Genomic DNA, 141,112 nt, shown 5'->3' with positions numbered 1-141,112 from the left:
GGTTTGTAAAACTGAATTTGACAACGAACCGGTTAGGGGTCTAATTTTCGGGTCAAACTGTTTGATCGTTCGAACCGAATAGACAGTCTGTTTTGACAAAAAATAAAAAATAAAAATAAAAAACAGCCAAAACCATTGGATATTTTAATGGTTCGACCGTCGGGCCAGCGATTTGCTGACCAAATCAATGGTTTTTGGCGAAATAACAGTTCTAGGGTAAAACGGACCGATTCTTTATTTTTTCAATCTGGTTTTGAAAACCATATTTTATTGGAAATTCCCACAATAAAACACTGGTTCATGCACTTCCAAAGAATTAATCATTATTTTGATGGGGCATGCACATAAATATATAAATTTTGTAAATACACATTATGGTGTATATAATAATATGAATATATAATATGCATGTATAAATGTCTTTGGATGTTAAATGAGTTTGAATTAGATTGGACTGGGCTCTACTTAAGCTCAAGCTACTTGATGCCTAAATTTAATTAAAATAACAGACAACAGAGTAATCAGATTGCTAAGTTTGAATCTTCTTCCTTAAGTGTTGTAACAACATTCAGTGAATCTGAAGACAAACAAGAAATTTTCAATTAAACCGCCATAAGCTTTGCTTCAAGCATCCCAACTTGTACATAAAAAATACCACTTAGGGCGGTCAAAAACTTTTGGTTACAACTGAGACCTGGGGTGGAGCTAGGATTTTCTTCTGAGGGAGGCCAAAAAGTAATAAATATAGATGGGGTGTCAAAAGTTAATAAATATAGATAAGGGAACCAAAATATAGATAAAGTTAAAATGGGTATTGTAAGATCTGCCACCCCCTGGCTCCGCCCCTAATTGAGACATACAAAATCATATGTCCCTGCTCTGTCTTTTATTAATCCCCGTCACAAAATATAATTGCATTGTTATCCATCAGGCCATTTGTAGAATTTAAACCAGGAAGGCATGGTCTTCTATAGTTCTATGCATAAATGAAAATAGATATAAAAAAATAAATAAGAAATTTGAATTAATGTCTATTCATTTAGAATCTCTATTGGATGAACATATATGCTTTAAGAAAACATGATAACAAACTACCAGATAAAAATGATTAAAAGAGAGAAACTATAAGAAGAGATCGTGTTTTTAAAACCAAAAATTTCAATAACTCATTCTTGGGTTTGCCTTGTGAAGAAAAAAATTACAGCACTACACATCCAATAACATATTATATATATATATATATATATATATTCTTATCTTAGGAACATATTAATTTTCCAACCAAATTATGGGACCCAATTTTATTGCAATCATAACAAAGAATACAATTTTTATGCCGAACAATGTTCCCTTGATTTTAAAAAGAGAAAAAAAGGTTGTTTTCTTTAGAATTGTGTTAATAGAAAATACAAATTTTTATCGTTTAATTTCTTAACATTACAGGAATATTAGAAATTATTAAAAAAAAAGAATTTGCTCCATTATGAAATTATAATCCTTAGATTCTCATAGAATGACCAGTGACTAGGATTATTTATTTGTTATAGAGTTATAGTAGATATCTGAGATCAAATCCCATTGCCACTAGGGTTGGAGGGTAAAGGGATGGGGGCATCAGATGGGTTATTTGGTTGTGTAGAGTTTAGATCTACTGAGAACAAAGCATTATTGGCCACATTAACCTAGTTGCAGATACAACACTGTTTTCTCACAAAATGGTGTTGTATATGTGTGGGTTAGAAGCACCGTTTTAAGAGAAAATTGTGTCTTTTTTTTTTTTGGTTTGGAAACGTTGCTGCCAGGTAGAACATTTCCTAGAACAACAACACCTTTTGTTTGGTACCAGTGCTCCATATCTGTTTTTAGCATTGGTACCCATTATAGGAAATCCACATCATGTCCTCGTTGGTAGTTATTAGAGTTCGGCCTGCCTGTTGACTGATAACAATCAAGGAAAAGAGAAAAGAGAGAAAGAGAGAAAGGAGGAGAGTAGAAGAGAGGACAATGAGGAAAATGTCTGGTTTGAATGAAAGAAAAGTCAACCCTCCCATTCGGCCAGATTTGTTTTATATTACTAAAATATTATGGAAAAGTCACATGTGCCCCTACTTAAGTTAGGAACATTAGATCTAGCATAAACGCACACATCAACACCTAACCATAAGCACAAAGACAGTAATACCCCTACATACTCGACACTAACACTCCTCCTCAAGCTGGAGAGTATATATCATATAATCCCAGCTTGTTACATATGTAGTCCATTCTACCCCGACTCAATCCTTTAGTAAACAAATCTGCCCACTGGTTCCCTGTGTTGACATATGCAGTGGCTATCACTCCACTCAACACCTTCTCTCTAACAAAGTGATAGTCAACCTCTATGTGCTTGGTTCTCTCATGAAACACCGGATTAGAGGAAATATGAACTGCAGCTTGATTGTCACAGTAGAGTTTCATCAGAGTATCAATAGTGTATCCCATCTCCTATAGAAGGTTCCTTAGCCACACTAATTCACAAGTAGTATGTGTCATAGCTCTATATTCTGCCTCTGCACTATTTCTTGCCACAACTGTCTGCTTCTTGCTTTTCCATGTCACCAGATTACCCCCAAGAAAAGTGCAATAGCCTGTGGTAGATCTCCTATCAGATACAGAACCGACCCAATCAACATCAGTATATCCTTCTATTTCAAGTTTTCCACCATTTATGTATATCAAACTACAACAGGAGCCCCCTTTAAATACCTCACAATCCTTAGAACCGCATTCCAATGTGGAATTAGAGGTTTCTGCATGAACTGACTTACCACACTAATTACGAATGAAATGTCTGGATGAGTGATGGTTAGGTAGTTCAGTTTACCCACCAGTCGTCGATATCTACTAGGGTCTTCAAACATTTCACCCATATCACTGCTCAGCTTAGTGTTTGTTTCCATAGGTGTTTCAGCTAGTTTAGCTCCTAACAAACCTGTTTCTTCAAGCAAATCAAGAACATATTTCCTCTGACACAAGTTAATACCATACTTAGACCTTTCTACTTCTATCCCTAAGAAATACATCAATTTACCAAGGTCCTTTGTCTATAAATATTTATGCAGAAAAGTCTTCAACCTGTCAATGCCCATTTTATAATTTCCAGTAATGACAATATCATTTTATCATTTCTCGAGGAGACTGTTTAAGCCCATAAATGGCCTTCAGTAGTCGGCACACCTTACCATCCTCCCCTTGAGCAACAAACCCCAGTGGTTGCTCCATATAGACCTCCTCGAGCAGATCGCCATGCAAGAAGGCATTCTTGATATCAAGCTGATAGAGGGGCCAATCATACATCGCAGCAAGAGAAACCACAACATGGGCTGAACCAATCTTAGCAGCCGGGGAGAAAATTTCTGTGTAATCAATACCATAGGTTTGGGAATACCCTTTGGCAACTACTATAGCTTTCAGCCACTCTACACTACCATCAGGTAAGTACTTAACCGTATAAACCCACTTACAACCAACAACTTGCTTACCAGGAGGAAAAGTGGTGAGTTCCCATGTATGATTATGGGCCAGGGCTAAGAGTTATTCTTCCATCGCACGACGCCATCCTGAAGAGGCAAGGGCTTCTTGGACATCCTTAGGGATAACAACAGAGGATAACAAAGAGATAAACTGGCGATGGGAAGCAGAAAAGTGAGTCAATGAAATATAATTAGAAATATGATGAAGGGTACAACTGCGTTTACCTTTCCGCAAGGCAATGGGAAGATCAAGATCAGATTCTGGGTTTGGGGCTGGTGTGGGAACAACTATCGGATCTGTCAACGATGATGAAGCTGGTACATGTGGGCGATGTGTATACACGTGATGGATAGGTGGTCATTCAATAGGTGGTGGCACCAGAGGTAAGGACTTGGTCACAACTGGAACAAGAGGAACATAATCCACAACTAGATGAGGAAGGGGAAGAGGTGATGAGAAGGAAGAAACATCACCGGACCCCAAGAAGAATGGAGTAAACTCAAAAAAGTAACATCAGCACATACACAGGAACGTTGAGAGCTAGGGTGATAACACTTATACCCTTTATGAGTCCAAGAATAGCTAAGGAAGATGCACTTAATAGACCGTGCATCTAATTTGTCCATTCCTGACCCTAGATTATGAACAAAACAAACACATCCAAAAACTTAAGGAGAGAGAGGAAACAGAGACAAGGTAGGAAACAATGTGGTGAGTGGGGAATAACCATCAATGATAGACGTGGGCATCCAATTAACCAAGAAGCAGGAAGTAAGCACTGCATCACTCCAAAAGGATTTGGGAACATTCATGTGATGCATGAGGGACCGAGCTGTTTCCAAGATGTGACGATTCTTTCTCTCAGCCACCCCGTTTTGTTGTGGGGTGTAGGTACACGAAGTCTGATAGATAATGTCATGTTGGTCTAGGTATTCTTGAAATGATGAAGAGAAATATTTACACCCATTATCGGAACGAAAAATTTTAATGTGAACACCTCATTGGTTGCGAATATCAACATAAAATTTTTCGAAAATGGTAAACAATTCACTCATTTCTTTCATTAAATAGAGCTACGTCATCCTTAAATAATCATCAACAAAAATGACAAAATATTTATATCCATTGTATGACATTACTTTATAAGGACCCTAAACATCTAAATGAACCAAAGAAAAATGACTCAACATACGGTTATCAACTCTAGGACTAAAGGGAACACGATGATGTTTCCCTAACTGACATGACTCACAGTCGAAAACAGAAAGATGACTCAATGAAGGAACCAAAGATTTCAAAACTTTTAGTGAAGGATGACCAAATCTACAGTGCCACTAGAGAGGAGAAAGAGACGATTGGAGAGGTGTTGATGTACTTCCACCACTATCAAGATAATACAATCCACTAGCTTCATGCCCTCCACCAATCTTTATCCCTGTCATGAGATCCTGAAAAACACATGAATAGGGGTAAAAGGTAATGGAGCAATTAAGAAACTTTATCAACTTACTAACTGACATAAGATTAAAAGGAAATTTAGGGACATACAATGAGGATAATGATACAGGGTCCATGTTAATATTGCCAACACCACAAATGGAATATGTAAAACCATTAACAAGGTAACAAATTGTGATGTTGGGCAATGAGAGAGGGAATAAAACACACCTGGAGTTTCAGCCATGTGATCGGAGGCTCTATAATCAATAATCCAGGGATTGGGTGTGAATGCCAGACAAGCCATACCTGAGTTTGCGAGAATGACCGTGTTCTGCTGAGATGTGTCATGAACAAACCTCTCATACTAATCATGGGGAATACTCTTCATCTCCTTCCAAGTAACATCTATGGATGTAGAAGGTATTTGATCAGCTGAATGACTCTCTTGTCTGAAGTTACTGTCACTAATCATGACACGATTGGCCCAAGTTGAGGGTGGACCATGCAAGTCATAGCAATAATTAATGGTATGTCCATCCATATCACAATGTGTACACCTCCTCGGACCCAAACTACGTCCTCTGCCACGGGCTCCCTCTGAATCTCGACCTCCACTACGACCACCACCACGGTTATATGTAGGTCCACTACCACCACTTTGGCCATATGCCGGTCCACTGCTGCCACTACGGCCAGACTGATCTATCAAAAACATTAGGGTTCTTGGTAGATCCAATGGAAATCCTCCTAAGTCAAGCAAACACCTCTTCTAAGGAAGGGGGAGCTGACCCTCCTAGTATCTGAGCCCGCATTAGTTCATACTCAGATTTCAGCCCTACAAAAAATCAAGTCACATAAAGTTGTTCCATCTGTTGTTGCTGAATTTTGACATCAGAAGTGAGGGGGTGATAAACATTCAATTCATTATGAATGTTTCTCATACTAGCATAGTACTCCTCAAGACTCTGATTACCCTATTGTAGATTAAAGTATTCCTAATACAATTGATATACTTTGGTTGTATTGTCTTGGCCCGAATATAGCTTCTTAGCATGGTCCCACACCTCTTTGGCAGTATCAAGAAACATGAAATTTACACTAATCTTGGGTTCCATACTATTCCATAACCATGTGATAATCTGTGCATCTATTTGCTCCCAATCATTATACTCATGAGAATCGGTGGAGGGTTTTTCGTCCCTTATGTGTTTCACATTCTTCTTTGCCTTAAGAAAGACTTCTACAGACTTAGCCCAAGGTATATAATTTTCTCCATTCAGCTTAATGGAGGTCATTTGAACATTTAGGTAGTCAGTAGGAACCATCACACTAGTCTTGCTATTACTACTGTCTCCCATTGTTGAATTATGGTATTGCTGAATTCGGCACACTAGACCACACTACACACTGATTTCAGCACTTACTATTGCTTTAAATTGCACTCTTTACACCACAAACCCTACCTCAAGACTACCTGAAACTTCACCACACTGTTTGAGGAACACTCCCCTTCGAATCACATTGAAAACTGCACAAACCCTAGCACACTACAATCTGAAATCCCACCATACCATCTAAAAATAGACTTATCGTTTAATTCACACCAAAAAAATGCATAGAACCTCTTACCTGATCACCCGAAAATTAGACCACACAAGGCATCCACTGCACCACACGAATCAACCCTCTTATCTTCATCGATTAGGGGAGGGCTTCTTAGAAATTGCAGCAACCAACCACGAACACCACAACTGGAGGCATAGAAACCTCCAAGGGAAGAGGGCGGTCACTCATTTTCAGCCCTTTCCCTTATCTCCAATTGATGGCGAAGAAAGCAAGAGAAAACGCTAGACTAGGTGCGCAAAGAACAGAATTCTAGGCAGATCCGATTTGCTCAATTTAGCTTTGATACCATATTAGAGTTTGGCCTGCCTGTTAGACTGATAACAGTTAAGGAAAAGAGAGAAGAGAGAGAGAGAGAGAGAGGAGAAGAGTAGAAGAGAGGACAAGGAGGAAAAAGGTTTGGTTCGAATGAGAGAAAAGCCAACCCTCCCATTCGGCCATATTTGTTTTATATTACTAAAATATCATGGAAAAGTCACTTGTGCCCCTACTTAAGTTAGGGACATTAAATCTAACATAAACTTACACATCGACACTTAACCATAAGCACAAAAACAGAAATACCCCTACATACTCGACACTAATAGTAGTGATGAGCTCCAATATGAGAAAACGTCAAATTCGACGTTTGCTCCAAACCATGCCTTCTCAATTTCTAAGACGTGATTTGGAATACCATTTTATGGAAAAACACCAAACATATTGACATTTTCTAGAGCACCGATTTTTCCAACGTGACGCTGATATGTCACTGTTTTCCAGAGCAATGACACCGGTTCCAAACACTGCACTAATCACACACTTCCAAATTTAAAAGTTTTAAACATATTATAACTCGCATGATTTTTTTTAAATATTGAATCGCCTTATGCCCCCATATAGCCCTATTTCATTGTTTCCCTTGATATAATACAGTATTTTTTTTTGCAACAAATAGTAATTCTTCTCAAAGTGTGGTGGAAGAGGCGATGGCCAGTTTGAAACCACATATCTTTTGAGACTACCCAGTTTACTTACCAAGGCACCATTCAGTTGGTTTACTCGCATTCATGATTAGTAAATAGCAAATAACATTGCTTTACGTTTTATTTTTTCTTTCTAAAGTTTGTTTCTTTCCCGATTTCGATTTTTGATCTTTCTAGCTAGTTATGACCTTGACCGGGTTGGCGATTATTTTTAACTCAGTTCAAGGAGTCACTAGACTCGTGACCTGATTTTCCATTTTCCAACTATGGTTTAAAATGTCGGCAATAATAAGGTTGCAACTTGGACTGGGTTGTTTAGATGCATGATAGTTGTATAGCCCTCATTACATACTATCATTTTTTTCTGTTAAGACAATCTATTCACTTAATCCCAAATGAAAATACTAAAACCCTAATGACATATTTTATTCTTCATCTCCTCTTTCATGTTTGCAGTCCATAAAAAATCTATCATAATAAGCTATGGTCATTTCAAACACTTAGGCTGTGTTTGGTTTGAAGGAAAAAGTAGGGAAAAAAAGGGAAACCTATACGAAGCTTGTAAATGTTTCTCTACCTTTTCCTTCAAACCAAATATAATCTTATTTTTTCGAATTTTGTATTAAAAGAATTAATAAAAACATCAATAACAAATACTAAAAAAACATAAGATTATATATAAATTGAGTTGAGATTCGAGATTAAATAGTTTTATGAGATTTTAAAGAATAGGAAGAAGGTTGGATTGAACCCAACCTGAAGTTAAGTTAGGGTTCAAGGAATTTAATTAAGGTTAAGATTAGTATTGGGTATATAGATTGAAAGTCGAATTGGATTAGGATTATGATTAGTATTGGGGCTTTAGAACTTGTGGGGTTGGGCTAGGATTGGCCTCAATCCGACCTAACCCGGCCCAACTTGCACCGCAATATGCAGAAGCAACTTTCTCGACTTCGGGCTTCGGCTGGTATGAATATCCGGTGGCTGCAGGGAAACACTCCGATTGACAACATGGGAATAGAAAACAGCAGAATAATTCCATTGTTCGACCTCTCTTCAAAAACCCATCCACGTAAGGATTCAAGGAATACGTATGCAGTTAGGCATAAGTGTTGAACAGTGATACTTATCACCATTCACCATTTACGGAGATCATGTTAATATCCTCTGTCGATGGTTCCAAAAGCTCTTAGTCGATGAATGTATGTAGTAGTGGCTTGGGAGAGTGGATTTTGACTTCATGATTCATGGCTCCCGGCGTCTCATCTCGGTTCCAGTTTCAGTTACACTCAGACCTAATCTACCTCTTCGGTTTCTTTTTCGCTCTTCACAATTTTGTTCTACGGTTTCTCATTATGATCACCAAAGCCCGATTGAATTTGGCCAAATCCTGTTCAGAATCAGCAGCAGTCGGAATAACAATAACTACTACTACAATTGCACAGTCGATAAATTCGATCATCTCCTCCAGCAGTGTACAACAGTTCAACAATCCAAACAGATTCATGCTCAGATCATTCTTTTTGGAACATATGGATCTGCATTCCTTGCTGCAAGACTCGTATCGGTCTACAGCAGATTTGGGCTTCTTTCTGATGCCCTAGAGGTCTTCCGCAGCGTACCCATTGAATGTAATTCTGGCGTACTTTTATGGAACTCCATTTTGAGAGCAAATATTTATCATGGGCACTGGGAAGAAGCTCTTAGCCTCTACATGCAAATGCGTAAGTTTGGTATTGCTCCGGACGGGTTCACTCTCCCCTTAGTTCTTAGAGCTTGTGCTTCCACGGGAAACTTGGTATTGTGCAAGAATATTCACTCCCATGCTGTACTGTTGGGTTTGCAGTTCCATCTTCATGTTGCGAATCAATTGGTCAATATGTATGGGAAAATTGGGCGAATGGATTATGCCCGCCAATTGTTTGATAGGATGCCTTGCAGGACTGTTCTCTCTTGGAATACTATGATTTCTGGTTTTTCTTTGAATTATGACTGTGATGGTGCTCTTGAGATGTTTGGGCGAATGGAATCTGAAGGTTTTGAGCCAAATCTTGTGACATGGACGTCCTTATTGTCAGCTCATTCTCGATGTGGGCAGCATGAGGAAGTTATGAGGTTATTTGACAGTATGAGAATGAGAAGCAATGGTTCTACTGCTGAAGCAGTGGCTGTGGTTTTATCCGCTTGTGCAAATTCATATTCATTGGACAAGGGTAAGGAGATCCATGGTTATGTTATTACGAGTGGATTCCAAGATTATGCATTTGTGCAAAACTCGCTTATATCCATGTATGGGAAACATGGAGATATTGAGGATGCTAAGAAGCTATTCTCTGAAATCAAAGTGAAGAGCTTAGTGAGTTGGAATGCAATGCTATCCTCTTATGTAGAAACTGGCTTTTGTGATGAGGCATTGGAGCTTTTCTCTTACTTGGAGAACACAGAGGACAACCAACTGCTCGGACCCAATTTGATAAGTTGGAGTACGCTCATTGATGGTTTATCTTCCAAGGGGCAGCGAGATGAGTCCCTGGAACTCTTTCGTCGAATGCTGCATTTTGGTGTCATGCCGAATTCAATCACAGTTGCCAGCATTTTATCAGTTTGTGCAGATTTAGCAGTGCTGGGTCTTGGAAAGGAGATTCACGGTCATGTGGTCAGAAGTTTGATGGATAAGAACATTTTGGTGGGTAATGGACTGGTAAATATGTATACAAAGTGTGGCAGTCTCAAACAGGGGCGTTTAGTATTTGATAAAATTGGAAGTAGAGATGTAATCTCTTGGAACACAATTATTGCAGGATATGGACTGCATGGATTCGGCAGGGATTCTATAAACACTTTTGATGAGATGATTAGAGCTGGATTCAAGCCTGATGGCATCACATTTGTTGCTGTTCTTTCAGCATGTAGCCATTCTGGGCTACTCAATGAGGGCCGTGGGCTATTTGGTCGGATGATGGATGAATTTATGATCCTTCCTCAAATGGAACACTATGCTTGTATGGTTGATCTTCTTGGGCGAGGTGGGCTATTGCAAGAGGCAAGTGAGCTTGTGAAGACAATGCCCATGGTGCCCAATTCCTGTGTCTGGGGAGCACTGTTGAACTCGTGCAGGATATATGGAAATACAGAGGTTGCAAAAGAGACTGCCTCTCAGATTTTCAGCCTTGAATCAGAGACTAGTGGGAGTTACATGTTGCTTTCAAATATCTATGCTGCATGTGGGAGGTGGGATGATTCTGCAGAAGTGAGGGTGCTAGCAAAAATGAAGGGTTTAAAGAAAAGCCCAGGGCACAGTTGGATTGAGGTGAAGAAGAAGGTTTATATGTTCTCATCGGGTAGCTCTTTGCCACCTGGTTTTCAGGAAGTTTATGGAGTTCTCAAGGATTTGTGTCAATATATGGAGAGTAAGGGTTACATACCTGACAAGAGTTTTGTGTTGCAAGATGTAGATGAAGAAGAGAAAAGGCAGATATTGTATGGGCACAGTGAGAAGCTAGCAATTGCATTTGGACATGCTAACATTCCTCCCAGTATGCCCATTAGGGTCATGAAGAACCTTCGTGTTTGTGGTGATTGCCATAACTGGACCAAGTTCTTCTCCAAGGTGACAACACGAGAAGTTATTGTTAGAGATGGACGCCGTTTCCATCATTTCATGGATGGGTTGTGTTCCTGCAATGACTTTTGGTGACTGTTCATCTTTGTCTGAGGAAAGTCATTGATACTTGCAAAGAGAAAAAAAAAGTTAAAACTTGCCATTATGTCGAATCACAATAGGCCTTAGGATGCCGAAGTCATGCTGATTGTTAATAAACTGTAATTTGATTGTCTTGAGCTTATTGAATCTGGATAAATTCAAATAGGAGGGAATCACTTCTAGACATCATTGTTTTCATGCAAACTGGTAAATTGGATTTAGGTCTTTTTTTCATGTACTGCAGTCATTATGAAGTAATACACTCTTTTTCCTAGCATTTAGCAGTAAAAATTAACAAGAATTCAGCAATTCATATACTTGATGTTTATGACCTATGATCTAACTTGTTTACAGAGGTTTACCTTTCAGGAGTGATAGGTAGACTTTTTGGTTCCTTGAAAGTTCTGATTGATTCTTTGAATGTTCCAGTTGGGGGTTGGAAGGTAATTGTGTGTTTGGAGATTGGTTCTTTGCATGTTTTGATGTTTATGACCTATGATCTAACTTGTTTACAGAGGTGATAGTTAGACTTTTTGGTTCCTTGAAAGTTCTGATTGGTTCTTTGAATGTTCCAGTTGGGGGTTGGAAGGTGATTGTGTGTTTGGAGAGTGGTTCTTTGCATGTTCTGATTATGGTGGGGTGTTAGTTGCCCTTTAGTTATTTCTTATCACAACCATAGTTTTCAAGGCGCCAAGGCGAGGCTAGGCGACAGGGGGGCACCTTGTCACCTAGTCGCCTAGGCGATGGATTTTTTTAAGTGAAAAATACATGTCCTAGGTAGTTCCCTAGGTTCCATAACCATCTTTCCTTAATAGCTATCCATAATTTTCATAAGAAAATTATAAACTTCATGTTTATGTCTAGAAAATCAACATATTTATGAGAAGAAAAAGAAGAAAGAAAAGAAAATTCAAAAAATATGGGGACTGAACCCCTATTTTTGTTATAGGAAAAGAAGAAAAGAAAAGGTGGAAGAAGAAGAAGAAGAAGAAGAAGAAGAAGAAGAAGGAAAAGAAGAAGACGCGGAGGAAGAAATGTGTTGATTAGACAAAACTTTAAGTTTTTCCCTTACTTATTGGTTCAAATTCTGAAGTCTTTGAGGGTTCAATACAGCAGTTAGCAATGTTTGTGTTGATTAAACCCTAACAAATAAGAAAATAATAAAAAAAAATTAGTTTATAAACACAAGAAATGAATATTTTTGTTTAATAATGTCTATTTTATAATTATAATCTAAAAAAGTAACAATTTAAAAGTATTTTATAAGACAATACAAAACCGCTAGGCGACTGGGCGAGGCGAGCCTCCAAGGGCGCCTCAAAAAAGTATTCCTCTCTCTCTTTTTTTTTTCCTTTTTTCATCAGTCATAACATGTATTTTTCCTTTCATGTGAACCACTTATATGTAGTAATTGGTTTTCTTTTAATAAGGAGGCATTTAGGAAACGCATGGAACAAAACTATAACATTTAATTCCTTAGAGCATTTAAGCCCCCAATACAAAAAAAAAGAGTAAAATGGTGTGGTTACTAGCATGTTAAGAAAAACCAAAATGAATACATTTCTTAGAATCCTAGGTTTTAGGTTCATTAACGGACTAATAGTGAATTTATTAAAACAGAACAAAAAAAAAAGAAGAAAACCAGGGTTGGCGTCTTATCTTTCATTAATGTTTACAAGAACATGAAATGCCTAGGTCATTATCATTTTCTGTGGGCTATCATTTTGTACTGATTTTCTCGTTCAATACAACGGTCCTTATGAAATCAGGCAGAATACCAGGTCATGGAAATATTATGCTTGAGGGCATAATGGGCAAGCCCGTGGGCATGAGGAAGCTTATCTCTGAGAAAGAACGAGAGAGAGAGACTTGCAATCTGAAAGAACAAAATGGGCCTTCCAAGGGGAGGGGGAGTTTGAAGATGGTGACAGAATAATATTCATAGCATCACTTTCTAAAATAAGACAAAGAGATTGCAAGTTTAAGAGCCTCAAGGATAGCCATGGCCTCAATTTCCTCAGGAGAAGAGCTACAAACTGTCGTAGCATGCCCAACGATGAAGTCTCCACAATGATCTCTTATGATACAGTCGATCGAAGCCAAACCAAGGGACCAGACACCATCAGTATGAGAGGGCTTAGTCCAATGCAGAGATTGAGGGACAGAGATGTGGTTAACCTGGGAAGAACCAGACTGAAGGAGAAACCTATCCAAATCAGCCAAGAAATTCCGGGACAGACCCAAACTGCATTAGAGGATTCCTCATCATAGTGAGAAATAAGCTTATAGCCTGAATTACGAGTAAACTGGCCGCTGGGAGTAAGAGACCAAATGATCTTGTCGCTGATAAGAGAGGGAAACTCCGGGATTTTTGTTTCCAAAATTTCACGGACAGTATCAGTATCAAAAGTCGAAGTGATGAGATTAAAATTCCAGGAGCCATAATTATCGAAGAGAAACACCATTTTGTTACATGGGATATTCCAAGAGTTTGGCTTATTGATCATTTTACTATTGATCCTAGGTTCATCGAAGATATGTGTTCCAACTTCCAACCATTGGATATAATCCATTTACAACCAGCAAGGAGGAACGGCCTACAGTCCAGCAAGCTAGACCAAAGAGGAGAGTCACCAGATTTTTTCTTTTGGCACCAAAAAGATCGATTATTCACATATTTGGCTTTCAGTAGCATTAGAATAAGAAAAGGAGAAAGTAAATTGCATTACTTGAATATAGTAATTACATTATATTTGTAGACTAAAATAGATCAAGCTTATTCAAACTCAAACTCAAACTCTTAGACTCTATCTAGGACTCTATGTAGTCTATTTCAATCAATCTCAAACTCTATCATAATATAACAAACTCTATCTTACTGAGAACTCCTAATGTAACTCTATACAACATCATCCTTATCATAACAGCCCATACGCTAATCATTATCTTAATTCCCTAACACGCCCCCTCAAACACATAGGGATCAGAAATCTTCATGTGTTTGATCACAAATGGTCGTAATATGACGATAGCTATGTAGATGATGATGATCTTGATGGTGTCATGATGTAAAGATGATAACAAGCCTATTGGAATGATGATGATGGGAAATGATGACCAGTTATATGATGGCATGATGAAAACCTATGATGATGTGTCCAACTGTGAAGATGATGGTGTGGCAAGTAATGGATGACTGGCTATGACAATCCCATGCCAAAATGGGCGAACACAGGCCATATTGAAGTTAGGCCAAAACAGGCCACCAATAGACCTCATTGGGTCAACTAAGATGCCACAATGGGTTGGCTTTTGGAGCCTATTTGAAATGCATGGGCCAACAATGGCCATAAAGACCTTCATAGGTCAGCGAAATTCCTTCAAAGGCTAAATCAAAGAAGGGCCACTATGGGTCAAACTAAACTTGATACTTGATGGATTATAAAAATAAATGAAATGAATATAATAGGCTAAATCAAAGAAAGGACAGTATACCTCCCAGTTGCAATTGTGTGGCGCAGGTGGTGACATTGGTATTGCAGTGTTCGGTCGGGACAAGGTGGACTAGTGTAGCCAGCTTGCGTAGGCTCCGGGATTGCGGAGCGTGGTGGAATGTTACAATCCATTTGTCCCATGTTGGTAGTATGAAATGCTAATGTGAGGTATCCCGCATCGGTAGCATAGGATGTTGTTGTGAGATATATATGTGATTGGGTTCCCTCCTTCTCACAACTAGCTTTTAGGGGTGAGTTCTCCCAAGGCACTAATAAAGTGTGATCAAGCAATTAATATGGCAAGGTGAGCTTGTGATTGTGTTTTTCTCGATCTGGTGATAGGAACTCTGATGGTTGCCTTGATGGCTTTCACATTCATAGAGCTAACAACAAACATGGAGGAGAAAATGATCTAGATCGAACTGATGGAATCTGCCGTTGCAAGCGGCAATGATGGAACAAGGGAGGGAAAACAGGAAGAAGAAAGAGGAAGAGAGAAAGAAGAGGGAAAAAGAGAGAAAGAGAGAAGGAGGAAAAAAGAACATGAGAGAGATGTAACCGGGAATAGGGAGATTGGAAAAGGTAGAAGGGTCGCCACTGGTTTGCTGTGTTTCAATGTCAAGAAGAAGGGGATAATGAATAGAGCGAAATTTCAGATTAAAAAAAGGGAAGGAGAGAAGCTGGGGGTCGAAAGGTTTGTTGCCGAGTCGCCGCTGCCGTCGCATTTGTTTGAACGAAAGAGGACATGAATAGTAGATTCGATTTAGCCAAAAACTTAGGTGTGTTTTATAGGTAGGGTTAATGGTAATTTTGTAATTTTGGAGAAGTTTAGGGGCATTTTCATAATTTCAAAAATTTAGGTCAAACCAGTTCCAAGGGGTCAAATCGGGGGTTCTGGTTCAATAGTGTGTGGTTTCGGGTAAAAAAATGGAGGGTTAAGATGAGTCTGACCACAGAGAGTGGGTTTGTGTGTGTGGACCCACGAGATTGGCCGAAATGGAATTTTTTTGGGTAAAGGGGTAAATTGGGGTATTTTTGGCTGAAATTTGGTAGGGTGGGGTTTTGGACGTTCTAGGTTGATTGGTGGGGTTGTATTGGGCCAACTAAGCTCAGATCGGGCAGATTTAGAAAAGCACGGGTTTGGTTAATCTAGGGCTTCGAAATGGAATCTTGGTGCGATGAAGGGGCAAATAAAGGAAGTTTTGGGTGAAATTTCACAGGGTAGGGTTTTTGGATTGTCTAAGGTGATTAGTAAGGTCAGATTGGGCCATCTGAGCACAGGTTGGAAGGATTTGGAATCCGGTCAATTTGGAGTCTCAAAACGGAATCTAGGTGCGATGGAGGGGTAAGCAGAGGTGTTTTGAGCTGTTACATGTGGGTATTTGGAGGTGTCTGGGATCTGATGGTGATGTCTGATTAGTCTTGGAGGGTTAAGATTGTTGGAATTTGGGTCAATGGAATGTTCTAGAATGGGATCGTGATTTGATGGAAGGGCAAATGGGGGAATCTGGGGTTGAAACTTTATGGGTAGGTATTTTGATGTATCTGGAGTTTAATGGTGTGATATGATTGGTTCAGATGCATTAAGATCAACAGAATCTGGGTTCCGAGTGTTTAGGCTAATGAGAGGCATCAGAATGGAATCTTTGCTTGATAAAGGGGTAAACAAAGGAATTTTGAGCTAAAATTTTACCGGTAGGTATTTTGAGAGGTCTTGAGTCTAGTGGTGGTGTCTGATTTGAGAGTAAAAGTGTAGACAGGGGTTGATCGGGGCCATCAGATTGGTATCATGCAAATTTAACTGTGGATTTGAGGGCTTTGGGGCTGATAGTTGGGCTTTTTGGGTGTTTCAGAGAGGTTGGATGGGTCCGATCGGGTATTTTGGGTAAATTGGAGGTTCAGGTGATGGATTGAGCAAAAATCGGGTGCTGACAAACATCATAGATAGAAGAAACAAGCAAATGCTTGTCCATATTTTGAAAGGAGACCCTATCAGAGTAAAAGAAATTATGGTAATAGGAAACAATAGTGTGTTCAAATTCATCAAAAAACAATAGTGTGTTCAATTACCTTCAAATCAGAAGTCCAGTCCAGTCTTCGTTGAAATCCTTAAGCCAATGGATACCATTCCTTGTACGCCTATTAGTAGCAGAAATATGGAAGAAACGTGTGTTCTTGTCCCCATGATGCAGCCAATAACACTTGAAGTGCTGCTTTCAATACATTTCTTCACGATCATACCATTGCTCTAGATCTGACCGGAGACAACTATCTTCTTCAAGATCCGAGACTGTCATAATATTGTTCTCAATTTCTACAATTATGGTCTGAATCTCCTTAATTTTCTTTTTAAAATTAGTTTTGGACTAATACCATCTATGGAGGTGAAGCTTCCCTCGTTTGCATTTGTCCAGAAAGGTGCCATGATCTGAATTCCAGAAGTGTTGAAGAGTAGAAGAATAGTCACTGAAGGAGGTCCAAATCGCTTCAAATCTATGGATGGGTCTGTATTTTTTGGTGAAGCCTGTCAGACTGCAAAGAATTGGGTTGTGATCAGTGATCACTATCAAGACCCCCTGAGAGACCCACGACTTCAATGCAGAAGTAATTATTCCACTCCAGAAAGGATAATCAAGGCTGCTGTAGTTATCCAGGTGGCATAGCTCTGAATTACTTGAACATAATTTAACAAAAAACTTGCTATTATATGCTTTAAAGCAAACATTAACACTCCATTGCAAAAGTGGGTATTATGGCTTTTAAATTTGAGTTGTGGATGAATTGTTGTTAGTGGTGATTATCATGAACTGTTGGTTGCTTGTAGGCTTACTGGTGTTGCCACAGAAATCATTCATACTACACGAGTCTTCAGAAGGCAGCACTCATTTCTCAATGTGGTTGCTAGGAGAGAGCTCAGGAAGCTCAGAATGGTTTAATCTGATCCTTTAGTAGTATGGTTTTCCATGGCCCAAAGTTGTAATGATTTATGCATTTCCATACATACAAATAATTGGTAATCATCTGTCCAAATTTTCTTAGGCTGCAAGAGAAACAGGGGCCCTAAAAGAAGCGAAAGACAAACTAGAAAAGCAAGTGGAGGAACTTACACGGCGCTTGCAGTTTGAGAAACGATCAAGGGTAGAGATGTCTTATCTTTTAGTGATGAAATTAAGCCTTTTGTGGCTATGGAGGCTATCCATAGAAATGCTATTACAGTAGATTTACAACATAGCTTCCCTTCATTCACTTACAGGCTGATCTGGAGGAGGCAAAAGCCCTTGAAATTTCCAAGCTATAGGATGCTTTTAATGCCATGCAAATATGAGAAGAGGCAAATGCCAAGGTTAACAAAGAACAATAGGCAGCTCGGAAAGCTATTGAAGAAGCACCTCCAGTCATTAAGGAGACACCAGTAATAATTCAAGATACAGAGAAGGTTAATGCATTAACTGCTGAAGTTGAAAAGCTGAAGGTAGAGCTCTAAGCTTGAATTAGTTATGCTATCTTATGGTCTTACTGTTACACAACCTATGTACCATTTTTTTGCCATCTTGGTACTACAGGATATTGTAAAAAACTAGATAATAAAAGGAAGATGGAGAATAAAAGAGGTGGGCAATGACCCGGTCGGTACTTGAGATGGTCAGTGGGTGTTATTCACTTATTCCTTAGCATGTTGTGTTAGTACAATACATACTCTCTCACTCTCTCTCTCTCTTTCTTACAAACACACAAGAACACATGCACATAAATACCTCGCAGTAAGGTATTGAAGTGCCTCGCAATAAGGTATTGGGTCAGGACTATTCAAAATTTGGCAAAATCCAAGCCCAAACCTGGTCCATGAACAGGTCTAAATGGATGTAACATCAAACAGAAAAAAAAAATGGTAAAACAGGATTCACAATTTCACATAGCTATGTAGTGTAAACATTCATAAAGATTTTGTTTCCAAGATCTACATTGTAAGAAAGTGTACATTTTAGAAGTTGAATGGTTCCTTGAGATGGTATTAGAGCCTGCTTAACCAAGTGATCTAGTGTTTAATTTTTGGGTGATTTGGTCTGAAAGGAATTATTAACACATCATGTATTTACAAATAAAATAGATAAAAGCAGGGTTTTTATGATATTGTCAATTTGGCCTTTTCTATTGATATTGTCCCAAATTTTGATCCATTTGCATATGTTCTCAATCTTTTGATCCGTCTTGCAGACTAACAATTATGACAAGCTGGAGAGTTTTTCAGCAGCTTGGAACATTTGCAAAAATTGGGATAAAGTTCTCTTAGGCTATGTTTGGTTTGAAGGAAAAAGTAGGTAAAGGAAGGGAAAGGTAGGGAAACCCTTACAAACTTTGTATAAATTTCCCTACCTTTCCCTTTTTTTCCCTACTTTTTCCTTCAAAACAAACACAACCTTATTGATGCGTTTTTAGTTAATAAGGATGAACAAGACTTAGATTGGTTTGGACCCAATCCGGTCCATATGCATGTTAATTGGATTGCAGTAGATGTTTCTGTATTTTTTAATATTTTCTGGTTTTTTCATATAATTTTGGTGTTTCATTCACTTTGAATTGGATTGGACACAACCGGGTCCATTTGCATGTTAATTAGTTTGGATTGGATTGGATTGCAGCAGATGTTGTAGTTTTTATCTATATATTTTCTGGGGTTCTTATGTTATTTTGGCGTTTCACTCTGGATTGGATTGGACCCAATCCAAGTTGGTTTGTATAGGTTTGGACTGGGTTGGGGCCAATCCATTTATAAATGGACCAATGTTGGATTGGACCAAATCCAGTCCAATTGACAGCCCTTCCGCACAATCCCCCATGTATTGCCATGTGTTCTATTTTATGACACCAGTCCCCTGGGTAGAGACTGAGGTTTCTCGCTTTTTGTATGAAAAGCTGTTCATTTCACAGGTTAGTAATTTTCCTATTTTCCGACATGGATTCCATCCACGGGTGCTTTGTTGTCCAAGAAAACGTGCCAGGGCCATGAACCAATATTTTTTTTTTATTCCATCAGAAAAACAAAGATATCCAGAGAAATCAGTTAAAATGGGAGTCATGGTTGAAAATGTCACAATTAGGGTGTGTTCTTTTTTAGGATTTTGAGAGGGGGGAAAGTTGGTAAATAACTTTTCCACGTAGGGGAAAGTTGCGAACATTTGAATGAGACAAAATTTTCCCTTTTAATCATTACATTTTATGGCTAAAATGGTCATTGCCTTATTTACATGGGAAGTAAAAGAACATGGGTAAATGCACTTAAGAAACACTTACTTGGGTAAGTGTATTTACCCGGGTAAATAACCTACCGAAAAGCGAATGGGGCCTTAATCACACATCAAATTTCTACTCAGATTACAAAACGTGAGTAGCAAGGTGCCAATTTGCTGGTTAATAAGATCTCTTGCTGGTTGTAGAGAAGGTTGTCTTGCACCAGGTTGCTGGGGGAATTATGGGTTTGGGGATGGGCTACCCCCATTTTATGGCTCCATGGAGCCAAAATAAATAAATAAATAAAAATATATCCAATAAGCACTCCCAACAGGGTATAGGGCTGCAAGTTGGGCTGACTGATTGGAAGAATTTCAACTGGGCTCTGGCATTGAAAATTTAATAATTTCTCAACTTATCTCTATCCAAGTTGTGTCCCTAACTATATACCTCTTCATTTAATTTAAAATTGCTGCTCAGAGTTCCTAAAATTTCAATTTAGGATATGACGAAGGCAGAAGTATGGGTGTCAATGGACCAATTTTGGATTGGACGGCATCTTGGATTGAACCAATTCAGTCCATAATATTTATTAGATTGGATTGGACCTGGTCCATCCGTAACAAATTTATATTGGATTGGATTGGATTGGATTAAGCTAATATCTGGTCCATTGATATAAGATAAGAATATATGTGTCTGGATCGGATTTGGGTTGAAACCAATCTAAATCAAAAATGAATTTGAACAGATTGGACTGTCCAGACATTGAATTGGACCGGTCCAAATTGGTTCAAAACATTCATTGGATTAGATTGGACCTGATCCATTTATAATAAACTCACATTGGATTGGATCAGATTGGACCAAATCCAGTCCAATTGACACCCATAGGCAGAAGGGCATAATTTGACATGTGATGACTGATGAGGGCTGTTGGACTGAAACTTGCGAATGAATAGATTGTAGAGTAATTCACTGTTAAAGTTTAACATAAACCTTTTTCTCTCATGTGTTCAAGGTAAGTTGAAAGGAGCTAGCTAGCTGTCCATGCAGGTGGAATCGAGTTCTATAGACTGATGATATGCTGCTATTTGAATCCTGTTTGATTTTCTTGTAGAGGCTGCGTACATGCTTGAGATGGACTATTGAACTATGGACAATAGGAGATTAACAATGGGATATGTAGTACTCAAAGGGAAATTGGTCTAGCTGTAAAGCTTCATTTGATGTGTACCTCACCAGAGACATCTCCTCTGTTGCAATCACATTTATCAATCAAATTTCCTGTAGAACTGCATAAAAATAGATCCCATTATCGAATTCACATGGGGGATATATAATTACTGTATAACCTCAATCTTAAGGGTTTCTGGGTTTGAGAATGGGCTACCCCCTACTGTCACTGTGTAGTCCATTTGCCTAGGAAAAGACAAAAGAACCAGCCAATTAATTAATTAGATATAAAAAAAACCCATTTCTCCCATGACCCATCCCGGTTGTGAGAAGCTAACAGTAATATATTCAAAAAGCTCAAGTACATAAAATTTTCTTGGCCCCGTTGACACAATGTTCCACGTTTGTGGTGCCTAGAATTGGAAATTCTATATCGAGGGGTAAAAGTGAAAAAAGGAAAACATCAGGATGTTGACCAAAGTTGAGACAACACTCTCTTTTATTATATGGTAATAATAGATTCTCTTCCTCTTTTTACTTTTCTCCCTTAACTTTTCTTTTCTTATGTGATCATACTTGCAATTTACTTGGATCATTAACAGAGAAAAATACAAAACATTATCATTGCCAAGTGAATCTGTTCAATGACAATGGTGGGTTCTGCAAATCGAAGGCTTCTCTAGAATTAATATATTATGAATGGGTGCTTGCCATGTTTCCGTATTAATTAAACCCAGAATGGATGAATGTCCGCTCAGTTAGTTGTGTGGTTCAGGCTAAGAGACTAAAGACTTTAACAGTGAGAGGCTGGCTAGGATATAGGGAAAGCAACTGCGTGGGCAACCATTAAAGGATGGGCGGAGAATATTGGTGGATATTGAACCTAAGCTGCTGCCAGTGCTGAGATCAGTCCATCTTCCTTGGTGGGATCCAGGGGAAACAGCTGCATGTGCACTAGGATGTGGCATTGGCAAAGCCTTTTTTGTACACTAGTCTGGAATTTGCCTCATCTTGATTTCCGTGACAGTTTGTGTGTGTCTCAGAGAGAGAGAGAGAGAGAGGCGTCAAGTCAAAGATGGGATAAAGGTAGAATTATTGTATCGATATATATGCAAGAAACTCGATTCTAAACATTCTTTAAGAAGACTACATGGGTCAACTGGTATTTGGCCTTTAAATTTACTCACACACATAACAACGAGAGAGAGAGAGAGAGGTCAGCATGCATCGTTTGTTTGTAATTCATCCACGAGACAAAAAGCAGAAAGAAAGCATAAAAGCTTAAAAGGATTGGTTGGGACGTTAGGTTTTGGGTTTGGGATGTGTGTATTTGCTGGCCAACCTCTCACCTTTGGGATTATCTGCCTCGACCAGTCGGCCTTGATCCTCAACCCTGTGTATGCTTTTGTATATATAACTGGAGCGTACAAGATAAGAAAAGAAGGGACACCAAAGTAAGGAAAGCAGGAAAAGTGAGAGAGACGAGCACTTTAGTATTTTTACAAAAAGGATTTACGTTTCTACTCTTGGTCTCTCTCTCATCACTCGCTAGCACAGACCTGGATGTTGACAACAGTAAGATTTTTATATTGCTAGATAAAGTGAACACAAACAAAAGATCAAAGTAACGAGTTGAGGATTCAGAGTTCAGATACAGAGGAATCCCTTGTTTTGTTTCCAAGCAACAAAACAGAAAATTAACGAATAATAATGTCACTAGATGGCAGCAGCCTCCATTCAGGGCTCAACATCATTTGATCAAGACTGAGTTTAGAGATATATAGATGCAGCAGGTGTATGAGTGTATCAACCCGTTTGTCACCAAACTCGCAAGTCGCAAATAAAGGACAAAGATCGATAAAAGGAGATTAGATTAAAATTTGTGCAGCACCCAAACGATAAATAGGACAAACGTAACACTTGGTCCCTCCTCACTTTCTCAGGGAAGGGAAGTTGCACCTCAAACTCAAAATCAACTGACCACCTGAGAGTTGGGCAGCAAACATACATGCAGCATGCGCTTGTCTTGTTCAAGTATAGAGGGAGGGTTTCTACTTTCTAGTAAAAAACGAGTTACCCCATACTAGATAGAGTTGAGTTTTTCTCTGTCCCAGCGACTCAGTGAGTTATCAGTTAATCAGGGGGATATGGAGAAATACAAAAATAAGGCCAATGTGCTTGGCATGATCAAATTGTCTCCTAGCTAGCTAGACCTGTCAATGGTCGGGTCTAACCAACGGAACCGAACCAACCAGAACAGTCGAACCGATTGTGTCAGTTCTGGTCTTTGGTTTGTGACTTGTTTTTGTGTCAATTAGGTCAATTGGGATCGGTTCTTAATTTTTATTCCAAACTGATTATATATATAGTTAGGTAGGATAAATTTTATAGGCATAAACAGTGTATAAGATAATTTTGGTTAAAAACACTTGTTTTATCAACATATGAAAAATTATATTATAAAAATGAAACCTCAAATTGGTCCAACCCTGTCCAGACCCAGACCCGCATGATCGAAACGCCAGCCAAATCAAATGAACAGTGTTTGTGATAGTACTCACAGCTGAAATAATTAATGCCGGCCGGTCCCCTGAATTGTTGGAGTATTGCTTATTAATGCATCCAACGACTATATATATATATCAATTTAATTCAATTATCAGATTACCTTCACTACTTTAGGTTAAAATTAAAACTAATTATTTTATATGACTAAACCAATCTTTTAATGTAATATAGATGCCGAATAAATTTTCTCTTCCTTTCTTTCATACGTCTCTCTCCGACATCAAATTCATTGGAATTTGGAAGGGAGAATATTTGATTTCATATTCTCTAGATACAAAAAAAAAACTTATATTCAAAGTTCCATGCCAAAAAAGCCCATCTGCCCAAAACTTATTAATTCTTGGTCATTGGAATGTTCTCCTACCTAATTAATCTATTCACTTTTTATTTGCTAGACGAAGCAGATTAATATTAACCATAATAATAGAAACACCTTTGTCAATGGTGCTCTTGCACCGAATTTTGACTCAACAACCTAGCCTCCAAAGATTTAATAGCTGATGATCTTTCTAATGAGTCCAAACTCCAAACATTTGAAATTTATATTACCAAAACACAAAGACACACATACATTGGAAACTAGTTTGCTATATGAACTTAAAAGGGTATTAGGCTGAGTTTGGGAGTGCTTATTTGAAAAATAAATGCTTAAAAATAACTGTTTATTTTAACAAGTGCTCATGAATGTTTAGTGAAAAATCATTTTTTTCAGACACGGGTAGTATAAATACTTTCAAAATGATGTTGTAGGCCAAGACAGGCCATAAAGGAAATAAACACTTAAAAAAAAGACCCAAATTCTCAGGGCTAAGTACTTAATTATTAGTGTGGTCCTGGCCCAAAATAAGTGCTTATTAGAATAATCGCTTATTTTTAAGCACTCCCAAACTTAGCCTTACTCTTATTTCTCATTTGCAAATCATCTTCGTGAGAGAGATTTTCTTAAACACTGCTTTTTGATAACAGCTGAAGATGCTGAACTGAAAAGCTTATTGCTTTGTCTTTTAGTAAATAAGTTTTTCTCCTTCTGGCTAAAACTGAAATTGGATATATCATTATATTCGTGAAAACTTTATTATTTAATTATTTTAATAACTAAAAGACAAAGCAAAAAGTCTTTCAGTTCAACAACTTCAATTGTTCTCAAATGCCCCCTAAAGATTTAGTTTCTATGAAATTCATTAATCTTCTAAAGTAAAAAGGGAAAAATAATTTTTCTAGCAAATTTAAGTATCCTATTGGATCCTGTGATATTCTTAAGACTAATGCTATTTATTGAATCCAATGATATGAAATATTAAAAACAGATATAGTTAATTTATTAAATCCTCTATTTCTTTTTTTTTCTTGTTATATGCTATAATAATATATAACAATAATATGAATATGGAGAAGAACAAGGGATTTAGTTATGGATGAACTAATACAAAGAAACAAGTAGGGATTATTCGACAATTACTTCCCAAATCCTTAAAATTAGCTTAACCCCCCACTTGAACTCTCTTGCGCTATTAAAAAAAAAAAAAAACTTTAAGAGTTCAACTAGGGTACATTCATTAATATCGATTGCACATTAAATCTAGATTTCAACCAATTATATTAAAGTCGGCTTACTTTTCATTGGTTTATACCTTATAAAGTGTACTTTCATGTTTAACAAGATATACTTATCATTACATTCAACCAATCACTTTTTTTAATGTACAGTGCAGGGGATGCACCATAAGTTTTGCCAAACTTAAAACTTTAAATTTCAAATATATTAGAGAAAAACTGACAAATAAAAAAAAAAAGAAAAGAAACTAAAAGAAAGAATAGAACAAGAAGACAATAGAGGATTCATAGAGATGCATGTATGCAAAGCATGTTTGGGTCTGGGTTAGTTGTACTGATTTTGAGCCTGACTACCGCTACCTTACAAACATCTCAGTTATTGTCACATGTACAATGGATCAGGTCTCATGACTTTCATCTTCTCTGTCTTGCACTATTGCACATGCAGACACCATCCTATAGATTATGCTTATAGAGTTATATTATAGTCCCTTTAGAAAGAAAATATGGACGGATTTAACTGATAAGTAATTAAGCAGGCAGAAACCGACCCGAATTTACCATCTGGGGTTACTCAATCCTGATATATCAAGCCAGAAAAGGGGAGGGCTCATATGGGCCGGTTAGTCCGCTAAGAATCAAATGAATGAGGTGAGGAGAACAGTGATAATGGGGTAAATCCAATAGTCTGATGCGTAGCGCTTTAATTTTACCCGTCATATTTCCCTTTTTAACTAAGCACTCGTAATGAAGTAAACAATCGGTAACATCTGATTGAAATGGATTTTGGACCACCTAGCTATCCAGATCCAAATTAGGTGGTCCACTAATTGTGTGAACCTGATTGCATGTCTGAACCAAGCTCAGAACAATCCACGATGATGTTTTCATTATTGGTGCTAATGTATATACAAGTGCAAAAGAAAAAAGAGTTATTAAGCATGATTAAGCTAAGTGACTGACGCTAGAAAGAAGGAAAATGCTAGCTAGAGACTCTTTGCAGGTTTCTTTCTTCTTCTTCTTCTTCTTCTTCTTCTTCTTCTTCTTCTTCTTCCTTTTTTTCTTCTTATTACTAATATATAGAAGCCCAGATGAATTACAAAAGAAATATTAATCTCCTCTTACCGAGAAAATAGATAAAAAAAAAGATACAACTCAATGGCGACAGAAATACTAGGTCTATGAAAAGTAATTAACTAGCTAGCTCCCTTTGGGAGGACAGAAAAAGAGAGAAGAAGAAAATGACGGAAGAGCTAGGTAACTAACCTGTGGTATAATCGATCAACCAAAAAGATAAAAAATGGAGAGAAAAATATATATAAAAGAACAAAAACCTTGAAAGCTAACCTTGCCACGGTTTTTGATTCTGCTGAGACTGATCATATGGAGAAGAAGAACTCATGCAGTGATCAAGACCCGCCATGTTGAGAATATCTCTGTGAGAGAAAGCTCTAAGTCCCAAGAAATCTCTTGTCAAACCATCATTCCCACCCGCTCCACCTCCCCCACCACTGCCACCACCTTCATTTCTACTGAGGTGGTGGGTTGTTGACGTAGTCTTGGAGAGAGATTCATTGGGATTTCCATCTCTTTTCGAACTCAACATCCCAAAGGGGTCTTCATCAAAGGGAGGCCCATCAAACCCAGTTGCAGAAGAAAGAGAAGTCATCATGTCTTGAAGAAGAGAAGGACCTCCAGCTCCTGCAGTTGCAGATACGTGGTCAATAAGGCCAGAAACTACACCAGCTTTACTCCTAAAAGTAGCCAAGCCATGAACAAATCCACTTTCCATCTCTTCACGTGAAGACAAACAAAGACCATAACCAGTTGTAGTTGTAGGAACAGATGTAGCAGTGTTACCAGTAGTAGCAGGCATGTGAGTTTGGTGGGGTCTGAGCATTGTTGACGAGGAGGGTTTGCTCATTGTTGCACCCATCTGAGCTGCTTTTTGCAGTAATGCAGTTGCGGACATATGCGGGGATGCTGATGGATTGTAAGGCGGAAGGGAAGGAGTAGGATTAGGATTAAGGTTTTCATGATGTATTGAGGGTTGCGTCCGTGAGAATTCTTGGTCTATCCTCGTAGAGAAGAGTGATGAGGAGAAATCAATAGGCGGTGGACCTGGCCCAGCTCCTACTACGGATGAGCAAGCTAACCATGGCGGTGTATCCGACCTCAGATTGAAAAGCTGCTGCTGCTGTTGCTGCTGTTCTCTTTTCAGGGATAGTGCTTGAAGATCATGGTTATTAATTAATTGGGGTTGTAGGTTTATGTGTGATGTTGAAGAGCCAGGTTGAGGGGCAAGAAGTGGGTTCGTTGTGATTGCTCTTGCACTCTCTTCTGCTAAAGCATCACAGAAGGCTCTGTGAGTGATGAAACTATCCCTCCTGCAACCAAAAAACAAACACAAAATACCAAAAGAGAGAGAACCGTCACAAATTGCTAATACAGTGCAAAGACAATCTATATATGTGTTTTGTTTTTGTTTTTGTTTTTCTTTTTCTGTTTCCATTTTCTTTTTTTTTTCCCTCTCTCTCTCTCTCTCAGTGTACAGAAGACATAGCAGGTTTCATCGTTAAAGTATCTCTCTATTGCCACGCTTTTTCTTTCTATAGACTATAGCTACTACTCTCTTTCTCTCTCACACTCACAAAGGCACAAACGCACGCTCGCGTACACGCACAGAACTGAATAACTTTTTCTATTTTTTTGGTAGAACAGAATGATGGGTTGATATAGGTAACTTACTAAGCTTGAATCATCGATTTCATTCTTGAATTTGAATCATCGATTCCGTTCTCTATTATTCCTCTCTCTCCCTCTCTCTCTCTCTCTCTCTCTCTCTCTCTCTCGTATTGGATCGATCCTAATGAACAAAATTCAGGCATATATAGTTCTTATTGGAGTTATCGTTTTGATAATGATATATATGATCGGGGTTTGGTTTCATTTTATTCTTCTTACCTTGAGAAAAGGGTTCCACAGTCACATCTGTACTCTCTTGTGCCACAAGTCTTGGAGTGAGCTTTCCAATCTGATTGAACCGCGTAACGTTTTGAACACTTATCACATTTCCACTTCTTCTCTCCATGCTTTCTGCAAAAGTGCTTCTTGATCCCTGTGAGGTCTCCTAGAGCCCTTGATGGGTCGTGGTGCACACATGTAGGTTCTGGGCACACATATACTCTCTTCTTTACCTCTTTGCTTGTTCTTTGCTTAAGCTTCCATGGCAGATTATGCCCTCTTCTATGAAGCTGAAGGTTCTGGTCTCTCTGAAACCCTTTGCTACAAATCTCACAAACGAATCGATTTGTTGCCAAGAGAGCCTTAGGAGACAGAGCTATCACTTCTGCATCCGGGTCTGATCCCAAACCAAAGAAAAACAATAGAAAGTACAACAAGAATATGATCAATAAGGAATTAATTGAAGATAATAAAACATGGAGTTTAGTTATTAAATTGGGACCTGGGTTGCCTGGAAGGTTTCTCTTTTTCTTCACGACTGGCGTTTGATTTGGTGAGGCAAACGACTGTTGAGGGTACATGGCGCCTGTTTCAGCTTTGTTGCCTGAGGAAACACTTGCTTCACCAGATGCAGATGTCAAATTAGACATGTTCTCCTGATCAGCAGCTGGGTGTTGCTGGATTATGAAGCCCTTCATCATCTTCTCCCTCGTATGTAATTCAAGGGTTTGGTGGGTAATGACTGCAACTCTATGGTTCCTTCATAAGCCACAGATCTTTCAACAGCTACTTAAAAGGTTTTCTTAGATCTAAAGATAAAACCTAATTTTAGAAAAAAAAGGTAACCAGTAAAATGAGATAAAACCAGGAAGAGAGTTCACTTCAATCTTTCAAGTAGTCCACCCTGTGATACCTATACTTGTTCAGTTGCTTGGTAGTGGTTCCTAGTTTCTTTTGCTTCAAATGAAATGTAAGAGATAATTACTTCCTGCAAGGGGAAGAAGAAGAGGAAGAGGAGTTGGAGGACGAGAAAAGTTAGGGTGAAGGCAACTAAGTGGAACTGCACCAGACCATCAAGCATCTATCTTTTCCTCCATGTTTCAACAGCGACCTTGCTTTCTGATACCAGCAAAACATTCAACAAAAGCCAGAGAGACGGAAAAAAAAGAAAGGAAAAATGAAAAATGAAAAACGAGAGAGAGAAAGAGAGAAAGAGAGAGAGAGAGAGATGTGGATGAGAAGAGATATCCCTCTGTAATCCTCCAACCTTTCTAAAAACCATACCCCCCAAACCACAGCGCAAGCCAATAGGCATACACTGACGTCCCACTTTCTGTCTTTTCTTTTGTTCTCTTCCCAAACCTCAGAAAAATCCCTCTCTTTATTTTTATATTTTGCTTTTTGCAATATATTTTTTAATTCTTTTTTCTTTAATCACATCGCCTTTCCCTTCTATTAAAAAGTAGAAAAAAAGCAATCAACTAAAAAAAGAGAGTATGATTTGCACAGAGAGACAAACTGGGGTGGTTTATCATGTCAATATATATATATATATATATATATATATATATATTTATACTGTATGGGTGGTAGAGTTAAAAGCAATCCTTCTCAGCTTTCTGCATTTACACCAACATGATTGGTTCATTGATTGAACCCAGCAGACATGCTCATGGAAAACAGTTCTCTTTCAATCTCGTTCTTACAAGTCTTTTCTTTATTATCACAACATAACAACAATCAATCATCATAATCGTTGAAACTTGAAACCCACCACCTCACCCTGTTCAAACTTACCTTTACTTTTTTTTTTTTATGTACATATATATTTTTTTGCACGTATTTGTATATTTCTTTTCAGATTTTCAAGCGAGTCAAACCCGAGTTTAATTTGGACGATCTACTCTTAATGAGAGCATGGGTCAAATACAGAATCTGCTGTTGTGGAGTGTTATCCAGCTTATGATTACAGCAAATAGAACAGGCAACGATTTGCCCCGAGTTGAACTCGTTTCCTTCTCATCTATTCATGGCTAACCCATATAATGATATAATAGATATATATAGAGAGAGAGACTGATCACCCCATGTCACTAATTAATTGTAAGACCCAAATATGATTAATTAGTGGTTTATCAAAAAAAAAAAGATTAATTAGTGAATAGGCAGGCAACTAGGTGTACAAGGTGCAGATTTAAAGCCCTAAATGTCGTCAAATTGTCAACGCTCTGCGCTTTTAATATTAGAACTACCGTTTTAATAGTTTCCGCGTGGTTCAATTAAATCTGCATTGCTTGCTCAACAATGGGCTCGTAATATAACAAACAGTACTCTTGCTTAAATTAATTAATAGAAGAATTAATGTAACATATATAATATAATAAATATTATAAAACACACAGAATTACGAAAATATGAAATAAAAAATAATAAATATAAAAGTGAGTTGGTATGGAGTTACACTGTCTTCCGGGTTCCATGTTTTCTAAGGCTTTGTGTTCCCCTCACGAAACAAAAAGGAATAAAAAAGTAAAATAAATTATCCCTTGTTTTTTGTCATTTTCTTGCTTTATTATTCTGTAATTTAATTTTCAAATGGGTTATAGGTATACCAATATGCGCTCCCAGTTCATCACACCATGTTTTGTGATTAATTAATTCTCTTTTCTTATTAAAATATATTATATATTATAAAATTTATTCTAACAAAAGGTACCCCACGTGAAATTCCTCTTTGTACTCTTATATGGATTTTGATATATCAATATTCCCACCCCCTAATTTTACTAATTTCACTCTTATATATCTTTTCCTTTTTTTTTTTGTTTGGTTTGGTGTTGGGGGTCTTGCACTCTTGGGGGAGGGGGGGTGTGTCAATTGTCATTTGATTGTGTTGATATTCAAAGTGAAAAATCCAGGGATGCCGGAGAGGAGATGAGAGCAAAATAGCAACTGGGGAATTGAAGGGACGAATCATTCTCGATATTGTGATAATTGTCCTCGATCTCTTCCTGTCAAATTTCAATTCTGGGCCAACGACGATATACCAGGATGCCTCCTTTAGTACAGAATGATTCAATTCGGACCATTGATTTTGGGTACACCAACTCCTTACGTATTTTTTTTGTATTGTAGGTCAGATTGCCACATTGTCTCTAGGGAGTTGAATTCAGGGAGTAGCATTCAGACGTTGTTCACTAGTAATACTTATTAAAACGTTTTGGATTCAAATTGAGGAAAAATAAGAGAAATAAGTGGTGAGATTTGAATGGGTGAATGAAGACATATGCTGTGTTATGGTATGGAAATGTTTTATATCGTGATGATTCTGGGTCTGGGCTATGGGGAAGCTTTACTCAATGAGACTGGCTTCATGCAGGAGTACTGTCCCCGATAGACAAGCCATCAGAACGGAATAATGAGATATGGGTCCCACAGCATATTTATTCTGATCTAACGTTTGGATACGGCACACCCCATCAATTTCCCACCAATCATGTGGGGTTTCTGGGTGGACATGTCAGCAGCAACGCGTGGCAAAGTAAGAGAAGAGAAAAAAAAAAGCTGAGTACACAGCAGTAGGAGTAAGTAAGGTCAAAGCAAAGCAGTTTATTACTAGACACTGAGTGAGAGAGAGAGAGAGAGAGAGAGAGGTGAGATGGTGTGGTGGGGCCGGGGGAGGGAATACAATGCAATTGCCGCGAAAGAGGAAGAGAATAATCTGTTTGTCGTGTATGGGGCACTGGGAGTTCACGAGCAGGTATAGTGAAGCCCACGTAGGTCCCACTCTAAATGATTGTGTGATCAGACACCCACACACACACTAATTCAAATTCTCTAAAGAACCTTCCTGATCAATTTTTGCTTGGCCACGTGTATGGTAGAGATGGAATGGTTTAGGGGTCCATCGATGTATGTATGAAGCGTTACATCTGAGTGGGTACAGTAGATGGTTTGTTTGGCTACGGCCTACAGAGAGAGAGAGAGAGAGCGTAGAAAGAGTTCGCCTTCCCGGCCTTTTCTTCTGTCGCCTTCCGATCTGCGAGTGCGACCCCACGAAAAGGACGACTGCAAGACGACTCTGTTTTCTTTCTTTTTTTTTTTTCTTATAAAGAAAAGACGATTGTTTTTTTCCGACACGTACACGTGTTCTCTCATCATTGGTCAGAGTCAGAAATTCAGAACAGCCAGACATGCAGAATGCGTGAACCGTCACAGCTCTCTCTCTCTCTATCTGACGGAGTTCCTTGCCAGAACGAGGCGCCAAAATTCCTTTTGACACCTGTTTTCAGCTCTTATGTGGACCCCAAACGACATTGACACGCACCGGAGAGAGAGAGTCAAAGCAAGCGTCGAGCGAGGAAATGTTATGTGCCGTGAGATCAAACCGAGAAAAATGCTAGGCCGGTGGGAAGGAGGAGGACCACCACCAAATTGGTGATTTTGGGGGCGGTGATACACATGGGCCCACTGCGGTGCCGTATGAGGGAAAGCTGCTAACTGGGGGCCCATAAGAAGAGATGCCGCACAGGCACAGCACCACAGCACCAACTCGACTTCGACCAACAAGTAACAACAGCCCAACACAACAGGTGATTCGCGCTCACCTCTGTCAATATTCATTATTCAAAGACCGACTACAAACAAAAGTTGCAAGTTAGGGCCCATGGACCTTGCTTTTAAAATTTAAAATTTGGCCCAAATTTCTTAATTTTCTAGTATTTTGTTTTCGTAAGGCTGCGTTTGGAAACGATACAAATAGAGTATAAATAAATTTGCACTCTAGTTCAATTTTACTTGTATTTGGAAATATTACATTTATGTATTGATAAATGATAGATCAATGTATATTTACATTGATAATAAGATGTAAAAGTACATCAACAAAAAAAAAAGTAAATTTCCATTCAAGTGGGCCTTTGATAAAAAAAAGACATATGCTTTATTAGAATTTGTGTTTGCATCCATTATATTTAAAAGTCTGTTTAATAAGAAGATAAATTTGTCAGTACAAAACTAACCCAACTTTGTAATTTATATGGACCGTTTTATATATTACATATTTGCATCGTTTCCAAACACAACCTAAGTTACATTTAGCTCTAATTTATTCCAACCAAAATTTCAATTTATTTTGAAATATTTTTAATAAAAATTCTATTTGAACTAACCAAACAAACTTTTAGTTTTTAATGTATTTTCGTGATTATTTATTTCAGATTTTTGAACATTTTAAATATTTTCCCATGTATTTTTTCATAGCAAAAAAAAAAAAGTCCTTTTCGTTTCGTTTTAATAAAAAAAGACTAATAACCGAAGTTTTGGGTTCCGAAAACCTTGACTTGGACTTAAAAGAATAGAATAGAATACAATCCCAGCTTGCCCCTTGATCTGATCAATACATGTTCTTTTTCTCAGCCGGCCGGCCCCTTTCTCTTCACGCTACTTGAAATATCATAATCATTAAGGTTGTGTTTGGATTGTGGGGCAGAAGTAGAAAAGTGGCATGAATTTCACAATTGAATTCGATGGGATGATGGCAATGACTGACTTTTACTGGTCAGTCGTTCCATTTTCCATAGAATCAACCAAAAAATGCGGCTAAAAGTCTGCTGTCGTCCACGCTTTACTCCTTTGATCTTGCAAAAATTCTTTCTGCCTATGGTTTTCCAATTCCGCTGCAACTCAAATACAGCCTAATAAACAAACAGGGGATTTCTCTACCAAGTGAGTGTTTACAGTAGCTAGCAGTAAGGGTGTCAATGGACCGATTTTGGATGGACCCCGTCCAGTCCAAAATCAATTTGGACGGATTGGATGGACCAACAAAATATATTGGATTGGACCAGTCCGGTCCAAAATATTTATTAGATTGGATTGGACCTGGTCCATTCGTAATAAATTTATATTAGATTGGGTTGGATTAAGCCAATATCTGGTCCATTGATATAGGACAAGAATATAGGTGTCAATGGACCAGGTTTGGGCTGAAACCAATCTAAATCAAAACAAATTTGAACAGATTGGATGGTCCAGACATTGAATTGAACCGATCCAGAATGGTCTAAAATATTCATTGGGCTGGATTGGACCTGGTCCATTTATAATGGATTCACATTGAACTGGATCTGATTGAACCAAATCTAATCCAATTGATACCCTTATCTAGCAGGAATATGTACTGTTGTAAAGTTGTAAAGAAATATGGCTTAATAGCACAGGGAATCCAAAGTTCAGGCAGGCAAGGTACCCTCCACTTCGCCAAAGACAATAGTTTACTATTATAGCTTGGCGCCTGGCCGTTTAACATAGAAACTGATGAAAGACAAAGTTGAAGAAAAGTGCTTCTGCTTTTTAGCTCCTTTAATAGATTGTCATTGTCTGGCTAGGTATACATTGTCATTGACCCTTTTATATTATATATGGGAGTGAGGGAGGAAAAAAGAAGCCCTAATAAGGTCTTCCATTTTCATGAAATGAAAAGAATATTATAAAACTGGCTCCAGTATATGGTGATGTACAGTGGATGATCAGATTTAACTAAATGGGTAGTCATAGCAGGTACAAAATCAACAGTTTCACTTCACTAAACATTTCTGGTATTTTTTCATTTCCACACCACTGATAAAGAATCAAAGTTTGCACTCCCTCTCTCTCTCTCTCTCTCTCTCGATTTAATCATTTAACTACTTCCAGTTAGGACAGGAAAATAAACCGTACCAGCAATTATCAGGGAACCCATTGACCAAAACAAGCACTTTCATCTAAGAATATCATATGCAACATCCCCTTGTCAACTTCACGCGCACAACACAGGAATTGACCAGGTAAAACTTTGTTTGCTGGCCAAAAATACAAATAAGAAAAAATGTTAGCTCAAGATCTTGAAAGTCCAATTGGCATTCCAAAACTTCATTTCGTCTCAAAATAATTGTGTTTATTGAGGAAAGAATGGCCGACAGTATGACTGAAATTACAACTCTAAAGCAGTATTGGAATACGAAGCCCATCATAGCTCAATTGTACATCCAAACCCTCCGTTTCCATTAACCCTCTGAGTTCCTCGTTCACTTTATCATGATCCATTAGATGCATCATTCCTGTACATGTAAGTTCAGGAGAGGTTCAGAAGAAATAAATTGTTTTGTTTCTCATTTAAGGGGTTTTCGCCAATATATATTCAATGACTATACCTCCTTAAATTTCACAATAACACTTGAGCCAAACAGTGCTAATATTGTGTTACAAAAATAACAATGAATAAATTAAATGAACATAAACTAAGGTGGATTGGCTTTGCCAAAGTAAGGACAGAAACTGGACATTAGGCAAAAGACAAATACCCATGGGAAAAGTTATTGGCTACCACCAGGTCGGAGGAATTGTGTCTGAAAAATGCATTTTTCAGTTAAGATTTAGGGTTTAAGGTCAGGGTTTAAAGATTTTGGTTTAAGGTTTAGCGTTAGAGTATACAAGTTTGGGTTTTTATATAAAAATCAAGTGATCGGACACTTTCATCTGACCATGGTAGGAATGAATATGTGCTCTACACATGGAGTCTGGAGCAATGAATCTTACTGGGTAGAAAACACTAGAAAATATAGATAAATAACAAAAAGTAGTAGAAAATATTACACCAAGAAGTTCTATGCTTCCCCTTTTTCCATTTTTCTTGTTCTTTTTGACAGTCCATCTTGTTTCAAATGAGTTTATGTAAGGTTCTTTGTGAAGCTAAATAAAAAGCATAGGAGGAAATACTGAGTATTAATTCAGTGTGGCAAGCTTCATGATACAGGATGTGCATTATACTCCTGAGTGGATAAAATTTGGCAACCCTAACATGTATCAATTACATTTAGAATGTCAATAAACAATTATCCAGAAAAAAAAACACTCTTGATATTACAGTAATATGATTTGGCCAAGTTCCTTGATGGGTTAGGTGGTCCCTTAAGCCTTTTTTTTTTGATAGATGGTGGTCCCTTAAGACCTCTACATTTAATGAGGGTCAAACCAACTTATTTCTCTTTATACAGATTTTATTAATGAAAAATTACTTCATGCTACGTGCCTTCCACTAACAAACAACTGAGTCTCAATTGATTGCAAACCACTTAGACATTCATATTACACCAACTCTTTGGTGCCTAACACACAAAAGGGAGCTAATACCTAGACATACAGCAAGTTACGAAAAAATTTCATAAAGAACAATTCACATAAGAAATGTTTTCTACAGTTCTAGTTCATCTTACAAATGATTCTCAGTTATATGGTAAATATAGATCATAGAAAAGGTGGACGGAAATGGAAAATATATTAAATGACTTGATACCCTTTGTTTAGAAGAGACAAAATCATTGAACTAATAATTTTGAACAGGATTTTATAATATATTAAGTCTTTTCCAGTGTAAGCTTGTCTTACACTGTCAATCCCAGGCCTGGATAAAAGAGGGTTGCATACTTGCATCAGGTTGGCAGCTGGAAAACTTTTGCCAAACTCTCATTTTCTAATATATTAAGTGGGATGCATAACTTTAGGGAAGTGGTTATGGAGATTTTTGGTGAGTAAAACAGCCAATGCCATTAAAACATGAAGAGCAAGTATGGTCTTCAAGGTAGTGGGTGGGAGGCTGATCCTGGAGATAAGAGCAAAACAACCAGTGCCATCATTAAGTAGGTGGTGAAGCAGATTGACATCTTGGGTTGATTACTTTACCCCTAAATATTTTGTTGTATGACTATTTTATCCACTGAAATACAAAGCAATAGTCATTAAGATCAGCTGATTTAGACATTATCAAATGGCTCCTAAGGTCCTCGGTGAGAGAGACTGAGAGTGCATCTAATCCCTAAGTATTTCTGGTGAAATCTATTTCTTGGGCCCCATCCCATCAGAAGTTAAATACTTTCTTAGTGAATCATTTCATATGAATGTCAATACTTGTGATATGCTTTAGAACATAGAAGAATTGGAGATTGTCCCTTCATGTATGTATACTTAGTAACGCTAAGGGTTAAACATTTTTTATCCACAGCACATATACTGATATGCTACCAAGACATGGGAGATTATGTTGAAGCATGCATTTGTAAGAGTGCTGGTTTGAGCCAGCCAGGGGAATGCTTTGCTAATAGGCTCCAATGATCTGTTACTGAATACTGATAAAAAAAAACGGTTGTTAGCACATCTTAGTGTTCTTATCCACTAGGAGGCAGTGTGTGGATTAGGATTGCACCCCTCTCACCCCTTCGGTGGCTTCAGAGGATCCAGAAGTAAAACCATCAAGGTGTGTTTCAATCCAATCAAATATGGGGATTCCATTATAGAAGTGGCAATATACTATTACATTAAGGGCTGAGATTTATGTTTTCTAGTGGCATTAGACAAGTTGAGGTAGGGGACTTCAAGTAATGATTTGAGGGATGCAAGATGTGTCCGTTGACCCTTGCATCTTAAGGCATCTACTTGTGGAGGTGAGAACCTTTTTGTTTTTTGAGGAGGTGAGAACCTTGGCTGCCAGAATTAATTTCTCATTTCAGATGGTATCCAAGGTCTGCCAGTTCATTGGTAAAATGTCGGGATAGGAGAGGGGTGTCAAGGTCTAGATTACATTAGGAGCTCACATCTTGAGATAGCATTTATAATATTTTTCTGTTTTTTTCCTTCCATATTGATTGTTGGTATCTCCTGTCTATGGGGTTATGGTTTTGCTTCAACTTTTGTTCTTTCCTAGCTTCTTTCTTCCTCCAATCATATGAGGTTATCTGTGATTTTTTATTATCAGCTTTTATTGTTAATAAAGGTACTATTGCCAAAAAAATATAAAACCCACTGAAGCTATACAATATGGATTTGTACATGACATGATGAACCATCCAGGCATAATCAGGTTTCAAGGTAGAAGAGCACAATAGCCATGCTTAACAGCCAAAAGAGAGCTTATTCCTTTCTGAGAAACTGATGAAAAAGAGTATACATCCAGTGTGGTAGAAAAAAAATGAATAGAACATACCAGTGAAAAGAGTTCTCTTTGGTTGGATCTTCCTAACTTCCTCTAGAGCCTAGCAAGGAAATGGACATAAAATATAAACTTAAACCTGAATTGGATAATCTATTACCAAAGAAGAAAACTAATGTTTCACCTTTGGGAGTCCAAAATGCGTTGCAGATGAACGACCTGGTCGAAGTGCATCCTGAAAAAAAATTATTTAACGACATAACAAAATAGTCATGATATGGTACAGACCACGTTGTCAAGAAAAAAAAAACATGGTCCCAGCAATCTGGGTTTTGGGGTCTTGGGAGGGGTAGACTGGATATGGTCCTAACCTTGGACTTTTTTTTTTTTTGCACGAAGTGGATGCTCTCAGACATGAACCCACGTTCTCATGCTTACCAGCCTAAGATTTTACCATTACACCAAGTACAGCCTCCTACTTTCACTAATTACAAACTACTAATAATTGAAAGTTGCTGCTTGTCTTTTCAAAAGAGCACTTGTTTGAGTAATAATTAGGAGCTGCCCCTTCGCCAAAAACACGGGATGCCCAAATAACTACCATAAGAAAAGGAAAGCATAAGAGTAAAGGGAAAAGGGAAGGGAAGAAAGCACCAGAATCAGGATTTCACAATCCTTGAGAAGTGGGTATGTTTCTTCAGGTATATCACTTACATCACTGCAAAAATAAAAAATCAGTGCTGGAAATATTAATGAAGACTGGAGAAAATGCAACACCAATAATTAATGAATTGTCAAAAGCCTTGGATGTTTAAAATTCTTACCTAATGTAACAGACATTACCAAAACGAAAGCCAAGAGAACGGTAATTCTTCCCATGCCATACAGGTAAAGGAGTAATCTGAAGAAAAATAAAAAATATCTAAATAAATAATAAGTGTAAAAAATTCCGGGATGCATGAGATATTGAAGTTGCCACTTAAATCATGCCTAGTTTATTTATGGATGCCTGAACTGCCCCTTTATTCCCATGTCTTTTATATCCAACTTGAACTAATGACATCATCCCATCCCTCACTCCCTCAAGTGAAAAAAAAATACCTTTGCAATTCTGAAATTTATGGATCTATATTTGATTTTATAAAAGATTTTTACTGCACCTGACCTTTTTCTACCTCATTCTATCGATATATTTGACTATGTAATTTAAGTCATGTAAGAGCCATTCATCTTGGTTGGTTAGACAGCAATTGTTTTTCCTGAAAGAGACAATCCAAACCAAAGACCAACATACCAAGATTGAAAACCTTTATTTTATTTTACTTTATTTTTTGAGGTGGGGGGCAAGGAAGCAAGTGTAAAAAATAGTGAATTTCTTACCTTAAGATCATGGACAATAAATGGTTCCTCATGTATGATATTAAATTGCAACGCAGATACTGCAGCACCAGGTATCACCACACTTGTATCCACCAGATAATAATGAGTCTTCTTCATCACCTAAAATTATTTAAACAATAGTTATATGATCAGATCTAAGAACAAGTAGGAAATAAATTGAGTGTTTAGTTGAGCAGATAATTTCAGAAATAAATATTAAACCAAAATGTAACATAACAATCTATCTGCAAAAAAAAAAGAACCTGAAATCCATAAAATTTTGAAGATAAACCATAGAAACAACTTCACAGCTAAGCACGTGGAGCATTGTGCACTTTAACCAACCAGATTAGAGATATCAGGAAGAATTCATTCCATAATATATTACTTCTTTATAATAAAAACCCTGTACTAGTAGAAACCATTCTTTATTGCAAATTTTCATGCAATTTAACTGCTTCAGTCCCTTTGTCCATGCTGATGGGAAGACAGACTACAGGTTTATACCTGAATATTAACAGTTAATTTCCTGTCTTTGGACACAACATTCATGCAAACACTTTGGCCAGAAATAGATCAAGCACAATATTCCAAGGTATTCGCATCTTTTAACTAAGATACAAATTAAAGAATAACGTACAAAAGTACATAGTTCTATTGTCCCCAAAGAGAATGTTTAATGAATATACAACAAAATAATTATTGAATAAGGCTGTGGCTAATCAAAGTTAGAAGGTGGGATCAAAAAGAGCAAAAGAAATCAAAATGTGATAATTATACTGATCTCTTAAAATTGAACATAGATTGGGATTTAGGATACCATCTATAGTAACGGGCAGCTATTTCTGAATATATCATGAGAAGTATTTGATTCTTGCAATGTACCATTATTTTATTAACTGAAAAACATAAAAAGACTATAAGACCCCATATTGTTGGGATAAGGTTTGGATGATGATGATGATGAACAAGCATATAAGATTTTTCATGAAAAACGATATGAGGTGATAGATGGTGAAGTGGATGCTCACAGACAGGTATGCAAGAACTTGATAAAAAATATATCTTTAATTTAAAATGGTGCACAACACATGAAGGGGAAGATTTATCCTTGGACCTCAAAATCACGCTTTGCCACATAAATTGGGATAAAAGGCTGGACATTGTTTGTCCAATCACGGAGATCATCAAGACCTGCATAAATATTTAATCCCATTATAGTTACTTGAGAACTGCTAATTAATCAATCAAACCTTAATTTTTTCTTGAATAACAATAGGAAGACTGCATGTCAGAGACCTCCAATTGCATCCGCATGAGAATGGGTAATAATGACTGCATCAATGTCTCTTATCCTGACAGAAATGCAACTAGTTACAACACAAAAAGGGAAAGAAGGAAAGACCAGTTTAATCAAAGACAAGCTGGGTGTGCAGCAGGATCTAGATAAGGGGGCATCAAGAACAAATGTTATAGTAGCCGCTAGGCAAGAATTGATCAAAGATAAGCAGGTAAAGTATGTCTTCTTCTGCATGCTGCAATTATGATGCTGCCCATGAATAAAGGCATCAGAACAAGAGGGAGGAGAAGCATGCCTCGCCTCTTAATCTACTGTTGATTTTTTCTTTCAATTAGCAGTAGAGCAGCTGCAATTTCTCCTGCTCCTCTTTCTTATGCTGCTACTTTGTTGCACAGAACAGCATCAACCAGAATTTCTCGTTAACCGTTTTCTACATGCATATGAACTAAGTCATGTGATCTCCTGTAAAAAGATAGAAGATTTCATCCTCCTTGGGTTTAAAATGAACAGTTGCCACTTTTATAAGTGCATGGTCGCTTTTAATCCCAGGGATATATATACATATATATATATATACATATATATATATATACATCGATTTCTCTTGTTCCTGCAATATTCATCAAACCAAAAATAAAACCGTCTAACTAATCTGTTGCATTTGTACGACAATATGTAATATATGTATAGCAAACTATATACTTTGTGCATTGCAATTAAATACAAATAAGTACAGTGTAGATCTATGATTGTGTACTGAACTTGTACAAAATAACATTTTTTATCAGAAGTTGATCACTTAATTAATTAAGAGAAAGAATGGTGAATATACAAAAATGTGCCTTACATCTCTTATAGAGGCTATAAAATTACCCCCCCCCCCCAGTTCTCACTTTTCTACATGCCATCACAGACTGCCTCCTTGGAAAGTTGGCCCCAGTAAAACCTTGCTATGTATATTTGTATAAACCATAAAATGTAAAATAGAAGGAGACTTCTTATAATTCAAGGAAAGTACCTTTCTCAATGGCATTTTTGTCATCAGAAAGATGATCTTCTAGTGTTAAAGCAAGAAAGAGGGACTATTTAGGTTGCTGATATGGAAGGTACTTTACATATAAGGTAGTCTAGAGTTTATTGGAAAAAAATCAGATAATCTAGAGGAAAATCTGACGTATCAATCTTCATTTAGATGGAGGGTTTAGAATACGAACAACACAATTGGATAAAAGTTTCCTCCCAGTTATAAAAATCACAGTCCAATGCCATTTGGTTATTCAACAGGTTACAAGCATATTGTATCTTTATTTCCAAAGGATAGCTAGAAAAATAGAACATGATGGATATTTACCCAAAAGTGGGGAACCATTTAAGAGCACTCTGGTAGAAAAACCTGCAGCATGAAATTTGAAAATGTTCTTACTCCATAAAGAGGCAGTAGTTTCAGATATGGAAAGCAATCATATCTGATATGCACTTATATGATATTGAATTTTGATGCAGAGTCCAAGGCATATAATTATCAAGCTTTTACTTGTTTGAATATCCTTTTTCTGAATCCCATAAAACTGATGCCATGGCTCTTCATGGAAATGGACAGATGTAACAGAAAACATGGTTGATGAGTGAACAATACAAGAACATGCATGAGAATGAAATATAAGCTCACTCTGTTATAGTACGGTCACCAAAATTAATGAAACAACATTATTAGGTAGTGATATCCGAGCTCATACAAGTTTAAAATCAGATTAATTTGATGAAAAGGACAATTAATGGGAGGAAAAGTAAATTGCAGGACTTTACTTCTGTACCATTTTTCAATTAAAGATATTAAATATATAAACGAAAATCATTTTCTTAGTTGACAGGGAAATACTACTAAATACTACCTACTGATATTTACAGCCAGCCAAACTCCTTCCATTATTAACCATGCAAACTACACTGCTGAATTGTTTCAATCATACATGAACACAATTGGAAGTAATTACATACTTGCCAGCATCTATAAGAATGTTACATTTTCCAAAGGACTTCTGATAGCGAATAATAATGCTTGTGTTAAGTCTTCTGTTCTTGTTACCTGGTTCAACTGCTTTTGAGCAAACCTGTAAAATCCAATGTGAGACAGCCATTGGAATACAGTAGCACCAAAGAAATTAATGTTGCAGAAAGCGGTCAAATCTGGAACTACTTTCACTTTTAACAAGAAAAACTTGGCTAAAGTAAGAGGTCAAAAATCATACCGCACATGTCTTTAGTGGATTGGTGAGGCAGCTTACGCGTGGGATACCTTCACTGGTTCCCGTGCCCAAAAATATGAGTTCAGAGGGCTCCGTGGATAATTGTGTCCCAGAATTGCTGTTGGCAGAGTCTGTCGTGCATTCTGAAGTCACTTTGTATCTCATAGAAAACTATAAGCAGCTGCATATCACTAAGTACTACTAGGAAGTAAAACTGATCAACATAATTAATCAATTCTGATGAAGGGTGATTTGGCATGACCTAATAAGTAAAGGTCATGTGGACGCGATCTGTCCGAAGGATGACAACTCAGCAAAAGGAGACTAGTCAGCAGTTTTTAGAGATTGGGTGTTCGGTCACCTTGGCACAAAGCCACCTCGGCATAAAGTCACCTTGGCATAGAGGCACCTCGGTACCTAATCCAATTCGGGGCCCAAGAACCGAAGTGAAACATAATCGACTCCAGAAGCTTCCCAACGGACTCCGAACCTCACGGGATCACGCCGCGTAACGGCTGGCCTTATCCTCTCCCCGCCCAGATCGGGCGGAGACAATAGACTTCATTAACTAATATGTTACTCCCCGACTAAAGCGGAAACGGATCTCATCCACTCAGGCCGAAGATCCCAGAACCGTTTCGTGAGACCCATGGCAGCTCAACTATATAAGGGCAACAACCCCTCCAGGGCCCAGGTACGTGCGATTATTTGCTCACTAGTGCACTTATCGTTTAACTTTCAGCTTGCAATACTAACTTAAGCATCGGAGCGACCTCACCGGGTTCTCTGAGCTTCATTATTTTGCAGACCAAACCAGCTCACCACGTAGCCAAGTTCCAGATCATCCTCCAGCTAGGAGCATCCAGATAGTGCTCCATCATTTGGCGTTGTCTGTGGGAATCGAATCGAAAGGTCATTCCAACCTCTATCTTACTCTCAATGGACTCTTCCAGCAACACCGGGAAAGGTATCGACATGAACATCACCGGGGGGATAGATCAACAATCAGCTCTCCCTCAAGGTCCCACGGTGTGTATCGGTTAGTTTACCATTCCCCTCACAGTTTCGGGGGTCCCATCACTGTCTGTGCCGTAGACCACCCCGCAAGCGAGCGTCCCGCTCCTCCGGGTGGGCACCACCTTCTCAGAGCCATCTATGATTCCCCCCGGGGTCGGGCACTCTCAGATCGATGACCTGGTTCAATGTGTCCGGGCGATGCAGATCCAGATGCAACAAGTCCAGCAGTTCCAGCAATACTTCCTCTACTAGCAACAATTTCCACCCTTGCACCCGAGCCAGCAACCGGTTCCGCCTCGACATGCCACTCAGCGAAAGGGGTGGAATCGAAGCCCGCATAGATCCGCACAGGATGTCCGCCGATCTCCCCATCGGGATGAGGGGACATCGCAGGTACCAGTACTTCCCAAGAACCAAACTCCACCACAAGGCAGGATGGACGGGCAACACACTTCCTGGGTCTCTCAGAGGGGGAACCCGGGAGACAGGCCTGAAGTCAACCAGCCTGACAGAGCCAACCAACCGCAGCACTCGTGGCCTGAGAACAACAGGTCGTGGAGAGAAGATCATCAGCTCGGAGCCCAGGGTGTAGACTTGAGGCAAGCCCCCTCTACGCTTCACCATGACCAGCGTAGGCTTCATAACTAGGAGTTAGTGAGAAGGAACTCCGATCCACCTCGCGACAGTGTTTGGGAGCACGAGAGAACTAGGGTTGAGGCACTGGAACAGACTGAGGTTAGTAGCACCAACGCCGAGCCGGCAAAGAAGCAACAGCAGCGGCGTCACAAGACTAGTCGCTCTTCAGCCAGAAAGAGTCCGCCAGCAAAGCCCAGCCAGCCAGTGGAGCGAACCAAAGAAAGAGAAGAGGTGAGCTCGGTGGCGACGAAGACTGCGCCTGCTCTGTTGAGCCAGCCATCCCCCCGTCACCCGAGCTCCTAGTGGCCCTGATGCCAAAGGACTTCAAGGTCCCCCTGCTAGACAAGTATGATGGGTCGTTCGACCCCAGTGGCCACGTGGATGCCTACCAGTCTCAGATGCACCTCGTCGGGGCTGACGAAGCCTGCATGTGTGTGGCCTTCTCCACCACATTCAAAGTAGTTTGGACCTGGTATAGGAACCTCACACTGGGCTCCATCAAGAGCTAGGCTCAGTTTCCCGACCCGTTCACGGCACACTTCATCACTAGTAAGAAGTGCCCGAAGTCACAGGAGGGCCTTCTGAACGTGGTGCAGGAGGAAGGGAAGTCTATCAAAAGCTACATCAAGCGCTTCAATGAGACGTGCTTGCAGATACCGGACCTCGATCTAGCGGTGCGCCTCACTGCAACGAAGAAGGGGATCACCCACTGAGAGTTCAAGTGGCACGTGGTAGCAAACAAACCGAAGAACATCACCGAGTTCCTCAAGTTGGCTGATCAGTTCATCGGCACCGAAGAGGAAATCAACCAAAAGATTGACAATCCGCCGGGTGAAAAGAGGAAGAGAGAAGATGAAGGGACAAGCAACGACAAGCAAAAAAGAAAGAAAAGTAAGTCCCCGAGCAGAAAAAGAAGCAAATCCCCATGTTTGAGAAGTAAGTCCCCTTCGCGCGGCTACAAGTCAGGTTGGCGTTCCAGGACCCCTCCAGTAGAGCGAACTAATTACACCCCCCTTAACGCAAAGAGAGGAGAGATCCTAATGGCTATCAAGGACACCTCCATCGTCAGATGGCCACCCAGGCTAAGGGGAGATCCAGCAACAAGAAACCCGAACGTCTACTGCCACTTCCACCGGGATCACGGTCGCAACACGGAGAACTGTAGGAATCTCTGTGGCGAGATCGAGGAGCTCATTTGCCGCGAGTACCTGAAAAATTACATCAGGGAGACCAGAGAAGGAACGCCCCCGAGACTAGCAGGTAGAACGAGCAGCCACCTCGGCAGTTACCAGAGGAGAGACCAGTCCGCGGTGTGATCAATATGATCACCGGTGGGTCCATCATTGCGGGGTGCACATCAGTAGCAGGGAGGACATCGGTCTGTGAGTTGGAGAATGAAGGCGAAAACCCACCAAAGCGACCTCGGCTCAAAGAACCTATCTACTTCACCGAGGACGATGCGCGCGGTATTCAGTATCCACATGATGATGCCTTAGTCGTGAAACTCAAAATCAACGACTTCAAAGTGAAGTGGATTTTGGTGGACTCAGGCAGCTCGGCCGATATCCTCTTCAAGGAGACCTTCAATAAGCTGTAGTTACAGCAGAGTGACCTGAAGCCAATAGGCGCACCCTTGGAAGGGTTCAGCAGAGAAGCGGTCAAACCCCTTGGTCGGGTCACAGTACCAGTGGAGGTAGGCACGTGGCCGAACGTTGTACGATTCAAGCACTCTTTTCTGGTGGTTGCGACTCCATCCCCCTACAACGCGATCATAGGTCGGCCTATCACACACGTTCTACAAGCGATAGTGTCCACCTATTACTTAGCGATGAAGTTCCCAACTGATTATGGTGTGGGGGTCGTGTGAGGTGACCAACTCGAATCCCGTAAGTGCTACGTGGCCGCCCTGAAAGGAAAGGAAAAAGTTGGCAGAGGACGTCGAGCTCGAATAACCAGCGGAGCATACAGAGAAACGAGCTGCCCCGACAGAAGAAACGGTCCACATACCGATTTCTTAGACCGAGCCGATCAAAACTCTTCAGATCGGTGCCTTGATTAGCGAACCGCTCCGAACTCAACTTGCAAGTTTCTTACTAAAAAATCTAGATATCTTTGCTTGGTCCGCGGCAGAGATGCCCGGAATCGACCCTAAAATAATAACTCACAAACTTAATGTGGACCCTCTAATTAGGCCAGTAAGACAAAGAAAACGCAACCTCGCCCCGAAGCGGTGGAGGGTAGTCAATGAGGTCGGGAAGTTCCTCGCCGCAGACTTCATCAGGGAAGTCCATTACCCGAGTTGGGTCACTAACCCGGTGCAGGTGAAGAAGTCCAACGATAAGTGGCGCATGTGCGTCGACTACACCGACCTGAACAGAGCCTGCTCGAAAGATTGCTTCCCACTACCCAAAATTGACTGCCTAGTAGACGCAACCTCGAGGCACAAGTTGCTGAGTTTTTTGGAAGCCTACTCCGTCTACAACCAGATTAGGATGGACCTTGCTGACCAGGACAAGACCACATTTATAACCGAACTTGGGCTATACTATTATAAAGTTATGCCCTTTGGTTTGAAAAACACTGGGGCAATGTTCCAGCGACTTGTAAAAAAAGCTTTTGAGCCATTGATCGGCAATTAAGTGGAATGTTATGTTGATGACATGGTCGTGCAGACTCAATTTTTGAACTCTTTATTAAACGATTTAAATGATGTTTTTTCAAATTTTAAGAAAGTATAATATGAAATTAAACCCGAACAAGTGTGTCTTCGGGGTCACACCGGGTAAATTCCTAGGTTACATAGTGAACCGACGTGGCATCAAAGCCAACCCGGAAAAAATTAAAGCTATTTTAGATATGAGACCACCCCAAAAAATAAAGGAAGTCCAAAGGCTGACTGGCCGGGTAGCCGCCCTAGGCCGGTTCATGTCTAAGTCAGCGGGTCGATGCTTGCCTTTTTTCAAGGCAATGTCAAAGAACTTAATGACTTCAATTATGAAAGGGTGAAGTGGAAGACACAGCCCGACTATGAGCTGCTCCTCAAAGACCACGATCTCGTCATGATTGTGATCCCAAGGAAAGTTGCCTAAGGGAATATTGTATACAAGGTCGTTAGGAAATCTGTACCGAGCTATTAGAGATAGGATCCTGTCCGCTGTCATGGTAGACAGATCGAAGCTGTCTGGCAGGCGACCTTGGTGTGAGGTGGAGGCCGACTTGCCAGAGGCTTCTCGCTCTCGCCGAGGTGAGTCCGCCTCGAACGAATTGGAGTCTACATCCTGTGCCAAAGTGCCCACCTCGGCAAGATGAGGCTCCATAGTCTGTGCCGAGGCCCCCACCTCGGCCCCAATGGACTCGCCGCTCTCATCTAAAAGGCTATCTAAACCAAGGCTAGACATACTAACAGAAAGGAGAATGGAATCGAAAGCAAAGGAATGCGAACTCACCAAAGGAAGACCGAAAAGAGCAAGACGACCTCAGACACAGGAATAGCTGACATCGAGCTGGGATACTTGAATGCCACCTCAAGGACTCTGGATTCGCGGTTTTATGGCAAAGAAAATGGGCCCTTCGGCCCCTATTTATAACCAGTATATCCGGTCAGGTTTGGATGTTACACAAGAATAGATCAATCTAGGAACGGAGTATCCAATGTTGGTCCGGGCTACACAACTAATTAGGAGCAGGTGTAGTATTTCTATATTGAGGCACGATCAAACAAACAAATGACCAATCCAATAAAAAAGAACACCGATAAGTTTCTGAAAACTTAGTGCAAACCGTAGTCAATATGAATGTTAAGTATTGCAAACCACAGTCGATATTAATCTCTGTCGTTCCAATTTTATCCGACATTAATCTCATTACAGCATCAAACTTGTCCAATTCCACATTGCAGAAATCTATTGCATAACTTCTAATCATAAGGCTATGTTTAGTTTGACAGAAACTAAGAGAGAAACAGAAAGTAGAGGGAAGGTTCTTAAGAATTCAGTTTCTCTTATTTTCATCAAACCAAAACCAACCTAAATTAAAAAAGAAAAATTAAATAATCATGAAATTGTCTAGAGGAAGACAACAACCACTGAAGAAACTGACAAGAAATGTCGGGTTCTGAGTTCCACTCAAAACCTTGGTTTCAAGTATTGACTATGGTCTAAACGATGCTTAAATGATCTTCAAACTCAAATCCTCATACGACTTATCAGTTATCACCACACTGAATCAACAAACTGACATAAAATCGAATAAATGAATATGGCATCTATGAAAGAGAATAGATCAAAATGGAGAAGCCAAAAGAGAGTAAGAGTAGCAAGTGAAGAATTATACATTATTGAACTGGAGACGGCATTCCAATAACTTACTCGTTTGGAGGCAAGCTTGGAAAATCCGTTTAAATGGAGGGGACCTGCGACTCGGAAATGAGATTGCAGAGTTGCAGAGAGAAGCTTCGCGTAGGAAACGGGGAAATGAGCATAGGAAACGAGGAGGGGGGCGAGCTACGCCCGGAAGCACAATAACCATTGATATGCAGAATCGAAGGTCTGCCGCTCGGTCGCGGGTGAACAACAACAGTTAATAGAGGTCCCCCTAAGCGATGATGGAGCAAGTGGCGATCCACTGTGGTCCTTTTAAAGGCTCTGACTGTTTGGCTTGGAACTTTTCGCACTGGAGATCATTGCAGTTGCAGTTACGGTACGAAAACCGTTGTGAGAATCTTCTCTCGGCCCTGAGCCTGAATCACTTTGTGCGGTCGAGCCTCTGGAATTTTAGCACAGGGATTATGCGGCTGCTTTTTGGCGAACGGAGGCGGAAGCCGGAAGTTCTTTTCGGTAGTGCACAGAAGTAGGACTACACATCTGCTGCTACAGTGTTCACAGAACTTCTCTGCGACCGCCAATGAAATACGGGCACGTTAACGATTACAAATAAAAAATAGTGCAGTTGACGTATCAAATTATTTCAACTTTTGACGTGTTAGTGTTGCATTGGGGAGCGCAAGGGAGTGGAGCGACTGTGGTCGCAGCAAATATGAAGTGAACTCATTGGTCCAATTTATGAAAAAAAATGATTTAATGAAGCACAACAACGATAAAAAAATATCCAAAGTTCCAACCGTTCTTCTTATTCGCTGCTTCTTTTAATTTTGGTCCAAGCCGGGACAGTGGATCTATAAATAAAGGACGAGAAATCTAAGGAGGTGTTCTGTACCGTCGATTAAAAATTGGGGAAAAACTTTAGCTGTTGGAGTTTATAGCCTACTCTTGAGTAGGGTTGTTACTGGGTCGGTTAAATGGTAAATTCGGGTAGGGTTAGGGTCAATATATTTGGCTTTAGGGTCAGTTAGGGTTTTGATTATTCAATCTGATTTAAGTTTGAATGGGTTCGGTTTTTGGCTGACTCGCTCGTCGGGTCATGATACCCTACATATACACAGTATATTCTTGTAACTTTTTTACTTCTAGTTCTATAGCTTTAAAGTTTAAAATTTATTTACATGCTAGTTTTGATTTTTTTTCTTTTTTTTTTAAATGAGAAAAGTGACATATTAAATTCTATAAAATAATTTCCTAACTTAAATTGGTGGATTTTAGGTCTTCAAAATGTGTTAAAAAATACAATTGAAATGCCATGGGTCAGGTCGGGTGGGTATCAGGTTAGACCCTATAGGATCGGGTTGGGTTTGGAAATCATGTATTTTAAGGAAAGTCGGGTTAGGTTCCGGTTGAGGCACTATAGGGTTGGGTTAGGGTTGAGGCAAACTTGTGCTAAACCCGACCCGTTGATATCCTACTATCGAGAGCGTTTTTGAAAATGCCACGTTACCATGAGAATGGGTAAATTAGTAATTGCCACCAATATTATTTTAATTAAAAACAAAGACATGGGCATGAATAGGTGAATGTGTCCAACCAAAAAATACTCTCAACAACATCAGGTAGAGAGTGGATAGGAAAAGTGAGTAGAAAATCCCCAACAGCCAAAGTTATCCCAGTAATTGGTGGGTGTGAAATAATCCCCATAAATTGTGTTATGTGGATTAGTCTATACCACACTTTTTAATTTCATACATATCACATACAATTCGTGAAATAATTATACAATTGATTATAAATAAATAATTATACTCATAACCCAAATTAGTTTGGAAATATCATCGATAAATTCATATTAGCCAATAAAAAATTATTTTAACAAAATAATAGGTGAAAAAATAATTAACAAATAACAAAAATATTTTTATTAAAAAATAAATAATTCAATGAAATTTAAAACTTTAATAAAAATAATATCACTCATGTTAAAAAAATAAAAATGTATATCATCAAATTATAGCTTTGGGCACATCACATATGAGTAATTTAATATGATATAATACCCTTGAATCCTTGATTTAATTTTGATATGAAAACACCACTGATTTAAATTTTGATATGGGTACACCATGATTGATCTATACACCACGGTTGATCTAATTTAATATGCGCAAACCACGGCTAATCTGATTTGTTATGGCCACATTTATTAAAATATGTTAAGGGCCCGAGGTTGAGCTGAAGATTGGATTAGTTCAGCTACTTTATAGACGCTATTTAAAGAGAATGAAGGGACCGTCCTTCAAAATTTCAAATGATTAACCAATGGTTTATTTGGACTCTTTGAATTTTTCACCAAACATAGAAGCTCTTTCAATTTTTATATATAATAAATTAATATAAATATAATATACTGAATTTATTATATATATAAATTCTTATATAATATAATAAATAGAATAGTTTTTTTTTATAATTTTAAATATAATTATATACCATTTATATATTAAAATTAATACATTTTATAATATAATCGGATCGAATGAGAAAAAATTTGAATCCGATCTAATTATTAATCGGATGTAGATTGAAACATCCAAATCCGAGATAACTGGATCAGATGTTGGATTGGGCCTCAAAATTCTGAGTATCATTGACAGCCCTAATTCCCAAACTGACCCTAATAAGTAAGAGACCCCATGTCCAAGGCAATACAAGCCAATGTGAGGACAAGCTTTGCAGTAAATTTTATCTTTCACAAAATTTATTTTCATTATTCTTTTCCATGGATCATATAAGTATGCTTTATATTCAATTTCATGATTTAGGGGGCGTTCTTTTTTTGGATTTTGAGAGGGTGATGATCAAGAATCCCATGTTCTTTTTTTAGATTTATATGGGGACCAATGAAAGTCTATTTTTCTGGGTATCACTTACTTATCTCCTAGGTGGGTAAATACCTTTCCCACCTTAGGGGAAAGTTGTCAAAACTTAAATATGACAAAAATGCCCCTTGTAATAATGGATTTTTATAACTAAAATGGGTATTGCCTTATTTACATGGAAAATAAAAGAACATGGATAAATACACTTATCTAAATAAGTCTTTTCCAAGAAACACTTACCTGGATAAGTGCATTTACCCGGACAAATTACTTACTGAAAAATGAACGAAACCTTATAGTTAAAATGTTTGTTAGGTGTAACTGTGTAAGGTTAGGGTTAGGGTTTTATTATGTACAATTAATGTATGTAATGGCACATTTAGAATATAAAATGAAATATAATTTTTATGGATATTGAGAGATGCAACAAACGAATAGGCAAAATGGTGTCATAAAAATTCAAAAGCGGCAGAATGCTAACAGAGGGAACAGGATATTGGTATCTGAAAATATAGCTCCTTGCCTCTCTGTTGGAAATAAAAGCTCATAGATGAGAGTTTCACTACCCCCATAAGCCTAGGTATCTGTATTTTACCTTTTTGTTTTGGGCTCATTGGGCTACAGGCATAAGGAGTTGTTAGTTTTCTTATGGGTTATCACTTCTACGTACTTCCCGTGGGTTTAAGAGCTCAGATCTGCTGCCAATAAAAATAGTCATTAACACACTAACAGCATAGCTTTCAGCCACATCGGGCATTTTTCTGACTTGTAAACCAGTAAGAAATAATACAGACCCAATTAACAGGGAGCCCAGATTTTCTACTCACTTTTCCTACCCACTCTCTACCTGCCGTGAATTACAGGCGACTTCAATTCACGGCGGGTAAAAAGTGATTAGGAAAAGTGAGTAGAAAATCCCGACTGAACACAAGTTTTTTATCAAAAAAAAAAAAAAGTAACCCACGACTCCCTATCCCATGGGAGTTGTGGGTTTTCTACTAGTTTACATCACTTTCAGTTTCTGGTCTAAGGGTGTAATCCACAGATTGAATACTTTGAATAAAGCAGAGTTGACTTGACCGGGTTCATCACCTTATCATGTGGCACTGTAGGCTTTTAATGTATCGCATTCTATTGTGCTTTTGCAGTGCAACATCTATGTTCTCTGGGTTCTTTGGTTCAAGATTTAAATTCTTCTTCAACTGCTTTCGTGTCACCTTCATCAAAAACACGTCTGTGCATTAGAGAATTGCTCTATATATTTTATCAAACAAAATTTCAAAGCTTGACTATTTACCTCATTCAAGAAATGATTATTTTATTTCTCTTTCACATCTAAGCTTCTTTTATTTATTTAATACTCTTCCTTGTTGGGGTTCAGAGCTTCCTAGTTCCTGTCATCTACACCCATCTTGCTTCTTTGACACCAGTTCCTTGAGGGAAGCCATGACCATGGCTTTCTCTCGCATTTGGTATATTGGGTTGTGCTCTGTTCTTCTCCTCCTCCATAGAGGAGCTGAAGCATCTCACCCGATCTACATGCATCTTCAATCTGTTCAATCTACTTCAGCGGTTGATCACCAGCCTTATAGAACTGCTTATCATTTCCAACCTCCCCAAAACTGGATGAATGGTAACCCCCTCCTCTTCCTCCTCCTCCTCCTCCCTCACTAACTTCATATTTTCTTCTACTGCTCTGTTATTGTTTGTTTTGTTCATGACCTCTCCTTCAACGGTCTGATGTTCGTTTTCTTTGTTACTATGTCTGTTCGGACATGCCGTGATGGAATGGTCAAATGGGTGCTTGTTGTTGACGATGCAGATCCTAATGGTTAGTTTTACTCAATTAAATTCTGTTTACTGCACAATATGCTAAATTGTTTTGCTTTTCATGTTTCACAGGTTCAGTTAGATTTAAACTGAGCCACAGATCGCAGAAGTACTAAGACACTATGATTTTCTTTCTGTAATTCCATTTGCAGGACCGATGATTTATAAGGGAATTTATCATCTCTTCTACCAGTATAATCCATTTGGTGCGGTTTGGGGTAACATTGTATGGGCACACTCAACCTCCACTGATCTAGTCAACTGGGTTCGCCATGATCCTGCTATTTACCCGTCTGAACCATTCGACATTAAGGGTTGCTGGTCTGGTTCCGCTACATTCCTCCCCGGCGGCAAGCCCGCCATTCTTTACACCGGCATAGACCCACAAAACCGCCAGGTTCAAAACTTAGCATTTCCCAAGAACCTCTCTGATCCCCTCCTCAGAGAATGGATAAAACTAGCACAAAATCCTCTGATGGCTCCCATTAATGGCATCAACGCAAGCTCATTCAGGGACCCAACCACTGGTTGGCGGGGAGCTGATGGGAGGTGGAGGGTGATCATTGGTAGCAAGAGAAGACGCCGGGGAATGGCAATTCTGTATAGGAGCAAGGATTTTATTCACTGGACCAAATCTCAACACCCACTCCATTCGTCGGACAACACCGGAATGTGGGAATGCCCAGATTTCTTCCCAGTCTCTCCCAACGGCAAAATGGGTCTCGATACTTCAGTCATTAATCCGGGTGTTAAGCATGTGCTTAAGGTGAGCTTGGATGATACCAAACACGAGTATTACACAATTGGTACTTATGATCCTGCCAAGGATCAGTACAGTCCCGATCCTGGCTCTGTAGACAATGGTTCAGGCCTGAGATACGACTATGGAAAATTTTACGCTTCGAAAACATTTTTTGATGACTCGAAGAAGAGGAGGATATTGTGGGGTTGGATAAATGAATCCTCTAGTGTAGCCGATGATGTAGAGAAGGGATGGTCTGGACTTCAGGTAATTAATCAAAACAAAACCAATCTGATTAGTGCTTCTGAACATCTCTGTTTCTTCATCTCAAAGATTGCATGATTTGCATCTAATGTCTGAATTAATGCTTCCCAGTTTATTTCTCATAGTTTGCTTTCCAGTAATCCTTTCCGATTCAGAAAGTGGCTCAGTTATTCACCTGGGTCAAGAGTTTCAATTTCCTATGTCGGTGCCCTTAGGCTGAAGTTGGGCAATTTAATCAGAAGGAAGGAGAAGATCAATAAATCTTATGAGATCCATTTTGCAGGCAATCCCAAGGCTTCTCTGGCTCGATTCAAGTGGGAAACAACTGGTGCAATGGCCAATCGTTGAAATTGAACAACTACGAGGAGACCAAGTTAATTTGGCCAACAAAGAGATTAAGGGAGGGTCAGTACTCGAAGTTTCAGGAATAACAGCCTCCCAGGTAAGTTTCTCTCTGAACTCTTCGTCAAAGCCGATGTATATATGTCTGCAATTAATTAATTTGCCGTTCTAAACAGGCGGATATTGAGGTTTCATTTGACCTTTCAAAGCTAGAGAAGGCAGAGGTGATGAACCCGAGTTGGGTTAACCCACAACTGCTCTGCAGCAAAAAAGGTGCTTCAGTTAAAGGTGGGATAGGGCCATTTGGATTACTGGTTCTGGCATCGAAGGACATGAAAGAACAGACAGCCATCTTCTTCAGGGTATTCAAAGATGGCAAGAGATATGTGGTGCTCATGTGCAGTGACCAAAGCAGGTCAGTTCTCATTCGTTAGCTCAGAGTCTTGAAGTTGGGTTTGTCTGGGTCAATTTTTTTTTTTTTTTTTCGTTTGACTAACTAAATGTTGAATTAAATTAGGTCTTCCTTGGGTAAAGACATTGATAAAACAAGCTATGGAGCTTTCGTGGACGTAGATCCTCTTCACGAGAAGTTGTCATTGAGGACTTTGGTAAGTTCAGTGGGGTAAATTAACAGTTGTTTTTTGTTTTTTCTAATACATACGTAAGAGATGGATCCGACCATTTATTCCAATGAGGAAAAATGAATAGGTAGTTCTGACTTTTGTGGAGCCGTGCACCTTTTCTCTGTCAAATAAAACAAAATAAAGGGTAAATTGCAATGTATTTTGGGTTTAGTCTCAGTTCCAATTTAGTCTCACTTAAAACTTTTGAAAATATTAAAATTATCCTTCAAAATAAGCTTATGTTCATCATCTTCTTTCAGATTGAACCAAAACAATGTATAAGCATTTAAATGATTGATAAAGAAAATTTAGATGACACTTAAACGAGTATTTATGTCTTTCCATATACCACTTAATAGCATTAATAATTTTAGAGTAAATTAGAATTCAAGTACTAGATTGACATATTTTAAAATTTGGATATTAAAATGAGACTAAATCCAAATTACAGGGTAATAATATACAATTTAGCCTAAAATAAAATAAAAAATCAAACGATATTCGATTAATGAACATCAGATTTTGAACAAACGTTTAAAGTTGAGAGGAAGTTGTTAAGAAATTTCACAATATTTGTTAAGGAACTTTCCTGTGGTTTATGTATTAGATGGCGATGGAGTGATGGGTGTATTTTGAATTTTGAGAGCCATATACCATTTGGTCAGTATACGCAATTGAATTGAGGAGGACTACTGCCACATATTGAACTCTTGCTTATGATCAGTTGCCACATTTTTCTATTGAGCTCCTAGTATTAGTAGGTCAACAACTTTGCATTAAAGGAAATGAGAAAGTAGATGAGAACTCTAAGAGTGCTCCCAGTGATCAAATTAAGCGAACCAATTAATCAACACAGAAATAATTCACAAAAGTAGGTTTTTACTTTCCACATAGTAAATAAGCGAGACCAAGTCATGGGTCGCCATGTAATGATTCTTTCTAAAAAGCTACTTCTTTTTTTCTTCTTAGACTGCTTTCCATGTGCTTAGGGTCAACATAAGCTTGCTTGCTAAGAACAGATTTCCTTCTTTTGCTTAATTTTAGGTTTTACTAATGTATGTGGGGTTTCATCCTTTGCAGATAGATCACTCAATTGTGGAGAGTTTTGGTGGACAAGGAAAGGCTTGCATCACTGCTAGGGTGTATCCAAAACTGGCTATTGGAAACGGAGCCCACCTCTTTGCATTTAATAATGGAGCTGAGAGTGTGAAAATAGCAAGCTTGAGTGCTTGGAGTATGAAGAGGGCTCACATCAATGAAGCTTAGCTAGCAAAAGTGAAATCAGAGGGGATTATTATAAGAAGCATGATAGAAACTGTATTCTTATTATTTGGTCTAAATAAAGGTAGGACTTAGGAAGAGTTGCGTGAAGCGTTAGGGTCTACAATAATCAATAATCAACACTGAGGTGTTCCATCCACATCATAATATCTTACCATGTTAGAACAAAAAGGAAGCCTATCAAAAAGATTCCAACAATAAGGGAAGAGAGTTCACATTATTGTTCATCAGTTCCCATCTCATGGAGATCCTCTCCCATGTACCTATTTATCTTTTGTTAATTGGGCGTTATGCTTCTACTTAATGCTTTTACTTTTTGGTCAAAAAGGTGAAACCATTCATCAAGGCTATGTTTAGTTTGAAGGAAAAGGTAGGAAAAGAAAGGGAAGGACAGGAAAACCAATATAAGATTTATAAAAATTTTTCTACTTTTTCCTACATTTTCTTTCAAACCAAACATAACACAAAGGAATAGTATTACTGAAACAGAATACATATCATTCTGGACAGGTTGCTCCAGAAACAAAGGAATAATAGACCAAATAGTAGTCGGAGTCCGAGTGCACCAGATGGCAATATTTGCAGCTTTGTGAGCAGCTACATTTGCACTCCTATGATGAGTATAGTTTTTTTTTGACACCTAAAAGTAAGTTCATTCATAAATGCTCATGCTATAAAGTAAAAAAAAAAAATTAACAGCAATAAAAAATATAACAAAAAAAGCATGTTAAGCATGCTAAGATAAAACAGGTAACCACGAGCATCGGGAGAAAAATGACTTGAGAAATCTTTGCAATTGATGTAATTTAAGAAATGTCAAAAAGGTCGGCTAAATGGCTCCAACAGAGATGAAGTCAACAATTGTGTTTCCCTACCAAATGGGTTCAGATCAACTACGCAAAACCCTCAAATTAAGTGTGTAGAAAAAACAGATACACCACGGCACCCAATTCATGGCAATATTAAAAATGTAAAAGTGGGAAAAGCCTAAAATAGTCTCCTGTTACAAAACTCTTCCTAACACAATAAAGAAACATCCAGAAATAAGCAAACATGTTTATGATACACCAATTAAGATGGTTCCAAAGAACCCACCAACGAACAGAAAATTTATGATATTTGAAGCAACGCCTTTAATCATGATACAGAAGAGACCAATCTCCAAAGTAAATACATAGGGTGCAAAACCTTGTATTTTGTATATATTTGAACTGTGCATATTTGTATTTGTACTCCTTCCCAATTAAGCCTAAGAAAAAGAGTGAAAACAAGGATAATAGGATACAGATGGACAATTTCTTGAGGGGAACAGCACGAACAAAGAGACTCCACATGGTCATGAGATACAACTCCTAATCCAAAAGGGACTTGCTGAGCTGCCATTGATTGTCTTGTATCTAGAAAGAAATTGTCTGCATGAACTGTTAGTTGCTTTAATTTAGCATTTAAAATGCAGTGAACATAAACATGTGCAGCACAATGTTTTTAAACCATCATTGATCCTGATATTCAGACTATTTATACAATTGGTTCTGTTTTACCCCTAATCCGTTTTTTGGCTAAAAACTGTTGACTTGGATGAATAACCTATTGACCTAGGTGATTGAACCATCGATCCATTTAATCAAAACAACAGTTTTTGATCATTTTATTTTTTTAATTTAAAACAAACCATCTTTTTTTTTAATCAGACGATCAAACCGCTGACCTGAAAACCGGTGGTTAAAAGAGTTCCGATTTCGTGTCGATTTTTAAAACATAGGCGCATAATGAATGGTACAAATGAGATAAAAAATTTCAGCCAACGCCCTATATGCTTATAATGCTTCAATTCATGATAAATAAATAAATAAATAATTGAGAGAAGGGATGTAAATTAATTACTTCATATTTCATCTGACAATAAATAAATGAGTTTTAAACAAATATAATCTGCAGTGTAGAGTGAATAGGTGGCTGATTTAGATTGGGTTTTACTTGGCCACACGAGTGGAGGTCGTGTTAGGAGTTTTGTCTCCTCTGCCAAAATACTTAAATTACAACAATCTGCTCCAACCAAAGTTTGGGGTTTGGTGCAGCTTATTAAGATAAATTAAATTAATAATCCACGACCACGAGTATTAGACTGACAAATCCACCTACCTTGCCGTTTTATAAAGGCCTCATTCGTTTATTGGATAATTTGATGAATTGAGAAAATTGATCAATTTCTCGGTTTTTTTCCCTATGCGCATGTTTTTATTGGGCTTATCTCAATAGTTTAACTGTAACCATATAAGAGAGAAAATTGATCAATTAATTTTTGGGTTTTTGAGTGTCAATGTAATGGATCCTATGAAAAGATTATTTCTTACATATATCGGCTCTTTAAGTAATCAATACTCTTCTGGTGTGAGCAAGTTGTTTATCCATCCACCGAAAACGCATAAATCTCTTGCCAAAATCTTTACTCGAATAAGTATTAGTGTGACCGAATAGTGACATCGCAATTTTCCAAGATAACTCTTACCCTGGGGGATCATTTGCCCAAATAAACACAGGCCAAAAATTGTAAATCATACGAGATGACCGAGGAACTAAAAGGGTTAGCTGAAAAGTGTGCCAAAATTACAGAAGTTATTTATCTTCTCTTTTATCCACCAGTTGTGTATATTTTATTCTTCCTAAGAAATTGTTTCAGGGCTTTCTTATTTGGTACTATTACCAAAATTCATACAAATATATACATATATATATATATATATATATAACACCAACGATTCTTATAATTGATTTTGCAAGGCAACCCTGATGTATATATATTTTTTGACTTATTATGTAAATAATCGATCCAATTTTATTAATTGTTAGAGATCCAAGTCCCTTATCTTATGAAGTTTGGCTTTAGTCAGGGGAAAGCCTGTTCAAGCAGTCTTTACTGTCTTGCATCGAGAATATCTTCGTACTTTATACTTTTTTCATAGGGAGATATTCCCAATAAAAGGTTGAAAAAAGGCTGTTAGAACAGTGTGGGCATAGGTTTGCACTGATAGAAGCTGATCTCTATCTTATGCATGGTGCCCCCTGCTTTTTTGCTGAATAAGGAAATAATATATTAATTAAATAGATTCTTGTTGTCTTTTTGGGTCAAAACTGAAAGTGGAAACCTAGGAGATAATGAGACTAGATCTGTTCCTCACACTGATCTCACAGGTACATCCCACCATATATTGGAAACGTCTCCCTGTACTTATATGTTATTATTTACAGGAAATGTTTCCAATGCACGGTGGAATGCATATGTGAGTTTGTCTTGAGGCGCCATGTGTGAAGAGCAGATCCCAATTCAGAGATAATCACTACTCATAGACCTGTTCATGGGTTGGGTGGTCCGACGGGCCGATCAGGCCTGATCCGACCTAAAATTAGACTTAAAATGGGTTATGTGATTATGTCCATTTGAATAATTTTTTTTATTTAAGAATGTAAAACTGTGTTTTAAAACGTAAAAGAAAGGGAAAAAAACCATCTTGTAGGCCCATTGTTCATTTAAATAGGAAAAAAAACCATCTAAATTTTTAATTCTAATTTGAATAGGAAAAATTGTAATTTTTTTATTAGGTCGGGCTTCGGGCTTTTTATCAAGGCTGGACTCGGACCCAAATTATAAGTCCATTGGTCGGGCCGGGCTCGGGCTTGGGCCTAGTATATTTCCATTAATAATAAGTAAAAGTCCGGGCCCGGCTCATGAACAGGTCTAACTACTCACATTGTTTATCTTCTTTTTATTCCTTGTGCTACACATGGTTTATCATTATAAATTTATAATACGAGAGGGTGATGCACTGGCGTTTCCTGCTGGCACTATTCATATGCTAAATAAACTAAACATTTATATCTGCAAATTGCATGTTTTTTAATCAACAACACAACATCAAGGCTTTTCAAAAAAATTAAATAAATAATAAAAAGAACAGCATAGACATTAATTTATGTGGCATAAATTATTTATTATGTATTTAATTTTGTACTTTGTATATATGTAATCTAACCAGCCGGCTGAGTTTATTTAAAAAAAAAGCAGCTTGCTGGAATCCATTCTTCATAGATTAATTGGAAAGAGCAGCTTGAGTTCTCTCTTCTTCTTTGGGGAGAGAAACTGAGAAAGTCATGGCAACTTCTGCTCTCTGGTTTTTGTGGTTGTGGTTTATTCTGGTTGGAGATGTAACTGAAGTTGAAGACTCCCGCCGCACTCACGGTGACCTCTACCCTCTTCAGATTACTTCAATAAAGCAGCCGTACAGAACCTTATATCACTTCCAACCTCCAAGAAACTGGATGAATGGTAGCTGTAGCTCTTTTCTTTCATTCAAATTTTTTTCTTTAGTGCTTTTTTTTTTCCTCTGAATTCTTTGATCATTTTATTTTTCATGTTTTTTGACATGTTAATGAATGGAAAACGGCCATCTTGGATGCACAGATCCTAACGGTTAGTCTCCCAAACAATCGCCACGTTTCCTCTTTTGATTGTCTTGTTACTTTTAATTATACCGCATGTTCTGTTCCAGGCATAATCCATTTTGATATGAATCTGTTTTACCGAAACAAAACAAAGGCCCAAGACTCGGTTTGACATGCCATGAATCTATATCGGGCATGATGAATAATACTAGGCTTTTTTTAACCCCCAAACTTCCAGTGGATAGGTGGCCACCGTTAAAATTTTGGGATTTTTAGACTACTCCATCTCAGAATTCTGATTTAAAATATATATCTATAATAACTATTTAAAATTATAAACAGCTTCACTTATAACATCCATACTTGTTCATAAATTAGTATCAATTTCGAGCTGGCACCTACTCCACCTATATGGTGAAGCTAAAAATTCTAAAGATAGACTGAACAATAAAAACCCCTAAAATTTTTTAATACAGTAGAACGATATGATATACAAAGAAATCATTCATAAATACAAAAAAAAAAATCGGAAATAATCTCTAGCCCAAATGCTAAATAACCCAAAAAAGGAATACCAGAACCATCATTATTCAGCAGAACTAATTGAGTTTCAATCCGGAGCTCATAAAAAGAAATATAAATCCTGTTAGTGAGATGATTACTTCTCGTCTTGGACAGCCAGTCCACTGCTTGATTCACCTCTCTATAAATATGAACAACGATGATATCCATTATTAGTTCATGGTAATTATCAAAATGGCCTTCTAATACCATAGGTTCCAAGCGGGATTTGCTAGTATTTTGTACTATGTCATGCAAAACCTTCAAGTGCATAAGCTTCTGTGGAAAGTCACAGTGAAATTATTTCTTCCGTGGACAATCCCCAACTCTCCCAATAGTCTTAGGACTTCCTCGAACTGATCCATTAGCATTTAACTTACAAATAGAAATGGCAATGGGACAGGTTTGGGGCAGGGATCATATTTCTATTTTTCAACATTATCCTTCATCCCCGATCCACAGGGGACTTCATTCCCCATCCCCAATTTTGACTCCGGTTGGGGATTCTTATTAATCTCCATCCCTAACCTGAGGTTAAGTATCCGGTGGGGATGAGAAAAATTGTCATCTCTACTTACAAAAGCCATGATGAACTGGGTTTAAATGTACCACCTTTAGCCCTTTACACCTGATTGGTAACGCCTGAAGGCCCAAACAAGAAAAGTAGGGGTTTCTTTGAGCAAAGGATTGATTTCCTGAATCCACACCTCTCTACCATAAAAGTAACATATTGGGAACAATCGAAACACCCTTCCATCTTTTTTCTACATCTCTCTTTTCAAATTTCCCAAGGGACAAGGGAGGCCAAGATTTTCATACACAACTTTCTACCAAAATCCATCCTTCCCATTCCTACCCACACACGGTTAGGGTTTTCCTTCAACAGAGATCCATTTCCACACAAACCCTAGCCACAGACCCACGGTTCTTCTTGTCAAAAGTCTCTAGCTTAAGACATTTGGATCATCTACTTTCAACAGACATTTGACCACCTGTGTTATAGATCAAACATATGGATCATCGTAAAGATTCATCAGTAGTTGGGGGGGGGGGGGGGGGGGGGGGGGGGGGGGGGGGGGGGGGGGGGGGGGGGGGAAATCCAGATTTGGAACGACAAAGGGCTCCCACCTGAGTTCCATATAAGACATCCACTTAGGCCTCGTTTGCTTTTCGGTAAGTTATTTACCCGAGTAAATGCAGTTACTTGGGTAAGTTTTTCCTGGGAAACACTTATCAGTTAAGTGCATTTATCAATGTTCTTTTATTTGTCATGTAAATAAGGCAATGACCATTTTAATCATAAGAATCCATTATTAAAAAGGACATTTTTGTCCCATTCAAGTGTTGGCAACTTTACCCCTAGGTGGGAAAGTTATTTACCTACCTAGGAGATGGGTATCACTTACCCGGGTAAGTGGTATCCAAGAAAATAAACTTTCCCTGTCCCCAAATAAACCTGAAAAAAAAACATGGATTCTTGGTCAATGGGAACCAAAATCCTATCGACCAACTTTCCCCCTCTCAATATCCGAAAAAAGAACACCCCTTAAGAATTCAAAACAAAAAATCCTTGATAACAAAAACTTTTCTTAACTAGACCCTTAAATATTCACCTTCAAATGAAAAACTTGACTTCTAGTTCTCCCCATTTAGAGTAGGTTTTTCCAAAGCAATATCAATCACACCTAGGTAGGAATGGCAATGGGGTGGGTTCGGGGCCGGGATTACATTCCCCATCCCCCACCCCGATTTCCAAATCATCCCCCATCCCCGTCCCCAATCACCACCGGGGAAAGAAATGCTCCTCTATCCCTGACCCCGCCAAGGATGAGTTCCCCGTGGGAGACCTGGATCGCCGATTGCTTTTGAATTCCTCATCGGAGAAAGGAAAGCTCCTCCATCTCAAATCTGCGACTGAGATTCACATTGATTAGGTGATGACCACGAGTTGCAAAGTTTCAGATCTGCAACTTGTGAACGTTAAGTTGAGAGAAAGAGAAAAGACGAGTTGCAAAGTTTCAGATTTGCAACTTGTGAGCATTGAGTTGAGAGAAAGAGAAAGAAAGGACCGTTGCGGGCTTGCGAGTTGTCTCACCTGAGAGAGAAAAAGAGCACTGATGGCGACTAAGAAGGGAAGAAGAACTGAAGAAGGGTAAGGTTTTTAGTTTCAGGCGCAGCCCTCTGTTCTTTCTTCTTTGTCCGTTGAGTGTCTAGGTAGTAGAAGAGTCGAGAGACTCTTGAGAGTTTAGAGTTTTAAGTTTTTTGTCTTTTACACTTTTTTAGTTTTTGTTATTTGTGTAATTATAATATAATAATATTAATATATATATATATATATATTAATCGGGGTCGGGCCGGGGCGGAGATTGCATTCCCCGTCCCCGTCCCTATCCCCGTCCCCGATCTGGGATTCAGGAGTAGCCCCATCCCCGACCCCGACCCCGCCAAGGTACCCCATCCCCGGTCCCATCGGGTCGGGGAGCCCGGGTAGACAGGGAAAATTGCCACCCCTAGACCTAGGGAATTTTTGGAAAGGGATTGAATGTTAGGACCAGCATAGAAGCAAAGGCTCTCCCATTGTGTCCATCATAATTTTCAAAACCGGACTAGACCGGAAAAACCGGGAACCGATTTTCCCCCAAAACCGTTGATTTTGGTCAGCAAACCGCTGAACCGGCCGATTAACCATTCAAACGGTTTTGATCACTTTCTATTTTTTTATTTTTTTGTCAGAATAGGCCGGCCATTTGGGTCAAACGGTCGGACCGTTCGAACCAATAACCGGACCCCTGACCGGTTCGGTCACCGGTTCGTTTTTAAAACCATGGTGTCCATGATGAATACTAAGCTCAATATTATATTGTTCGATCGGTGGATTTAATCATTGCTATGGTCAAATCTAGCCCATTTGTTAACACTTTGTTGGACCCATTTGCATTACTAGGACAAAAATATGATAAAATGGGTGTTCTGTTTTGAGTTATACTGATTTTTGACCCTCCTCACATTCCATAATTTCGTTGTATGTTTCAATTAAAACGGTCAATGATCAATCCCACTGATGCATTTTTCTAGCTGAAGTGAATTTCATATGGATATGTGATACTCAGTGACAACACATATCTATCACCAATTTGTATTGATCAATCCAAATCATTTCAGGTAGAAACAGCAATAAAACTAAACACAACCTAAATTTATGCAAGTTCTCTTTTTTTTTTTTTTGAATTATTCAGATTCATAATAAACCATCCTTATAAATTCTAATGGTTAAATTAAATCTCACACCCATAATGGTTAAATAAAATCCCCACTAAGGAACTTATAGAATGACCAAGATTGATGAGTTCTACACTTAAATTCATTAATTTAACACTGGCTTACTTTCTTAAATTTATCCATTATAAAGATTAATTTCCATATAAAAGGGAAGGCCTTGATTCAACGAAATGAAATGAAAGACCAACTGAGCTTGCCAAAATGGAGTTTCTGTGTCTGGTTGGATTGAGTCGGGAGAGGTTCCCATGTTGATCCATGATCTTATGTGTTTCTTGCAGCACCAATGTACTATAAGGGATATTACCATCTGTTTTACCAATACAATCCCTACGGTGCTGTATGGCGGCCAGACATCATATGGGCCCATTCTGTATCAACTGATCTCGTCAACTGGGTTCACCTCGACCATGCCATTTACCCAACTGAGACTTTCGACATTAATGGCTGCTGGTCGGGTTCTGCTACAATCCTCCCCGGAAATAAGCCTGTCATTTTGTACACCGGTGGAGACAGTAAAAACCATCAGGTTCAGAACTTAGCATTGCCTGTAAATCTTTCTGACCCACTCCTCCAATCGTGGGTAAAGCTGCCTCAGAATCCTCTCATCACACCCATCAATGGTGGCATTGATCCAGAAAATTTCAGAGACCCCACAACTGCGTGGCAGGGTCCAGATGGGGAGTGGAGGGTACTTGTTGGAACCCAAGGAGAACATGGAGGAATGGCAATTCTGTATCGAAGTAGGGATTTTGTCAACTGGACCGAATCTCAGTATCCATTTCGCTCGCGGGAGAAAACTTCTATATGGGAGTGTCCTGACTTTTATCCAGTGTCTCTGAACACTACAAATGGAGTTGACACCTCGGTGAATAATCCTAGTGTCAAGCATGTCCTCAAGGTGAACTTCAATTCCCATGACTACTACACATTGGGGAGTTACAGCAGTTACACAGATGAGTACATTCCTGATACCGACTTCATGGACTCAGACTTGAGATATGATTATGGAAAGTTCTACGCTTCAAAGAGTTTCTTCGACCCTGCCAAGAACAGACGGATCTTGTGGGCTTGGGTAAATGAGTCCGATAGTGAATCAGAGGACATCAAGAGAGGCTGGTCTGGCCTTCAGGTAATTCAAAGTATTATATATGTTACATCATCTACCTCCAGTTTCTGCTCTTGAGAGTACTGTGAGAATGCAAATTAAAAAAGAACATCAGTTAATTCAATAGTGAATTAGTGACTCTGATAAATGGTGCACTAGTTGTATAGAAGAAGGAACAAGCAACCAATTTGCAGCTTGAAAATTTTCAAAGTAGATATTCGTTGTTTTACACCAGTCAGTGGATTGAGTCACCAGTATAACTTTTTTTTTTCAGTCAATTCCGAGAAGTGCTTGGCTTGGTAAAACGGGAAGGCAATTGGTACAATGGCCAGTCGAGGAGATTGAAAAATTACGCATAAATGAGGTGAATTTCAAGGGTGAGAATCTTAGGAGTGAAACAGTATTTGAAGTTTCGGGTGTCACGGCTTCACAGGTCAGTTTCTGATCATCTGCATCAATATCATACTGTTAAATCGTGCTTTAGAACTTTTTTTTTTCTTTTCTGGGTACAGTTCATAATTCATTTACCCTTTTCGATCTTGAAGGCCGATATAGAGGTTTCGTTTGAATTACCAAAATTGGCATATGCAGAGTTGATGGACCCAAGTTGGGTTGATCCACAATTACTCTGCAGCGATAAAGGAGCTTCTGTTAAGGGTGGAGTGGGGCCATTTGGTTTGCTGGTTCTAGCTTCTGAAGATTTGAAGGAACACACTGCAATCTTCTTTCGGGTGTTCAAAAATAAAGACAGATATGTGGTGCTCATGTGTAGCGACCAGAGCAGGTAGAGTTAGTTTAATTTGATTCTTTATTTCTTTCTCACTAAACTAAATATCCTACTGTTATGTTCTTGGGTGAATTAGCTAGCTTAATTCTAAGCCCAATGACCTGAACATAAAATTTTAACAGGTCTTCCCTGTCAGAAGAGATAGATAAAACCACCTATGGAGCTTTTGTTGATGTGGATCCTCGCCACGAGAATATTTCACTAAGAAGCTTGGTATTTTCATATGTCCATATTCTGTGTAGTTTTTGTCTTACAATTAAAAGAGTAAAATTTCTTGTTTAACTTTCTTTTTCTGTTTTTTGGTTAAATTAACCCATGATATTGAACTATTTGAACACTAATCATGTGCGCTTTTTTTTTTATCTATTGCAGATTGATCATTCTATTGTGGAAAGTTTTGGGGGCGAAGGAAGGGCTTGCATTACTGCAAGGGTTTATCCCAAGTTGGCCATTGATGAAGAAGCCCGTCTTTATGCATTCAATAATGGAACTGAAAATGTAATAATTTCAAGACTGAGAGCTTGGAGTATGAAAAGTGCGCTTATTTATTGAAGGCATATATATCTTAAACAATGGGGACGGAATATAAAAGAATGAGAAATGACACAGACTAGTATTTCTGGAATTGTAAATTTGTATAGCAATTAACTCTAAGGCTCAGTGGAAAGAGTGCAAATACAAATATGTAGAATGAAAAACTTTGTATTTTGTATTATTTTGTGAGTTCACATCTGAGCCTCATGGAGTGCACCCCACATGCACATCTCATCAGCATGCATTGGGAAAATCTCTCCTACTTGTTGTCATTGGGAGATGTTCCTAAGGATTGGAATGTGCTGTGGGGGTGCATTCCATAGGGCATAGATGTGAATTCTTATTTCATATATATTGTACTGTACATATAGGTATTTGTACTCCTTCCAAACTGAGCCTTAATCTCCATTCCTGTGTGGCATGAAGCATTTGTAAACTTTGAAAAATAATGTAATTGAAACTTTTTGGAAGGAGAGTTCCAATCTACATTCTAATAACATCAACCTCTCTCATTCTTACCTTATAAACAAATAGAAATCTTTTTTATCCTGAAAGATACCATAAAATGTGGGTTCAGCAACTGCATGTTGTCTACAATATAAAAATCACTGTTCAGCAAATGAGCTACCAAGCGGGGAGATACACGGTAAATCAACAAAATGGGTGGACAGTAACTGTAAAAAATGGATGCATGACAGTTGAAGAGTAGGGCATTGATATTGATATCCAATAAGAGTGCAAGGTTAGAACAAGATTCAAGAGTCTATTTAAGTTTTATATATGCTACATGCGTATATTTTAAAAGCAATAAGTGTAAATAGTATCTATGTTATAAAGAGTAGTCCAGTGACCAAGGTTTCTGCCAATGCTGGTTCATGTAAATTCTTCTCATGTCTATCTATGATTCCCATCTTAATGTATATGCTGGCTGGTTCATGCGATATGAAGAAAGAAGACAATTTCACATTTGCGAGATAGAATATCAAAAACTTTAATTAATGCATATAACATCTTATTTAGGTAGCTTCTGATAATGTTTTTGAACTGCTGTTGATCTGAATGGTCAGACCATCTGGCCCGAAAATCATCCATGCAATCAGTTCCGTTTCACTCTTAATCTGTTTTTTTGTTAAAAATCGTTGATTTAGTTAGCGATTTATTGATTCAGGCTATCATACCGTTGATTCATTTGACCCGTTCAGTGTTTTTTTTTTGTTATTTTTATTTTAATTATTTTCTAAGTTAGGACAGGCCGTCCATTTGAATCAGACGATCGACCCAAAAAACGATGGCCAAAACGGTTCCAATTCACAAGATGATCATAGCATGGGAAGGTGTATTCTTAGCCAGCAAACTAAGTTGAATCAATTTTAAGTACTCATAATTTGGCCAAATTAACTACATACATATATATATATATATATATATATACAATTTCATCCAAACAGTCCTATCTAATTAACAATGAGCCTGCTCTAGCTAGCCTAACTCTTCCTAATATTTATGAACAACCAACCAGTATTGGGTCCATTTAACTTAGTTACTTATTTTATTCTAATTGGCAAACCTAAGCCAAAACGTGTAAAAGAAAGCAATTATCAATAATGAAATCAATTAAAGTCTCATCGCATTACGGCCTTGTTTTGTCTTTGTGAACTTCATCCGATGCTTTGTTAAAGGAATTCGATCAATGAACAATTAGGTTTTCACCACAAAAAGAGCATAAGTTATTAAAAATAATATAATATTTCAAATCCAAAGCGTTAATTTGCTGCCCCTTCATCGCTCAAATCTTTTGTTTGCTTCACCTCTAACCGTGAAAAGGCAGCTGGACCATTCTTTGCGTGGGCCACCACAAAGGGGTTTCAAGTGAAACGACAGAATAAATAATTTTGAGTGGTGAATGGAAACATTATAGGACTTAAGCTTAAAACTTCAGCAGATTGTTTCCCTTGAAATAGGTCACCATACTCAAAATGTCAACTAAAACTTACAAACGGGTTTTACGCGATTTTTTGGTACTTGTTCAGGAATAGGAGGAAAATTAACAATAAAGAAAAGAAAACGACTAAAATGGGGCATGGGAGCTGGCGTATTCCAAATAGCAACACCAAACTTAGTATTTCTCTACCTGATTTGAACAAACACATGTGCCAAAATGCATATCATCCATATAGGGAAGAATGTGATCTCAATCGAGTTGGCTCATAACCACATTAGCCCGTGGGTGGGCAATATTAGGGGTGAGCATGAATCGATTTGATTCAATTCGGTTTGGTTTCATGGAAGAACTTGGAACCTACTCTATAGGGGTCAGTTTCAGGCTTTCAAAACTAGAACCTATCCTGTGAAGGTCCGTTCTGGTCTTGGTGGTTTTGGGGTTGGTTCTAAAGTATACTTGTAGAATTTGTTCTTTCTTTACTTCATCTTAAGAAAAAAATGAAACATGTTCTTTAAAAATTTAATTTTCAATAAATATAATATATAATTAAAAATTTATATTATCTTTATTGATTAAATAGAATAACTTAATATGTAGATTATCATTATAAGGTTCAAGACTTATAATTTAAATTTTGTAAATATTATCTTTTACATTACTTAATTGTATACATTCAAATATTAAAATGAAAACAAATGATCAAATAACTTAAGTAATTGAATGTTCAAGTGAAACCATGGCCTTTGTAACCACGAGTGCTTGGGTTCAAATTTTCACATCCCTAAAAGTAGTTTGGGGTTTATTTCAAGGAAAATTTGGTTCCAAGGCAAGTTCCACCAAGACCAACCAAGGTTGGTTCAAATAGGATAAACCCCCAAATCCTAGAATCAGCCTAGGTAGGAATCAATTCCAAAAATTTAGAACCAGACCCTACCCTGTAACAGATTGGGTAAAATTGGTTCAAGGCCAATTCGAGGTTGGTTCCATTCAATTCCGAATAGAACCTACTTATTTGCTCACCCTTAGACAATAATACTGTATTTATGTATGTCTTTGTAGACTGTATATATGCATATTGAGAGAATTTGGATATCCGTTTAGTGTTTAGTTCACGGGAATTGAATAGGGGTCTGAAATTGGAATTGAAATGGTCCAACAGGTTCGAAATTGAAATCCCATTTCCTTTTCTGATGGAACGGAGGGAATAGCCATGATTTCCTCCCCCTCCACTAGAAATGAGAATCCATTCTATACAATTGTGATGTTTTGAAAAGGAATATCGTGGACTGTATGTTCTTTTAACGAGAAAAAACAATATTTCCCAATGTATGCATTTTTAGCACTTGATCTTCTTCATCTTATGTGCCATATACATTTCAACGGAAATCCATTAGAAACCAATTAATTTTTATCTTCATTAATTGCGCTCATGTTAATTTTTATTTCACGTAGTTTTTACATGCATGGCTTTGACGCTCAGTAAATTAAAGGCTTTACAACCCGCTCAGACTATTGTATGGAAATTGCAAAGATTGTGATGTTTCTTCATTAATCTAACTAGCTTCTAAACATTAACAAGTAACCACTAACCACCAATTAATCTCTTTCGATCGATTGATGTCTTCTCATCAACTCTAGCTATATCATTACACTGACAACAGCACTGACCGATCGATCTTAGCGTTAACACACACTGCCTCCTGCAACTTTTCCTTTAGACTACTTGGTGACTGAGTTGCTTTTCCTTCTCCTCTTATAATATTGCTTTGTTCATTCTCCATGTGTAAGGCCGACTTCCACACGGACGTCGAGAATTGCTTTTGCAACCAGAACATGAATGTCTCCAGTGATGGCCGGTGGACAATTAGATCTCAAGATCACTCAGTCCTCCGGGTCAGGCTTTCAGTCCATTAAGGCGTACGTTCTTCTTTGGGAAATTCCACATTCAAATGAATTGCTTGTTCCTCTGCCGGCAGTGGCACCGTTACGTACCACTTTCTACGTAAACTTAACATCTTTTATCTCCATCTTCATCTTCTTTAATTGTACTATTTATTTTAGAATCTACTTGATTATAATTAACCGTGGAATTAATAAATAATATAATAATCCCATGCATGCATGATTGATTTGTGTATGTAGCTGTAGCCATTCAATTCAACGTACACTGTAAGTCTGTATCTAGGGGTGTTAATTGGTCCAACCCGATTTAATATAAATTTATTACGACTGGATCAGGTTCAATTCAATCTAATAAATATTTTGGATCGAATTGATCCAATTCAATATATCTAATTGGTTAATCTAATTCGTCTAAATCAATTTTGAACAGGGTCCAATCCAAAATCGGTCCATTTGACACCCTTATCTGTATCCATGACAGCAGGACGAGATTGACTTGAAATTCTTGGGCACGTCGTTTAAAATAAACTAGGGTAATGGAGACCAACAATTCCGACCCATCAACGGATTTCCATTCCTACTCCATTCTATGGAACGCCCAACAAACAACAAACGATGGAACTCATGAGCTACGACATTTTATTGGAAACTAAATATTAATTAATTGTTGGATTATATACACTAATTTAATTTGGATGATTTTACGTGGACGAGATACCCATTAGAAACCAATCTCCGCTCCTAAATGGTTTGGACTTGTGGACTTTGGAGCTCAGCTCATATCACTGAAATCTCTGATGACTGATGACGGATGGGCGGCGTTACTGTTTTCTTTTTTTTAATAAATTTATCAAATGTCTTGGCCTTGGCCCTTGGGGCTTGACTCTTGAGAGGGATACTCAATAACTAAACTATTAAGAGAAAGTTGTAGCTGCACCTCGCCAATCAAAACATGCCATCTGTCTTTGTTTTTTGGCATTTAATTGCCACGTGGAAAATTAGTGCACTAACATGACACCGCAACCGGCATTCCTATATTCGGCAACCGCGTGGATACATGAACATTGAACAATAATTACTTAATACCACCCTCAGATTTATAGATTATAGTCCTTCCTCTTGACTATAAAACCATAGGATAGGAGAAGGGACAAGGGTGAATTAGTAAATAAATAAAAGCCGAGGGCTGGTCATAGTATTTGACCGAAATCCACGGTAGGGTACGTGTAATTTACCTCCATTAGTTATCGGTGTCTCACACTTTTTATTTTTTAAATCGCATGCTACTATCTGGGCGCCGTTCGATTGACAGAATTACGTCATGTGATGATGATGATGAGATGATCCTCTCCTCCGTACGATCGCGTGAAGGCTTAGCTTAACACGATTCGCATTTTTTCTCCTAACAAATGATTAGACAACTAGAAATTTAGAATTTTTAGAGAGGAGAGAGAGGAGCTGTCTGACACTCCATAGTCCATCCACTGTCCACGCCCGACGCAACGATGCGTTGATTTGAATGTTGAACATGAAATCGGACGGTCTTCACCATAGTTCTCTATGTAACACACGTGGGTATCGACCCACGGTATCATTAAGTTTTTCCCTTGTTGGACCAAACTCCAAAGACGATTAGAAGCGCGAAGAGAGAGAGAGAGAGAGAGAGAGAGAGGGAAAAAAGTGGGGAAATAGAGGAAGGTCGATCGGCCGATAGATTTATAAATTATCCAAAAAAGGGTCGATCCTCCATAGATTGGATAAATAGAAAATCATAGCAGACGGTGTTTTCGTTTGCCATTTTTCTCTTTTCTTCTGTTTTCTTTCTTTCTCCTGTTCTTATCAGGATTCAGGAGGACTCTGAAACCAAATATATGAATCGAAGAAAAATCAAAATCCGACCTAAATACCTAATATAAGAATTAATGGGTTATTCATAATTAATTAATCAAACCCTCACCAATCAATCAAACAATAGGGACAAAATAAAGAGAAGAGCAGTAGTTCGCAGGGCGGAGAACGGACGTCAAAGGAATGAAGGAAGAATATGACCAGCAAGTCAGAAAAGGATCAAGCTCATGGACGTGGTTGGCTAACTTCCATAAGGATCTGATGGCGGGAGCGGTGATGGGGGGAGTTGTGCACACGATTGTAGCCCCCATCGAGAGAGCCAAGTTGTTGTTGCAGACGCAGGAAAGCAACTTCGCCATCGTTGGCGGTGGCGGCCACCGGAGGTTTAGGGGGATGTTCGATTGTATCTTCCGCACGGTCCGGGAAGAGGGTGTTCTTTCTCTCTGGAGGGGCAACGGGAGCAGTGTTCTTCGCTACTACCCCTCTGTTGCTCTCAACTTCTCTCTAAAGGTGCATTCACATTTCTTCATTCTGCATCTTTTCTTTCTTTGTATGATTTATATTTGATTTTCATTATCTGATTCCTCGTATTTGGTGACATTTTTTTTTTTCAATTTTGATCAAGTAATTGCCATAAATTTTATCAGTTTATTCTTATTCTTGCAAATTGCTTGCTCGAGCACCAACTGAAATTTTAATATTATAAGTCGTAAGAATGGTCAATATCGCTTCAAGTTTGAGATTCCGTAACCCTGTGGTCATGGATGACCTAATTTGATAACAAATGGACCTTCGTTCTTGTTGTATCAATGAAACATCCATTTGATTTTGGCGCTGCACATGGACAACATTCTTGATCCAATTTTTAGTGTTCTTTTGTTTTGACTCCTAAATTTAAAGGGACTACTTTGTCAAGAATGGCATCTCTATGTACCTCCTTTGGTGATTGAAGAACTCAAAGTTTAATAGGTACGTTAGAGCGTCTGTTTCTTTGTCATTTAGGAGATTAAGCGTCATGGTTCTCTGGCTAGTAACCAGTCAGGAGGTCTATGTTTGAAAAACAAACTTCGTGGTATGAACAAATAGACCCAGTAGAGAGAGAATGTTTCCTCCTTAATGACTCAATTTTGAGAACACCAACAGAATGTCAATGCCATATCATCAAACATATACATATAATTTTTTAGGGTTGCTGTAACATCAAGCATAATGATAATGCAGCATTTTGATTATGCCCTTTTATGTAAATTAAAGAGGAGCAGAGTTAGGTGAAGCAAGTATTTCTCTCTGGCACCATTTTGGGAGAAGTATGCTTACATGTGAGGGAGAGGGGTTAGGGACGGTCTTCACTCTATTCTCATGTCCTTGTGCTCTATAGGTGTTCCTAATTTGAAGAGTGTGGCCCACCAATCACAGTTCTGCACGGTAATGCTGGGAGGCAAAGCATTAGAAATTAAAAGCAAGAACCCATCAAAAGTATAGGTTAAAGAACTGCATGCATGAGCAGAAGAAGATGGTTTCAAGAAAAATATCAACCTCTGGCATTGTGTAATTAAGAGAACTCGTGGACTAAAATGGACCTGACTGATAGAGTTACTTCAGCTTCTTCTCAGATATCCATCTTTTCCATTCTTGATTCTCACAGATTTCATCAGGTACAATGTAATTTCTAGGAGTAGAGTTAGATCAAGGAAGACCTATGATGGGGGGACCTTCCTTTTGATGCTAAAGCTTCATAAACTATATTCTATCTCTTTGTACAGAAATTATCCTTTGGCTGTGGGTATTTTTTGGGTTTTGGTTTATGGAAGTGTTTGAGTAAAATGATGGTATATCTGTTGTGTCTTCTTTGGAGGGAAATTTTCTGGATTCCATTAGGCCAAATAGCAAAATCGGGGTTATAGATTCTCTTGGGTGCTTTTCTTGTTCTTCTTTATTCAAGTCTTATCTTCTCTCCCCATCCCCCTATGGTGTTTCAGTTGAAAACTATTTAGCATTGTCTAACTATCAAATCAACACTTATGAGGTTCTTCAAAAAAGAATACCTTATTGACACCCCTCATCCATGGATACTCTCTTCACAAGCAAGTTATGAAACTTCATTTCCTAATGTCTCTATAATTTTGAAGTTTTTCTTCTCTTTGTTTGGCTTCAGGTGGACAACTTAGGAGGTATTGACAGCTTATTCAAGTTATCCTTCTCTCCCCACACAAAGGGACAAAATATTATGGAGATGTGCAGTAGAGCAGCAATTTTATGGTCAGTCTAGGAGGAAATTTGTGGCAAAGAGCAAACATTAGATGCCTTGATAGAACTGATCATAGTTAGGTTGGTTCATTAGGTGAAGATAAAGGTAGGTCTTTACAGATGAAATCATTAGAAGATTGCATCATGTAGCTTCCTCTTCAACAAGATATATTTCAACTATCCAAGATTGAAATCTTCCATCTCACAACAGCATCAAGATAAAGTTTGATGGGTGCAGTGGTGCAGAATAGGAAACCGAGGAAATTCAAGAGTTGGTGGAGCATTTAGGAACTGAGAAGGTGATTTTCTAGTTATTTACTCTTTCCTGATAGGACATGGGAATTCCATATAGATGAACTTCTATCTTTCCTTTAGGGGTTGAGGTTGGGCCAATCTCTAGAGCACCAAGCTTGAGGTGGAAGGGGACTCTCGGTAGTAATTGGATGGCTGCAAGGAGATAAGCCAGGCCCTTGGCATATTCACACCATCAGGGAGGTTAGAAGCTTGGCATCTAAATTGAACTTTACTCTTAAAGAGGTTCAAAGATCTGCAAATTCCTTGGTGGATAAGCCCGTCTAATTGTACAAAACCTGATATTACATTTTACCCCTCTGTTATTTAAGGATTCCTTGACATACAAAACCCTTAAAACTAGTGTTGTTAGTACCTCTATTAGTACAAGAGCAGTTTTGTTCTGTTAGATGCTAACAGAGAGGTCCTTAGGTTTCGGATGGCTTAATCCTCACTGTTCTGGCCATTAATTTTTTGCCCTTCAAATTGAGTCTCATAATAACCACCCACTTAAAATGAGTTCAGATATCTTTTAGCAACCACCAACATACAGAAACAGTAAATCCAAATAGAGATTCTCAAATCTTAAATGGAGAAGGCCCTACCATCTCATCCTCTCTCTTTAAGTCTTCAACAGACAAGAATACCACGTCATGCCTGAGGAATATTCACTGAAATTCTCAGGGAAGCAAAATTCGGTATCTAATCTGAGTTTTCATAGTATCATCTTAGTCGTTAGTTTGTTATGGTTTTACCGAGTGATTAGGTAGAGTAATCAAAACTCTCTTCCATAATTGTAGTGAAGGAATTCATGTCCTCGTATGAGAAGCACAGTTACTATGTCACTGGACAAAAGAAAGTACTAAAATATACCACTTCGTTGCCAAGGCCATAAGGCTGATCAAAAAGAGCCACCCCCCCCCCCAAAAAAAAAGGCCATAAATAGAGCTCCATCATGTCTAAAGAGAAGATTTTCAGGGCTAGATGCATTCTTTTAGGTTCTCAACAATACTATCCCCAGAAATATAAACTTATGGAGAACTTAGTGTGTATCAGACTATTGTATTTAGGTTTATGGGTTGCCCCATTGCGACCTGGGTTCAAATCTTGGAAACAGCCTCTTCATGTGCAGGGGTAAGGCTGTGTGCAATCGTCCCTCCCCAGACCCTGCATTGGCGGGAGCCTCGTGCACTGGGCTTTGTTTAACTTCCACGCGTACAAAAGCAGTCTCTATGGCTTTGTTTAACTTCCATGCATACAAAAGCAGAAAATATTCCTTCTTTTCCCTTTATTTACACTCACTTTTCTGTATGGCTGCAAGGTGTTGGTTGATGGATTTATTATGCAGAACAAGGTTCAAAGTATCAATACACCCCGATACACCAGAAGGTGAGTATAGGTACTTGGTACCTACCCCCTAAAATGGGTCAAAAGGCTATTTACCCTGTTTTTCAGACAACCACCAATATGATATGTATTGTATTGAAATTTTGAACCTTGATGCAAGATGAGGAAAGTGCTTGATCATTTAACCATGAATTTCGATACTTAAGTCTTCATGCCTGTGCTTATCACAAAAAGAATGAAATTACTAGGAAGATGAGATGCGTACTTTAGATGAAGATCAACCATTTCTTCTTGTCGTCAAAGTAACATGAAAAATATTTTGTAAATTACTAAAAGCATCATTCCTAATAAATCATTGCCTTGCACAGGATCTCTACAGAAACATGTTAAGGAGCAGTAATTCTAAAGATAATCCATTCACTTCCGGTGTTCTTCCGAACTTCTTAGCAGGGGCTGCGGCTGGTTGTACCACACTGATTATCATCTACCCACTTGACATTGCTCATACACGTCTAGCAGCAGATGTTGGGACAACAGAGTCTCGTCAATTTAGGGGCATCTGTCACTTTCTGAGCACCATTTGCAGGAAAGATGGTATGAGGGGGATCTATAGAGGCCTCCCTGCTTCTCTACATGGGATGATTGTCCATCGTGGTCTTTACTTTGGGGGATTTGATACATTGAAAGAGATGATGTCAGAAGAGTCTAGACCAGAGGTGGCATTATGGAAACGTTGGTTGATGGCTCAAGCAGTTACAACTTCAGCAGGCTTATTGTCTTACCCATTGGATACCGTACGAAGGCGGATGATGATGCAGTCTGGTTTGGAACAGCCAATGTACCATAGCACCTTCGACTGCTGGAGAAAGATTTATAGGATAGAAGGGGTAGCTTCCTTCTATCGTGGTGCACTTTCAAACATGTTTAGGAGCACCGGTGCTGCTGCAATCTTGGTTTTATACGATGAGGTCAAGAAATTCATGAATTATACCAGGTTTTAAAAAAAAATGATCAATATTAATTTGGTCGTCCTGGCAGCAGCACTAACATGATCAAACAGAGAGCATTCAAGGCCCAAAAACATTTCTAGAGATTACTAAAATGGGGTTTAAGAGGGGCGGATGTGGAATATGTACAATATGGGATATAGATAAGAAGGCTTCATTTGGAAGCTCCGTAGTGAATTAGTGGTTTCCCCTTTCCTGCTCTTGTTGACCAAATAGAATAGCAGGATTCTTTTATGGGAAGTTCTTTCATGGAAATTTGTTTTCCATAATTATCAGTACTCAACATTCTTTTCAATCTTTATTTGAGAAGATATGATAAAGAATGTAAAGCAGTTAGCTTCAAGAGATAATGTTTTCATGGACATTGTAGGCCTGTATGTTGAATATTCATTATTCAGAGATTAAGCAGCATTCCTTTTTTGGGTCCAGAATAGGGACCATGTAGTTTGGTTGCTTTGTAGGTTCTGCCACTCTTGCATGTGACTTGTGAACTTTTGGCAAATATTGTTTTGATATAATATTTAAAAAAAAAATTGAAGTGCATAAATCTAAATGTTACCCCTCGACTTCTCGACCATCATTTACCAGTTTCTTAGACTTAATATTTATATGGTCTGCATTGCAGATTGGTCTCTACTATTTTCTAGATTTTAGGAAAACTCATACATGGAGGACAAAGGTTACTGTTCTGGGACAATCCTTGTGGACCTATTACTTTAAAGAATGGAGTGACAGGCTGTTTAAAATGACCGGGCAACTAAACATATTATTGGAGAGCTTTCTTGTTAGAAAATCATCAAAACTAAATATTTTCAATTATGTTCTCCCTGGTGCTTAAAATGGACAGCCAAGTTTTTTTTTCCCTCATCAAATTAAACATGCTCTTTCTATGCTTGAAAATTAAAAAAAAAAATGACACCAATTGCCACATCAGTAGAAAAGCAAAAGCAAGTTTATTTTCTTAAAACAACACAAGCTTTTGAAACAAAAAAAAAAAATGGTTTTTTAAAAAATTTATAATATAAAGATTATAGAAAAAATTTATGATACATTGCTGGCTTGCTGCAACATAATTCAAACATAAATGAAACAGTGATATAATAGACACATCACAGTGAACATGTACTTTCAATCAGTGTTGCCAGAAGCACAATTGGAATGGTCAATCTCGTAGCCAACCACATGTACCTTACAATTCCATCATTCAAAATATAACCCTCATCTGCCAAAAACCCATCCATATCCATGGTATAGAACTCCACATCAACTGAGCGCGACTATGAAAAAGAGTCCACCTATTCCACCGAAATGCATGATATTTAAAAATAAAAGAACTTGTGATCAATCAAAGTATCAAACTATTTTGCATAATAGCCGGTATGCATCAAAATTCAAAGGAGGGCTTTTGAGTGGTCAAAGCTTCCTCCCTGGCGTCATGGATATTGCCAAAAGAAAATGAAAGCCGACTCGCAAAGGAAAAATTATATAACATCATTTCCTCTTTTTTGGCAAATTGGTTGTGAAAGAGAAGTGAGGAGCAAAGGCATGTTGAACAAAGCATAGATGTACTCATAAATAGTGAATGTTAAGTCCACAACACTGGGTAACCCAGAGGAAACCCAAAAGGCATCAACAAATTATAACCAACTCTAACCACCTGGACCATATTCCCAGCCAAAGAAGGATAAAACGATAAAAATTTTAATTATAATAAACAAAGAAGAAAAGAAACACCCAAAACTTGTCCCCAAAGAAACACCCAAAACTCTTGTGCCCCCCCCCAACTCTCTCCATTCGAACTCAACAGTTTTACATGTAGTCTGCAAACCAACACCTACTGCTGCTTGCACTCCGGAGGCCGATCACCCTGCTGACCTTCTCCAGTTTGGGCCTTTCCGCTTTTCTGCAGTACACATTTTAGATGAAGATAACAAGGATACACCCAAAAAATATGGAAATTATCCGGAAATTTATACACAAAATAATATATTGAGGGCATCTCTTACCTTGGGTCCAGCAGATGACTATATGAACATTACAAATTAGCCATGTTGCAACAAAAATAGAATATTGTCAGCTTTGAGTTTAGCAAAGAGAGTACATCAAGGGAAAAACTAGTTAGGAGAAAGGAGTTTGACTTCGGTCAGTGCAAACCCGTGCTCATACCGTTCAAACAGCCTCTTGCAACCTTGCACTGGGAATATCTCCCCATGAAATAAAGCACAGAGATATTCCCAATGCAAGGTTGCAAGAGGTTGCTCGAACGGGTGTTGCACTGACCGAAGCCAAACTCAGGAGAGTACATTAAGGGAAAAACTAGTTAGGAGAAAGGAGTTTGACTTAGGTCAGTGCAAACCCGCGCTCATGCCGTTCAAACAGCCTCTTGCAACCTTGCACTGGGAATATCTCCCCATGAAATAAAGCACATAAGCACAGAGATATTCCCAATGCAAGGTTGCAGGAGGTTGGTCGAACAGGTGTTGCACTGACCGAAGCCGAACTCAGGAGAAAGGTGCAAGGTATATACCTTTTTTCTGCCTTTGCCTTCATCTTCATCTTCATCCTCATCATCATCATCATCCTCGTCATCATCATCATCCTCATCATCATCATCCTCGTCATCATCATCATCCTCATCATCGTCATCTTCTCCTTCTATTTCTATGTCTTCAAACTCATCCCCTTGGACAGCCTCTCCCGTATACCAGGACACAGCATGGGGAATAATTTTGTCTCGAATTGTCGACCTACATAAAGAACCAACCCATCTTAGTAAATATACAGGATGAGTTTACAGGTTTAAGAGAACGACCCCATCTCTGAACACTCAACCAGATCAACAGAGGTTTGCAGGACCCATAAGCATCATGAAGAAGTTTTTCTTTTTCTTGGTGGAGTATCATCATGAAGTTTGCAAAGTTGCAGTTTTATTAAACATTCTTTTCACTTGATAATGTTAAACATAAGAGATTATAGATCTAGTGCTTGGGGATTGGGGATCTATCTGCACGAGAAAACAAGAAAAAAATCAAGTTGAAAACTATAACTATAATTTGCACAACAAAGAATTCAGCAACCTACCCAATATCATAGTCTTGCTCCATTTGATTTTGAAGCTCTTCAGCCTAAAAACACATCCAAAAGAAACAAACAAGGAAAGACAATTCACATAGTGCACAAATAAGGCTCATTATTCTTTTTTTAGAAGGAAAAGAGGTTCCATAAATAGAATTAGTATAATAGCAAAACACGAGATCCCTTTTCTCTGAAGTTTCAGAAGAGGGAAACTTACAGTATCCTCATCTATATCCATATCATCCTCGGGAACTTGTGGTGGATCAAAGAAATTGAAGAAACTTTCACATTTTTCAGTCTTAGTGATGGGTTTGGCATTCTTTGATCCCTTTCTCGGCTTCTTCTTTAGGAGCTTCTGTGTCAAGCTTTTGCCTGGATACCATTCAATCTCAGTGCTACAAAAAGATTGCATTAATACAAGTTAGAGAAGTACCCATGGAAAGTACAAACCCCTCATAGGGGGAAAAAAAGTTGTCAAGAAACAAAAAAAATTACCCTATTGCTTTCTCCAGAATGGGTTCATCATCATCAATCATATGATAAATTTTTGTCAGAACAGAGTTCTTAAAATAAGGGTTAGTATCGAAGAAGAATTCCAGCTTGAAACCCTTAGGATTATCAATCCTACACCACTTAATATCCTTGAGATATTTGAGAGCCCCTTCATCACGCTCTGATATCTGATCTCCAAAAAATGCAAATGGTTAATTTTTGTGATGACTAACCGAATAAGATAAATTGGCAAGATCATATCACCATACCTCCTCAGCTAGCACTTCATTAGTCTTCATTGCAGTGAGCCAGAAATCAGGCACTCCTTTCTCTGCTTAAGTCCATTATTGATGGTAATCAGATAAGAAGCCAAGAAAATTTATGTATAAGTAGAAGCAACTAGACTCTCAGTGCAGGTACCTTCTTTGGCTTTGTCCTCCTCTTGGTCCACTGCAGTTTCATCTGTAACACCTTCAGCCTCCACTACACCATTCACAATTTCATATCGCTGCAAAACACCCAAAAGAAAATCAAAATGTTAACTCTTCTCAACTTCTTTCTCTATAGTTTAGTTAAAGAAAAGAAAATCTAATATGATACCTTAGTATATAGTGGCTCATACAGCTTCTGATATTTAGCTTCAAGTGCTGCTCTCTCCTCAAAGAATTTGGCCTCCAACTCATCATGTTGGCTCTGCAAAATTGGAGGGCATTAGGATACAACAAAAGAAGTTCAACACAGGAAAAAAAGGGCAACAGAGGACTACTTGCTTCATTTTATTGTTCTACCTTAAGGATTCATACAAGAACAATCCGGCAACAGAGAGGAGAAAGGAGCTATTCATGATTCATAAACCATGATATTAAAAGTATTTATAAATATTCAAAGCAGACCTCATCATTCAATTGAATAACATTGTAAAATAGTACCATATCAAAGACAATAGACCAGGAGAAGCTAATCACCAAGTAAAGATCAAGACCATGAAAAAAAAAGAGATTAAGGGAAGTCAAGTACCATTGAGGAAATAATATAAATTCCCTTGGATATGGATTGCCCAAATGAATGATGACTAAAATAAGGATAAGGAGAGGGAAAATGGAAACAACAACCTGAAACTAAACAAGAGCAACTGACAAATTCTGAAAAGCTCAGTCCTAAAAACAACTCCTTGGTGGATCCCACATGATGCACTAGATTTAGGGGCCATTTGATAATAGCTGAAGTAGCTGAACTTAATGACTTATTGCTTTGACTTTTAGTAATAAGTTATTACTTACTAAGGAGGTCGTAAGCTCCCAAATGACTGGAACTGAAGTTAAGTTGATTATTATACGCCTGAATATTACCAACCAAAAAAATTATACACTTTAATATTTTATTATTCAATACTCAGTGTTATCAAAGTGTCAAGTAGACATTGACTAGTCAACCAAGAAGTCAATTTGAGGCCACACTAACTGCTTCACTAACTAGTTGGTCAATGCTGAAAAAGTAGTCAGTTGGGATGACTAAGCACCAATTAGGCTTACTAGTTGTCTAACTACTACTCAAGTACTCAATGTAGTCAAACATAAACTTGCTTTAAAATTTCATTTGTCTGTGTTTATATGCGATTTTTTAACATATTATCATATAGGCATTATCTGTAAAATTTCATGCTAGTTGCTTGTAGCATTTGTAATAGTGTACGATTGCTTGATGGTATATAAATAGAAATAAAGCATATGATAAAAGAAAACAGAGTTCTTATAAGATTTCTACCAATCAGAGGTGTACTAGTTTTGATTTGCCACAGACAAATAGGCATGCTTAATAGTCAAAATCGTACTGTTTCTTTGAAAAAGAAAGGCTATAACTCCTTATACTAACCTATCCAGCCTTCCCTTTCTTTATTTTCTTAAAAAAATCATAAATTAAATGTTTCATACCATTTTTATATCGCATATTTGTAGCCTATATTTACCATGTGTATGAGATTGTGTCACTATCTTATGGTTGGGGTGTAAATTTTTGGTAATCAATGAATCAGCACCTAGGCACTGCCTAGTCATTGCATTGACTGAGGAATCCAAAACAATCATTCATCACCATGTCACATTAATAAATAAAATTGTTTATAATAAGCCATTCAGTTTAGCCACTTTATCCATTATAAAATGGACGATGGAACTCCAATCTTTTCTCCAAGCCCTCATGGTTGATTGGATAACAGACTGGTTTTATGAAATGATAGCTTGCTATCAAATGACAAAGGAAGAAAAAGGAACTTCACTCCTAGCACTTCAGACATCATTCAATTAAATGCCCCCCTGAATGCAGTGGAGTAAAAGCCTTGCTAAGTGCCCAACTAAGCACTTCAGGCCCCTACAGGATAGTCACCCATTTTGGAAGGACAAATAATGCTTTTATTTGTTAGAAATGTTTCATATTATGTGTTATATGTTTTATTGCAGATTGTGGTATTTTTACATGTGAAGGCATTATCCACAAATTTCAGACCTTTTTCAGTTACGCATATAATGCTTAGGCATCAACCAGTCGATGGTTCACCTAGGAAGCCAAGGTAACCAGTCACAGCTTTGCTGCATTGGTTATACTGCCTAGACAGTCATGTAAAGCATGGAAAAGAGTGCCAAGTTAAGAGCCTAAAATCTAGGGGTTTTTATTGTTCAGTCCACCTCGTAAATTTTATGAGTTTGTACAGTTGGGAACAGTGGCAGGTGGGGGAATCCATCACAATTCAAGTGGGTGGTGTAGCATGGGTGGGGTTTTGGACAATGCATTTAGAAAACCAATAAAAATTTCTAACTACTATCAAAACAATAACGTGCATAAATCCACACAATGGCACGACGCATTCACCTGCATCAGCCGTCACTAAGAAGATGACTAGATTTAATGATACACATGTTGAAAACAAGCAGAACAGAAACAGACACCCAGTTTAGGGACAAATCAATCCACTCTTCAGGAATAACAACCACATCACAGATAACAATTACTCAAGTCGATATCACATCACTAAAGCATCACATCAGCGTGCAAGACAACAGCAATCAGGACCCATATACAAATTGAATCAAATGAATCTAACCAACCAACCTTTTTCGCACATATTGCTAGAATCGGAGTAATTAATATAAACTCCAATAAATTAACAGTAGTGAGAAATAAATCCATAAAAAATGAGAAAACAAAAAAAATAGGAAGCATTTTTATTTCATCAGAAGCAACTATCGGAGTGGCAAAAAACAGACAAACCTGGATCCCTCTGAGAACCTCGACGCGCTTCCTGACCTTGGGCGGCAGATTCTCCAGAACATCAGGCTGCTGTCCCGCCAGATGCTGAAGCTTGTTCTGCACGAATCCAATAAACCCTAATAGGGTGAGCCAGAGGAAACCCTAAAATTCAAACATAGAAGCCACACTGAAGCATCCAAATAAATGGTATCACCCACCTTGATATCATTGACAAGACCAGCACGATCCTCGGCACTAAGAGCTACAGATGATAAGGAAACAGACAGTGATCAGGGTTACAAATATAAGAAAAAGTAGAGACAGTAAGAAAGAGGGAGAGAGATAGGGGAAGAACAAAGAGTCGGACAGACAGAGAGAGGGGGTTAGGGTTAAAGTTAGTTTTGCTTTACCAGCAGTGGCAGCAGGAGAAAGGGCAGCGCCGAGATCGGCCATGTCGAATCCATCCTTGTTATTACTCATAATGGCGAGTGGAAGGCGTAGTATCAACAAAAAACCCTCGAGAGTTTAGAGAGAAGATCAAAAACCCTAGATATCAGAATACAGTTATGCCAGCACCAGCAGCGGTAGAAAGAGAAGGGAAAGGAGATAGAAGGCGTGAGTTGCGGAAACAAAAAGGAGTCTATACAAAATTAAAAATTTATATAAATAAAATAAAATAAAAGGGAAGGGTATTCAGGGTGAAGAGAGTGGGAGGAGAGGAAGAAGAGAGGTTTCACACTCAAAAAAAATATCCTCTCTTTCTCTTGCCCAAAAACCTAACAACTCATCCCCTTTTATATAATGCCCTACTTTCTCTTGCCCAAAAACCTAACTTGCTCATTCTAAGCTGTCTCTATTAAATTTAATGATTAATAGGGTTGGATCCGTTCATCCTCGAAAGACCCACTTATATCTGGATCGTTTGACAATGTGGGACCACTTCTTGACAAAAGGAAAATCATATAGATGCATACAGATGGAGATATTTGAAATTTTAAACTTCCGATTGAACTGTATATTATTAAGGATGCAAGTCGGGCCGAGATGGGTCAGGTTCGGGTTGGCCCAATTTCTTTACTTTCCTTTGCCAAATGTTTTTTATTTCTTTAATTCAAGGATTTGGGTCAATTTGATTTTAATATTATTATATATAATAAAACATAATTATCATATTTAGAAAATATACATATGCATCAACAAGAATTTAAATACATAAATACATATTCATATAATATGTATTCGGTTGGTCAATGACTCAAAGGCTTAACCCGAATTCAATAACACAATTAACTCAGTTCATATTTTTCAACTCTAACTCTAATCTGAATTTTAATCTAACCCCACTTTTTCGAGTTGGGTTTAAGTTGTAGTTCTATCCATTAGGTATAATCATTTTGATGATAATCATCCAATAACCTACATCTTTATTTATATTTATACTATTTATAAAAAAGCGAATGTCCTTTTTTTGCAATTTTCATTGGACATTTTCTACCCTTTATCTAAGCAGTATACAATGGGCATATATGTCCTTTATTCTTACTCCAAAAACTGCCCACTTATAACTATTTAAAAACCGTCCATAAATTATAAATAGTTTTGTCTTGGAGATGCTGTCACCTGAAAATGCACATACACATATCCTTACACTAGTAAATATAATAACCGCTTCTATTAGTTTTTGTGTATAATATTTTTGTATATTATTCAAGGTGTATATTTTTTGTATTGTTAAATAATTTTATAATTATTAAATATTGCACGTGACATGCGTGCATGTGAATGTAAGAGCTAATAGAGAATGCACACAAATGAGGGCTATTCGTTTATATGTGGGTGGGAAACATATAAATAAATGTGTTAAATAATTAAATTATATAAGGAGCAGGAAATAAGATTTCTATTCACAAATGGAATCTTAAAAAAAAGGAATATTATTACGAGTTAAATTAAATTAATTTTTTATATAAATGCCATTATTATAGTTTGGATGCTTACCTTTTTATCTCCATATTCCCTATGTGTATACAAAATATGAAACGTGCATTTATTTACAAATAATAAGACTAAAAATTAAAATAATTAAGACTAAAGACGCAATTTGACAATGTCTGAATTGACTCAATTGAATTAATCATGTGATGAAATATTTGATGATATTGATGGCACTGTTTGATGATAGCTGAAGTGGCTGAACTAAGTGACTGTTTGAAAATTTGAAAGGGCTTTTATGCTGTGGCTTTTCAGCTTTGGCTTTGAGAGGTGGGAATCATCTATAACTCTATAAGCCTATAACTAATGTTACCAAGAGAGCCAAATTTAGTCATTGTACTGGATCCATTTAAGGGGCTTTGCAGAGTGGAGGCAAGCCTCCTTCAGTGGTTTTCCGGAAGCAGCTGGCCCAAAAATGGTTATATACAAAGCTAAGTTCTATTCATTTTCACTTACTTAGGTAAATATATTTAGTCGGGTAAATGTTTTTTAGATTTCACTTGCTTGGGTAAATGAGGTTCCAGCATTTTTGTATGATACATGATACGTATATAAAGAGAGAGGTAGGAGGGAAAGCGTGTCATCGATATGTGGATAAGTTACTCTCTTTTCACGAAGGTATGAGGTATATGGGTAACTGATATTCTCTTCTCTGGTATCTTAGCTTACTATGGGACCCAATATGGCCGCACACGAACACAAAGATTGTGGTCAATTGCCCAATTAAACAACTTAGCTGCCACTAAATACCAACAAATGAACGGGACCTGATTATTATACCTTAAAAAATTTTAGGGGTTTTTACTGTTTAGTTCATTTCTGAAATCCTAATTCCATTATATAATTGGGGGTAGGTGCCAGCTTGGAATTAATACTAATTCATGAGCGGGTATAACTGTTATAGGTGGAGGTATTTATAAATTTAAATTGTTGTAGGTTTGTAATTCTAATTAGAATTTTGAGGTGGATTGCAGTCTAAAAATCTCAATATTTTATTGTATAAATGGATTCTCTCAGCTACTTCACACATCGTCAAATGGATTCTCTCAACTAGGGAAAGACAATATAAAATGAGAGATGGGTAACTCAGCTATTTCAGTTATTTGGTGAGAACACATCTTTTTATAAAAATAAAGCGAATATTTTTTGACATATTTTGCATTCAAAATGAAATTAAACTTTTTCGGTCCAAGTTAGCCTTATAAAAAGTTAGATTCTATTCTTGTATGTGCACCCATCACAACCAAACAATACCAAATTTGCATTCTCACTTTTTGACCAAATTTACATTAATATTGATATGCATGCCTTTTACACTCTTATCAAATGCAGTCTTAATTACTTGGGCTTAATTTGGAAGGAGTATAAATATAAATTTGTAGAATGCAAAACCTTATATTTTATATTATATATATATATATATATATTTGTGCAGTACATATTTATATTTGTATTCCTTCCAAACTGAACCTTAATTTTTACATTTTATTGGCTGATTCTATTTGGGAGGTGAAGAAAAAAGTAAGCATAAAATTATCTTGACTGACTCTCAGGCAATCAAAGTTTCATTTATATTAGAATCCAGCTAAAAACAGCCCTTATATTTTAATGAGAATTGTTACAAACAAGAAAAGAAAGAAAACCTGGTCAATTAATAAAATAAAGATTATCATATCTACTAGTCCTAGAAATAAGATAATTACACATTCAAGTACAGGCACGTTACAAGGCAAAAGAAGTGATTCCAAACAACTACAGTCCCCATGAAAATGAATGCAAGAGACAGGCGGAGTAAATCAATGACTGAATTCATAATGCACTTCATGGGCTGTCTGACAGTACACATCATGCTCTGTAGGAGGCTTACCAAGTAAAAATTAGAGAGGAATTTAGAACAAATGTTTTTTTTTTTTACCTCCCATTTCCCTTTGATTGTTTTCTTGCCATCTGTCAATTCTTTTTTTCTCTCTCCTCTTGCACTTTCCCACGCAAAATAAATGTTTGTGTTTGCATCAGCAACAAATATAAGTGGCCCCAACAGACCAGTAGTACGTACTATTCTGAGTACTATTGGATAAGTAATCACTGGTTTATTTGTTTAAAAGTTGCAATTCTATTTCCGAACAATTCAAAACTTTGGGAGGTGAAGTACTTTGGAAGATTAGGCCTGCAAATTGGGTATGGCTACCTGCTCTACTAGAATAGTGTTGGTGGTTGTGGATTGTGGTGGTACACATTACCAAAGTCTAGCAAAACTCACTATGAAATTCAAAATATTACAAGATATGATAAAGTTGGATCATGTATGCATGTCATAATCCAACCTCAATCAAAGGCTCCATTTTTTCTATTTCTTTACATTTTACAAGCACACTGTGAACCACTTAGCCTTTGGGTGGACCTGCTCCACTGGTTGGGGCCTCCTCATATTAAATGTGCAGATATAGAGTTTTTTTTCTTTTAGTAGAAGAAGAAAGGGTGAGAACAGGGTGCACACAAGGTCCAATGGCCTTACCACCTAGATATTAATACTTTGAACCATATTTATGCTTTATTCAATTTACAATTGGATCTGCCAAATGCCATTGCATCACCTTTTTTTAGTGATTCAACCTGTTAACGAAGAGTAAGTTTCAGAATCAATTGGGATGTTAGACTTAGAATGTACACATGAGAGCAAATGGTAAGCTCCGGAATCAATCCGGTTCCAGTGGTTGCAGTTTGCTAGATATAGTATCTGCATTTGCATTAGAATCCAGCTCATTTGATTTGGTATTGGGAGTGTACATGGGCCGTGCCTGGTGGTCCTACCATTGGACACAAATTGTGTGGGCCCGGTCCTAGTCCGTATGTCAGTTCTCAGCAGGGAAAAAGAAAGATGACAACTCACAACTAACAGCATTAGTAAATTGTAACGCTTGGCAAATGGGGATGGTGGGCCAAAGTGAACAATGAATTAATAGGTTTCATTTTTTCATTTTTTTTTTCTTCATGAAAAAGTTGTACAAATCAGATAGGCTAAAAACAATCCAACCAGTTACCAAGCAACCATCTGATTATGGGTGGGATCCAATGTTTTCAAAATCGGGCTGGACCGGAAAAACCAGGAATCGGTCACTTGACTGGTTCTGTTTTAGCCTAGAATGTCTTTTAACTAAAAATCGTTGATTTGATTAGCAAACCATTGACCTGTGCAGTCGAACCGTTCAAACAATTTGAACTGTTCAACAGTTTTTGACCATTTTTTATTTTTTTTTATCAGAACAAGCCATCCATTCGATTCAAAGGATCAGACCATTTAACCCGGGAACCGGACCCCTGAACTACTCATTTTAAATACCTTTGTGGGACCAATTAATTAAAGGGTATGCTCTGATTTTTTTTTTTATTTACGCAGCATTACTCAAATAAGATTCCAAAATTAATCTTATATAACCCTTCAACACTGCGTTTATGATCAATTAATATGGGGGGATTGGTTGACATTATAGCATGTTTCAAAGAAACTGCACATGCTCCACTCTTTCGGCAGTGCCGTGCCTGGTTGTTGTACAGAACATGAAGAAAACGGAAGGAAATAATATGACAGAAAAAGCAATACCATCCCTTTTATTAGGAACAACAACGGGTTGGGTACTCATGAAAACTTTTTTTTTTTTCATTCTCGAATTCACCAAAGCATTCTTTGATCTCAAATCCGTTTAACAAACATGTCCCTAACTCAATTCCATTAAACCCATCATAACCCGTCTCACTTGATTATATGATGTTCTTAAGCAGAAATGGTGTGATAAGCCAATGAGGACTATAATGGGAGACAAAGGGAAGGATTTGAATCCAGACCAAAAAAGGAGTTACGCAACGGGAATAGCCCATTCCCAAATGTCAGCAAGACACTTTAAAAAAAAAAAAAAAAAAAAAAAAAAAAAAAACAAATAAGAAATAGAATTGGGACGGATTGAGTATCCAAAAAAATCCCATGATCAGCATCCTACCTTCTCCAAGCACCCTGTTGGGGTTAACAATCACATTCAGCCACATAAAATGACAATTAAAAAAGAAAAAAAAAATTGGTCACAACAGTCAAGACCCAAGACCTACCTAAACGTAAAGTGCCCACCCACACGTAGACCTTTTGATTTTTGAAATCATCTTTGATTAACTAATTCCAAATTTTATCAAAGTTGGTTGCCATATTTATTTTCTTAATGCTCCGTACTTTGTTTTTAACTTGAGCAGTCGACCACCGGCCACCTCATACGTCCAATCAGTTCTAATTCTTTTGTGTTTGCTTTCTTTTTTTTTTTAACTTTATAAAACAGCTGTTCTAGGAAAAACGAATTAACAAACGTATGAGCGAAGGCTCAAAAGAATCTTAGGTGGTGTTAACGTGCAATTGGTTATTAGGAGTAAATAAATCCTAAAATTCATTAGTTCCTTCACTTTTAAAGCATGGTATGGTAGTCAGCCAAACTTTTTACTTTTTAACTACCCTTTATAAATTCTTCTTTGGCTCTGTTTGGTGATAATGCAATTTCATCTGTACTACTGCAAATTTTGGTTCATTTTTACTTCATGTTTCAGTTATTTTATTTGCACTACAAGTAAACAAAATAAAACTTGGCTAAGATGGTAGTACTAACCCAGAACTTGCATTCAACACGTTTGCACTCTCACTCTTTTTTTTTGGTACTAATGCAATAAAATTGTACTGCAGATAAACAAAGCCCAAATAACTCACAATGAGAGTATGTTCCATTAAGTTAAAGCATAATCAGCAATGCAATGTGTGCATAATTCTTCTTCAACAGGGATTAGTGAAAAGCCAAATTTGAAGGCTTAATAGCTCAGGGCCTGTTTGGAAGGGCTGAGCTGAAGATTCATCTAAACTGGTTTATAAGCTGTCAGTGTAGGGTCCATCTTGAAAAGAGGCGGGCTTGGGACTTCAAATTAGCTGGGAGAAGAAAAAGTGACTTTTTACTCTCTCTCTCTCTCACTGACACACACAGCTGGCTCAGCTTTGTATCCTTAATCAATTCAAACTTCAAAGTTGCAAGCAACATAACTGGGCCAGAGTATCAGGTTGACCATATGAATGAATCAGGCAAATCAGTTTGCGATTGAGACTTCTGACACATTTTAAGAGAAAGCAAGTTTGGTGGTCTTTAATAGCAGTAACATTAGTATGGTAAATCTCACAAATTTATGGCATATACATAGCTTCTCTAGTTTTGGGTCCACACATCCAAATGGATGATATGGTATACCAATATAAAATACAGGTGTTGAACTCAATTAACAGAAAAGGGAGATTGTGTGGTTATACACTTAAATAAACTGAGTGGCTCTGTAAGAGGAGAGAGAGAGATGACTAGTGTGGGGAGAGAAGAAAAATAAATGAACTAGAATTTTGGGATGGTTATATTGACATGAAACCAGGAAAGTATCGGCACTATATGGTAAAGATAAACCACCTGGGATATAGAGATGAAAAATCTCATGACAAAATAATCAGACATCTACTTGGTGAGAGATCAGAGATTTAGTGTTGATGCAATTGATGGGGATGACCATGGAAGTAGCACTTCTTTGGTCAGTAAGTTCTATGTGGTTGTGCTTTTCATATAACTACTCCATGTTTATGAGGTACATTTGGGGGGTGTTTCCTAATGTGAATTGTTTTTTCTTATTGTTAGTTTCAAAAACATTGTCAAATAAATAAATAAATAGAGTTCTAAAAACAAAGCAAACCCATCTGGTTTGAAAACAAAGTGTTTCTGAAAACATTTTCTTGGTCCTGCATGTGTTGGTGTATCCAACACTGGAACCAAAATCGTGTTTTTGAATTTCCAGTTTAAAGAACATGTTTTCAACAGGTGATTGATATTATGTTAGATAGAGGATATAATATCTGTATTCCAAAATTTTTTTTTTTTTTTTTTTTTGCGTTCTTGAAACCACTATTTGGATGGTTTTAGAAACATGTATTATTTTTCAAAATAAAACCAACTTATTTTTGCTTCTCAAAACAAAAACATAGTTAACATGTTTCAATTTTTTTGCTGATGTGGTGATTCTAAAAATTAATGTAAATAAAAAAGAAACCCCCTTGGTCTCATGCCAGTGGAAACTATACAATTCAAGGTTTTCAATTGTATAAAAGTTTGGGGTTTTATTTGAACTGAACCTGAACAAAACAAACTTTTCTATTTTTTTTTCAGAAGTTCCAGCACATTATCTATCTATATATAAAATTATTTAGTTATGCTAATGTATAATGTTTTCTTCTATATTCACAGTAACACAAGCCATCGTTTTCTTTTAAAACCATTTAAATGATTCTCAAAATGGATTATTATATATAGTATATAGTTTGTACTAGTCTTTTTCTTTTTCATTTTGACTATTTTATTATAAATATAGAAAATTTTCAGTGAAATGTTAAAATTTCATCCAAATTGTGGAGAACTTTATTCTGTTCTCTTGACATGAAACTGAAATTTAGAAGAAATTAAAATCATTACACAACTTAAGCACATTGAAATTTATTACACTTTTATTAATCAGACAATACATTCATAACATTGACAAACAACAATCCAGATGGTAAAAAAAATTTCAAATCCAGCTATTTGAAAATAATTCAAGCACAGTACCATGCCACAGTGCTTTGTATCAAAGGCCCATCCAATACCTTGCTTTGCCACCAAAATCAAGACTAAACATAATAAGAATATTGTTTGGGTTTTCCATTTTCACAATGATCCTGGATAATGTTTAGACTAAGTCAACCCTGTCAAAGCTACAAACTTTGAGGCTTTCTATAAACTAATCAAAATCGTAGTGGAACCATGTCCTTCGTTACAGTAAGTTGTTAAAGTGACTAATTGGTGGAGATCATAACAACAAGTGGAATATTTGACCATATTGACTCATTTTGTTAATCATCTTGACTTTTATTTCCTTCTTTCATATTGTTTGATACTAGTGCGTCTATGTATATGTGGAAAACTAGATCCTTTAAAATGCTGGTTTTCACTTGATGAAGGCAATTTTCCTATGGGTGCTGGATAAAGTCTGCACAACTTACTTTGTAAATGGCACCTCAGATGAACATTAGCTGGACAAAGCCAATTTACAAATTACTGTACAGGTAAAAAAATACTTAAAGGCGGTATTCCAAAAAAGCAGTTGCATGGAGAGAGAGAGAGAGACCATCTTTGTGTACCCAAACCAGAAAATTAAGGTGGTATTCCAAATTCCAGCTTTAATACCTGAAAATTCAACCTCTTCTTCAAGCTACATATATGTATACTGAATGGAATGTTAGACTTGACATGACCAAGTAAAACTGTATAAGGGCCAAATGAGAGAGTAAGAGTAAACTCATAAACTCAAAATCCCCCCCCCCACCCGAGCCAGGCATGAACATGCTCTCATTGATGAATACCATGCTGTGAACATCTTGCAGTAATGGCATTTTCTTATAGTCAATATTAATGAATATCATGTGAAAAAATGCTTCTAATTGCAATACTTTCAGGAATGAATGCACCTATAAATTCACACCAATGTGGTTTCCATAGAGTAACCCAAGCCCCAAGGCCAACCTGTGCACCAATATGGACAATTCGAATAGCATGCCACCTCTTTCTGGACATCATTTCAGATCAACCCAACTAAAAGATTTTGAATGTGAAAAAATGAAAGAAAAAGAAATATCTGAAACCAATAAATGATCCACTATGTTTTGAATTAGAAATGAGCATCCATTAATAATTTCTATCATAACAATAATCAGCACTTCATGCCTACCATGTGAACAATGAACTAAAATGAATAATCAAGTTGGTTGCAACTTAAAAAAACCCAACTTGGGACCCAGATGCATAATACATATCATTCTTAAGTGGAAAAGGCAATTCAGATACCATTATTACATGAATCATAGGAGGTAATTTACTAATTTTCTGAGGATTGCAGTTTTGTTTTCAACGCTTCAATGACTGCTGAGAAATCCTGGTCATTGAGACCATGAGATTTCGCTACCTTGTAAAGTTCATTTGCAGCTGCTGCAATAGGAGTAGGCTGGGAAACAGACTCTGCTAAACCTAGAGCAAGTCTTAGGTCCTGCAATTATAATACATGCTATTAAGGAAGACTTTCATTCTTCTTTTCAAAAAAACATGACAATATGACGGACCTTTTGCTGATGCTTCAAAGGAAATGCAGTTGGATATGTGGCTTGAACCATTGAAGGACCTTTGGTTGAGAACATTGGTGCACTTATGGCACCTTGTGAAATTACCTACAGAAATATCAAGGTCAGATGGATTTAAAGAAAAAAAAATTGATTTGAAAGAGGGAGTCTAATCAGAATCAGTGCAGATACCATGGACTAGAGAAATACCTCAACTAGAACATTTGGATCCAGACCAACCTTCTCAGAAAGGATTAAACCTTCTGAAAAAGATGCCATCATACTGCACAGTTTAAATTTATAATTAATGAAATAAGCTCAGTTCATAAACCCATAAATATAGTGTATGGTCTGATTGATAAAATGATTAATCGAACCTCCCCATGATCATGTTGACAACAAGTTTCATTGCTGCTCCATTTCCAACATCCCCAAGGTAAAACCTTGACTGCAGAATAAAAAATAAATAAAGTACAAGGAAAGAGATAACAATGTCACATGTTCAGGTGAAGAGAAATGGATTAGGGGAATGTGAGAATACCTTCCCCATGATGTCTAAGAGTGGAGCAACAGTTTCATATAGAGGTTTATCGCCTGTAAGATTGCAAAAATAGCTCATTAGAAAATCCTTCTTAAGTTGTATTCTCTCTCTTATAGGACTGTTTTTCTCTTGTTTTCAGTAAAGAAATATAAGTGAAGCTAAAATGACAAAACAAAAAGAAATATCTGGCTAGACGATAGCAATGTGAATTAAACTGATTGGGCATAAGCAGAATATAACTAGATTTTTTCAATAGCAAACTATGGTCTTTGAGTTGAAAATTCATGCCAGCATGTACAATCACCTTGAGTCAGTAGAAAACTAACAACAATAGACTCAAATATTAAATGCATATTAACTAATAGAAATTACCTGCAGTTAGAAATATCAGCTGCCCATCTTCTGCAGGCTTTTTGGAGCCTGAAACTGGAGCCTATTAAAAAAGCACTAAATCTAAACGGAAATCCTTTGACAGATTATATCAAGTCACTGATGCACATAAAAATAATGACACAACTCTTCCTAGCCAGGTTATTTACTTAAGCTAAAGTTTTAAAGAACAAGAAATAGAAAAGCTTCTTACCTCTAAAAATAATGCCCCAGTAGCTTTAATATGTTTGCTAATCAATTTGGAGGTAACACCATCAACTGTTGAAACATCCACATACCTACCAATATTCATACAAAAGGAGGTATTTTGAAAATTAAGTATGCACTAAAATACAAGAGTACAGTTAGGAAGAAAGATAGTTGCAGTCTCATTAACATATGTGTTGTTTAATGCATAACAAAGGCACTTTCAGTAAGCAAAATACACTTGTGTGTCAATGCCATGAATATACAAACGAATGTTAATTGTTCACACAATCAAGGCTTCATCCTGCATACATATGAATGAAGATCCCAAGGACTTGAAGCTTTGAAGGGCCTAGAATTCCTAATATTTGGTCTCACCGGCATTTCATGAGGAAATATGCCCTAAATACTCCTATAGCAAAACAACAAGCATTGCTTAAGTTTCTTATTTTGAGATGCCAAAGGTTTAGAATAGAAATAAACCACATCAATAATCTATTAAAAGAGTTACAAGAAAAAGGGGTTCCAAATATACCTCTATACTAGCTTCTCATTAATAATGAATATTCTTTTTTCATGTTAACCTACCTGAAGATTATATACCATCAAGAGTATTATTGTTGGTGGACAGAGTCGGCATACATTGTGCCCAACAAATTGTTCCATTCACAAATAACCACCAAAAGACAAGAACAAAGACAAATAACAAATTTTATAAAACTTTCCAATTTGATCAACTAGTGTAGAAAACATGAAGAAATTGAAATAAATAGAAACAAAAAAAAATAATAGTTGGGTCTAAGTGAAAAAAAAAAAAAAAAACAAAATACAGGCAACTGCACAACAATGGATCTAAACTCCAGTGTGATTAGGCTTATAAATAATTAAAGAAACATGAACTGGTCGCTAAACCTTTGTATGAAGGAAAAAAATACATATTTATCATTCATGCGGTAGAGAACTAAATGATTTATGGTCATGCCCTCACCAACACATGTTCTTGTTGATCACTTGAAGTAATCTGATGAGTCAAAATTGATTCTATATATATATTTTTTATCAGTGGTCAAAATTGGTTCTATATTTGATTCCTAACACAACCCCAGACCCTCATGGTGTAGAGTATTCATTTCAAACAATAAGGGTAATTTGGTTTGGACTTTCAACTGCCCATTGTTGAGGCAGAGCCAATAAATCCAGAGATGAAAGCTTTTCCTGTTGGGCTTATAGTCACCATGGTCATGGCTTTAAGCCTTTCATCTAATTCTAATTGGAAAGATTCCTCAAACAAATTAAACAGGGGAAAGATTTTGAAAGAAGCCTGTGGATATTGTCTCATGTGCTTAATGAAAATTGGTTTCATTAGGTTCTTGCCCTACTTGACTTGAATTCCTAGGGATTGGAATGTTGTTTATCTTTGGTGAAGCAAGAACAGAGTAATTGGAAAGGAGTATATAGCATGTAGTCATTGTCATCAAAAGTTTGTATATATAGCTTCTTCTACAACTCTGCTATAAGAAGCTAGTAATTTTGTAAATTGTTTGTGATCTCCATACTACTATTACATATCTCCTGACAAGTACTTAAAAAATCACTTTCCATCTGAAGATGCAAACTCAGATATACAAATAAAAACTTCTAGAATGTCAAGGGTGTTTTCATAGAGATGGCATTATAAATTTATCTTAAATCCATTTGATGAGGGTTAAATGAAAATTGATACCCTTTCCCTGGGCGCAACCCATTTGCAGCTCCATACTTGCCACAGGCAACATCCACCTGAAAAAGAATACCTATAATCAGTCATATGAAATTAAGTGCATTCCTGTTGAATTAAATCAACCATACATACTGCACTTTCAGGACCAGCCAGCACCGCAAATGTGACATCACAAGATGCAGCGACTTCCTCTGGAGATGATTTATATCTGCAGAAATGTAGATGCTTAAAATTAACTGAAAATTCTGGGTTGAACTCCCCTAGAATAGTTTTGGTGATTACAGATCTCGAACAATAGCTACTCTGAAGGTAAATAAGCTCAATAATCCTATCCACTTGAAAAGAGCCCATTTGTCACTAGAAGCCTAGAACCATGTGAATCAATAATAGCATTTGCTGCTGAAAGTTCATTATGATAACAAGCTACAACAAACATGAGTAATTCACATTTTCCAGTATTTGCTAATTTTCCTCTAAAAAGGACTCCAGGGTATGAAATAGAAATATTAATTCATATGATGGAGCTAAGTGCATTCAGATCCTATATGTTCCAGGATATTTCAGTCATGCTGAAATCAGTAGGTTGTAACAATATAATCCAAGATATATGTCTTTCCTACTCAATTCAACTTGTTTCATGTCTGAGCAATACCATTTTGAAGAAAAAGAGAAGCATATACTGGATTCAAGTTCCTTGAGAACCTCTAAATATTATCTATGCAACCAGAAATGGCAGGTTTTCAATATATTCTGAACAGGAAGTGCAATGAGACATCTAACAGGTAATATATGAAAATATCCGTTAATCTAATAAGAAGTTTAATTGGTGACTTTGTGTAAAATCCTGTTGTTTGGTAATATCTAGATTTTGCAGGAAACCAAAGCACGAAAGGTATAGCTAATAATGAACTTTATGGCCTCAGAGTGGACATATCTGACAGTAGAAACTACACAGATGAAGTAAAGTTGGAATGGCACCCAAAATAAAAGGTTCTCCACTAAACATGAATTCCCACCATTAACTGGTGCATATTTCCTAAACTTGATTTCCCCAATATCTATACATTTAATAGGCAAATCCACAATCAAGGTCAAGGAAAATATAAGTAGCTCAAGCACAAAAGTGACAGAGAACAATATACTTTGGGAGAAAGAAAAATGTTCAAATGCTGAGGGGAAAAACATAAAATAATCAAATGGCTTGTATGCAACCATTTCATTGCCAACTTACTTTGCTCCCAAGCTGATGAGAGGATCACACTTGCTCTTGGTCCTATTCCAAACAGTCACATCACATCTACAACATACAAGTAAAGGAATTAAACTTTGGGAATATCCATTTCCCCAGCTTAGAACCAAACTTGTGAGTAGGAAAAAAAATATCATCACAGTTCTTGCATCAATACTCTGTAAACAAGATCATGATTTAATGATTTGCATTCCAAAAACCCATTACTCCAGGTACCACACTTCACAAGTAGAAAAAGAGTCAGTGGACTGGAAGAAGGAAATTTAGGCTCTCTTAAACGCATTTAAATTTTAAGCACCTTCTTATGCCATAAGCTCGTAAAATAATTCTTTAAGAGAATATTAATATTTCTCAATTATTGTTCTTACTACTTCATTAAACAATGCACAAATTTAAGCCAGCATGTTCTCTAATGCAATTCATCAGTTAAGGTAATCATAACATACCCAGATTTTATCAGATTTTGTGCCATTGGAGAGCCCATTATTCCAATACCCAAAAATCCTATTCGAGATGGAAGTTCCTCTGTTGCAAATACAATACAAGAAACATTTAAAGCAACAAATACGGAGAAAGAATTTTGATCAACTCCAAATCCATTCTTCTATTAGCAACTCAACTCAACTCAGCTTTAACCCCAATTAAAAATTTCCTTTAGAAAGTATATTGATAGAAGAAGACTTTCTTCTGCCTTTGGCCATCAAATGAACAGATAGGCAGAAACTCCAATACAACCAATAGAATGAAGGAAAAACAAGAGGGCCGCCGAATAAGAGCAGACAATCCTTTCCAGTTGCGTTAAACACTTAAACCCAATCTTGGTTGGAAAACGCCAACCCCCTTTAAAATAGCATTGATTTTAAGCTTCTTTTCAGAAGCGCAAATCTCCTTCATATTCCATAGTAGTAATAAGTTAATCAAATGAAGGAAACAGGCTTTCAGTTTATTTTAGAAGCAAAATTAACAAGTAAAAACACAAGTTTCTTACAATTTTGCTGCTATGAACCTCAATACATTCAGCAAAATCGAAACTAAAACTTGAATATTTGCACGTCGGGAAAAAATCAATTGAACCAGAAGTATTGTGATAAGAAAAGATAGACCTTTAGATGTTGCATTGGTAGCCTGAGAAGAAAAGGCGTTGGCAGAGACACAAAGGCGTGGCTGAGTAGGGAATGATGAGATGGGTGGGCCTGGCAAGCGGTTGGAAATACGGGGACAGAAGTTCGAGCACATTGCCACGGTAGTTGGAATGGCGGTTGATGGTTTCAGAACTATCGAAGAGACGTTATAGAAGTTGTTCTTGATGACTGCCGTCGCCATTTCTTTTCCTGTTTTTATCCCTCCAAATACCAAATGTGAGGTGCAACGATGGAATGTAAGGCTGGCAGCAGTGACACGAATTTCTTACTTCTGTGCAGACAGAGACGATTAGGATTAGAAATAGATAACTTATCTCTACCCACAACAAGTCAAGAGCCCCTACCTACGAGCCACAGAACAGAACACTACAGCCCTGTATTGATGTTTGGATATGGGATTAGGTCTACTAGTCCAAAGCAACCCGACGCATGAGCCCTAATTCCCTAAACACGGTGATAAATCCGGATTGCAAGTCTCTAACCTTTCGAGGGCTTTCGTGTTCAGGGATAAGTGTATTCTACCAATAAAATGCTTCCAACGTTGTCCCAACAGGCCACTGTAGCATATATTGGGATTTGGGAACATATCCTGAATGCTCTAGTTGTTTAAGGGGTTATGGAATCAATGATAAGGTTTTACATCAGTAATAAATTCATGGCTCGTATATTTTATTATTGTACACGAACCCTTATCATTGGTTCTACAACACCTCTTGACCTAGAATTAAGCGTTATTGGCACAATGTATTAGTAGCTGATTCAAACTTGTATTCGGCAATGTCATTGGCTGGGGCAAGAGGAGTTTCAGCAACTCTAAAATAATATGAGCTCCCTCTGCTAACTCGATGATTTTACAACACCTCTTGACCTAGAATTGTAAAATTGTAGCAAAGACCGGGATCTCTAATTCATTCAATTGTAGCAGAGACTTGGGATAAAAATCCCACTATCACCAAGGTTAGGAGATTAAGGGGAGAGGGATTGTCTAACCTCATGACTCTTCTACTCATTACGGAGCCACTAATATGAATTATTTTCAATTTTCAATTTTTTAAAATCATGTATATTAAAATTTTAAGTTAGGTTTTTCATTTGATGTTTTGATAGATTTTTATTTAATTTAAGAGACTTACCATATATTTATCTAGCATGTGATTCTGTTATGGGGTAGTCACACATATGTATCAATTTGGTTTTTACTCTTTTTTTGTTTTTTTTTTATAGTAATATTATTTTATTTGAGTTTCACTATTTGTCTAATAATTATATTTATATTTGAAATTCAAATAAAACTAATTATTGAAATTGCAGACGATAGACTGGAGTGGTTGTGGATAACCACTTTTACATTTTCTGTATTTCTTTTAGCAATGAATGAGAATGGGAACTTCCCACTTCTCATGTATTTCTAAAGAACTATTATTGAATGTATGACACTTATCTTAAAGTGTCACGTGTATGAATTCAATTTTTTTTAAGGCTTAAAGCATATTTCATTCATTCAAGAAATTGATACAAGTATAGAGAATTGCCAACAAGGCCAATGAGAACCCAAATACAATTTCTCAAGAAGAACAAAATATATAAATGGATGAAAGAGAATATAACGAGCTTATGCAATAAAAAAAAAGGTGAATTAAAATCACCAACAAAAGTATATAAGTACAACTCCAATCCAACAAAAATGGCAAAAGAAATGATAGGAGAGGTTCCCAAAAGAGACTGCAAGGAGCCGGTAATAGGATGGTTGGGGTAGGTCTGCAAAAGACAGCAAAGCCCCAAACATTACAACCGTTACCAGAGATTGTAACTGCTTTCCATAACTACATCCGCCAGAGAACTGTGAACGGAATTGATCATGAATTGCATCTGCCAAAGAACTGCGAATGGACGATAAAGCGTAAAGCAACATCCACTGGATCGAATGCCCGATACATGATCCAAGAGAAAGTAACCCCCTTGTCAAAATGCTTGTAGAAAGAGGAAAAAAAAAGCACAAAAAGAGGTGAATAATGGAGAGAACTAGATGGGAAAGGCGAGGGAAATAGATGGGAGGAAGAACAATGTGAAGAATGGAGAGAACCAAATGAGAGGAATAATGAAGAATTAAAGCAGGGGAGGAGGGAAGAAAAGAAACAAAAAAAAAGAAGAGAGAGAGAGAGACAACAAGATGCTTTTAATGTATATGATGAATGGGTTTTCTCTTTGAAAATGTGAACAACCAACTTTTGAGATGTTTTTTCCATAGATTTGAGGTTGCCATGTGATGAATCAATTTTTGGGTTGTGTATCAATTTTTTGTGGTAAGTACCTCGTCATTTGGTCTGCTTCCAAGTGGCCGATGACTCAGAGGCCGAAGTGAACTTTTACTAGACGAGGACCTAGATGTCGAGCTGACCAGGCCGAGCTGGGGGCAGATTAGGTGCCGAGTTAACTGGGCCGAGCTAGGCAAGTTAGGTGCTGAACTGACTGGGCCGAGCTAGACAGATTAGGTGATGAGCTGACTAGGCCGAGCTAGGTAGGTTAGGTGACGAGCTGGCCAGAGGGCCGAGCTGCCTGGTGGCGAGCTGGATTGATTGTTGAGCTTCGTAGTTCTTTAGAAACCTGCAAGGAATCAATGTCAGAGGACCTAGGGTGGCTAACCCAGCGAGGTCGCTCTGATGCTTAAGTCAGTACTCTCATAGCAGACCGCGAGCTAAAAACCACAAAGTATGAGAGCTAGAATATGCGTACTCCCCCCCCCCCCACAATGCCAATGGGGTTGATGCCTTTATATAGGCATTGTTTGGCGTGGGCTTCACGCACTGCATCTGAAATTTCTGTGAGGTCGTCTAAATGGTTCGAGATTCCCAGAGGTAACCGCCATGCACGTTGACCACCCTCCGGATCGTTTGGCACGTGGGCCAACTTCCAAGGATCGTGGGAGTGTTAGGATATGCGTGCCGAATTTGTCGACGAGCACGTCTCGCAGGCCGCCAGCACATGCCTGGGCCAGGCCACCGGGTGGGACACCACCAACTTGGCTAAGGCAAATTGTTGCCTAAGTGGTTCCGGGTGTCACCTAATTGTTCTGATGTGACATGTGTCACAATATCATTGGAGGGCCAAATCCGCCCTCATCACCATGTGCTTGAATGGTGGGGGACTATGGCCTAAAGACCTTCCTTTAATATATACTAGATGGGTTGAATCATTGAAAGAGAAGTATAAGTTAAATCATAGGCATGTGTTTAGTACCATTGCTGTTTTTATGTGAAATGTTTCAAATTGATCAATACAAATTGGCTAGAGATATTTATTGTGACCAATGTTTAAAGTATAGATATATCTGATACACATGGACATGTATATCAAGTGTTTCAACTATTAACATTTTATATTTTATTTTTCATATGTTTAGAGGGGATGATATTAATGTAGTTTGACATTTATCAAAAAGATATAATATGATTGTAACATCTTACACACATATAGTATGATTGTCATATTTTGAAAGTTCGCCAAATTACAAGATACTGATAAGGAATTTTCCCTTTCTATTAGACAGCTAGAAAAAAGAATGTTGTGACCGGCTGCTGGGACCTGATCCGAACTCTAACGGAGAGTTCGGTGGATCCCGCTCATGGGTGACCGGCCCGAAATCTTAAACCTAATGTCGAAATTCCGTTCAAAATAAATAATATTTCGTATCGGTCACAATGTCCGAAACCGAGATTCCAAGAATATCACGTTTCACCAACATTTAAAACCGTATATCGGAGGCGTCACCTTTTAAAAGCGAAATATTCAAATAGTAGTTACTCCTCATATTTGTTTTCGTTTTTTCTTGCAGGAGCGCGGTGTTTTTTACACAGAGATTTCCGTAACCCAAGCCACAGAAAGTTCCGTCTCTTGCGTCGTTTAGTCAGAAGAGGAGAACCCTGGAAGTCTGTAACTCATTGAAATCCTTCTTTGATAAGCCTTCGATAGGGAGGTATTTCGTCCGAGGGTCTTCAGTCTTTTTAGGGTTTTTTATTTTGATGACCTCAAGAAAAAAGTTCTAAGTCCTATGAAATAATATTTGCTCGTTCGCAGGTCTATAGGTACAGACAAAAGGAAAAAAAAACATAGAAAGAACAGAAAATAAGCCATGGGCATTGCGGAAGAGAAACGAAACAGAGATGATAACGTCCCCATTAGCGGCGAAAGTGAGGAAAGACATTTTGAGGGAGAAACTAGTGAAGAACCATATTTGGAACGCGGGACCGGAAGTGTATGTAGTGCAAGCGATGAGATAAAGCAGTCAGATATCCGCGGTTCCCTCCAGGGTTAGTTTTAAGGTCTTAGGATTTTATAGTATGGATTATAGAACTCTATATGTGCTTGTGTTAGAAATTTTGGTTTATTAGATTTAGGGAGAGAGGGTTCTCGCGCTGAAAGTCAGCCCTCCCAAATTTACCGCGAAAATGAGGAGAAAAGGAGAATAACCACTGTACTTTTCTTGTTTTCGAATCTTCGTTGGTGGCCTTGCCCGCGACACGACAGAAGGTACAGCCATCGTTATTGCCTCTCGTTTTATAAGCTTATAAATGCAATATTTTGTGTCTTATATTTCTTAACCTCTTAGTCGGATCGTTGGTGGTAATATGGTATTGTGAATCTTTGATAGTAAGATGTTATCGTGATTCTCTAGTAGTTTGATTATGATTTTTTCCCATCGTTTCGAGGACGGGCATAACTGATAACTATTTCCAGTGGCAAATTTGGATAAGAATTGTGGTCCATTTATAATTGTGCTTATTTAGGAACTGGTATGCAGAGAATGTCGTGAGTTCATTGTTGCTGAAACAGATATTAATAGAGTTCATTGTTGCTATTGTAGCAAAGGTCCTATTATCTAAGGCTGTGCCTTTTTTTACCTGGGGTGGTGCTGGAAGCGGAAATGCAGGAGGGAAACACCGAATTGGTGGATTCTGGAATGACTACCCAACTAATAATCCCAGAACACACCAAATGAAACAAAGAAGAAAGAGTCAAAGACACAATCCATTTGTCTTCCACATTCAATGTGGCTCAACTTTTGGAGCCAAACAATGCAATATGGAAACTGGTGGATTTGAGACTCCTTTATCATTCTCCTTTTCCTTCTTTTTCCCTAACCCAGGAATAGCCTTATATAAGATGGTTTTTGGCAGATCCCATCATGACATGCCAGCTTCCATTTTCTTGAGGAAAGGATGGATAGTGAAGTTGTTCTCCAAGAGGAAGTAACATTTTTAGAGATATTCTCATTTTATGGGGAATAAAGGGGATCCATCTACGAGAAACTTATACCATGCTGCACAAAGTCTCATCATTTAAGGAGAAAAGGTCAAAGTAAAATAACTCATTGTTTTGTTGGCACAGGGAGGGACTGAGCTTTCTGCTTGATGTTTAAAATGGCGTGGCAAAATTCTAGGGTTGGTAAAATGATAAAAAATGAACACTGCATCCATATGGAAAGCCTTAGGATAATCATGGATGGTAGCATAAGGTGTTCACTCTTCTATCCAGTTATCCCTTTTTTGGTGAGGTGTAGGAAGAAGGTGCAGGTTATCTTGTCCTGCATGAAACGGATGATTTATCAGTAACTAATGCTAGGTACATGTAGGATTTGGAGAATGACCATAATTTCTGTGTCAAGATCTTGCTTTTATGTGTAGATTGATGTCCTAGATTTGAATGCTGTAGCAGAAACGATGGAAGACATGAAAATTTGGAGAACAACCATAATTTCTATTTAAAAATATTTCTTTGATGCAAGGTCTATACTTCAGTTTGTAGTTTGATGCCCCAAAGGTGAATGGTATGACAAAAAGGATGTGGAAAGTGTAAGTTGTCTTTTGCTAACAAACCTCTGGTAGCATCAAGAAGAAGAAATTTGTCTGATGAGCAATAGGGCCTAAAAACCAGGCCCAAGCTCAACTAATAAGGGGTCTCTGTACTTTCTCAAGAAAGGAAAGGGTTTTTGTCTGGTGAGAAATGAGGCCTGAAAACCTGGCCTAAGCTTGACTCAAAGATGCATTCCAATAACCAAAGCCTAGCTGACTTGCAATTCTAATCCATGATATCCTAGACTCCTAGTTACCCTTCAAAAGAAAAAGTAGAATAAAGATCTCATCCATTTAATCACCACTAAAGTTAATCTCCATTTTAACTCTCCATAATCCTGAGGCATACTGTACTCTCAAACCCTGTAGCGATGTTAAAACCTTGATTTAATAGTTGTTCCTTTCCTATTTGGTCCGCATAAAGCAGCAATTATATTCTGTCTCCCTTAATGTGCCTGCTATGCAGATGGTCCTGGTCTAATAGTGTTATGGACGCATTTGTGGGGAAGAAGTACCGCTGCCGGCAGCAGCAGTAATGTGGGACCCTCATCAGATTATCTAGCTAGCCACAGTTCATCTTACCTTATCTTTATCTTATCTGCTTTCTTACTCTTTATCTTATCTGTTCCAATAAGGATTAGTATAGAGTCTGATTTATCTTAGGGAGTTTTTATCCTTCTTGAGTAGGGAGTCTTATCTAGGAGTCTTACATATCTTATCTGTAAGCAGTTTAGTTAGTCTTATCTATCTTATCTGTAAGCAGTTTAGTTATCAAGGAGTCTTCCTACAAGGAGGACTCTTACCTCTTGTAATCTCCTATTTAAGGAGCTGAAATTATTGAATAAAGATATCAAATTTCCAGTCAAGAAAGAGAGTAAAAGGAGAGTTCGGTGATCTCTTGGACAAGTCACCCTCTAGGACGCCAAGATAGGTTCAGCTAGGAAGGGGAGGAACAAGGGAAAACAGGAGCTTTTCCCCGTGGATCGACCCGTGACGAGATCCTATTCCCAGGCCCATAACAACTTGGTATCAGAGCCAACCGTCATGGGAGATCTAGAGCAGCTATCATCCAGGGTCCACGAACTGGAGCATAGGCTCGTGGAAACCAGCATGGAGGTTCGTGAGGTCAAAGACGATGTCCGGGAGCTGCGACGCTTGCTGGAATCGTATTTCTCTAACAAGGAGAGGAATCCAGAAGGGGCTGTAACCACAAACAGCCGCCGACCAGACTTGACGGAGTCGTCCGACGAACAGCAGGTCGTCGCCCCGGTAGCCGCAGTCGTTCCCAAGTACAACAGGCTGGAGTTCCCTTCATACAACGGCGCCGAAGATCCTTTGGGATGGTTGTACAGATGCAAGCAGTTCTTCCGCAACCAACGGACAGGGGACAACGACAAGGTAAGCTTGGCCGCATTCCACATGACGGAGGAGGCGCAGCTCTGGTTTTATAAATTGGAGCAAGAGGAACCCGGGCTCAGTTGGACCCAATTCAAATCCTACTGCCTCCTCAGGTTTGGGCCCCCATTGACGAGCAACCCGTTAGGTGAACTGATCAACCTCAAACAAACAGGAACGGTGGCTGAATACCAGTGCCAATTCTAGACCCTCCTTGCCAAAGCAGCTTCGGTACGATTGGACCAGCCGGTAGACATGTTCACCGCAGGGTTAGCAGAACCCTTGAGGGTGGATGTGGAGATGCAACACCCCCCCAAGAACGGAAGGGGAGGAACAAGGGAAAACAGGAGCTTTTCCCCGTGGACCGACCCGTGACGCGACCCTATTCCCGGGCCCATAACAAATAGTGGGATCTACTCACACACCATTAACTGCCTTGCTCAAGAAAAAGAAGCAATTGACTGTCAGCCCTCTTATGATGGAACTGATTGAAAGTTGAAACATCTGTAAATTCTTCCATGGTTATGATCCAATGGGTTTCTTTTGACTTGCTATCAAGTTAGTCATGATATTAGCTTCTTTTCCATTGACATTAAAAAGTCTAGTGTTTATTTCTTCCCATATACACCACACTCCACAGAGTTCCAACTCTAGTGCATCTCCTTCCCTCAATTGTTCTTTTGCAAGGGAAGCATGATTCAAATGAAATCAACTTTTGAAATTTGATAACTGTGCTGTAGAAAAGGATGTGCTACCTTGGAAAAAAGTGAATAATTTCCTTCCCAATCAAGAACGAAAGTGAAACATGATTTTGCATAGGGGGCAGGTTCACTGTTTCGTTAAGAATGAGTTTGATATATCTATTTTGGTGTGCAGGATCTGAGCTGGCAGTTGGGACATGTCCATTGATCTATTTCATGCTAATTCCATCTGGCAAGTTTCAGTCCAGTTGCCATGTTTCAGTTGAAGAAGATCCGATTTGTGATGAAGAAAATTCAGATTTGCAATAAAAAATGGTTATGGGGCTGATGTCAACAAGGAATCTAAACATACGGCCACTTAGAGGGTTCAGCAGTCTTTCTGCCATGTGGCATAAATCCTGCTCATAGGGACTTAAAAATCCACATTGATGGACATATTCAAAGACTGCCTTAACCTCTTAGTAAACAGAGCAGGGGGTGCCTAAGTGCATTACAAGAAATACACACTGAGTTGTTGCATTCTTAGTCCTTCGAAGCTGTGTTTTGTTAACATTGCTATTGGTAACACTGTTTGACACATAAGAAGTATGGCATTTGTGAAAGTCAAGAGAATAATATGGACTTAGAAGTAAATACATATTCCCTATAGGACAAATGGACATTGTACTGGACTAAATAGTGTACAGTTTATGGATCCATGTAAGAAGTGTAATTGTTGTCATGCTTGCCACATCTTAGATAACATAATATTAATATCCAAAAATTTCAGCTAAAGCTCAATCAGTATGGAACTTTTTTGGATTTGTCTGGGTATTTCAGTAACATAAGGTTTGTGCTTGTTACAGTTATTTTACTTTTGTTGTGGAGCAATAATTGCTTAACTGTTTGGCATATGTGTTATGGATGTATTCAATTTTTGGATATATCCATTCATCCGTGCCAGTTGCCACAAAATGCATATCCAAGGTATCTTTTTAATAAATTGGCTACACCAACCATCTAACTTTCTTGCCATCTTAATTTATCTTCCCTGATTTTTGTGGCACAATAGGTGACGTTTTGAAACTTTTTTTTTTGTTGCATCTAGCAAGTGGAAAATGAATTACCAGATAGGAAATATTTTTGTGTTTTTTTTTTTATGAATAACATAATTAACATCATTAATAGAAATAAGTCATTACAAAGATGCTTGCAGAACAGAACCCACAGTGATGGTTGGCCACGGTTAACCATTACCAATACATAAAATAAAGAAACTTTACAACTCCCCACCTCGGGGAACTGGTCCCTAAAAGAATTGATTCCTCATTGCTCCTTGTTTTGCTATTGAGTCTACCAGAGCATTAGCAGACCGTGGAACCAAAGCAACTTAGCATTTAGGTCACTCAAAATGTTTTTCTATGTATTTGGTAGCCATAAAACGATTGGAGGAATTTTTCGTCTTTTTTAGAATGTTCTGTTGTCAATTTTTTCGTTAGCCATTTTCCACTCTTGTATGTAGCTTGTATTGTTTGTGGTTCCATATTTCATCATATGTCCACCTTTTAAAACCCATGCTTTAGTAGTGCACTGTGCAGCATGCTTCAAGAACAATATAGAGAAATAGCTTATATTGGTAAATTCATGTCCTGTATGTGTTTTGGTGCACGGGTACTGTAGATGCTTTTCTCTTAAAGCAGAAAACTTACCGATTTGAATCTTGGAAGTTGGAGAATAATTTGGGTAGTTGGTAACTTGGTATTTCTGTTGTACTTGCACACGGTTCAGTTTTTATCTATTCCATGCATACATTTTCTCCAGCTCTTCTTCTTATTGAATTTCCGGTAATTTATGCCAGAGGCTTTCACTGATTATTTCAACAAATATGGAGAAATTAGTGATTCAGCAATAATGAAGGATAAACATACTAGAAGGCCACAGGGGTTTGGATTTGTTACATTTGCTGACCCAGCAGTTGTGGAGAAGGCTTTGGAAAGACGGACATATTATTGATGGCAGAACAGTAAGCTTGGAACTGCAAATTTTAATTGCATCATGTGTGAATATTTTCATTTAAAATTAGTAGTTTTTCTATTGCTCAATGCCTATTCCTTGATCTATATTCTTTTGATGCTCATTGATTGCACTTTCTTACCTCAGGTAGAAGTGAAGAAAACAGCCCCAAAAGGGGATATGCAAATGCAAGTTAAAGTGGAGCAGATAACCAGAAAGGTTTTTGTTGGTGGAATACCCCCATCTTTCACCGAAGGTATTAATGCAAACCTGGTCCTTGACAACTTCTTCTCCCTTGACCAAATATTTTTATCTTATGGCAGATGAGTTGAAGGAATATTTTTCTTCATATGATTCCATTGTTGAGCACCAGATCATGTGGGACCATAGCACCAGACTGTCACGAGGTTTTGATTTCGTCACATTTGAAGATGAAAATATTGTCGAAGAGATCATATCTGAGGGAAGACCACATGAACTTGGGGGCAAACAGGTGAACCGTAAAATCAAGATAGGAATACATTCTAGTGATTGGAACTAACCTGGAGAAGGGTATGATACAAGAGCTCATAATGGTGGTGTTTCAACCTCATATGGGGAGTTTGGCAGTCATGCAGTAGGATATAATGCTGGTTATATATTTGGTGGAGGGTATGATGGAAGAATGACAGGAGGGTATTATGCAGGATATGGCCTAGGCTATTATGGGTATGGTGGATCCATGTACTATGTAGAGGCATATGGGGGGCCACTTGATATTGGTGGTGCTGGTTGTTAGGGTGCATATGGGAGTACTGCTGCTGTCAACGGAAGGTATCACCCATATGGAAAGCGAGACAATTTACAGAATACAGGTACAAAACCTATGGTTACTCATGACGCATAAAAGCAGAAGTTATCATCTATGTGGAAGGAACTATTTTGAGTATCAGTTGGATGTCTTGTTCTGATTCTCATGAAGCATACACATAGTCCTTTTCTTCTTGGGGTTCTGTATGTCCAACCTCAAGTCTTGATGTCACAATTAGAATGCTCCAATTTTTTTTTTTTTTTCATATTTTGTGAATGGTGTAATTGTTGGGTTTTCTTTTTCTTTTTGTTCAGTTGACAAGTAGATACAAGCGACTGATTATAGATTATAATTGCAGAATTTATCAATGCAAAATTGCAAAATGACGGGGTTTTCATAATGTTAATCAAGTTCAGTTTGGAAGGAGTGCAAATACAAATATGTAGAGGGTAAAACCTTGTATTTTGTATGTATTTGTACTGTACATATTTGCATATGTATGCTTATTGAGATTGATTTTCACTCATCATCATCATCTTTGTCAGGGTGTTATTCACCCCTCCAGTGTCCTCCAGATTTATTGGGCTTGAATTCCCCCTGTTACTTGGCAAAAAGAGCTTTCGTTCTTGGAGGTGGTAGGAGTATAACGCGCTTGGGGACAAGACTTGCATTGTCAATTTTAGGCTTAGATTTGAAGTATCAACGGATATGTATCGGCTTTGCATAGTATCTGCAGAGGCCTATTCCCACCCACGTCGAGCCTCCATATTTAGTAAGATCAGAAATCTGAAGCTGGTTGTCAATGTATTATTGGCTAGAAAGTTTCTTAACATCTCCAATGGTGCTTGCTACTGTACCGTCTAGCCTTAAGAGAACTCCATTAGTCCCCAGCACTAGCAGCCCTGGTGTTAGAGCAGCTGGTGGTAATAGGATGTAGGAACACACAACACAAGGAGTATGGTCTTGTGGGGATGACTGAACCATTATATCTCCCTCTTTGTCATCTTTATTGGAAGCCAATGAACCATCATCAACTCCTTTACCAGATACATGGCATTACCTGCAAGGGGATTGTATAGCTCATTTTAGTCTGTCATCTCATACTACACTTTACATACATAGATAATATTATAGATACACAGATAGTTCCTTCCAGGTGCATTGAGATTATCTCCTTGTCTTCTCATACTACACTTTACATCAGATCCACCACCATCTTACTCTAATGGTGACGGTGCATTGAGATTATCTGTAGTAATGCTAGCCAGTTGGAATAATTTGGGAAAGCGGAAAAAAAAAAAAACTAAGCTTTTGTATAAGCCACAACCCAGGGGCCGTTGGAGCAAAACTAGTTTACACAGATAATATTATAGATAGACTGTCATAGAAAAGAATACACGGTTGGAAGACTCTAGGGTGGGTACTCTAAATCTATCCGAGCAAAGCAAACCCATCCCTGTTGACGCTTATTTAAGTACAGCTTTCATCATACATTCATACCTAAGCTGTGACATAAGCCCCGCCCTGCAGTATTTTATTGCTACAACCTTGAGTAGGCCATATACTATTACATCCTTGGAGCTCCAACCCTGCCACTGTTTCATTCCTTTTAAATTATTTAATTTTCAAAATAAGATATTGGGTCAATAAATAGGGGTTTGTCTTTCCTTTTACTCTAATCAATTTCTCTGTGATGGAATGAATAGGGTAAATAAATTGCTTCAACACCGTCTCAAACGAATCCTGCTTGTTTAAATTTTTCTTTTTTTTTTGGCGAGAATTCTTCACCCTACCAGGCTACCACTCAATAAATAAACATAAAAAAAGAGTGGGATCCAGCCCAATATGTCCTTTTATTTATTTTTGTCCTGTAGTGCGTAGTGTGCATGTACATGACAAGTGGGCAACCCTTCCCACTAGAAGAGGGCAAGATCCGAGGAGTTGCATGGAAGTCGTTGTTTACTCATGTGGATGTAGAGTTGTAACTGGTAGTACACAATAATTGCAAGGGAATGTGGATGGTGCAGATGCTCTCTCAACTTTCATCTCTCATCTTTTGGCATTTTGGATTTGGATCCGTCCGTTGTTTGTAGTTGCAGAGACTAGAGAGAGAGAGAGGGGGGGGGGGGATGGTTGTCAGACGAGATTCCATGGTCATAGGCGCTATGATAGGCCGGCCGGCCTCCCCACTCACCATTGGCAATGGCGGCATCATCGGCTCATGAAATAAATGAATCATTCTGGAAACGTCAGTAGAATTTCTAACTCAACTCCAACGGGGGGAATCTGTTGTAAGAGCCGGTGCATGGATGACACGTGTACACGGCGAATATGCTAGTTGTTCATACTTCATGCAATTCAATGTCATATTAAGAAATTAATTAAAGGTTTATTTTTTAATTATTAAATCAAACCTCATAATAATATTTAATTAAGAAAAAAAAACAAAGAAGAAAAAAAGGGAAGGTGACTGGTGAATGAGTCCATTCAGGCACTTGCACTTGGGGAGGAAGGGCAACAAAAGGATGGGCTGTCCTTTTCCAGCTGTGTGCTTTCCAATCCCAACGACATGACATTACCTGTTCATGGTTTGGTTTTGATGTGTTCTCTCTCTCTTCCCCCATTTTCACTTTCTCTTTCCTCCCCTGCCCCCCAACTGCCATCACCTCCTCTCTCTCTATCTCTCTCTCTCTGCTTGCTTGATATAGAAGAGAAGAGGTGGTCTTAACAGTTAAGAAACAGAAAGAGCTCCTACAGAGACAGAGCCTAAGTAATATGGCTGTGAATAGGCTGAACTGAAGCATCTGGGACGTCTGCTGCTACGTGTTGCTCATGCAAAATAGAGTACCCCAGTCATATTAAAACACCACACATGGCCTCCGCAGAAGCAGAACCATCTCCCCACCTCAGAAGATATGTCTTTGATCCCCTACTGGAAACTGGGGATGGAGTTGAGCTCAAGAAATCATTTCATGGATGGGGGTGATGGGTGATGGGTCCCCGTGTTATTTATTGTTTTCTTAACACGTGGTCTCGTTTTCTGCATTTCTGCTCCTTTCCCCCTCTACAAACTCATAGACGCCACACTCCTCAAATAGAGTAGTAATTATAAAACCTTTAAAATACAACAAACTCCTCTTTCTTCTTTCTTCTTCCTTCTTCTTCCTTCTTCTTCTTCTTTTAGTCTTTACATCATCTCTGCACTGCACCAATTCAATCTTTTCTGCCCCCAACTATAAACAGTAAAAAGGAAAGGAAATGAAACAAAAAAAAAAACAGAATAAAAATATAAAACATCAAGAAAGGGTAAGAGAATTCCTAATTTGTTCAATTACAATGATGGTGATATTAATATCTCTGTAGGTAGGAACCGAGATTACAGAAATAGGGTGATGAATGATGAGCATCAGTCCCAAAGGGCACCAACATCTCTAAGCTTGGGCACAAGATGTCCACTGACATGAAGAGCCATGAGACTCTCTAGACCTCCGACGCGCGTCCCACCTATGAAAACTACAGGAGCAGGAGCACCAGTCCCACCTTCTCCGTCGCTGATATCAAGAGCAGCGAGAGCACCCAACTCTCCATCGTCCAATTCGATGACGGTGGGGTGCACACCTATGGTGGACAGTAGCCTCTTCATCACATGGCACATGTAGCACGACGACCGGCTGAATATGACCACCGGATTCTCCGATATAAGCCGCTCGATCTTCTTCTCCACCGATTCCGCCACATCTATCGTCAAAGGGCCTCTTGTCATCGCCGTGGCTGTTGCTGCCGCCGTTAGCTCCACCCTCACTCCCCCGTCCGATACAGAACGGAAACACCCTATCCCTTGCATCCCCTCCTTTGCTCCTCCACCGCCGGTGTGTGAGAAAGAAGAAGCAGAGAGACAGATGACCTTTTTTGTCAACGGAACTAGTGGGTTTGAGGAAGGGAGAGGGTTATATAAAAAGAAGGGAGTCGATTCAGTGGGTCGAATGCAATATGATGCAATAGCCAAAAGCAAATCTCAATGTAGACCCCACTTACCCTATATTTTGATCAGTAATTATTTACGTCATCAAATGAATCAACGGCAAATAAGGCTGGACGAGTCATTTAATATTCGAGGATGACGTTGTATTGTAATTCCAGGAGTGGAAGTTGGTCACATGGAGGGTTGAGAAAGGAGAGAGGAGAGAGCGAAAGACGTCAGCACCACGTCGCATGAGAAATGATGATGCAAGGCATACTGGTGAAAAGGAGAGGGAAGGAAGCGTCAGCACTCAGCTGGGCCTGAGTTTGGACCAACGGCTGCACCAAGTGCTGAACTGAACATCACTCTCCTTTTTCTTTCTTTTATCGGATGAAAATCCGCACTCTTCGTCATCCTGACGTCTCCTTTCGACACGTGGAAGCATCCCCTTCGCTTTCTTTGCTTCTCTCTCTCTCTCTCTCTCTTCTATTTATTAAAAAATAAATAATTTTTACTCTCCTCCTCCCGGCTTGGAAATTGAGAGGGAGGGAGTGGGGCGGTTCAGTCAGACTGGAGACAGTGAAGCACCAACTTTGAGGTAATTGCACTTGTAAGGCCAATGGATTTGCGACACGTGTTCGGAGTGATTCGATTCCATGCCAGTTACGTTATCATTTCGGTCGACGCGGTTGAATAGAGTTTGAGTTGATGTAGGGGGAGGGGGTAATAGCCTGTACTATAGGGCGTAGGGTAATCTTACGCGCTACGCCAAATCCAATCGCTCGGTTGTGGGAGGGTGTGGCCCACCCTCCACACAACCATCCTAAATTTGAAAGCCACCACCGTCCATGGTGGAGATATATTTTTTTTTCTTTTTGTCTGCCATGTAGATGCAGCTATTAGCTAAAAGACATCTTACCAAAACAAATTGGTGCACGATGGTACGTAATAATGATGCTTACGGTATATCCCATATCACAGTCGTACGCGTGTCCTGTCCAGACTCCAGACGTTTTTGACCAACAACTTGATGGCATGGGGCCGGCCCTTTTTTTTTTCCTTGTTATTTTTCTATTTGAAAAAGGAAGGAAAGCTGCTTATTTAGAAGAAGTAGAATCAATATTGGGGCTTTAATTTATACGACGTTTGGTTGATTTTTGACCTCTGATCAGATGAAGACAGACACGTAGATACACCATAGCATCTCCCTTGGTCGTCGTCATCATCCATCCAAAAACTGTGGGCACTAAACGACAGGTTGCTTTATTAATAGTTTGTGATTCTTATTTTTTATTTTTTTTTCCGCTTGGCAGATGGAAACCAAAGACCCAAAATTCTTAGAAAAAGAGGGGGAAACGATGGGGAAAGATACTATTGACATTGATGTAGTGGAAGGTGCCACAGAACAGATGGTTTGTGTAAGCAAGTAAGCAGGCAGAGAGAGGGAGAGAGAGTCATCATACTCTATGCCCACCTGATTCATGAATCCCTTTTCCAGTTTTGACTGTAGAAGACACTTTTTGTAGTGTCCTGTTAAATGAAAAATAGTGAGGGGAACCCATTCTGGGTCCGGGCCCGGGCCCGGGTGGCTTCTCAAATCACACTTCACCCCACCACTGAACAATTCTGTCTGGTTTACCATGTCGTCCAGTGACCAAATACTATTTAACATGTACATCAATGACGGAATTGAACTGTACATCCACGCCTTCCTTCAATTACACAATATTCCAACTCTTAGATAAACTATAATTACTCTACCCCCTTTTTTTTTGTTACATTCCCTCTTTCTTTTTCAGCGAGCTCGCGAGGTTATTCAAGTTTGTGATATGTTTTCACGATTTAATCCTTGTTAGCTTCAATAAGGTAATGAGGTAATGACATAGTAGCTAAGGTAATGACTAAGAACAGTCCGAAAGGAACTAGCGTCAATTACATAGTAGCTGAATACAATTCATGAGAAAAGAGTTTCAATGCTTATGTTTTATGAAAGTTGCAACTTTTGATTTAGAATTCATCTGATGAAAATAATAATGAAATTAAAACAAAAATTGCAAAAAATGGGTAGTTTCTTGGGCATATTCCTTTACTTTCCTTTTCTTATAAGAGCAGGGAATTGTAGATTAACATAAAAAAAAAGGTCAAAAAGAGAAAATCATCCCCTTTACTGAGGTGAGCTTAAAGAGTGTCCCATTTACCAATTACCAGTTGTGCCAAAATCACCACTGCAGAATTCAAATCATACTCTTTCACATGTCCATCACAATTCACACAGCTAATCTAGTTATGTTTTTCGGTGACAAACAATGAGGGAGCGTTTCTCAATGTCTAAGTTGTTTTTGTTTAGAAAAAAGAAAACACAATCAAGCATGTTCCATCTATTTTACTTTGCTTTTGTTTATTGATATTAATATGTATCGGGTGTATCGATACTTTAAGTTTAAACCTTCTTGCAACAGCGGCCCCTATCCAATAAGTGAAAAATCACAGTACTTTTTGCAGACACCTAATTGATTCGATCAAAGACTGTTATCTTCACTCGATACTTGCTTTGAAATCACAACTAGGTAAAAAAAAAATCGAAGTATTTCAATAATATAATATTATATTAATGTTTGCAAATGGTGGTCGTCCGAACATTTTAATTTCTAGATTACATAGAGTCAATAGATTTAAAGCAACATAAAATATATATAAATGATAAATGGTTGGGATTGGGAACGTAAGTTGATAGTGAGATGACAGTAAAATGCATGAATGCTGCTAAATGCCCACCAAAAGAAAAAGGTCACCCTGTTATCAGATGGTAAAAGTGGGGAAAATGCATTAATTAGATGGGGCCCGTTGTCTTGAAGAAACAATGTCAAGAAAACGACCACCATGAACATGATCAAAGTCTGGTGTTTACTGTTTAGGCCGGCAACTGATGAACCGAGGAAATGGCCAAAGCCGTGAAGCCGAGACTGAAGGAGGTACGGGGGAGACGGTTTTAATGTGAGCTCACAGTAGCAGTAGTAGAGAAGTGGAGCAGCTGGGAAAAAGGAAATTACAAAAAAAAAAAAAAAAAAAACCCCAACAAAACAAACAACCAGAACTAGATGAGAGAGAGAGAGAAAGAGAGATAAAGATAATGTGGAGTATGGAGAAAGAATCGCACGATTACGTACAAAAGAAGAAGGCTCTTTCATAACAAGAGGCCAAAATGGTTGCTGCACTTTTGAACGACAGACAAGAGCTTTGGTTGCATTGATAGGACGGAGGAGGACATCATCATCATCGTCCTCTACAGTCTACACACACTATTGCAAGTATATATATATATATATATCTATTGGAAGGAAAGGCTATCAGCTTACCACTACCAGCAGCAAGAGAGGACTGAGGAGAAGTGGGGGGAGTGCAGCTGTCGGTGTGTGGGGAAGTATAGATTTAAATGTCATATAAAATATAATTCATCAACAGTAGTATTCCATTCATCACTCATCACTCATCACTCATCACTCATCCCTCGGCATTCAGCAAAATAAGCGAAGCTAGCAAGCTGATGAGAGACGTGGGCTGGTTTTTTTTATTTGTTTACCTGTCGGCGCCTTTCTGTCTCTCTCTCTCTCTCTCTCTCTCTCTTTCTTCTAATGCTTTTTTTTTTAATTATTATTTGTGGGTTGGTTGGTTGGTTGACCCCAAACCAAGTTGTGACACACGTGTTGATGTCATGATCTGACTGGACAGGTCAGGATAAACGTCATCATCTCAGTTTTTGTCGCCTCCCAACATTAACATGTCTGTCTGTGCTCTTCCTTTCCAAAAGAAACCTGTGATGATGGGGGATGATAACATTCATGCTCATGCACATACATCCATGGGGGGGGGGAGAACATGCCAAAATCCATGGCAACTATGGCATACAAATACAATGACCACCGTGCATCAAGTAGTGGCATTACATTGGATCAGATGAATCTCAATTTCTCAGCCCGGCCCAGCCCACTTCATCTCCTTCCCAGGCAAGGCAACCCTGTATGGATAGACTAGAGTAGGGAATAGGGATCCGATCAGATTCTTCAGAACTGTCAAAAAGCTTATGCTTATACTTTTCCTTTTCCGTCCTTGTCAAAAAGTTGGGCTGATTCTTTCCCCAAAGCCTCATCTCAACAGTCTGTCTCAGGCTCCGTTCTCTGCCTTCCCCACTATTAGCCCTCTCCCTTTTTCTACTTCTCAAAGGAATTCCAAATCTCTCTCTCTCTCTCTCTCCCTCTCTCTCTCTCCACTTCCCCCCTTATCATGTCTTATTCTATATCCAACACTTTTAGCTTCACGAGAAAATGATAGTCATTGATCACCTTTTTCCACCTCACGCTTGAATGGGAGTTGCTTATCAGCTCGCACTCTCTACAGCATTCAACTAGCATTGAATCAATTATCTCTGGTGGGATCATCTTAACTCTAATTGAACATCCTCAAGATACTGTAATGGAGTAGAACTTTTACAAACAATATGAAAGTGGAGTCACCACTTTTACTGTTCAAATATTTCAACTCACTCAATTTCGATGTGTTTACATCTCCTTGACTATAACCATAAATTTGTTTGCTATGTTCAATCAACTCTTGAATCCTAAATTATTTACTAGCTATTTGTTTTTTTTAAGTTTTTTTGAGAAAAGGGGCCATCGGAACAGAAATGCACAAGAATGGAATCTTGGCCTGGATGTCATTTTTCTATTTGGTTTTATAAACCATCTTTAGGTTGCTTCTTTCAGCTAGTATTGCATTTCACACTTGGTTGCATAATTGTAAACCTATACATGTTATGTGGACTTGAAAGGATGTTCAGTTGATGATACACTGAAAATCAAGTAGGCAGATTTTTGCTGAATTGCTTGGGTGGAACTTAAGAAACAGAGCAATGAGATCATAGAACAAGTCTTCAAGTTACTAGAACATGTCACCGATTGTTCTAGATCAATTTAATGCATCTAATGTTTTTACGATCATTACTGCAAGTGAATACCCCATTCAAATGAGTTCAAAGTTTAGCTATCCTTTTTGCTGATTGTCTAGCTAGAGTGAGGAAATCACTCTTCTTCTTCTTTCTTTCTTTTGGTTCAAAGGAAGGGATGTATTAGATGCTAGTATGCCACCCAAAGTGGGCTAGTCATTGAGTGTTTCTAAAAGTGATTGGTCTCTAAACAGGTATTAATAACTAAAGCCTAGGTTTCAGGATAGCCCACCCAAAAGACCAAAAGGTTCTCCAGATTAAAAAGGGAAAGATATGACCAACTCAAAACTATGTACACTGGTTATCTTGCAGTTGCAGGTTAGTACCAATTATGTACCTCTATGGATGTCTTACAGTTGATAGCAGCACCAAATCAATGGCTTCCAAGGTTTAAATCAACATCACCCAAGCAAGGAATTGTTTATCAAACATTATTCACATCAATTGGATATGAAAATGGAATAATTTATACAACTATATCAAATAATAGGCATGTGGAAATGTGCGTGGAGTAAAGGTCTAAGTTTTTATTTTTAAATGATTTAGGACCACTCAACACTCTCTTTTTAATTCTCTTAAATACTTCCTAAGCTAAAAAGCTTCCTAAGTAAATCAATAGAGGAATCGAGAATTGTAAGATAACCATTAAAACTAAAGCTCAGAAGCCAAGTACAACTAAACTATGCAAAATGTACTAAGAATTTAAGAGGTCAGCTTGAACAGTGAGCCCTTGGAATTTGAAATGCACATAGAAAAGATTCATCAACAATTTGTAAGTTGACCGTAATTTAACATAATATAATTTTACAATCATGTGCTTGTTTCATCGCTAACAGGATCATCTCTAGAAAGACTATAGCACTCTAGCAGCATGTGTAAGTGAATTTGGCTTTGTAGCTGTAAATGAAAGATATAATTTGGATATGAGGGTCTGTGTCAGTGTTTGACCCATATAGGAAGTCCCTTTTTTTAGGATATTGACCCATATAGTTAGTCTGAGACACATAGATCTCAACAATGTTTATGTTGCATGTATTGCTGAGACCAATATAATTATAAAGGCCATTATTCAATGTTAGTGTCACAATCCAGGGTCTTGGGTGGATGGACAGGACGTGGGCCTAACTTATAGCACTTTTAGCATAAAGTGCCCACTCTAACTTATAGTTTGTATAATTTTGTAATACAAAAATGAAAAGAATGTCCTTAGGCTGGATTTAGAAAAAAGAAAACATAAATTTTGACATCATAAGCTAAAACTTGTTTTGAGTATCTTAGAGAGAATAATAGAGGGGTTATTACAATCCAACTCATTAAAGGTTTTAGTAGTAGTGGTATCCTCAAATTTAATTTGTTTATGTGTGAGACACCACTTTGAAATGGGGCCATGTAATGTCTGGCACATTCAGACAAGAGGAATATCCTTCACATTTCAAGGGAAGGGGACCATTAGAGCATAAAGTGATGCAATACAATCTGCAATCACATGCAAGGTTCAAAGTATCAATAAGTGCAAGATGCAAAAATGCATTTAAACTGTACAATGCTCTTTTTTATTAACTTTTTCGGTACAAGATTCCGGGATTAGGTAAATAGGGAAGGATTCTAATCATTAAACATAGAATCCCCCCCCCAAAAAAAGAAAAAAAAAAACTCCATATTTGTTGTACCAATGGATTTAAAAACTGGTATGTATCATAAAATACACACCGATACATTGTGATTTTGAGCCTTGATCACATTTCAGATACCATCTCTATCAACAGACAATACCTGATGCCTGTGGAGAATTGGTTTCTATTTTCTACTCATAAACAATTACCTTGTTATGTGGCAAAGATGCCAAGTATCAGGGAATGCAAATTGCTACAGTTCTATATATAAACCAAAGCACATCAACTCCATACATGTTGGTCTCACATATCAGGCTGACAACTGACATGTCATATCAATATTGGCCCAGAATCTTCTGGTTCTCATTTGGGTAAGGTTTTGAAACTTTGAGGCGTCCATAGGTGTTTGACAAGTAAACCTCTAGAAGCCATGGCACTAGGACAAGGGCAAAAATAAATATTAATACACCTAAAAATATAATAGAAATAGAACTATAAAGTATAACTGTTGGCACCTTATTAGATAATGATGCATTGTCTGAGATTGGTATGAACCAACAATAGTTTTACTATAAAAAGTTCTCCTTGGAGCCGCATCAGCATGTTGTAATAAGTGTCAATCTAAGTGCCTAATGTCGCCATGGCTAGACCCATTAGTTTTGACTATTGAGTTGTCTAGGCAATACCTCTCATAAATATGGTTGTCTTAACTTCTAGTAGATGGTCTGGAATTTCTAAAAGGAAATGGACATGAAGACTATTTTTCAATCTAAAATCTAAATAAGCATTGTTTTGCAGAAAGGCCCGTGAGGCAATTTTGATGCAAGTAAAAGACATGGTCACATGTCAGATACCTATACCAGCACATTGCAGGTCGCAGGAGCTTTTGTAGAACCTTGATGGAAAACTTGTCCATACTATATTGCTTTCATGTGCTTTTTTGAGTATCAAAAACTGTGTTAGGAACTGACTAAGACCCTTTTAGTGAAAGCATATCAGATAAAATTTCCAAAATCACATCTATATGGAATACCCACATCCACATTCAACATAATAAAGATCAAAACAAATAGCTCTGATTATTTTAGCCAGAAAAGGGTGCATTGAAAATATGGGAACAATACCACCCTATGGAAGAGATGAGTTAAGATGAAAATGACATATATTACAAGATTGTTCGACCCATACTATCATACAAGGTTTAGTTCATGATGAAAATGTTTACTCTCTGCATCTTATGCATTAATTTCAAAACTCTATCTCCTTCTTCATCACCAATCACCAAAATCCTAAAGCTATTTATAAAGATTTGTGGCCTACAAAATATTGTAGGTGAGTATTTACCCTATCATATGTATTAGCTTCACTACTATCTCTAATTCTCTATTCCTCACAATCATCATCATTTGAACCTTCTTCTTCCAGTTCATCATCAACAATGAAGTAATCCAGGGTATCATTATTTTGATATTTTATTCTTCCTTAACAAAGGATTTTTTTTCTTGTTACCCAACCTTTACTAGTCACCACCTATGTAGAGGGTTGTTAATTTTCCTTTTTCAACTAGCATTGCTCATCTTCACTTTCACCAATCCAGTCTTCATTAGCATTCTCCTGATCTTTCTTCTTCTTTCTCCATAGTGTTATTCCTCCTCAACCTTTCTCTCTCTCTCTCTCTCTCTTAAGGATCACCTCATCCTGACTCTTCTTTTCTTCCCTTAAGGAAAAAGCAACGGGTCCTAGTCATTGTTATTTGGTAAACCAGTCCTAAACCTTGATATCACAGATCTTTTGCTTTGGGTAACATTCAAACTCATAATAGCCCATTACCAGAAAACAAATTCTCTGTTACACAGAACATTTAGGGTTGCATTGTTGCATATAGACTGACGCACTAAAACTGCTAATTCAGTCCTACAGTGTAACATGCATGTACTTGTATATATGTGCATGCATTATGTATGTGTGCATGTCTCTTTGATATTTAAATTTCTAACTAGTACATTTTAGCAGCTAATAGCTTGTTGGCTCTGTCAGAACAATACTAAAAAGGTCTTGGCAGAGTTAGATTGGATATACGATCTTAACCCTTGGCATATTTTTGCACAAAGTGGCTGCTCTCAGACTCAAACCTGCGTTCTCAGGTTTGCCAGCTTGAGATTTTACCATTAAAGTAATGAATCCTCTCCATCAGAACAATACTGAAACCGATGTTTAAGAAATACACCAAATGTGAATCTACCACTCGGTCGGAAGTTCTATTAACTTTCTGGCTTGGACCTATTCTGCATTTTATGTAAATTACTGATCAAATAAGAATCGTTTAATTTCCTCTAATAGAAAGGTCCTGACTGAGCTTCACCGTTTTTAAGTCGAGGGAGTAACTAACTATGCCATGGGAAATGATCACACTTGAGCGAGCATGGCCAAATTGGCCGAATTTGAGAATGGCTGGAGTTTAACTGGTTACTTTTAACAAAGCAACAAGGTCATTCACCTTTTTTTCTAATCTAAGTCAGCTTTAATAGCCGCCATAGATAGCGCATATGATAGTGGAAAATCAAGTGACGGGTTGATTAAAGAAATGGGAAAATAATCCAGAAAGCAAACCTTTAACTGGTCGATCTATATCTGCAACATCAAGATGCTGGAGCCGAAATTTTCTCTGGAATTCAATTTCCCGCTCGACCGATATTGAAACCCTCTTCGGCTCTTCTCTTTTCTGTCTTTCCTTCTTTGAATGTCCTGCAAACCCACTTCTCTTAAAAGTGAATACAATGGGTTTCTTTGCAGAAACGCAAAAACCACCAACTCTCGTGTTCCCTTTGTCGAACCTCCTAAAAGGCCCAACTTTCCGTCTACTATGGCTGAACACGCAAATGGGATTCTTCCCACAAATTCCGTACGAAACCCTAGATTTAGAATTTTGGCTGACATCCTTTTCAGCAGTGCTGGCAAATTGAAATGAATTATGGCGATGAGCAACAGTTCTAACGTCGGAAGAAAACATAAAACCTCTTCCAAACTCTTCCTTGAGAGTTGAGATCATTTCTAACTAGAAGTTTGGAACCCTCCTCCCCTTCGATCCTCATTGACCTTCCTGTAAGTGTAAGAGGCTAAGACCACCCAATCTCCAAACTTTTATCAGAAATTGAGACATGGATGGAGTACTTTCGTTTTTTGGTCGAGAAACATGGATGAAGTTAGAAAGCGGCGGAAATATATTTGAATGTGGGTTCAAAATGACTAGAATACCATTAATTTGGCGGGAATGTATTTGAAGTGATGTTTGGCAGTTCAATGTTTAATTCTGGTTAACTCCACTGCGTGAAAGAATGAAGGGAGAATGACAGATCAGCCCAAGGTCAGAATTTTTAGGTTCAAAGTACTATCGGGGTAGGTGTCAGTTTGGAATTGATGTCAATTCATAGGCGGGCATTGGTGCATAGAGCGTGGGTTGTGGTCCTTTTGAATGTTTATAGCTCTTTCTCCGAATAATGAATATAGTGGCGACTGGTGAGGTTTGTCGGAAGTTAGGGTTTCAAACCCCTGAGCATGAAATGCGGCAGAATTATATAGTAGTAGGTGTTTGGCTTTCTCATAAAAACGGTGCTGGCATGTTTGGTTTATAAGCACCATTTTTTTTTTTTTTGTAAAAACAGTGCTTATTTTTTGATTGGAAGTGGTGCTGCGTTATAGGTTGTTTTATGAGAAAACATTGAATTTGACATTGCTTCAGACCATATTTTCCCAATTATCAAGGCACGGTGCAACATTTTTGATGGGAAAGCGATGCTAAATAAAATGTCATTTTCTAAAAGCATCACTTTTTCTGATGTGATGCCTACATGGCACCGTTTTCCCATAAGATAAATTGAAGATGGGGAAATACTTAATGTTTTAGAAGTTTATGATCAATGATTTATTCATTTTTTAAGATAATAAGCATGTAAAGGCAATGATAGATGATGGTAATGACAATAATAATGTATCAAAAAAATCCACATTTTTTTTGTTTTTTATTATTAATTGGATGCAAATTATAAAATTCAAATCCGATTACATAGACACCTCTTCCAAATATGTAATAATTGTATCGAGTTGTGAAGTTTCAAGTATCATTGACAAGTCTACTTGCTTGACTAGATTCTTCTTTTTGTAATGTTTTATCTTTTTGGTGTTTTTTTTTGTTCATTTATCAAAAAATAAGATTTAAATTGAAGAAATTAAATGGGATGAAAAGTAGTAATTAGTTTACAATTTAAACCTTGCAATTAAATATGGACTAAATTCATAATTGAATATTTTAGTCAAAAGAAAGATCCACAATCTTATCCATATTTTTAATAATAGTGTAAATATAAAATTATAGATGTATTCAAATTTTTATACTTTTTTTGTATTTCTATGTATAAAAATAATTCTAATATTCCATAGTTAATTTTTATTTAATATGATAGTTATATGATATTATACACATGCCTTAATGTTTTTTGGAAAAAAATATGTATTTTTTATGTTTTAATTTGTATATTTTATTAATTTTTATCATTTATCTATGACATTAAATGTTAATACAGTTGAACTATTGATATCTACCAAATAATAAAATAATTTCATTTTTTGTTAGTTCTAAATTATGTAATTTATTTTCATTATCAATAAAAATAATTATTGTTTATTATACTTTTTTTAATTTGATTAATAAAAATATCATAAATGTGTATAATTTTTCTATATTTTTGTAATTTTTTAATTTATTTCTAATTTAAAATTTTTATTAGCTAACTATGACTTCATAGGTTGATCGATTTCATTTGGATGGTTAAGCCACCACTTGGATAAAGAATTATTTTATTTTTGAGTCATTTTTTAAATATATGGGTTTATATTAATAAAAATATTGACATAAATCTAATTATTATCATTTATTAGTGGAAAATAACTTAAATACAGGATTTAATAAAGAAAATGAGAGTTAATACATTAAATGAGGTGGAAAGTAATAATTTATGTTACAATTTCAATCCTTAAAATTATCGATGGACTAAATACACAAATATGGCCATTTTAATAGTCATTAAAGCTGTAATAAAATGATTTTTATACCCTTTATCAAACAAAGAAATAAGATGATAATTTTAGTCTAAAAAAACTTCCAATCTAAATCTACACTTTTATATAGTATAAATTTTGTGTTGGAGTGCAGGGGAAAAGAAGAATTCTGCATATGGCAAACCCAAATAGGTGATTGTAAACGAAGTTGTCTTGATTTGATGGAGGTAAAAAACATGTTACATTCAAGCTCAGTCCTAAAGAAGACCGATACAACATTCTCATCATCCATCTGTACGGTGCCTATGATAATTGATAATTAACCCTACTTATAAAACATTTTCAAGAAGGTTGACTCTCAGAAATTTTGATTATCAAATCTCATAAGAACAGCACCCTCATTGTCATTTGCATTCTTTGAACCTATAGCCCTCTTCTTGATTATTACTCTTATTGGAGGGGGTACTGGTACCAATTTTATTCTCTGTATTTCTATTACATTTGATTATTGCAGTAATGCTGTTATTCTGCACCCACTCGTTCTTGAAAGGGGATTTCTGTCCTTCTTATCATGATCTCTTCAAGTATCGCTATGGCAATTAGGCCCTATTTGCTTCTCATCGCATGAATAGGGGTCCGGAATTGGAATTGGAATGGGCTATTCTGATTCCAACTGTTTGGTTAGATGGACTCGGAATTCCATTTGAGCCCTGCCCCTCCCTTGGGAATGAAATATCATTCCAATTCTGTCGAACCAAACTGACTATGGGAATAGACCATTCCGAGTGCAAATCAAACAGATCCTTAGATGTCCAAAGGTTCTTGCATCAATGGAGATAAATGAATGTTTTCAGATGAGGTGCCTGCTGTACTGAATAAATTCATTACCAGTTTTGTATAGATAGTTGTTATCCTTAAGCAACTTCACAGCTGTCTTCCTCCTCCAACTGAACTTCCTCTCAACAAAAAACAATGCAAAAACATAGTGGATACGAATCCAAAACCACATACATTGAATAGGCTTTCTATCATTTGGAAAAACAGAGAAATGATTCCATTAAGCAGCAAGAAGGTGGTTCACATTCGAGAGAGAGGATGATGGTGTGGAAATATCAAATACAGAACCAGGAGAACCATGTTCACAGAAGCAACAAAGCTTGAACAAGATGCATAGGAGGGAAATGAAACCACTTGCAGTGACACCAAAAGGAATAGGCTTTCTGTCAATTGGAATAGCAGCATCAAGTGATTCTAGTAAGGAGTCAGAATTTTCCATTGGAAGATTTGAAGTGCATCAGACAAGCTTCCAAGCTCTAATGGCATTCTGGTTAAGGCAGCAGCAACGCTATTTTCTGTATTCCAATCATGGAACTCCTTAGCAAGTGGGAATAATAAGAATCTTTCAGTTCAGACTCGGCTCCAAAAAGCATTTGCAGTAAAATATGAGTCTGAAATGATGACCCCACTACTTTGAGTGCTGAGACTGATAAGACATCAAATCGCTTAGTAATTTCAACAGTTGAAGTTCTCATGGTGAGCCAATGAAAGCTTTAAAGATTTTGGAGGAATGGTGGTGTTAATGGTGTGAATGCCTTAAATATAGGAATTAATGACCTGCAGAGGATGGGAGACCTCAACAACTCTGCCTTCATATGAAAGAAAAGCATTAGAACCTGCCGTCCAGTTTATATATGCCACTGAAAGCATGGGTATCCTCCTTAGCTGGATCACCTTCACGGCTAAATGGATTGATAGCCATTACTTAATTACATGTCTAAACATTTTCATATTGAAATAGTATTCACTCCTCATAAGTTTATAGATTTCCTATTTAACTGTCAACCTCCAGACTAAAAGATTCAATGATTCTACCTCAAGCAGGATGGATCTTGATGCCGACTTAACAAGGAAAACAGCTATCTCATTAGTCTGGGTGTACCACAGATCAGCTTGGGTGGATGAACACAGCAACCATGGTTAGTTACATATACCTGAATACTAGTGCCTGCTTCAAAGAAAGTGCCATGAAAAACATGGAATTTATTAATTTGTTATAAATGTATAATATGAGACCAATACAAGTTTTTAGAGATATGGGGTACTTAAAGATGTAGAATATTTTGTTTTTAGCCTAAAAAACTATAATTTCTCTGTGCAAATGCATACATCTATCTATTAGAGAAACTATCTACCCACCCACCCCCACTCAAACTTTACTGGTAATGTCTAAAACTTTCCCCAAGTTTTAGATCCCTTAAAAGATAACCCTGTCACAAGGTTTTATGAATCACATTTCTCTCTTCCGTTAAGCCTTTGATCTCATTATAGAAGCACTTTAGCTTACCTTGAAATATTTTGCAAATAACAAAAATGACCTTGACATGCAGATCAGTATGGTTGCCGACTCCATATATAGTTGGGATAAGGTTTGGATGGTGATGATAGGTAAGTATGGTAGCTTAGTTTTGTGTCTGACAGGTCGCTTTTGAGTTTTGATGTATGTGTCCAAATATCCAAAACTCGGAAATTTAAACATTGTACGAAGTCAAAGGAGATTTTATGACCTACAGAACCCAAGGCAAATATCCTCCTTAATATAGATATATTAAAAATTTACATTAAATGCAAAGAGCTAACTTTTTGTTCATACCACTTTCCTCACAAATGTTTTCAACATCCTTATTGGACTAAAATATCCTCATCTGTTTTTTTTTTTCCTTAAGCTCTCCATGTATTTCAAGATAAAATAGTTGATTTATATTTTTACCTATTTACAGTGAAAACTATGTATACACCAAAAAAAAAATTAGAAAGGTTCAGAACACAGATTTTGATGTAAAATGTGCAGAACTTACAGCAGAAATATTTCACTTGAAAAGTTTGTTTCCGATTTAAAAACCTACTAAAACACCCAAGAGAGAAAGGAATGTTGGAGTTTATAGTTATTTAAAAGAACTTGATAGGGAGTGATCCCAACAAAATGGGAAGTGGCGGTAACTGCTTCATAAATATAATCATCTTTAGTCAATATTACCATAGCTAAGGTTATATCCGATATGTCGGTAGGGGTGTATTGAGCAGTATTGGTATTTTTTTTCTCAAATCTGATTTAGAGGGGCTGGTTTAAGGTTCCTTCACCCCCTAAACTGGTCAAAACCCTGATACACCCTCTGTAGGGGCATATCGGGATACTCCTGATACGATAAGTATTAGCCAATATGGACCGATACATAACGGTACTTTGAACCTTAACCATAGCACATATATTCAAATGGTGTCTTTAAGCATCCAAAACTGATATGTAAATGAGGGTGAACATTCAGATTCTTTGATCAGAGGCAGATTCTTCAGTGGAAAACAGTGGTGCATGTGAATCCATGAGTGTGTCTTGAGGTGATACCCTAGAGCCTGAAATAAGTCAAATGGGAGACAACAATTTGGAGAAAGCATGTTCATTATAAAGACATGCATCATGATTCCTCCTTTGATTGAGGAGATGTAAAATAAATAAATAGATAATGGAGGGATGATTAAAGGGACATTTCAATTTGAATTTTGAGGTTTGAATGGACCTACAATCCAATTTGATCCGACTGTAAAGAACTGGTTTGACTTATCTCCTTTTGATTCCACTAGAAATAGATGGGCCCTGCATATGCAGGGCATGTGCAGAGAACAATTGCTTTAGCTTTATGATTACAAAAGATGAAATTCAAATGCACTAAACTGAATTGTTGTGTTTGATAGCCTAGCACCATAGTATGTTGTTGTAATTAAGTAAACATCAAATATGTAAAACACTTGAAGACATCTATTTGATGGAAGGCAAATGACATAATAAAGAATGAGGCCGAGGAAAAGGATTTTTTATTGATTTTTGGCTCCTATTATAGAGGGGTTACAGTTAATATTAAGGGGGCGGTTTTTTTTCTTTTCTGGATTTTAAGAGGGGGAAAGTTGGTCAATGGGATTTTGGTTTCCATTAACCAAAAATCTCATGTTCTTTTTTCAAATTTATGTGGGAACCAGGGAAAGTTTATTTTTTCTGGGTACCATTTACTCGGGTAAGTGATACCCATCTCCTAGATGGATAAATAACTTTTCCACGTAGGGGAAAGTTGCCAACACTTGAATGGAATAAAAATGCCCCTTTTAATAATAATTTTTTATGGCTAAAATGGTCATTGCCTTATATACATGAGAAACAAAAAAATATGGGTAAATACACTTACCCAAATAAATGCATATTTACACGAATAAATAACTTACCGAAAAGCGAACAGGGCCTAAATGAATTCATTAGACAAAAGTCCATATAATTTAACAAAAAAGGGTTAAAAACATGAATTTGTTATTCATTCTTTCTTTGCATATGGACAATGGACAATGAAAAAATTGCACCTTTTTTTGGATAAAGCCTTTGCCTATAGCCCTTTTAAAACCATAATAATGGGAGATTGGACTTTGATCTAATGAGGGCCTAGGGTCACCTTTTAGGATGTTAGGTTGGAACCTACTTTACACATCACAGCCCCTCTTCCTCTCCATCCCATTATCCATTCCAATAGTGAACTCATTAAGCCTTGCTTGAAGATTTTACACTCCAAAAATCAGTTGAACCCTTTCATCCGCAGTGGTCATCTAACAGATCCCATTTTCAATCATCACTTTCAAAATCAGAACCACCCTTCTACAAATTTTTTTGGCATTTTCCAATCAAGAAATCGATTCCACTCTCTTTATTGGCCATACTGTCACTATCTTTTTACCAACCTTTTGCTCATTTAATTACGTTGGACCCACTTGAGATGATAAATTGAGAGTTGGTAAGCATTGAAGAGTTCATAACTGATTTCATCTTTTCTTGGAAATCATTGAAATCAAAATCACTTTTGTGGGGCCTAGATTTATGGGAATCATATTGAAAATTTGGTACAGTGAATGAACGCCCACTTAGTAGTTAGTGGGGGTCTAACAACCAGTTCTTTGAGAATTGTTTACTAGACTTGAATGTTCATCCAATACCATCCCGGACGAGGTCCGGTATGTGTATAATTTCCCCATCAAAATTGCTTTAGATAACCACAATTTTATGATTTCTGTTTTTCTCTTATAAAAAAATAAACACTTATATCACAGGTTATACATTTATCAGGCATACAAGAAAATACATGTGCTCTTAGCATTTTTCCCGGGAAAAAGCAAAGGAGGAAAAAAAAGAGAGTAAAGAATGAGCGATTGCTTTTTTAAGATATTGAATTATATTCTTCTCTTTGCCGAAAGGAATCTATTATGATGAGATTGTGATAATCAACTACTGTTTGCTTTGAAACTTTCATTTCCAAGTATTTCTTTTAGGAGATTGTTTGGCCATATGGAGCTTAACATGGAAGATCCAGGCAATCTAAGCTGTATTGTCAATAATCATGTGCTAAAACTACTCATGGCTCGTTTGCAAGCTGAACTGAAATCAATGTTTTGAATAACCACCCAGGACTGGAACCGGAATCATTCTGGTCACCAGTTTCCAGGTCAATGGTTTGACCAAACAGCCTATTTTGATAAAAAATAAAAAACGTCCAAAACTACTGAACGGGTCGAACGGGTCAATGATTCGCCCGCTCAGGTTAATGGGTCATTGACCAATTCAATAACTTTTGGTCAGGGGCAGAGTTTGGGGTAAAATGGAATCGGTTGCCTGAACGATTTTCAGGCCGAACAGTCCAACCATCAAAGTCAACAGCGATTCAAAAACCATGGCTGAAATACTGCATGAAAAATGGTTTACTTGTAAAGCAACAAAAAACCCATTTTAGGGTTTGTGGATTGTGGGCCTAGCACATATATATGTATATGTATAATTTAGCTTGTAAATAAAATGTATTGATAGATTCTCATTTTCTGGAATAGAAGAACATGGGTGTTCTAAAATTTAACAAGTACTAAATCTCTTATGTAAGACATATTATATCCCTTTCATGGTTTTTAAAATCGGACCAGACTGGATGATTGGATTGGAAAAACCGGGAACCGGTGAGTTGACTGGTTCTGTTTTACCCTATAACTGTTATTTCACAAAAAACCATTGTTCTGATCAGCAAACCATTTACAAAAACCCCAAAATGGGTGGTCAAACCATTCAAACTGTTCAGGTTTTGGCCAATTTTTATTTTTATTTTTTATTTTTTATTTTTATCAAAAAGGACCATCAATTCGGTTCAAACGGTAACACCATTTGACCTGGGAACTGGACCTCACCGATTCATTGTCCGCTTAGATTTTAAAAACCTTGTCCCTTTTATGTTGTCCTTCACCTTTAATTTTTATTTATGTTTAATTTTAATACGCAGTTCATGATTTTCATTAGAAATAAACAAATACTTATTTATAAAAAGACTAATCTATGTAGAGATGCCTTCCATTGTCAAATTGCATGTGATAAAAGGCATATTTTCCTGTTCTTTTACGTCTCTGAAGTCTGAATCAACAACATTGAAGGAAGGAACCATTTGGGGAATTCATGAAAATGACTGTGAAAGCATTGACTCCCCCCCCACCTCCACACACAGATTAAAAAAAAATAAAAAAAAGGTCTTTGCATATATGCACTTGAAAATATTTTTAAGTTGTGTCCCAAATTAATTGACATGATGGGTGAGTGATGACAGCATAGAGAGACATGAAAACTTCCCTAATATTATTCATTTTTGCTCGTAATTTGCAGTTTTACAACTTACAACCTTGAGTTTAAGTTCGAATTCGATTTTGAAAAAAAATGTTTTATAAAAATATTTTTTATTTGATATTTAAAAATTAAGAATTATAATATTTTTATTATATATATATATATATATATATATTCGAGCCAGCTCGTGAGCTTCATGAGCCAAATTCTATTAGGCTCGAGCTCGGCTTGAAGCTCGGTTGAAACCAAGTCGAGCTGAGCTTGAGTGGCTTATGAAGAACTCAGCTCGTTGTCACCCCTAGTAGCTCATCCCACAAACTCCCCAATGCAAGTACAGAGAGGATTTGATCCCAAGTCTCTGCTACAATTAGCAAGAGATCTTACCAGTTGCCGAGTTTGCACCTTGCCGATTTTACTGTTATTTTCCACAAGACATACGCCACATAACATTACACTCCTCATGTTCACGAGAAAATGAAATCATAATCTATTTGTTATTTGTTTTTGTGATGCTTGGGGACCTGCCATCCCCCACTTGTGGAGTCCCTTTCGATCTATCAAAAAAAAAAAAAAAAGAAATGATAGTATCTGCTTCCGTTCACAAAAAAAAATTAGTTTACGTTCTTCCCCTCTTTCAATTAGAGGACATATACGATTTTCAAGTCGTTCAATCTTCTTGGATAGAAACTAGACTGAGGGGGAGATAGTGACAACACTTGATATTGATTCTTGAGGTGGATTTTGTTCACACAATACTACCAGACATGTATGCCCACATATCCAATCTTGATCGATCCAACAATTCACATCCCCTTTCTCTCCTCTTCAACCATATACCATATGGATTATTATTGTTCTGATTTTGTTTTTTCTTTATTTTGAGATATTTATTTATACTTTATGGTAACCACTAAAACTTATCCTGTTAACCACTAAAGAGCTTCACCCAAAACAAGTAATGATAATAATAATAAAAAAGAATGGTAGTTTGGAATCTCCAGATGGGTTAATTAGCAATTCTAACTTTTAATATTATTTATTGGTAGATGATGAGTTGGTTGAACAAAAATAAAAATAAAAAAAGAAGAAGAAAAGAAAAAGGTCCATAATAGAGGGTGACCCGATTAGGGAATCACTTGTTAATATTTAATTAGTAGTTTAAAGGATAAAGGAAAATAAAGGAAAGGGCTCACAATAACAAATGTGAATCTGATGTGAACTTAAAGACAAATTTACAGAAATTGAATGCATTGCCTGCCACGAGCTTAACTTGGGTAATGTTGGTGGTAGAAGGTATGGTTCAATATAAATCCCATAATGTGTCAAAGTGGTGGACAACACTACTACTGAGTACTGACAGTGGTAGTGGTGCTTTTGAAATTTCAATTGCCAACCCATCTATTCTAATCTATTATCATTTATGCACTCTCTCAGCTTCTCTATCTTTTCATTTCCCCTAGTCCCTACCACTGTTCACAACAAACAAAACATACTACCCATTGCCATTAGAAATGTCAGAGGCCATACCCTCTTTCTCTTTCCTTTTTCTCTCTCAGTCCATTAATTGCCCATATTCATGATTCACCAGCAGAGCAGAGTATAGTAGTTACTTTTAACCCATGGATCATACTATTTTCTTTATTATTATTTAGAATCAATATTTCTAAACCATTGTTGATTTGGACGGTTGGATCATTCAGTTTAAGAATTGTTCAAGCAATCAGTTTTGATGATGTACAATCTAGCCGGTCTTAGCTATCAATGATCTTGCCTCTGAACTGAGTAACAGGGACCTGAAACGGAAGGAGAAGAGAAGCTCCGGGGAGAACCCGGCGTAAGGGCTCCAAAGCTCAAATTAGAGGTCGGCAGCGGGCTGATGGTAGATGCTGGTGAGGTATTTGATTGCCTTTGTCTTCATCGTTGACCAGTAGTATCCTTGTCGAAGTGCCTTTTGGGCAAGGGCTCTGCCCCCAGGTGTCCGCCGCACAAGCCTTCATGGATGTCGCGGAGTACCAGCTCGGCTTCGGCTGGGCGCAAGCATCGCAGATAGGGGAGCGTGTAGGATCGTCGGTACAACCGTTCGTCTATCGTGACGTATTTGGCTGCCTGGCGCTGCACCCTCTTTGCTGCGTTGCGGTCCGTGGGGAGGGTTCCGTCTAATAGGAAGCTCGCGAGTGGGTCAATCCAGCTCGGCTCTGCTTCGGTGACGGGAGCGACCTCTTCTGCCCCACCGAGAATGCTGGGCCGAGGTAAGTCCTCTACGTACACGGTTCTCCTAGCGTTGTGGCTCGTGCTAGCTAGTCGGGACAGGGCGACGGCCTCAGCGTTCTCTGACCTCGGGATTTGCTTGATGAAGTGTGACTGGAAGTTGAGCAGAGCTTCCTTTACTTTTGCCAAGTACGCAATCATAGTGAGCTCGCGTGCTTCGTACTCGCTTGTAACTTGGTTGACCACGAGCTGAGAATCACTGCAGATAACCATGTGCTTTGCTCCGACCTTGTGCGCTAGGTTTAGCCCGGCTATCAGTGCCTCATATTCCGCCTCGTTGTTGGACGCCGTGAACTCAAAGCGTAGTGCGTATTCCAGTTTTGTTCCGCTCGGGCCGCGTAGCACTATTCCAGCCCCGCTGCCTTGTTGGTTCGAGGAGCCATCTACGTGAAGGATCCAGGGCTCCTCATCCCAGTTCGCGCTTGGTCTAAGTAGGAGGGATGCCACACTGGCTGCTACTTCACGGGGTTCGGACTCGTTTGGCTTGGGAGCTCCGAGTTCGCCCGAAGTAGGGATCTCGGGCTCGACCGACTCGGGGGCTTCAAGGCTAAACGTGCATTCTGCGATAAAATCTGCCAAGGCTTGGGCCTTAATGGTAGTTCTTGGCTTGTACTGGAGATCGTACTCGCTGAGTTCGTTGGCCCACTTCGTCAGCCGGCCGGAAACCTCGGGTTTGAGTAAAACTTGTCTCAGAGGTTTGTCGGTCAGGACGATGACGGTGTGAGCCTGGAAGTACGGGCGGAGCTTCCGTGCTGCTACCACCAGTGCATACGCTAGCTTTTCTATCTGCGGGTACCTTGTCTCTGCTCCCTACAAGATTTTACTAACATAATATATGGGTCGTTGGACCCGGTCTGCTTCCTTTACTAGTACCGAACTGACCACCTCGTCGCTAGCCGAGAGGTACAGTTCTAAGATTTCGCCTTCCTCGGGCCTAGCTAAGGTTGGCACACTGGCAAGGTAGCCTTTTAGCTCGTCAAACACGAGCTGACAGTCTTGGGTCCATTCGAACCCTTTGCCTTTGATTGCTTTGATGAAGGGTAGGCAGCGATCTACCGATTTGGACATGAAGCGGCTTAGAGCGGCTATGCGGCCGTTTAGCCTCTGGACTTCTTTTATTTTCCGAGGTGGTCTCATATCTAGGATGGCTTTTATTTTGTCCGGGTTGGCCTCGATACCGCGTCGATTGACAATGTAGCCTAGGAATTTGCCCGAGGTGACGCCAAAGACACATTTGTTGGGGTTCAATTTCATGTTATACTGGCGCAGGATTTGGAAGACAGAATCTAAGTCTTGTATTAATTATTGTGAAAACTGTGTTTTGACGACCATGTCGTCTACATAGCACTCTATCTTTTTGCCGATCCGGAGCCGAAACAGCCTATTTACAAGTCTTTGAAAGGTCACCCCGGCGTTTTTTAACCCGAAGGGCATGACCTTGTAACAGTATAGACCGAACTCGGTTATGAAGCTGGTTTTTTCCTCGTCGGATTAGTCCATCCGGATTTGGATGTAGCCTAAGTAGGCATCCAGGAAGCTTAGCAATTCATGTCCCGAGGTCGCGTCCACTAGGCGGTCGATCCTAGGGAGGGGGAAGCAGTCTTTCGGGCAAGCTCGGTTTAGGTCGGTGTAGTCAACGCACATGCGCCACTTGCCGTTCGCCTTTTTCACCAGCACAGGGTTGGCCACCCAGCTCGGGTAATGGACTTCCCTTATGAAGTCTGCCGCGAGGAGCTTCTCGACTTCCTCGTCGATCGCTTTCCAATGCTCTGGGGCTAAGTTCCGTTTCTTCTGTCTAACGGGTCTGACTAAAGGGTCAGTGTTAAGTTTGTGAGTTATAAGACCAGGGTCAATACCGGGCATATCGGCCGTGGACCACGCAAAAATATCTAAATTTCGAAGTAAAAAACTTACCAGTTCGGTCCGTAGGGGTTCTTTGACAGAAGCACCAATCTGGACTGCGCGAGTTGGGTCCGTAGGCGAGGTCGGGATCGCGACTGTTTCTTCTGTGGGCGAGGCTCGTTCTTCGCCTTGCTCCGTGGGCTGCTCCAGATCGAGGTCGCCGGCCGGCTTGGACTTGCCCTTTAGGAAGGCAACGTAGCACTTGCGGGACTCGAGCTGGTCGCCCCGCACTACCCCTACACCGAAGTCCGTAGGGAACTTCATGGCCAAATAGTAGGTGGAGACCACCGCCTGCAGGATATGCGTGATTGGCCGCCCTATTATGGCATTGTATGGGGAGGGGGTCGCGACCACCAGGAAGTCGTGGTTGAGTATGACCGCACAAGGCCACGTGCCGACTTCCACGGGAACCGTTATTTTTCCAAGGGGCCTGACTTCCTCCCTGCTGAAACCCACCAGGGGAGTGCTTGCAGGTTTTAGTTCGCTCCTTGGTAGCTGTAGCCGATCAAACGCCGATTTGAAGAGGATGTCCGCCGAGCTGCCTGAATCTACGAGCACGCGCCTAACCTCGAAGTCGCTGATCCTTAGTTTAATGACAAGCGCGTCATCGTGAGGGTAGTGAACTCCTCGCGCGTCGTCTTCTGTGAAGAGAATTGGCTCTTCGGTCTTTGGTCTTTTCGGCGGGTTCCGCTCCTCGAGGACTGCTTCGCGAACTGAAGTCCGGGCCGCCGCCGATGTGCACCCCGCTACTACCGAACCTCCCACAATTACATGGATGGTTCCCCGAATTGGCCTCTCTGTCGGAGGCTGTCGCTGCATCGGTTCGGCAGGCCTGCTGCTAGTCTCGGGGGCGTCCTTTTCATGCTCGCCTGACCGATCCACTTTATTGCTATTATTGTTGTGCTATACGAAGTTCCTTAAGTATCCGCGACGGATGAGCCCCTCTATTTCGTCTCAGAGGTTATTGCACTGCTCGGTACTATGACCGTGGTCCTTATGGAAACTACAATACAAATTCTTGTTTCTTTCGTTCGGATTTCCCTTTAGGCGAGGTGGCCATTTCACGTACGGGGCGTCCTTAATCGTCATTAAGATCTCAGTCCTCCTCGTGTTCAGTGGCGTGTAATCCGTCCGAACTGGCAGGGGAGCTCGGAACGACTGGTTCAGTTTCGGGTCCCAGGCCGGGTTTTTTCGGTCAGTTGAGTTAGAGGGCTCGCCGTCCCTCTTTCTTTTCTCGTTTCCGCCCTCGGTTCTTTGGTTGATTTCCTCCTCAGTTCTCATGAACTTATCCGCGAGCTTGAGGAACTCGGCCACGGTCGCGGGCTGGTTAGCTACAATGTGCCACTTGAATTCCTTGTGCGTCACCCCTCTTTTTGCTGTGGCGAGCTGCACCGCGGGGTCTAACCGCGGTATCTGTAAGCATGCCTCATTGAATCGTTTGATGTAGCCTCGTATGGGTTCTCCTTCCCTTTGGACTATCCCGAAGATGCTTTCCTCTGCTCTGGGGCACCGTTTGTTGGTGACAAAGTGTGCAGTGAAGACCTGCACGAACTGAGCCCAACACTTTATCGATCCGAGGGCCAGGTTCCTGTACCAAGTGCGGGCTACCCCCTTGAGGGTGGTGGTGAAAGCCACGCACATGCATGATTCGCTGGCTCTGGCGAGGTGCATTTGGGACTGGAAAGCGTCCACGTGGTCGTTGGGGTTGAAGGACCCGTCATACTTGTCTAGGGGCGGGAGCTTGAAATCTCTGGGCAAGGGGACTGCCAGGAGTTCCGGTGCGAGGGGGGAAGGAACTGAGAGAATCGGGGCAACTCCTACCTCGTCCGAGCTCGTCTCGCCTTTGCCTCTAAGCTCTGACAGGACGCGGGTGGCGGTTCGTCGACCTCAACGGCGCCTTCACTGCTGAGTGGGCCTTGTATTGGCGCTGCTGGCCTCCGTGTTGCTGAGCTCGATGGGCCCGGAGTGCTGGTAGTCCGCTGCTGCCAGTGTGCCGAATCATCGGTTTTCCACCAGCGGGGACTCCGGTTTGGAGCCCCGAGGTGCCGATCTCGCGGGCGAGGTCCCCGATCCGCCTGCGAGCCGCTAAGCGGGGATGACTTTTCTCTCTTTCCGGCCTGGGGACGAGGCCTGGCTGTTTGGGGGATTCTGGGGCCTAGAGGCCTTTCCTTGGTGGAGGCGCCCATCCTGCGGAGAGGCCTTGACTGGCTTCGGGACAGGGTGGCGAGGTGGAAGTAGTGGTTGGTTCGGTGTCAGTTGGGGTAACTGCTGTTGATAGTGGTATTGGGAGAGGTTGTGCAACACTTGGTGCTGGTGAAGCTGGTGTTGCTGGAACTGTTGCATCTGGGCTTGCATTGCCCGCATGCATTGCATTAGGTCGTCCAACCGATTTTGGCTGGCTGCCAGGGGGACGGCGGTTGGTTCAGTGAAGGTAGTCTCGATGGGAAGAGGGAAGGGGATGTTTGCGGCAGGTAGGCTTACAGGCGCCACTACTTGTGGCGTAGTCAGATTGGGGATTCCATCCACCGAGAGGGGGATGGTGAACTGCCCAACACACACCACGGGAACTTGGGGCTGTTCCCCCGTGGTGTTTGTCTCCGTGCCGCGTCCGGCGTTGCTGGATGAGGCCATGAGTATTGAGTTTTTCAGAGAAGAAGAAAAGGGTATGAAAGTTTTGGAGGGAGGCCTTTTGAAGCGTTCCCACAGACGGCGCCAATTGATGATGCACAATCTGGCCGGTCTTAGCTGTCAATGATCTTGCCTCTGAATTGAGTAACAGGGACCTGAAACGGAAGGAGAAGAGAAGCTCCGGGGAGAACCCGACGTAAGGGCTCCGAAGCTCAAGTTAGAATCCTTCAAAGGCAAGATAAACCAGATAGCGCAAAAGTTAGCATATCTCGTTCCTGGGGGTAGGAGCCTTTTATAACCACCTTGCGCACTCACTTACAGGCTTCCGTTAGATCGGGCATGATTACTTCTGAACTCCTGCCAGTTCGGATGTCATTTCCTCTGGCCGGACAGAACCGCCATTGTTCCTTTTGTCGGAGCTGTCTCTGCGGCTAGTGACGACGGTTGCAGGTGGCGGTAGCAGGAAGCCGTTTGAAGTGCGGCTGTCAGGCGTCAGATCCCAAATCAGTCAGGTGCGTCGCCCTTGGATACGGACGTCCTTGGTATCGGGTACGTTTGGTCAGCCGGGTGTTTCGGAAGCGAAGTGTTGGAGTGGCGAGCAAGGTGTCTTGAGTTCGGTTTGGAGTGTTTCGAGCTGCCATGGGCCAGCTCGGGTTAGCTTTGTGAGGCTTGGGGCCCAGTATAGTTCGTGCT

The 141,112-nt window shown here is 38.5% G+C and overlaps 10 protein-coding genes and 1 pseudogene across 16 annotated transcripts; 5 read left to right on the top strand and 6 right to left on the bottom strand.

The window, feature by feature from the left end:
* The first annotated feature begins 8,409 nt into the window (after positions 1–8,409).
* On the top strand, positions 8,410–11,523 carry LOC104600696 (Pentatricopeptide repeat (PPR-like) superfamily protein). The gene has a single exon (XM_010263785.3). It carries the CDS (start codon positions 8,785–8,787, stop codon positions 11,239–11,241), a length of 2,457 nt encoding a protein of 818 aa, XP_010262087.1. The 5' UTR covers positions 8,410–8,784; the 3' UTR covers positions 11,242–11,523.
* Positions 11,524–26,131: 14,608 nt separating this feature from the next.
* IDD11 (indeterminate(ID)-domain 11) lies at positions 26,132–29,552 on the bottom strand. Of its 2 annotated transcripts, XM_010263784.3 has the most exons (4): positions 28,735–29,552; positions 28,233–28,629; positions 27,129–27,655; positions 26,132–26,969 (listed from the first exon to the last, which is right to left on the bottom strand). In XM_010263784.3, the coding sequence occupies exons 1-4, from the start codon at positions 28,931–28,933 to the stop codon at positions 26,611–26,613; spliced, it is 1,482 nt and encodes a 493-aa protein (XP_010262086.1). In that variant the 5' UTR covers positions 28,934–29,552; the 3' UTR covers positions 26,132–26,610. The 2 variants fall into 2 exon arrangements, with proteins under 2 accessions (XP_010262086.1, XP_010262085.1); XM_010263783.3 differs by having other exon boundaries at positions 26,132–27,655.
* Positions 29,553–34,752: 5,200 nt separating this feature from the next.
* On the bottom strand, positions 34,753–49,565 carry LOC104600693 (Metallo-hydrolase/oxidoreductase superfamily protein). Of its 2 annotated transcripts, XM_010263781.3 has the most exons (13): positions 49,143–49,565; positions 43,126–43,253; positions 42,875–42,987; positions 42,228–42,269; positions 40,876–40,931; positions 40,694–40,770; positions 39,577–39,696; positions 39,021–39,097; positions 38,851–38,914; positions 38,381–38,431; positions 38,251–38,299; positions 35,210–35,332; positions 34,753–35,074 (listed from the first exon to the last, which is right to left on the bottom strand). In XM_010263781.3, the coding sequence occupies exons 1-12, from the start codon at positions 49,300–49,302 to the stop codon at positions 35,214–35,216; spliced, it is 1,056 nt and encodes a 351-aa protein (XP_010262083.1). In that variant the 5' UTR covers positions 49,303–49,565; the 3' UTR covers positions 34,753–35,074; positions 35,210–35,213. The 2 variants fall into 2 exon arrangements, with proteins under 2 accessions (XP_010262083.1, XP_010262082.1); XM_010263780.3 differs by lacking the exon at positions 34,753–35,074 and having other exon boundaries at positions 35,104–35,332.
* Positions 49,566–53,677: 4,112 nt separating this feature from the next.
* Positions 53,678–57,388, top strand: LOC104600692 (beta-fructofuranosidase, insoluble isoenzyme CWINV1). Its single transcript, XM_010263779.3, has 6 exons — positions 53,678–53,810; positions 53,962–54,818; positions 55,099–55,257; positions 55,334–55,572; positions 55,675–55,765; positions 56,861–57,388. Exons 1-6 carry the CDS (start codon positions 53,720–53,722, stop codon positions 57,044–57,046), a joined length of 1,623 nt encoding a protein of 540 aa, XP_010262081.2. The 5' UTR covers positions 53,678–53,719; the 3' UTR covers positions 57,047–57,388.
* A 3,735-nt stretch (positions 57,389–61,123) lies between these two features.
* LOC104600691 (beta-fructofuranosidase, insoluble isoenzyme CWINV3-like) lies at positions 61,124–67,858 on the top strand. Of its 2 annotated transcripts, XM_010263777.3 has the most exons (7): positions 61,124–61,385; positions 61,521–61,529; positions 65,620–66,470; positions 66,721–66,879; positions 66,992–67,230; positions 67,356–67,446; positions 67,606–67,858. In XM_010263777.3, the coding sequence occupies exons 1-7, from the start codon at positions 61,211–61,213 to the stop codon at positions 67,783–67,785; spliced, it is 1,704 nt and encodes a 567-aa protein (XP_010262079.1). In that variant the 5' UTR covers positions 61,124–61,210; the 3' UTR covers positions 67,786–67,858. The 2 variants fall into 2 exon arrangements, with proteins under 2 accessions (XP_010262079.1, XP_010262080.1); XM_010263778.3 differs by lacking the exons at positions 61,124–61,385; positions 61,521–61,529 and adding an exon at positions 63,595–64,214.
* Positions 67,859–73,251: 5,393 nt separating this feature from the next.
* On the top strand, positions 73,252–78,898 carry LOC104600690 (ADP/ATP translocase At5g56450-like). Its single transcript, XM_010263776.3, has 2 exons — positions 73,252–73,969; positions 77,713–78,898. The coding sequence occupies exons 1-2, from the start codon at positions 73,643–73,645 to the stop codon at positions 78,343–78,345; spliced, it is 960 nt and encodes a 319-aa protein (XP_010262078.1). The 5' UTR covers positions 73,252–73,642; the 3' UTR covers positions 78,346–78,898.
* Positions 78,899–79,899: 1,001 nt separating this feature from the next.
* On the bottom strand, positions 79,900–86,000 carry LOC104600689 (nucleosome assembly protein 1;2). Of its 2 annotated transcripts, none has more exons than XM_010263772.3 (12): positions 85,572–86,000; positions 85,380–85,423; positions 85,183–85,278; positions 82,519–82,611; positions 82,339–82,426; positions 82,188–82,252; positions 81,922–82,106; positions 81,644–81,821; positions 81,433–81,476; positions 80,879–81,098; positions 80,358–80,375; positions 79,900–80,254 (listed from the first exon to the last, which is right to left on the bottom strand). In XM_010263772.3, exons 1-12 carry the CDS (start codon positions 85,639–85,641, stop codon positions 80,186–80,188), a joined length of 1,170 nt encoding a protein of 389 aa, XP_010262074.1. In that variant the 5' UTR covers positions 85,642–86,000; the 3' UTR covers positions 79,900–80,185. The 2 variants fall into 2 exon arrangements, with proteins under 2 accessions (XP_010262074.1, XP_010262075.1); XM_010263773.3 differs by having other exon boundaries at positions 82,188–82,249.
* Positions 86,001–94,872: 8,872 nt separating this feature from the next.
* GLYR2 (glyoxylate reductase 2) lies at positions 94,873–101,063 on the bottom strand. Of its 2 annotated transcripts, XM_010263771.3 has the most exons (13): positions 100,926–101,063; positions 100,543–100,852; positions 99,886–99,964; positions 99,422–99,487; positions 98,323–98,398; positions 98,194–98,249; positions 96,478–96,562; positions 96,267–96,327; positions 95,895–95,947; positions 95,731–95,801; positions 95,564–95,636; positions 95,357–95,461; positions 94,873–95,283 (listed from the first exon to the last, which is right to left on the bottom strand). In XM_010263771.3, exons 2-13 carry the CDS (start codon positions 100,760–100,762, stop codon positions 95,116–95,118), a joined length of 1,113 nt encoding a protein of 370 aa, XP_010262073.1. In that variant the 5' UTR covers positions 100,763–100,852; positions 100,926–101,063; the 3' UTR covers positions 94,873–95,115. The 2 variants fall into 2 exon arrangements, with proteins under 2 accessions (XP_010262073.1, XP_019053844.1); XM_019198299.2 differs by lacking the exon at positions 100,926–101,063 and having other exon boundaries at positions 100,543–100,922.
* Positions 101,064–104,710: 3,647 nt separating this feature from the next.
* LOC104600687 (heterogeneous nuclear ribonucleoprotein 1-like) lies at positions 104,711–111,711 on the top strand (annotated as a pseudogene). Its single transcript, XR_016079436.1, has 5 exons — positions 104,711–104,888; positions 105,058–105,108; positions 110,364–110,528; positions 110,666–110,774; positions 110,842–111,711. The product of XR_016079436.1 is annotated as a heterogeneous nuclear ribonucleoprotein 1-like (transcript).
* A 1,985-nt stretch (positions 111,712–113,696) lies between these two features.
* LOC104600686 (glutaredoxin-C6-like) lies at positions 113,697–115,242 on the bottom strand. The gene has a single exon (XM_010263770.2). The coding sequence runs from the start codon at positions 115,150–115,152 to the stop codon at positions 114,715–114,717; it is 438 nt and encodes a 145-aa protein (XP_010262072.1). The 5' UTR covers positions 115,153–115,242; the 3' UTR covers positions 113,697–114,714.
* Positions 115,243–115,384: 142 nt separating this feature from the next.
* Positions 115,385–125,103, bottom strand: LOC148789576 (uncharacterized). Its single transcript, XM_088892488.1, has 2 exons — positions 124,492–125,103; positions 115,385–121,744 (listed from the first exon to the last, which is right to left on the bottom strand). The coding sequence occupies exons 1-2, from the start codon at positions 124,928–124,930 to the stop codon at positions 121,701–121,703; spliced, it is 483 nt and encodes a 160-aa protein (XP_088748614.1). The 5' UTR covers positions 124,931–125,103; the 3' UTR covers positions 115,385–121,700.
* Between the last annotated feature and the right edge of the window lie 16,009 nt (positions 125,104–141,112).

Source organism: Nelumbo nucifera, chromosome 8 (assembly GCF_055504915.1).
Source record: "Nelumbo nucifera cultivar China Antique chromosome 8, China Antique-T2T, whole genome shotgun sequence".
Taxonomy (NCBI): domain Eukaryota; kingdom Viridiplantae; phylum Streptophyta; class Magnoliopsida; order Proteales; family Nelumbonaceae; genus Nelumbo; species Nelumbo nucifera.
Note: the sequence above shows the minus strand (reverse complement) of the source record. Positions and strands in the feature narration are given on the sequence as shown.

What these genes read in the sequence shown, in the direction of transcription:
- LOC104600696 (XM_010263785.3), top strand. Translation starts at nt 8,785, where the DNA reads ATGATTCATGGCTCCCGGCGTCTCATCTCGGTTCCAGTTTCAGTTACA.
- IDD11 (XM_010263783.3), bottom strand. Translation starts at nt 28,933, where the DNA reads ATGATGAAGGGCTTCATAATCCAGCAACACCCAGCTGCTGATCAGGAG. An exon ending in AAACCTTCCAGGCAACCCAG is followed by an intron (nt 28,630 to 28,734) that starts GTCCCAATTTAA and finishes GTTTGGGATCAG; the next exon opens with ACCCGGATGCAGAAGTGATA. An exon ending in TGTGGAACCCTTTTCTCAAG is followed by an intron (nt 27,656 to 28,232) that starts GTAAGAAGAATA and finishes TTTTGGTTGCAG; the next exon opens with GAGGGATAGTTTCATCACTC.
- LOC104600693 (XM_010263781.3), bottom strand. Translation starts at nt 49,302, where the DNA reads ATGGTTATTGTGCTTCCGGGCGTAGCTCGCCCCCCTCCTCGTTTCCTA. An exon ending in CCAAGCTTGCCTCCAAACGA is followed by an intron (nt 43,254 to 49,142) that starts GTAAGTTATTGG and finishes AATGCACGACAG; the next exon opens with ACTCTGCCAACAGCAATTCT. An exon ending in TGGCAAAGCGTGATTTTGAG is followed by an intron (nt 39,697 to 40,693) that starts GTCCAAGGATAA and finishes AAATAATTTTAG; the next exon opens with GTGATGAAGAAGACTCATTA.
- LOC104600692 (XM_010263779.3), top strand. Translation starts at nt 53,720, where the DNA reads ATGTTCGTTTTCTTTGTTACTATGTCTGTTCGGACATGCCGTGATGGA. An exon ending in ATGTGCAGTGACCAAAGCAG is followed by an intron (nt 55,573 to 55,674) that starts GTCAGTTCTCAT and finishes GAATTAAATTAG; the next exon opens with GTCTTCCTTGGGTAAAGACA. An exon ending in AGTTGTCATTGAGGACTTTG is followed by an intron (nt 55,766 to 56,860) that starts GTAAGTTCAGTG and finishes CATCCTTTGCAG; the next exon opens with ATAGATCACTCAATTGTGGA.
- LOC104600691 (XM_010263777.3), top strand. Translation starts at nt 61,211, where the DNA reads ATGGCAACTTCTGCTCTCTGGTTTTTGTGGTTGTGGTTTATTCTGGTT. An exon ending in GAGGCTGGTCTGGCCTTCAG is followed by an intron (nt 66,471 to 66,720) that starts GTAATTCAAAGT and finishes TTTTTTTTTCAG; the next exon opens with TCAATTCCGAGAAGTGCTTG. An exon ending in ATGTGTAGCGACCAGAGCAG is followed by an intron (nt 67,231 to 67,355) that starts GTAGAGTTAGTT and finishes AAATTTTAACAG; the next exon opens with GTCTTCCCTGTCAGAAGAGA.
- LOC104600690 (XM_010263776.3), top strand. Translation starts at nt 73,643, where the DNA reads ATGAAGGAAGAATATGACCAGCAAGTCAGAAAAGGATCAAGCTCATGG. An exon ending in CTCTCAACTTCTCTCTAAAG is followed by an intron (nt 73,970 to 77,712) that starts GTGCATTCACAT and finishes TGCCTTGCACAG; the next exon opens with GATCTCTACAGAAACATGTT.
- LOC104600689 (XM_010263772.3), bottom strand. Translation starts at nt 85,641, where the DNA reads ATGAGTAATAACAAGGATGGATTCGACATGGCCGATCTCGGCGCTGCC. An exon ending in GGAGGACAAAGCCAAAGAAG is followed by an intron (nt 82,253 to 82,338) that starts GTACCTGCACTG and finishes AATGGACTTAAG; the next exon opens with CAGAGAAAGGAGTGCCTGAT. An exon ending in TGGATATAGATGAGGATACT is followed by an intron (nt 81,477 to 81,643) that starts GTAAGTTTCCCT and finishes ATGTGTTTTTAG; the next exon opens with GCTGAAGAGCTTCAAAATCA.
- GLYR2 (XM_010263771.3), bottom strand. Translation starts at nt 100,762, where the DNA reads ATGGCGACGGCAGTCATCAAGAACAACTTCTATAACGTCTCTTCGATA. An exon ending in GCTGATATTTCTAACTGCAG is followed by an intron (nt 95,948 to 96,266) that starts GTAATTTCTATT and finishes GCAATCTTACAG; the next exon opens with GCGATAAACCTCTATATGAA. An exon ending in CTTTGAAGCATCAGCAAAAG is followed by an intron (nt 95,284 to 95,356) that starts GTCCGTCATATT and finishes TTATAATTGCAG; the next exon opens with GACCTAAGACTTGCTCTAGG.
- LOC104600686 (XM_010263770.2), bottom strand. Translation starts at nt 115,152, where the DNA reads ATGCAAGGGATAGGGTGTTTCCGTTCTGTATCGGACGGGGGAGTGAGG.
- LOC148789576 (XM_088892488.1), bottom strand. Translation starts at nt 124,930, where the DNA reads ATGATCTCAACTCTCAAGGAAGAGTTTGGAAGAGGTTTTATGTTTTCT. An exon ending in TATAGATCGACCAGTTAAAG is followed by an intron (nt 121,745 to 124,491) that starts GTTTGCTTTCTG and finishes ATGTGATTGCAG; the next exon opens with ATTGTATTGCATCACTTTAT.